General features: G+C 54.9%; 3 protein-coding genes across 13 annotated transcripts; 2 read left to right on the top strand and 1 right to left on the bottom strand.

Moving 5' to 3' along the window:
• The first annotated feature begins 33,403 nt into the window (after positions 1–33,403).
• MAEA (macrophage erythroblast attacher, E3 ubiquitin ligase) lies at positions 33,404–73,654 on the top strand. 8 transcript variants are annotated; one of them, XM_070264071.1, is made up of 10 exons: positions 33,480–33,606; positions 54,778–54,960; positions 57,682–57,885; positions 63,050–63,172; positions 63,852–63,965; positions 66,590–66,666; positions 67,947–68,055; positions 71,142–71,275; positions 72,282–72,477; positions 72,718–73,654. In XM_070264071.1, the coding sequence occupies exons 1-10, from the start codon at positions 33,538–33,540 to the stop codon at positions 72,811–72,813; spliced, it is 1,305 nt and encodes a 434-aa protein (XP_070120172.1). In that variant the 5' UTR covers positions 33,480–33,537; the 3' UTR covers positions 72,814–73,654. The 8 variants fall into 8 exon arrangements, with proteins under 8 accessions (XP_023494306.1, XP_023494305.1, XP_070120172.1 ...); XM_023638538.2 differs by lacking the exon at positions 63,852–63,965 and having other exon boundaries at positions 33,404–33,606; XM_023638537.2 differs by lacking the exon at positions 63,852–63,965 and having other exon boundaries at positions 33,471–33,606; positions 72,282–72,498.
• Positions 73,655–83,497: 9,843 nt separating this feature from the next.
• UVSSA (UV stimulated scaffold protein A) lies at positions 83,498–115,687 on the top strand. Of its 4 annotated transcripts, XM_070264067.1 has the most exons (15): positions 83,800–83,828; positions 84,489–84,582; positions 85,363–85,462; positions 87,358–87,688; positions 88,472–88,592; positions 89,491–89,838; positions 90,882–90,994; positions 91,115–91,243; positions 100,670–100,787; positions 106,395–106,539; positions 107,052–107,177; positions 107,897–108,080; positions 108,602–108,713; positions 111,454–111,628; positions 113,356–115,687. In XM_070264067.1, exons 3-15 carry the CDS (start codon positions 85,365–85,367, stop codon positions 113,447–113,449), a joined length of 2,094 nt encoding a protein of 697 aa, XP_070120168.1. In that variant the 5' UTR covers positions 83,800–83,828; positions 84,489–84,582; positions 85,363–85,364; the 3' UTR covers positions 113,450–115,687. The 4 variants fall into 4 exon arrangements, with proteins under 4 accessions (XP_070120169.1, XP_014594246.1, XP_070120168.1 ...); XM_070264068.1 differs by lacking the exons at positions 83,800–83,828; positions 84,489–84,582 and adding an exon at positions 83,498–83,634; XM_014738760.3 differs by lacking the exon at positions 84,489–84,582 and having other exon boundaries at positions 83,601–83,800.
• A 9,399-nt stretch (positions 115,688–125,086) lies between these two features.
• On the bottom strand, positions 125,087–128,649 carry NKX1-1 (NK1 homeobox 1). The gene is made up of 2 exons (XM_023636888.2): positions 128,196–128,649; positions 125,087–126,075 (listed from the first exon to the last, which is right to left on the bottom strand). The coding sequence occupies exons 1-2, from the start codon at positions 128,647–128,649 to the stop codon at positions 125,219–125,221; spliced, it is 1,311 nt and encodes a 436-aa protein (XP_023492656.1). The 3' UTR covers positions 125,087–125,218.
• Between the last annotated feature and the right edge of the window lie 10,377 nt (positions 128,650–139,026).

Raw genomic sequence — 139,026 nt, 5'->3', positions numbered from 1 at the left:
CAGAGAGGCCGTGTCTTCTGTCCCACCCAGGACATGCTTCCAACACGGAAAGGCGGCCACGGAGCTCGAGGAAACGCCTACCGGCAAGAGAGCCTGCCATCGCTTTCCTGTCCCTGCTGCTTCTCCATGTTGGCCGAGTGCCGATGCTGGAGGTGAGGCCAGAGGAGGAGAAGACGGGCGCCCGCAGTTCCTTTCCTCCCAGAGCTCCCGTGTCCCAGGCTGGCTGGGATGTGCTCGGAGCAGACAGGAGGCGTGACAGCTACATCCATTCTGCACAGCCTTCCCCGTCCCGAGAGGAGTGAAAAATGCACACGCACGGATGAGCTAAAGACACAGATTGTGGGGTTCAGCCATTCTGCGTGAGAGTCACAGTTCTTAGATTTGCATTTAAATCCGGCATCGCACAGTGTAACAATGACAGTAAAATTCATGCTGAGGATTTCAAATCTTCCTTTCCTCGAATGACATTAAAGGCAAATAAAAAAACACTGAGACAAGTAGAGAGATCACGGAAGAAAGGGTCCGGGATGTGGATTCGTTTCTGCCAATTCCATGTTGAATTGAAGACAAAGATAACAGGAGCAGGTACATGCATTGTCAGTTGCTCTTCCAGCAGCTGTATGTTTATCCTCTAGGATTTGTTTTCTTTTTTTTTTGGTGAGGAAGATTGTCCCTGAGCTAACATCTGTGCCAGTTTTCTTCTATTTTGTGTGTGGGACACTGCCACAGCATGGCTTGATGAGCAGTGCTAGGTCCAAGCCCGGGATCCAAACCTGCAAACTACTAGCCACCAAAGCGGAGCACACGAACTTAGCCACGATGCCACTGGACCGGCCCCATCCTCTCCTTTAGTAATCACTGTAACTTGTGAGGTAAGGACTGTCATTGTCCCCATTCTACAAATGAGGATACTGAGTCCCGGAAGGTCAAGTGACCGTCCAAGGTCACATGGAGAACTAGCGGCAGAGCTGGGATTTGAACCAGAGCATCTGGCTCCTGTCCAGGCTCTCGACCCCAACGTGACACAGCACGGCACAAGATGTGGGGGGTGGGCGTGGCAGAGGCCTCTCCAGCAGCTTCCAGTAAGGTCTTGGAGGAACGTGGGGGTGTCAGTGGTGGGGTTCCAGGCCCACCTTGGTGTGTGTCGAGAGGCATTTGAAGGGTGAGTTGGCAGGTCCCAGCCCTGAAGCCCAGCCCACCCTGAGCAGGGTTTAGGAGTTGGCAGTCCCAGTGCCGTCATGTGACTCCTGTGTCCTCGCCTGTGCCGGAGGCAGCCGCGTCCCTGGCGGGCGTGTTCTGTGGTAGTGGTGTCCGGGGCCCAGCCTCGAGTCTGCCCTCCTGCACTTCCACACGGTACCCACCTGGGCCCCTCTGTCCAGTGTGCACAGCCTGGCTTCTGTTTCCTGCAGGGAAGTCTGTTTTCACAGGCCCAGGATCTGGCCTACAGCAGCTGCTCAATATGTCTTAACTGGAAAAATCAGTTACTCCAAAGCCCGTCCTATTTGCCTTAGGCTGGCCACTGCCCGCTTGGTGTCCTCTTCAGTCCTCGTGTCCTCGGCCACTGCCTGGGTGGAGCTCTCTGCGCAGGAAGTCCACTGTGTCTGACGGGAGGCCGGCCTCTCCGAGGTGCAGGGGGCAAGTCCTCTGTCCAGCTCAAGCCGGAAGTTCTTAGGGACAGTCCTGCTCACTCGAGGTGAAGCTCTGGTTGACTACGCTGAAGTCTAAACCGAAAACGTGTAATTTGCTGCTAATACTAAACTCTGTGAGCGTAATTCCCACTGGAAACAAGGGGACTCCCCCACATGCGTCAGTGTAGAGATGGCGTCTATAATCTTTTCCTGGTAGCATAGAGATGATCAGGGTGTCAGCTGGTGTCGATGACCAGGTGTCTTTGTCTCTGACCAGGTGTCTGTGACCTGTCTTGTCCCTCACATTTGTGGAGCTCGGGCCAGGGCACAAAGGGGGTCCACATATCACAGGCCCAGAGATTTAACGTTATAATCAAGTCAACACACTCCTAAGTGTGTTCTCTCCTCCCACCTTGACGCACATGCCTTCATAACCACTGGACAGGCCAGGTTAAGTGGAGAATTCTGGAACTCTGGTATTCTAGGCATGCACCTGGCAGCACAGAGAGCCCCTCCTGGCCCCTGGCCTGCTCAGTTTTCATCCCCCCACCTGGCTCCTTCTTGGTCTTTGGGGGACCTCACATGTGTGGGTGTGGACACTCCAGCCGCCTGTCCAAGTCTGTCCACACTGCTGACTAAGCTGCCCTCCAGCCCCTCTCGAGCTTACGGGTGTGCACAGCCACTGTGCCGTCCTGCTTCAGGAAGACAGGTTGAGGTCAGCCCTCATGGGCCCTGGGAGCAGGCTTCAGCCTGGGTAATGGGACTCTGAGGCTGCAGGCCTGGGGAGCAGGGTCTCGACGGGGAGGGGAGTGGATGGGCATGGCCCATTGGCCCTGCAGACTCCTTGCCCAGTGGGGATGGGCGCTGCTGAGATGGACGCCAAGGACAGTCTGCCTCTGACGCATGTCCTTTTGGCAATACAGGTGCCGGCCACGTAGGGAAGCAGTGTCGCCTGATCTCGATTCCCCCATAAGGAAGAGGCGCCGGTCTGCTGGGGCTTCGTGTATTAACATGTCAGCCCTGAACACACGCGTGCTTACACCGCCTCGGGGGAGGGTCCTGGAGACTGTTTTGTCAACACGGCTCTTTCCTTCTTTGTTTCACTGTATTTTCTACAAAGGAATTTAAAATTATTATTAGTGCTCTAATGAGATTTCCTAATTAAAATTCTGCCTATGAACTTACATGAATAAAATAAACCTGTCAGAGTGCATTGGCGATTTAGTGTGAAAATATAATCAGAATTCAAAGGGTGACAATGTGAACTGTGGGAAATCGAGAGTGAATAATTATCCTGAGAAAGCAAAAGGGACATTCAACTGCAGATGATGAGAAATCTATTTTTATTGTAGTAAAAAAATCATTAGAACCAAATGATCTGAAAGAATCAAGCAGAATATTATTATTCAGATGGGCTGGACAGAGCACCAGCCGTGATACCACAGAGCCAACGACGAGACCATGGGCATGACCTGCTTTACCCCCGTCTCTCCTCAAGCATCGACACTGACCTTCAGAGAGGACTTCTGCCTCCGTGTGAGAACATCGCCACCACCCTATCTTCACGAGTTCCTGGATTTGCTGCAACATTGTCATTGTTTTGTGTGTTTAAACATGAAAGAGCTAAGGATGTAAGATAAACTAGATTCCAGAAAGTTACACGCCTTTCCTGGGCCAGAAGAGACCCACGGCCGCCTTCATTTCTGCAGAGTGGCAGGCAGAGGAATAGCCACAGGTGGGTGGAGAAGACAATGATGGAACTTTCTTTTTTTCTTGAGGAAGATTGGCCCTGAGCTAACATCAGTGCACATCTTCCTCCATTTTGTATATGAGATGCCGCCAGAGCATGGCCTGATGAGTGTTATGTAGGTCCATGCCAGGGATCTGAACCTGCAAACCCCGTGCCACTGAAGCAGAGCACACGAACTTAACCACTACGCCACCAGGCCAGCCCCCTGATGGAACTTTTAGTGGTCACTGAGTGACTGCATATGGCCTGGCACCGTCATTAACATGGTCGTTAGCATGCCAAGGAGCCGGGCCACAGGGGGTCTGCACCCCTCCTGCTCCTCCCTCAGGTCCTGCTGAGAGGGTGGGCAAGGAGAAGACCCCTCCCAGACACGGAGTGCAGGCAGCAGCTTCTGAAGTTGGGGACCGGACAGAGGACACAGAAGGACATCCTCGATAGCTGAGGGCATGACTGGACCACAGCCAGTGGCCCAAACCGTGGGCAGAGAGAAATCCCACAGCTCAGAAGGCAGGTGCCCAGGTCTTACAGCCTGAGGCCTGCGAGGTCTCTGCAGGTCCTGCTGACGGGGGATGCTCCTCTCGCTTCCAGAACGGCGGGGCCAGTGGCGGGCTGCATCGCAGCTCCACCGCGGGTCAGATCCACTGACCCCTCCACACAAAATGTCTGGCCAAAGAAGGAGCCTGTCCTTTCCTCCCTCCATTTTTTCTATTGTGTTAAAATACACACAACAAAATTTGCCACCTTAACCATTTTACATGTACAGTGCAGTGGTATTAAACACATTCACGTTGTTTTGCAGCCATCAGCACCATCTGTCCCCATAACTCTTTTCGTCTTGCAAATCTGAAACTCTTTACCTATTAAACAACAACTCCCCGTTCCCCCCTCCCCTACCCCCCAACAACCTCCATCCTACTTTCTGTCTCTATGGATTTGACTCCTCTAGGACCTCATAGAAGTGGAATCACACAGAACTTGTCCTGTTGTGACTGGCTCCTTTCACTCAGCATAATGTCCTCAAGGTTCATACATCTTACAGCACGTGCAAGAATTTCCTTCTTTCTTTAAGGCTGGAATAACATTGCATCGTGTGGATGGACTACATTTTGGTAATCCATTCATCTGTTGATTGACATTTGGGTTGCTTCCACATTTCAGTTATTGTGAATAATACTGCTGTAAACATAGGTGTACAGATAGCTCTCTGAGACCCTGATTTCAGTTCTTTTGGGTATTACCCAGAAGTGGAATTGCTGGCTCACGTGGTAAGTTTTAGTTTAATTTTTTGAGGAAACTTCATACCGTTTTCCACAGTGGCTGCACCATTTTTCATTCCCACCAATAGTGCACAGGTTTCCAATTTCCCCACATCCTCACCAGCACTTATTTTCTGGTTTTTTGAGAGTAGCCATTCTCATGGGTGTGAGGTGACATCTCAGTGCAATTTGATTTGCATTTCCCTCATGACTAGTGAAGTTGAGCATCTTTTCATGGCTTGTTGGCTATTCATATGTCTTTTTTGGAGAAATGTCTATTCAAGTCCTTTGCCCATTTTTGAGTCAGGTTGTTTTTTTGTTGAGTTTTAGGAGTTCTTTATATATTCTGGATATTAATCCCTTATCAGATATATGATATGCAAATATTTTCTCCTATCCTGTGGGTTGCCTTCTTACTCTGTTGATAGTGTCTTTTGATGCACAAAACTTTTAAATTTTCACAAAGTCCAATTTGTCTATTTCTTCTTTTGTTGCCTGTGCCTTTGGTGTCATATCCAACAAACCCTGTTGAATATGTTAGAGAATCTAGCAGAAAAGGTGGGCAATATGCATGAACAGATAGGAAATTTCAGCAAATAAGTGGGAAATATAAAAAAAGAGGAAATGCAATGAAAAATATATCAGAAATGAAGAATTAATTGGATGAGCTTAACATTAGAGGAAAAAAATCTATAAACTTGAAGACAGGAAAATATAAATTATCTAAACTGAAACACAATGAGAAAAATGAGTTTAAGAAAAGATACCTGAGATTTGTGGGACCATGTCAATAGGTCTGAGGAATGTGTGTAACACAACTCTCAGGAAGCAAGGAGAAAGAGAAAGGGAATAAAATAATATTTGAAGAGGCAAATGGTCAAGAATTTCCCCAAACTGATGAAAGACATAAACTCACAAACCTATGAAGCTCATTGAACCCCTGGCAAGATAGATTCAAAGAAAATCTCACCTGGGCGCATTGGACCTGAACTGTGGGAAAGCAGATAAAAATAAAAGGGCAATAGCAGCTGTAGCAAAATGGGGACCAAGGAAAGGAATTCTCGGAGACGTGGAGGCGAGGGAACAGTGAAGGGACACCTGTAAGGTGCCAAAGAATAAAAGGTGGGCTCAGAATCTCGACCCACAGAGCCGTCCTTCAGCACTGACCACGAGTCCAGGGGTTTTCAGCTCGAGGACTCGTTCCCCAGCGACCTGCGCCACAGAAACCGGAAAGCAGCTCTTCAGGCCGAAGGAGCTGGGAGTGGGAGGCGGGATTTGTATGAAGGGATGAGAGAAAGACCACACACGGGAGCAAAGGCACAATCCTCGTCCCTCCATAGACAGGTGGAGAGAGAGACCATCTCTAACTGTCGAGGAAAAGACTTTTTTCTGGAACTGTTATCAGCTTAAGGCAAAAATAACAACATTCTGTTGGGTTTACAATATGACGGAAGAAAAGCAGCAGCAGGAGGATGAGCGGGACGAGGAAGTCACGCGCTGGAAGCCCTTGTTTTGCGATGCGGCCCGGGGGCGCACGGCAGCCTCAGAGGCGGGGCGGCCCCAGCGCGGAGGAGCGGGGCCGCGGGCAGCGGGCGGTCCGGGGCCCTGGACGCTGAGCCGAGCCCCTCGTCCTCCCACTTCTTTAACTCGTCTCCGAAGCTTCTGCAGCTCTCAGCCCGGAGGTCCTGTGCGTCGACTGCGCATGGCATTTTCCAGTGCCGTTTCCTGGGCTGTTGCTCGTACGTTAGTTAGACGCAACAAACGACCCCAAACAGCCGGTGGCCCAGAGCGGCCTTAATCAGTTCCCAACGCCCCGCGGACGCTGTCACGGTCAGCCGAGTCCCGGGCTGCGGGCGCGGGCACGGCCGAGCCGGTTCTCAAACAGCGGATGGGAGTGCGGCCTCCTTACTGCCTCCCGGGTGTCCCCTGGGCCCGGGGCAGAGGGCGGGACAAGAGCCAGGCCTGGTCCCTGCGCCTCCTGCGGGCGGGTGGGCGCCGCCCCGAGGACCCCTCCCGGCCCAGCCTCCCCCGGGGCGCAGCAGCCGCCGTGACCCGCTGCTCCGCAGGACCCCGCGCTGGCCTGGCCGCAGGGCTGGGCCTTCCCGCCCGGGAGCCTCCCCAGGACGGCGGGACGGGAGCGGCGGGTCCGCGGGCGCCTGCTCCGCGCGGGGAGGCTGCGCGCCGTGCGCCCAGCAGCGCCGTCCTGGGCGGCGGGGGACGCGGCCTCGCGCTGGCCTGGGGGCAGGTGCCCCACCGAGGCGGCGCACGGCGGGCCCTCGCCTGCTGGGCCGGCAACAGGCGAGAAGCGCCAGCGAGAGGCTTCGCTGCCGAACCCGCCGTCTGCTCTAAGCCCACGAGGCCGGCGGCCTGGGTCCCGGCGGCGCCTCTTGGCCCTCCCGGTCCCGGCGGAGCGGCGCTCCCACGGCCGCCCGAGCCTCCCCTCGTGGGGCGAGACGTGCGTTTCCGCGCCCAGAGCCGTGGACCGAACGGCGCGCCCACGCGGTCAGGCGCGGCCTCAGAGCGCACGGTCCTCTGGAGGATGCCCCGGTGAACGCCGAGTGACGCGGACGCCTGTGGATGCCGAGCGCGTCCGCGTTCCGCGCTGAGCTGCGGACGAGGCTCCGGAGGGACAGGGCCGCCCGTGCGTCCCGGGCCGTGAAGCGGGCCACCCTGCATGGCGACGGCGCCGCTGCGCCCAGGAGAGCCTTCCACCGGGCGCCGCGCGCAGGGCACCGTTGCGCAGACGTCTCTGCTGCTCGCGCCTCCCCGCCTTGCTTTATTATGATGCTCTCGCGGGGAATGATCACAGCATATCAAATCCTCGTTTGGCCTCTTGAAGATAGATTATTACGGGTTTACCTACCTTTTTACGTAGTATGGACAAGGTTGGAAATATTTTAATGTGGAATGTCAATATTGTGCACTAAATGTATGATATTTATTTCTTAGCCACAGCTGTATCAAAATGCACCGTCATCCAAGTATTTTAAAAGAAATTCCTTTGAGGGCTGGTCATTCTCTCCTCCCTCCAGACCTACTCCTGCCCTTCGCTTCCCGAGCGAGGCCGCCTCCCCGCCCCTCCCCGTCCCTCCCCGCCCCTCGCCTTCCACTTCCTGGGGAGGCGCGGGCAGGCAACCAGAGGCGGGAGCAGGTGGGGGGCAGTGGTCTGGCAGTGTGGCTCCCTCCCGCCTGGGGTGCTAACAGCTTTGGGCATGCCTTTTCCGGGTGCACCCCTCTGTAAATAGCCTCTTCATTAACCTGTCCTGCTGGTCCCTCTGTCGCCCAGGGAAGTCCCTAAAACATTTTCCATGTCTAATGCTTTGTTTTTAAGTTGTGGTTGCTTAATAGGAACCCAGGCAGGGCAATGCCAGGTGGCCAAACAGCAGAACTGGTCCAAACCAGAAAGATCCAAGATGGTGATGGAGTGCCGTGTGCAAAAGGTGCTGTGTGCAAGAAGGGAAGCTCTGCATCCCCCAGATGGCCCACTCAGAACGATGACATGAGTCGCCTCCCCATGCCCATCCCATAGGAAGCCTTCTCACCTTCCCTTTGGAGAGAAGGTGTTTGAGAGCAGAGCTCTGCCTCCTCCGTTACAAGCCGCGTACCTGAGGGTTGCTGTAGATGTTCAATAAAAACGTGATTGCCTTTTGACTTGTTAGGAATCTTGTCAGTTTGCTGTTTTCTTGTTTAACTTGAGGGGTGACCCCGGTCTCAAGGATTTGTGAGTTTGTTTTGCGGAAGAAAAAGAATGCCTTTGGGGGAGTTGTGATCACCACATGGCGGGTCCCTGCAGGGGCTTTTCAGGAGTGACCCCTTTGTTTCCCCAAAGCTCCTCCTACCTAGCGCCTTAGCTCTATAAACCATCTTGCTTTTTGCTCTGATGAAGGGGGATTTGAGTGAACCCACGCTCCTGCCGTCTCATCTTGGCCAGCTCAAATGGGGCCTTTCTCCATCTCCGAGCACCAGTGTCTCATTGTTGGGCTTCCTGCGCGTCGGCACACGAACTTGAGATTAAGCGGTTTGGCATCACATTCATTGATCAACGAATGGCGTTTCTGCTCCACTGTTCTGAACCTGATCTTGTTGTGTTGGTGCAGGCAGCTCCCGGCAGAAGGACCCACTTGTGGGTCACTGGCCCCTTAGGGCTCCGTAACAAAATATGGCAACTCTGGAATAGTCGCTGGCTCCTCTCTTTCATCCTGGCCTCTTGACTCCCAAGAGGTGAAGCAATGGGCTGCAGCCCGTCCCGGCCGACTCGCCGGCTTGTCAGAGGCCTGTGAACGGGAGGGGAACCAGGGCGTCCTTCCCGGGGTGTGGCCTCTGTGCTGACTCTCATCCAACCGGCACCTGCGGCCGCACTTAGACTTTGGTCTCCTGCCACTTTGTTCGTGCCGACGGGGATCACCCAGAGCCAACATAAAGTCTACCTTTGGTTTAGCATCAGAACGGGGGTGTGCGTGCACACAGGACTGAGGGAGCCCCTCTCCTGAGGACCAGTCCCCAGTCCCTGAGGGATGCCTGATCACCCCGGGTCACAGTTGGGGCGCCTAACCCTCACGTCCAGGACGCCCCAGTGGGAGGTTTCAAGGTGGTGATGGAAGGAGGGAAGAACAGCTGTTTAGGGTTTTGTTTTGTTTTCGTCTTTGGACTAATCTTCCAACAGGACCGCCGGGAAGGATGGGCTTTGTATAAACTTATTGCATCTCTTATGCCTGATGGTATTTTAAATCATATTGTGGGGATAAATGTTACTCGTGGGAAAGCTTTCCCTCGCCTGATGTTGCGAGGGCGTGTTAACCCACCCTTCAGGCAGTGCTGACTGAGTGTGGACAAGGAGACCTCACTTTCAAATGGTCAAGTTGACCTCAAAAACAGCTATAAAAAGGATCCTTGCTGCAAAACAGAAAGAATCTGGATCAAGATAACCTGGATAATTTAAAATTACAGCAATCACTTGGGGTCTCCTTTGAGCCTCCAAAACTTGTACATTGGCCGTTAGAAGGAATGCTCCAACGAGGTGGGATCATTTAAGAAGTGCATTTATTAAGTCATAGTGTTACCCTGGTCCCTGGCCCCATAAGACATTAACCACAACCCTGCTCAAAACAAGCCTAATGTGTTCTCTTTAGCTGACAGGAAACCACAGGGAGAGGAAGGCGGAGAAGGCGGAGACATATGGTTAAAACCAGTTGAAGGCAACATGGCAGCCTCACTTGACCTGACATAGACCCCAGCTCATTATTTGCTCATTGAAGTGCATTGTCCTGCCACGTAACGCACCAGCGCCATGACAGTTCACAGTTGGCTTTGACGGACACCCCTGTAATCTGCCTTCAGTGGAGGACACACTATGAGCCTCTCCCAGGGTTAATAAGACTCTGAGAGATTTTCTGGGAAACTGCTACCCTTAAACAGACAAAGGGAAACTAAAATTTTAAAAGTTAATGGAGTTGTTTAATGCTATCATGAATGGTTACTGTTTGTCCAGGTTGAAACTTGAGCAAGGTATTTGAAAGGATTTAGTAACTTACATGAGAAATTTGGCCCAATCAGAAGCTGATATTTAAAATCTGATAGGAATTTATTTGGCTAGGAATTTATTTGGCCTTCTTTCCTAAATTAAGATAAAACTAAGTACCCAGAGGGAAAGAAGCAAATTAAGGATAATGTAATTGGATGGGTGTGTCCTTATCAAAGGATAAGTAACTAATCACCCCTGTTAATCTCAAAAACTTGTGACCTCTCTGGGAGCTACTATCTAGACCATCCCAGATTCCTAAGACTGAAAGAAAAAAGAAAAGGAAAAAACGAGAAAAGAAGCTTTTGGAGAGGCAGACTGTTATGAAAGCACCCTTGCCCAAAAATCTAAGGAAAATTTTTAAACAGAGGCTATAAAATCTTTGTTTCATCTGTCTGTTGTTTATGTGTGTCTGTGTATGTATATGTTATAAATGTGAGATAGTTTTCTACTTCCAGATGGTATGGTCAAAATTAAGAGTTCTGTTTAATTGGCTTAAAGTAAGTATTTGCATAAATTATTTCTAAATGTAGTAGAAACTAACCCAAATGTCTTTCAAGTTAAGTGATATGAAATAATCTTTGGTAAATAAAAGCTTGTTTAAGTTTGCTGGTTTTATTAAAATGGGCACGTCCTCAGAGTTATCAGCATTGGATATGATGCAGACATGCAGCCTGGGTTTACTAGTCAAATAAGCTCATGGTATCCTTGTTATACATTTGTCAGCAAAGTAAGAGCTTAAAATGATAACTGAGGTCTCAAAGCCTTTATAAGCACTCTAAATGCTTATTGGAAACAGGTAAACTAAATGTAAAAAAAGTAAAAGCTTTTGGGGAGACTTTTAAACAAAGATTTGTGTCACGACGTGTGTAATGCAACTTAAGACAATGGCTAAGTGCTTTAGTGTCATGTAGAGTTTTGTGTGTAACCTAAATATGATTGTTGCAAACAGATGCTTTAGATGCAAGTGAGGTAAGAGTTCATGGATAAACTTTTAGCAATAATTATGGTTTATGACATGAGTACCTAAAACAGCTTTGGTAACTTGAAATTTTAAAGTTTTGCTAGGTTAAATTAAATGATAAAAATTCATCAAGTATCTAGATCATTTCCAAATAAGAAAAAATATTAGGCATTAATTATTAAATATCAGTTTATCTACTTTGGGCTTCTTGATACAGAAAAACTAAAGATGTTTGGGTCTATTAGTAAACATGTCCTGTATTTTATTTAAAAAATTGTGCTATAAGGTAACAAAAGATTTTCATGTATTGAGGTATATGGGGTAACTATTTTGGTTCAAAACTGATTCAGCTTGAACTAAAGAAGCCTGAATTATGGCCTATCAAACATATGTTGTACGTCTGCTTTAACCATTAAGGTAAAGATTGCACTCTCTTAGGATAAGAATGCAGACTTCCCCTCCTACACCTTATTGGTAATGCCTGGATTAGTCCCTTTCCTGACATCATGGTCATGTTGACCTGCTAATTTGCAACTGAATACCCTTTGAAACTTTGATGAAAATGTATCCTGGGTACGTTTAATATATGCTCTTATTCTAGAAAGATATAAGACTGTACTGAAAGCATGCTCTCTGGAACACCTTCTAAGGCCTTCCCAGGTTATAGTCGTCACTCTGGCTCAAGTAAAACACCTCATGTCTCTTATCTATAGAATGGTTACTGGTTGTTTTGCATGGACAAAGGTAACATGTTTCTAGAAATTACAAAAAGTATGAGTTTGCCAAGTCACAGAATGCTAGTGTAAAGGACAGTTCGTAATTGCTTGCTTTTTAGTTTTCACTAAAAATTAAGGTCTGTAAGGGTTGAGAATTCTAATTAGAGCCAGCCCTGATGGCCTAGTGGTTAAAGTTCGCTGCTCTCCCTGCTTAGGTGGCCCGGGCTTGTTTCCCAGTCGCGGATCCACAATACCCGTCTGTCAGTTGCCGTGCTGTGACGGCAGCTCACACAGAAGAACTAGAAGGACTTACAACTAGAATATACAATGATACATCGAGCTTTGGGGAGAAAAAAAAGAATTCTAATTAATATATGTAATTAAAACTACTAAAAATTTAACAAGGAAAACATATTTGTATTCAAGGAGAGTAAGATATATGTTTTCAGTAAAGAAGGTATAAAGAATGGAAATATTTTTGTTTGCTTTGTCACAAAAGATAAATTTGTCCTAAAGTACTAGGAGGAAAAAAAAAATGGAACAAATTCTGATTGTAAAAAGTAAGTGACAGAAGGTTGATGGAAGTAAAACCCTGGACAGTTTTGTGCATGGTCAAGTTGGCTAAGATGGAAATGAATTTAATTAAGTAAATGAATTTTAATATAGAAAGTAAGCTATTGCAAAAATTGGAATTGGCCCCGTGGCCAAGTGGTTAAGTTCACGTGCTCCGCTGCAGGCGGCCCAGTGTTTCGTTGACTCGAATTCTGGGCGCGGACATAGCACCGCTCATCAAACCACGCTGAGGCAGCGTCCCACATGCCACAGCTAGAAGGACCCACGGTGAAGAATATACAACTATGTACTGGGGGGCTTTGGGGAGAAAAAGGAAAAAAATAAAATCTTTAAAAAAAAATTGGAATTTGGCTTTCTCTCTTAGAGAGATAATTTTCTTGAACTTTTGGTCTGCTCTTGATAAAGAAGTTATAAAAGATTTTTCTTTATTTTTGAATGTCTACCTAAAAGACAGAAAATCTATATTTTGCTAAAATAATTTCCTATGTTCAAAAAGACTGAAGTCTCTCTCTTAAGGATTTTCTTTTTTGACTGTTTCTGTTGTCACTTTGGTTGAATGGATAACTAAGCATTGTTTCCTATTTGGCCAAGTGTTTTAAAACTTTGTGATTTTTTTTATGAACTTCCCCCCAAATTAAAGTTTTTCTTTTGACTTAAAAAAAAAGAGGAGGGGCTGGCCCTGTGGCCAAGTGGTTAAGTTCGCATGCTCCACTGCAGGCAGCCCAGTGTTTTGTTGGTTCGAATCCTGGGCGCGGACATGGCACTGCTCATCAAACCATGCTGAGGCAGCATCCCACATGCCACAACTAGAAGGACCCACAATGAAGAATATACAACTACTTACTGGGGGGCTTTGGGGAGAAAAAAGAAAAAAATAAAATCTTAAAAAAAAAGAGGAAATTTTGAGAATTTCTGATTAGCCCTGGGACTTCTCAAAGAATTTGTTTTCTCTTTCTATAAAGAGGAAGATGTTAAACTAATTAGACTTATTTGGTTTGTTAAAATTACGTGGGAAACATTATCAAATAAATGATAATAAACTTTCCTACGTTATATTGTATGGGTAAATGTTATTAATATAACTGTTTAAAAAAAATTACATGACATTCCAAAAATTCTTATCTGTCCTGGTTGTCAGTCATCATTCTAGTTAGTATCTCAAAGTATTGTATGTCACAGAAATAGCCAAGTGTCTTTGTCAATTGCCATTTTTGAGTGTTTTGTTATTTGCAGACAGTTGTTTTACTCTATTTTTGCAAATATCTTTCATCTTCAGAGAGATTCATGGAAAGGACTCTGACACTTGCTCTAGAATACAGGTTTCTGATAAACTTTTAGATCAGAAGACTGAGTTGGGTTAGAAATTACAGAACTCTAATGGAGAAACTGATGACTTCATGAAACTGCCAAACAAAAGATCAAGCGTTGGTTACATAGGACTGAATGAACTGATGAGGATGATTATAATTTCTGTGACTTTTCATTTGACATTGCTGATTTTTTTTAATGTTTTGGTTTTTAGTTTTAAGGAAACCTTTTTCTCTTTTCTCTTAAACTGACTATGACTTATGGCAATTTGGTAAATTATACTTTTGTAAGCAGAATTGAAACATTTATCTTTTTTTTGCTACCTGATCCCTCCAGAATTTGAAAACTCTTGATGAGTGACTGTTGTTGTTTTCATGGCAATACAGTAATTTGCATAAGTTCAGTAAGAATCTGTTCTTATAGCAGGACACAGTTGGAAACATTGGTTATATTACCAAGGCTTTGACTGGAATGTCGCATTTGAGAAAAACATGCAGACTTAGATATGGCAAGATGGCTTTTGAAGAACAAAGGTTGACTTTATGGAATAAAGCTGCCTGGAAATATTGGCCTGGTACCTTGTTTACAGGATTCCCATCAACCTTACCAGGTGAGTAAAGAAGGTCACTTCTATGGCAGGTGCAAGGAACCTTAGGATATTTTGGGGAACCTCAAGAGAAGGGAGGAATTTACCCAAATCTATAGGTATTCCAGGCAGAGTCTGATGACAAGTCCTTGGCTTTGGTTTCCTGGCCTCAAGAGGCCTATAAAGTTCAATCTGAGATTCCTTATAAAAAGTTACTGCAAAGCAGATTTAAAAGAGCCTATATGATCAATTGCTATTCTTGCTGTACTTGTGTAAATAATTGGGCCAAATTTATTGAAACTATACTTATTTTGCAAACCAGTTAGTCTTAATTTCACTATCTTTGGTAAAAATGAGGGTGATTTTAGAGAGAAAAATTATGTTTCAGTAAAGACTATAATACACATTTGTGGATATTAGATTCTAGCTCTGTTAATTGTCTTTAAGGTTTTTGTTTTCTACCTGTAAACTGGACTGGATCTTAAATTCTTCTAGTTTCCTCAAATATCTGGCAACAAATCTCCAAACTTACTAGCCTGAGACGTGATATAGTGGGAGTATCTGGGGCTCTAGAGAACAGGCAGTTATTAAATCTTTAAGCTACAAACTAGGTGGAAACAGTTAACCTGTTTCCAGAACATAACCTATAACCAGAATGCCATAATCCTTTGCTGGGTAGGGACCTGCCACATAAGTTAGAAGCCTCCATTTATTTAAAGGACACCAACTGGAGGTAAGTGTCCCCTCAGCCTTTGGTCACCAGCTGATTGTGCTCCTGGCAAAAGGACCTGAGTCAAAAGACTTAAAGGGAAACTTAGTAGAATTACCAGGAGGAAATAAATCCTCGAGTTTGGGCCCAAGGAAAATTTGGATGTGCCATCCAAGTGAACCCCATGATTGTCAAACTAAGACCTGGGCACAAGTGCCCAAATGTTAAATAGTATCCTCTCAGACAGGATGCCCTAAACAGCAGGGCCCCAGTTGTAAAGAATGTGACCAAGGCCTCATCATGCCATGCCACTCAGCATGCAACACTCCAATCCTCCCCATCAAAAAGCCAACTGGGGGGCCTGGCCCAGTGGCGTAGTGGTTAAGCTTGTGTGCTCCACTTCAGCAGCCTGGTGTTTGCAGGTTCAGATCCCAGGCACAAACTTACACACCACTCACACTGTGGCAGCATCCCACACACAAAATAGAGAAAGATTGGCACAGGTATTGGCTCAGGGCGAATCTTCCTCAAGCAAAAAGAGGAAGATTGGCACTAGATGTTAGCTCAGGGCCAATCTTTCTCACCAAAAAAAAAATAAATAAATAAGAAGAAAAAAACCAACTAGGGAATACCAGAGGTACAGGAGAACAACAGAGTATGCCCTTCAGGGAGGGAAACAGTGAGGGCACTCAGTGTATGGCAGCCAGGTCCTGTCCACCCCCACGGACCTGGCCCTCCATCCCTTCCAGCCCAATGATTGGGTGTACCTAAAAACATGGAGAACTGGGAGCCCACAGGACCAGCTCACTCCTGAGTGGAATGCCCTTATCTAGTGATTCTCACCACTCGCCCTGCCCTAAAATTACAGGGAGTCACCCCTCAAGTGCACCATACCTGAGTCGAGAGCCACCTGAACCACAAGACCTAGAAACTCCAAGCCATCCTGGCTTCTCCTACGAGTCACTCTCAGGCCTGAAGCTCTTATTCCGGAGACACAAAGATAAGTCCTTGGTGGGCTGGTGTCCCACCCCGTGGAGGTGCCGGGGCTCCTTCTCCTGTCGTCTCTCATAACTATACTTATCCCCACGCTGACCTGTGCCCCCTGGAGTGCCTGTGTCTACAGCACCACCAGGCTACGGAGAGGCTAGTTGGTTAAACAAAAAGGGCCGATCTGGAGTGGAGTCGAACAGGCTCTTCCCAGCCTGGTTTGGTTTCTATCACCTTTGGGGGGCCTCTTGGGGCTGTTCCGCTGCTTCCACTCTTAGGGCTTTGCATCCTAAGCTGTCTGGTTTCCTGTGTTAGCAAAAGACTAGAATCTATTAAACTCCAAATGGTATTAACGAGGGATATGAGAGGTTAGGAGTCCAACTGGATGACAAGCAAACCTACCTAAAAGTCGTTGGGCGTAAGCCCTGCTCCTCCACGGGCCCCTGGGACGCAGCCCTGCTCAGCTGGAAGTAGTTACGGAAGATGCACCTTCACCTCCTGCCCCTCAACAATGAGAGCAGGACATTGTCAGAGGAGGATTTTGTCCCCCAGGGAAGTCCCTGACATGTTTCCGTGTCTAACGCTTTGTTCTTAAGCTGTGCTTGCTTATAGGAACCCAGGCAGGACAATGCCAGGTGGCCCAACCACAGAACCGGTCCAAACCAGAAAGGTTCAAGATGGTGATGGGGTGCTGTGTGCAAAAGATGCCATGTGCAAAAGGAAATCGTGCAAAAGTGCCGTGTGCAAAAGGAAATGTGTGCAAAAGTGCCGTGTGCAAAAGGAAATGTGTGCAAAAGTGCCGTGTGCAAAAGGAAATCGTGTGAAAGGAGCTCTGTGCAGGAAGGGAAGACCTTCGCATGCCCCCGCCCCGAGCGATGAGGCGGAGACCTCTCCCCTTCACATCCACGAGAACCCTGCTCACCTTCCCTTCCAGGAGAAGGTGTTGGAGAGCAGGAGCTCTGCCTCCTCCATTCGTTGATGAGTGAATAGCGTTTCTGCTCTGCTATTCTGAACCCAGTCTTGTCCTATTGGCATGGGTGGCTCCGGGCAAAAGGACCCCTTTGCAGGTCACTGGTCCCTTGGGGCTCCGTAACACCTCCTCCACACGGCAGTGGTGCCAGACGGACCTGGGTGCAGAAGAGCGCAGAGTCACCTGCTCGCTGTGGGGCCACAACAGCCCAAAGCGCCCCTGGGGGCCCAGGATGGAGTCTTTCAGAGGACACACCAGCTTCAGGGGCCCCAGGAGAGACAAACCTTGAGCCTTCCTTGCACAGCTCAAGGCCTGAGGCAGGCAGAGGCCTCCAGCAGAGCCTCCAGGGTCCTTCCGGGTCAGAGCCAGCAGGGGGTCAGGGCTGCAGGGTCACACCAGTAGACACGCAGCCCGGCCAGGCAGCACCGAGTGGGAGGAGGGAGCCTGAGACGCGGGGTGGGGACATGGGCAGACACAGGAGAAGCCACCTTACCCCCAAGTCCCCTGAACCTCCCCTCTGGGAAGCAGCCTTGCCTTCCTCAAAGCCCATCAACGCCCCACCTGGGGAAGTGGCCAGGAAGGAAGTGCGGCCCCGCCCCCGACCCCTCACTGAGGGCTCCTGCTGCAAGTTCCTGCATGTGAGCTGCAGAGTGTGTGCTCCGGTGGAACTGGGCATCGCCCATGGCATCGCCAGGGCCTGGGAGCACAGGTGAGTGTGCAGGGCGCCAAGACTCCAAGAGGAAGATGAGACGCAGAGCTGAGCCGGGAGCGTTGGCTCAGCTGAAACGGAGCCAGACTTACAGAGGGGGGAACCTGCCCAGGGCTTGGGATGCAACGATGCTCGAAAGCATGCAAGAAGAGATGTCCTACAGGAATAAGGCAGATACCAGTGCTGCTGTGGAAGATGATGGAGGAAGGAGTCAAAGGCTCAGAGGAATGAGCCTGCCGGAGGGACGGACCGTGAGTGCTGGAAAACCCACCGTCTGCTCTGTGGGAGGGACGGGAGGCGCCTTCACCAATGCAAGGAGAGCGTGCTGGTGAGACGCTCACATGGCCAGTGCGAGGTGCAGCTGCGCTCCCTGAGAGCAGTGGGGTGACGGGACCCAACACATCAGAGCCCGGTGGTGGCACTCTCCCTCAAGCAAGGCAGGTGCAGCCGGTTACTCCGTGAGCGGGAGAGGGCTGGGCAGCCAACACCCAGTGTGACGCAGCATTGAGGGCAGGCTGTTGAGGGGCTGAGGGCAACTCCCCAGGAAAAGCGCTGGCCTTGATCTTGAGCCCATCCCAGACCCGGGACCCACTGCCTGATGGAGACACTGGGCCCTGAGCAAGGACCCAGAACATCACGGCCGTGTGTGAAGTGACAGCTTCCTGGGCCTTCCCCAAAAGGACTGTGGGCGTTTACTCCAGCGAGGGAAACGCCGGTACTGGGAGATCCCTGTGCCTGCCTTGACACCGGGGACCCGAGCTTTCTTAGGGCCCCTAAGAGAGCGAGGGTCCACGGAGTCCTGCTGTGGGTCCAGCTCACAGTGGAGCCCCGGGTCCCAGAGCCACCGAGAGGTGGTTGGCAGCCTCCTCGTTGGCTCCTTGGCTGCGGGGCAAGAAGCTAAGTGGAACCCCAGAAACTCCCCCACCTCTGGCCAAGACAGTCGATTAAAACCCAGTGGCACTCCCAGAGAAGGGACATCAGCATGGCTCACGGTCCCACCCGGACAGAGCCCGGGCTCTTGTGGATGGCAGTGAACTTACTACAGACTCAGCTGAGCAGCGGCTGCCCATGGAGGCGGATGTTGGCCTGCAGCCGGTGGTCTCAGAGTGCCTTCCTCTCCGATGGGACAGTGGTGCCACGGAGTCCTGCCTGGGGCTCGGTCCTCTGCCCAAACGTGGCCAGACGCTCCACAGACCATCATGTTGGCCTGCTATATGGACCGTGTGTTCGTCTTCTACAGCTGCCACATCAGAGATCCACACGCTGGCTGAAGCAACACGTGCAGTCCGAGGGCCGGGGCGGCGGGCTGGTCTCCTCAGGGGCGCTGAGGAGGAGCTGCTCCAGGCCTCTCCCCGGCTGCTGGGGCTCACTGGCATCTTTGGTGCTCCTTGTCTTACAGACACATCACCCTAACTCCGCCTCCATCTCCACGTGGTGCTCTCCCTATGTGTGTATGTGTGTGTCTGTGTCCAAATTTCCCCTTTTTATTTTTATTTATTTTTATAAGGGTTATTTATTTTATTATTTTTTTTTTGGTGAGGAAGATTGGCCCTGAGCTAACATCTGTTGTCAATCTTCCTCTTTTTTTTCCTCCTCAAAGCCCCAGTACGTAGTTGTATATCATAGCTGTAAGTCATTCTAGTTCTTCTATGTGGGATGCCACCACAGCATGGCTTGATGAGCAGTGTGTAGGTCCGCGCCCAGGATCCAAACTGGCTAACCACAGGCCACTGAAGCAGAGTGCACAAACTTATCCACTATGCCACTGGGCCAGCCCCCAAATTTCCCCTTTTTGTAAGGACACCAGCCATATTGGATTAGGGCCCACCCTAATGACCTCTGCTTAACTGATTACATCTGCAAAAACCCTATTTCCAAATAAGGTCACATTCTGAGGTATTTGGTGTTAGGACCCCAACAGAGGAGTCTTGGGAGGACACGGTCCAGCCCACGGCAGGTGACACAGGATGAGAAAGGAGGGGCCATGACTTTGGAGGCCTTGCTAAGAAACACGAGCTTTGCAGAATGGAGACAAACACTACAGGGACTGGGGCCACCACACCCGAGGAGGTCTAGGGGGCAAAAGGGGGCACCCCCTTCAGAGTGAAGGACAAATATTGCACCTTGCACCCTCTGCACTAACAAGTACATCTGACGGCCTCTTCTGATTCTGGAGGTGTGCGTCCTCCGCCACAGACACCGTTCCACCCACTCACCACGTGGAACCCAGAGAGCTCGAGGGTGTGGGCTCAGGGCAACAGGGGGCTCTGCGGCTGGCCCAGCAGAGGGCAGTGGACCTGCCAGACCCCCCCAGTATCAGGGGCATCCGTTAGGGTGCTGGAGGATGGAAAATAGCACCATGGAAAGGGTGCGGCTCCCCACAGGAAAATCAGGGCATGCCTCCACAAGCCGCGCATCCCTGCAGGAAACATTGTTGGAGCCGCAGTGCTGGGCAACGAGTGGACTGTGGCTGCGGCAGAACTTAGGCCGTGGGACATCGAGACGTCTGCCCCGGATGCTCCGCGTCACAGGGGCCAGGCCAGGCAGCAGCCGCCAGGACGGAAGTGGCAGGTGCAGGACCAGGTGCATTTCAGAGGTCCGGTCCCGGGTCCTGGTTGTCTGTGTGGGGGGTGAGGCCGTCCTGCTGTCTGTCCTGGCGGGAAGAGAACGTCTTCCCTTTTTTTCTCCCATCATTTTTCACAAGGATTTTTCTCAAGAACTGAAGCTTCAGGAAGCCTCTGTGTCATGTTGGATGTATCCTAGAGTGGAGTCATTTTAAGAAAACTGACTGCCTGGAAAGTGGTCCCCAGGGAGTGAACGCTCTGGACAGCTGAGCCTCAGGGAGCCGTTGGAAGCACTTCTTGCCAGAAGTCGAGTCCGTCCTGGACGCGGGGGAAGCGGTGTCTTTTCCAGGAGGAGCGCTGCCTCCCAGCTGCGCCTGCGACTTCCCTGCTGTCCTGAGGCGCTGGCCTTGGAAGGACGCCCAACAGCCTCCCGTGGAAGGACAACCGCCCAGGGCGCCCTCTGCTGCCTCCAGATGTGAGCACGTGATCCCGGGCTGCTGTGCTGGGCTTTCCAGATGCATCATCAGCGCCCGTGTCAGCGGTGACCCGGGGCTACCCTGCCTCCTGAGGACGCGGGTGGGAGGCCCAGGCCCCCTGCAAGGGCACAGGCGTCTCTCCCGCTCGGGGTGCCCACGCCTGCGCTCCACACTGCAGCCCTGCCTCTCAGGGGACTCCCATCTGCAAGAAAAATGTCTCAACACGTCTCCTCCTGTCCCACGTCCCTCCAGCTGTCACCACAGTTAGTCTCCTCTCCTCTGTGCCCAAACTTTGTGAAAGATGTGTCACTTTGCATCACTCTCCCAGCCACCCTCTGCGGCTGGCTCCACACCCGGGGTTCCCCACAACCCGGCCTCCTGGGCTCCTGCCGAGTGCCCACTGTCAGCCACTCACCTCCACCCGGTGCTACACACAATGCAAGTCCAGTGTGTCCAGGATCAAACTCGCTTTCTCCTCCCACCTGCTCATCCACCTGGCCCCCTGCTGGCCTCCTGGGTGACCATGCCCCTCAGCCCCACACCAAACCTGCATCTCCTCCTGCCCAGTCCACTCCCACCTGATTGGGCAACGACCATCTTATGCCTCGATCGCTCCACCAGCCTATTACACACATTTGATATTTTGATTGCGTTTCCTATTAATGTAAAACAAAGTTAATAGAACTCAGAAATTACAGAAATGCACAAGTTAGAAGGGAAAAAATCACCAAAATCTCTCCCACAGATAAACTTTTTTTCTTGTACCAAATCTGGTTGCTGCCATTGTTTATTTTGGAAAACAGTGAAATCACGCTTTCCTAGGTTGGCTGTGACAAGTGACCGCAAAATTGGTGGCTTAAAACAGCCGAAATTTATTCTCTTGGAGTTCCGGAGAACAGCAGTTCACAGTCCAGGCCTGGCAGCCTCCTTCGGCTCTGACGAGGATCTACCCTCTCCCGCCTCCCTCCCGGCTTCTGTGGCTGCAGCATCCTGGGCCTGTGGCCACGTCACCCCATTCTCCATTCCTGTTTTTACACGGCCTCTCCCCTGTGCCTCAAATGTGTCTGTCCTTCCTCTTAAAAGGACACTTGTCCTTGTATTTCGGGCCCACCTACCCAGGGCCATCTCAAGGTCCTTCACTTACATCTGCAAAGACCCTATTTCCAAGCAAGGCTGTGTTCACAGGCCTCGGTGCAGCCCGTGGACACGTCTTTTCAGGCACCTTTCAGCCCTCGCCGCACTTGTGGCAGGTTGTTGAGCATCTTCTTTTTCACCTAGTATTTTATTTTGGATAGTTTTGTGCCAATACGTGCAGTTCTACCATATTTGTTTTTACAAGTTCTGAATACCCAGTCTGGGTGCACCCCGATTCAGATGTGCCCCTGATTCACATGGACCCTGATTCAGATGGACCCTGATTCAAATGCACCCTGATTCAGATGCACCCTTCTTCTTGAACCACTACCCCTTTCACGAGCACCAGGCACCCCTGTGACAGATGATCCTCAGTCAGCACTTGTGTGCAGCTTCGTCCACGCAGCCGTGGGGCATCAATGCACAATGAGTCTAAAAAGTGGGTGCGCTGGGGCAAAAGACACCAATGTTTCCAAATGCTAGTTACAGGTAAAATAAAGTAGGAAGGAATGATTACTATAGCAAGTATCCAAAATAAATTAATTAGAAAGTTAAAAAAGTAAAATTAAAGGTACAATCCATGAAAGAAAGAATCGATAGCTGGACTTCATTGAAATGACGTTTCTCTTTTTTGCTTTTGACCTTCTTCACCTGTTTCCCCCACCCCCCACCTCGCCTCTGGCAACCACTGATCTGTTCTCTGTATCTAGGTGTTTGGTTTTTTGTTTGTGTTTTACATTCCACATATAAGTGAGATCATACAGTATTTGTCTTTCTCTTCTGAGTTATTTCACTTAGCATAAGGCCCTCAAGGCCCATCCATGTTATTGCAAATGGGAGGATTTCCTTCTTTTTTATGGCTGAGTAATATTCCATTGTGTAAATATAAACCACATTTTCTTTATCCATTCATGTGTTGATGGACACTTAGGTTGTTTCCATATCTTGTCTATCGTAAATAACGCCACTATGAACATGGGCGTACAGATATCTTTTCAAATCAATGTTTTCATTTTCTTTGGGTAAATACCCAGAAGTAGAATTGCTGGATCGTATGGTAGTTCTGTTTTAAATTTTTTGAGGAGCCTCCATACTGTTTTCCATTGTGGCTGCACCAATTTACGTCCCCACCAACAGTGCACAGGGTTCCCTTTTCCCTACATCCTCGCCAACACTTGTTATTTCTCGTCTTTTTGATCATGGTCATTCTAACAGGTGTGAGGTGATGTCTCATTGTGGTTTTCATTTGACTTTCCCGGAGGATTAGTGATGTTGAGCATCTTTTCATGTGCCTGTGGCTAGTCATATATCTTCTTTGGAAAAATGTCTATTCAGTTCCTCTGCCCATTTTTTAATGACTGTTTTTTTGAAAATTAAAAATTTGTTCTCTCTGAAAGACACTGTCAGGAGAATGAAAAGACAAGCTACAGACTGGGAGGAAATACTTGCAAATCACATATCTGATAAAGGACCGGTATCTAAAATACGGAAAGAACTCTTAAAACTCAAGAATAAGAAAACAAACAACCCAATTCAAAAACAGGCCAAAGACCAAAGAAAATATACAGGTGGCAAATAAGCATATGAAGAGATGCTCCAGGGGCCAGCCCCATGGCCAAGCGGTTAAGTTTGCATGCTCCGCTTCAGCAGCCCAGGGTTCAGATCCTGGGCATGAACCTAGCACTGCTCCTCAGGCCATGCTGAGGTGGCATCCCACATAGCAGAACCAGAAGGACCTACAACTAGAATATACAACTATATACTGGGGGGTTTTGGGGAAGAAAAAAAAAAAAGATTGGCAACAAGTGTTAGCTCAGGGCCAATCTTAAAAAAAAAAGAAGAATCTTAAAAAAAAAAAAGAGATGCTCCACATCATATATCATCAAGGAAATGCAAATTAAAACAAGATACCACTATATATCTATCAGAATGACCAAAATCTGGAACACTGACAACACCAAATGCTGGTGAGTATGTGAAACAACAGAAACTCCCATCCACTGTTGGTGGGAATGCAAAATGGTACAGACACTTTAGAAGACAGTTTGGCGGTTTCTTACAAAAAACATACATTTACCATATGATCCAGCAATCTCACTCCTTGGTGTTTACCCAAGGGAGTTGAACACTTATGTCCACACAATGGAATAATGGAATATTATTCAGAACTAAAAAGAAATGAGCTATCAAGCCACAGAAAGACATGGAGGAAACTTAAATGCATATTACTAAGTGAAAGAAGCCAATCCGAAAAGGCTACACACTGTATGATTCCAACTCTATGACATTCTAGAAAAGGCAAAACTATGGAGATAATAAAAGATCAGTGGTTGCCAGGGGTTCGGGGGAGGAAGGGATGAGCAGGTGGAACACAGAGGATTTTCGGGGCAGTGCAACCATTCTGTATGATAGTACAATGGTGAATACATGTCATTATACGTTTGTCCAAACCCATAGAATGTACACCAAGAGTGAACCCTAATGTAAACTACGGACTTTGGGTGACTATGATGTGTCAATGTAGGTTCATCAATTGTAATAAATGTACCATCTGGTGGGGAGTGTTGATAATGGGGGGGCGGGGCTATGCATGTGGGGGGCAAGGGGTATAGGGGAAATCTCTGCACCTTCCTCTCGATTTTGCTGTGAATCTTAAACTGCTCCAGAAATAGTCTATTTTTTTAAAGTAAAACTATGGGGCTAGATGGTGGCACAGTGGTTAAGTTCGCCCGACCTGCTTCGGCGGCCCAGGGTTTTGCCGAGTCAGATCCCAGGTGTGGACATGGCACCGCTCATCAAGCCATACTGAGGCAGCATCCCACATACAAAGTAGAGGAAGATGGGCATGGATGTAAGCTCAGGGCCAATCTTCCTCAGAAAAAAGAGGAGGATTGGTGGCAGATGTTAGCTCAGGGCTAATCTTCCTCAAAAACTAAACTAAAATAAAATAAAATAAATAAAGTAAAACTAGTATTAGGTTGAGCTCCCCCAAATTGCTGATATTTTACAATTTTTGATCTAAAAAAACAGCAGATTCATATAATTTAACCAATTAAAATAGAGTTTGGTCTTTAAGAAAAATAGGCAAACTTCTGGAAGGTCTGGGTTTTTTAAGACAATGGAAAACAAGAGAACAATAAATATCCAGAATGAAAAGATGTTCTACAGCAGTTATGGATTGTGAGGGAATTCTGTGAACGGCTGTGTTCCTTCAGATTCCATCAGTAGATTGAGTGTCTGTCCAGGAGAGCAAACCGCTGGGACTGAAGGCTCATGGGAGTTATTTTAGTCTCCACTTGGGCTGAGGACAGCAAAGGCCACCCTCCCACGGGAGGAGTGAGACCACCGGGCAGGCAGGAGAAGCAGGCTGGGACCCCGTGCTGGCCCACAGCCCCAGTCTGTACGTGAGGCAGGTTAGATGTTTGGAGGCAGCCTCAGCCTGCCAAGGCCGTCGTGGCCGCTCCTCCCTGCTCCCCACCTCCCACCTCCCACCTCCCACCTCTACTGCCAGCGCAGGAACCTGGCAGAACCGGTGGACCCCAGAGAAGTGGCCGGCTGGCTGCCCTGATGGCAGCAAACGGACAAGAGGCTGGGTTCCATACTTTTGACCTCTAGGTCGGCCAGCAGGCTGATCTACTTTGCTTTTGAACAATTGCACTTGCATTTCTACGTTGCTTCCACCGTTGCAAAATTTTCCAACCTTTCCCTTCTGATTTTACCTTTGTTATTTCTTGTTTCTGCTTCTTTTTGTTGTTGCCTCTGTAAGTATTTTCAATACAATGTGTAGGTTGTTATTTCTTTCTCCTCTTGTGATTAATGCCGTGACCCTTGCCATGAGCACCGCCGGAAGCAGCAGCCAGCTGGCACTCGGCTACGCACGGTTTTGTTATTACTGTTTTCTAGAAATTCCGCAGTCTCTGTTTCTGTTTCTTCTCTGACTCTAGAGACAGGCTTCTCCTTTTCTTGGTAGAAGCAGCTTCTTTTCTTCTCGTCTGGGTGCAACGTGATCAACAATGTCTTCAGTACTGTTTCTGCTCTTTGCGATATACCGACATCGTCATTTTACCTAACGTATGGACAATTTTAGTGACTGTTCTGTGAGCACCTGTAATTATCTGCTGGCTCAGTTGTGGAGAGTTAGGGACAGAGTGGATTAATTCCCTAAATGTGACCGCAAATAAGAAGGAACTTTTTACCATGACTTTACGGGCTCTGGCCGCAGACTGTTCCTTCTCCCCTCTGGTCACTGTTTCCTCCTTCCCAACACCCATTTCCAAAAGAAGACCACCATGGGGTGGGGTGTCCTCGTGGAGATCTTACCAAGGACACCGATGGCATCCTTCCAGGTGGGCTTCAAGCTGGGGAGAAGGAGCCCTCACACACACACGCACACACAGGTGCACACAGATGCCCCGTTTATTTAGGCACGGTCACAGGAACCCACAGACCAGACAGGGCCAGCCCCTCCCCCCATGGTTTCCTCGGCCCCTGAGTCTCTTCAGGGTCGCACCTCTGCCAGTGACACTGGCCACACCTGGGTCTCTCAACTTTTTCCTGGGCTCAGGCTTTTGTTTCAAGGCTCACAGCACCTTTCAGAAGGAGCTTCCACAGTCGCAGGCCCTCCCGGGAACTCTCGCCAACCTCCAGCCCACGTCTGAGCCCCACTCAGGACCAGAGGCCCCCGGACGCCCCAGGCAGGACCTCCTGGTCTTCAGCCTTGTGGCAACCGGAACCCATTTCTTTGGAGAGTTTATAAGCAGATTTTGTGAAAATACCAATTATGTGGTTTGGGTGAATTCAATCCCTATAGCTAATCATAAAAACTAATTATAGGTTGTATTACTAAATCATTTCAGGGGGAAATCAAAGAATGTTATTTTCTTACCAATAAGCCAGTTGACTATGTATCAAGTCTTATCATCCAGCGTGGGGTACATGTTTTATTCAAGAATCAATTTTTTAAACAGAGCTGGCAGGGCTGAGCCACCTCCTACGAGATGCGCGGATCAAAATCATTAACCATAGGTCAGCTCCAGTTTGAAACAGGGGTCTGAGCGGTAAGAGGAAGCAGCCGGTCAGCAGCTCTGGGCACAGCCATCCCGCTGAGGCCCGTGCAATTGTTTTAAGTACCGAGTTTTCTGCGGGTGGTTGAGACGAAAGAAGGGGCCCCCTGGGGTCAGAACAGGTCTTCCCCCCAGGCAGCCTGCACTCTGCGACAGTCCCCCATCCTCATCCTTGGAGCTGGGCTGGGGTACCACCCTCCTGTGACCTGTGCAGGAGATGTCAGCCCCTCTTCTCCGGCCCCTCCTGACCCACCCACAGAAGGGGCTCCCGGAAACCACGTGTTCCCCACGACCACTAGGGCAGACAGATAGCTGGGTCAGCCGGACTTTGGATCCTAAGACTTTGGAAGTTTGAATCAAGAGAACCTGGCAGCTGTTGGGCGCTATGCTATAATAAAATATATGTGGTTTTTGTAACTGGTTCCTGGCCGAGCTCCTGAAACCCTTTGGATTTCCTGAGTGACAGGAATGTCTTCTGTTAGTCCTAGCGAGTTCCTTTCCCTCACACTGAGTTTATGCCAATGCGGTGACTCGGGTGGGGCCCTTGGACAGCTTCAGGACAAGGCTGGTCACCAGAAAGTGACCAGAGTGATCAGAGGGTGGGAACTCTCCAGGGAGGGGCCGGGGCTGGAGACCGGGTTATAAAAACTCTTCAATAACGAGATTCAGAGAGCAACAGGTTGGTGAACACGTCGAGGGGCTGGGAGGGGGGATGCCAGTCTTGGTAGGTTTTGTGTTTCTAAGAATCCATCTGTTTCATCTCTGTTATCCAATTTTTTGGCGTACAATTCTCCTATAGTCCTCTTTGTTTCTGTAGAATCAGTAGTAATGCCCCCAATATCATTTCTGATTTTAGTAATTTGAGTCTTCTTTCTTTTTTCTTAGCCTATCTAGCTAAAGGTTGATCACTTATGTCAATCTTTCCAAAAACCAACTTTCAGTTTCATTGATTTTTCTCTATTGTTTCTCTGTTCTCTATTTCATTTGCTCTGCTCTGATCTTTATTATTTCCTCCCTTCTGCTAGCTTTGGTTTACTTTGTATGCCGTGTGACTTTCTGCTGAACATGGACATTTGAATCTAATAATGTGGTAACTCTGGAATCAGATTCCTCCTTTTCCTCAGGGTTTGCTCCTTTTGTGTTACTGGGTTTTTGGTTTGTTTGTTTATTTTGCTTGTTGTAAGTTGTCTCCATTTTGAGGATCAGCCTGAGTTGTAAACTTAAGATGTTCTCAGTTCTTTTCTGAGCCTTTCCCTGGGCATGCACAGTCACTTTCTATTTTCCCCATATATGCCTTGCTTTTGAATGTCCTTGTCTTTAATATCTGGCTTCCAAGAGAAGAAAAAGCAAAAAATGAAAGAGGAGAGAAAAGGGCACCAACCCTTTAAATCCCCTGGAAGTCACTTCAGTGGAGAGGAAGGGGCTTGCAACAACGGAGGAGGTGCAACGACAATGGCAGCCTTCCTCTTCATCTGCACCTCTTGTCAGAAGCAGCCATCAGAGCACAGATCCCTGATATTTGGAGGAGAGAGTCCTCTTTGCCCACCTTGGTTCCCATAAGCTGTGTGCAAGCTGCTCCAGGAACACGTGCACAACTGCCTGCTGTGTAGTTGGGGGTGGGGGTAGCTACTGTGCTAAGAGCTGAAATCGACCAAAACTAACCACTTTTACTGCCCAAGACTTCATCTGGAAGTTGCAAGCCTTCAACAGACTCCAGAGTTCTAGAATGGTTCCATCAGACAGATTCTGCCAGTACAGCTGTTGTCCAGGTGGGGAGATGGACTCCAGAGTTCTAGAATGGTTCCTTCTGAGAGATTCCGCCAGCGCAGCTGTTGTCCTGGTGGGAAGACAGACTCCAGAGTTCTAGAATGGTTCCGTCAGACAGATTCCGCCAGCGCAGCCATCGTCCAGGTGGGGAGACGGACTCCAGAGTTCTGGAATGGTTCCATAGACAGATTCCGCCAGCGCAGCTGTCGTCCAGGTGGGGAGACAGATTCTCCCTTCACAAGTGCTTCCTAGAATGCTCTCTTTAAAAAAGTACTTGTTTTAAAGATCCTATAAATAAAATAACCACCACCAAAATGTGGGATATGTCATCCCTCTCAGCATGGTATTTTTGTTTTTTTAAAAAAGCAGTATTTCGGGGCCGGCCCCATGGCCGAGTGGTTAAGTTCGCGCACTCTGCTGCAGGCGGCCCAGTGTTTCGTCAGTTCGAATCTTGGGCGTGGACATGGTATCGCTCATCAAGCCACGCTGAGGTGGCATCCCACATGCCACAACTAGAAGGACCCACAACTAAGAATATACAACTATGTACCAGGGGGCTTTGGGGAGAAAAAGGAAAAAAAATTAAATCTTTAAAAAAGCAGTACTTCTTATAGGAACTTATTGACCACATAGTAGTTACAAGAATGTCAGATATAATGAAATGTACAATCTACACAAGACAGGCTGATTCACAGTTATGTACATCATGTAACAATGAGCCGTGTGGACAGACGCACGTGGCAGGAGGAGCAGGTGGTGGGAGGTTGGGCGTTGAGGGTGCATTTGCAATAACATTGCTTCCCCCTCCATTAGAGTAAATGACTTCCACTAACACATAGATATTCCACACACCTAAATACACGAGCGTGAACTGTGACCTGCTACACGCACAGGCTGAAGTGGTCTCGTCGGGATCCCTCTATGATGCTCCCACAAGGATGGTAACAGTGACCCCCATGCAGGTGGTGGGGAGCTCAGTCGTTCACGTGAGCTTGGAGGTGGAATATGTTTATCTCTCGACACTAATATCTGTGAAGAGCACATTTCTCCTTTTGCTATGTTTTCTTCACAACTGACATGCACTTAGAGTGGGGCATTTTGTGTTTGACCTAAAAGTGATAGCTGAAATACTCTCAAAAATATAAGAGCTTTAATGACACATTATAGCCACAGTTAACATAAAACACTGATTGCCCATAGCTGCAAGACAAAAGGTCCAGGGAGTGCATCTGAGCATGGATGCTCTTGGTCTCAGTATTCTGAGGGGTCTACACAACCCTCAGGAGTGAAGCTGACACAGCTGCCTGTTCCTTTATCAACGTGGCTCGAGTCTGAGCTCTGAGATCAGAGAACATCTAAAACAGAAGAAATGTCACTCATTTTTTCCTCTAGGCCTTTTAAGAAACTAGACCAAATTTATAACTTATTCAAGGTTCCTATTGTGTTTTGTTTGTTTGTTTGTTTTGAGAAGATTAGCCCTAAGATAACATCCACTGCCAATCCTCCCCTTTTTTGCTGAGGAAGATTGGCCCTGAGCTAACATCCGTGCCTATCTTCCTCTACTTTATATGTGGGATGCCTGCCACAGCGTGGCTTGACAAGTGGCGTGTAGATCCGCACCCAGGATCCAAACTGGCGAACCCCGGGCCCCCAAAGTGGAGCGCACGAACTTAACCGCTGCACCACCAGGCCAGCCCCTGAGCAGTGGTGTTGGGCTGTGTGGGTTCTATGTCTGCAGAACAAACCGAGGAAACCTTCCTAACACACAAGAGTGTCGCCTTGGGATACACTTCTCTTAGGGATTGGGAACACTGAACAGCAGTTCAGAGCTTTCTTATACACCCCATTTACCCTGCTTTTTGCAAACTATTATGGCCAAGGCATTTTGGAGAGGCCATGCTTGACAACTTATGCTTAAAGATCCTCTTAAAGAGATTTCCTTAGTTGACTAGAATCCTTTTATAAAAAGTTGGCTGTGATTTGAAGCTATACGACAAAGCTATAGAATTAAAACAGTGTGGTACTGGCATAAAAACAGACACCTGGACCAATGGAGCAGAATAGAGAGCCCGGAACTAAACCTCCGCATATAGAGTCAACTAATATTTAACAAGGGAGCCAGGAACATCCAGTGGGGAAAGGACAGTCTCTTCAGTAAACGGTGCTGGGACAACCACATGCAGCAGAATGAAATTGGACGCCTATCTCACACCACTCACAAAAATGCATCAGACATAAACATAAGACCCGAAACCCTGAAACTCCTAGAAGAAAACATAGGGAAGAAGTGCCTCAACACTGGTCTTGGCAATGATCTTTTTGGATATGACATCAAAAGCACAACAACAAAAAATAAGTGGGATTGCATCAAATTTAAAAGCTTCTGCACTGCAAAGAAGCAATTGACAAAAATGGAAAGACGACCTACAGAATGGGAGAGAATTTTTTGTAAACCATGTATCACATAAGGAGTTAATATCCAAAATCCATAAAGAACTGACACAACGCAATAACAAAAGAACAAATAATCCAATGGAAAAATGGCCAAAGGACCTAAATAGACATTTCCCCAAAGAAGACATACAAATGGCAAACAGGCACATGAAAAGGTGCTCAACATCACTAACCATCAGGGAAATGCAAATCAGAACCATGGTGAGCTATCAGCTCACACCTATTAGAATGGCTATTGCCAAAAAGACAAGAAACGTGTTGGCGAGGATGTGGAGAAAAGGGAACCCTTGTGCACCATTGGTGGGAATGTAAACTGGTGCAGCCACTACGGAAAACAGTATAGGGGTTCCTCAAAAAACTAAAAATAGAACTGCCATGCAACCCAGCAATTCCACTTATGGGTATTTATCCAAAGGAAATGAACACAGGTTATCAAAGAGACATATACATTCCCATGTTCATTGCAGCATTATTCACAGTAGCCAAGATATAAAAATAACATAAGTGTCTGTCAATGGATGAATGGATAAAGAAAATGGGATATATATATACAGTGGAATATTATTCTGCCATGAGAAAAAAGGAAATTCTGCCATTTGCAACAACATTGATGGACCTTGAGGACATTATGTTGAGATAAGTCAGTCAGAGAAAGACAAATACTATGCGCTATCTCTTATATGTGGAATCTAAAAAAGCCAAAATTGTAAAAGCAGAGAGTGGAATGGTGGTTCCCATGGGCTAGGGGTGGTGGATGGGAGAGATGTTGTTTAAGGTACATCCTTGCAGCTAGCAGATAAGTAAGTCCGGAGATCTAATACATGGCATAGTGATTATAGACAACAGACTTGTATTATAAGCAAACTTGCTAAGTGACTAGATCTTAATTGTTCCCAACACTAGAAGAAAGGATAGCTGTGTGACACAACAGAGGTGTTAGCTAATAGCACAATGGCAATCCTATTGCAATATAAATATATCAAATCAATATCTCCTACATCTTAAACCTACACACAAGGTTGAATGTCAAAGATATCTCAATTAAAAAAAAAGTTGGCTGGTTCCACGAATGCTCAAATTGCAAGTTCCTATTGGGGAAAGAGCGTTAAAGAACTTAAGGGTCTATTTTATTGGCAACTTTGAATGCAAAGTATTTTAAACTTTTGAAATTCGAAAACAAGACAGCCTAGGGTAAATAATATAGTTTTCCAAAGCTGCGTGTGCTCATTTTGAGCTCAGCTTTTCTGCTTGAAAAACTTCTAAAACTCCTGGGCAGGAACACTACTGTTCTGATGATCTGTGATCGGACGAACTGATCAATCTCAGTTGGTAACATCCCTTTTGTTCCTTGGTAAGGGTTTAAAAACTTGTAGAATAGGTGCGTTTTTCTAGTCGCACACCAACAACTTCATTCCAAATGTCTCCAGAGAGGTACCCTACACAGGAGTCCCTCTTCAGCCTCACTTTCACACGCTTTGGACATCGGACATCGGCGTGGACACGCTCACCACGCGGTGTGTCCGCCGGCAGGAAGCAGCTGGGTTGAGCGGAGCCTCCGGTTGTCTCCTCGAATCCGCGCACGTGGACGGGACCAGGCGCTTCATCAGCCCAGGGCGCTGCCGCTCACCCTCCTGGTTCTGTTGTCCCGGTTCTGGCGGTCCCACTCTGGGGACAGCGGCTTCCCTCGTGTCACCCTAGGTGTTTTTCTCAACACTAAACTTTATATTTTTAAAGAAGTTGTTTCAGAAACAAGCGTGGAATGTGAAACAAGGGAGATGGTTTAACGAGGAAGTCTTCTCCCAGCTAATGAATCCTAATTTCATTTCCGTGTAAAGAAGGGAATCAAAGGACTGGTTATATTTGACGGGATGAGGATGCGGCGCCGGGGCGGGGGCCACACACGGCCCGCGTTCTGCTCCGCGCCCGATTTCAACGCGCGGCCTCCGCGCTCCGGGTAGCAGCCCGGCTCCCGGCAGGACAGCCTCGCCCGGGGACGGCCGCTGGAGGGCAGTCGGCCGGCAGGCCCCGGGGCCAGCACCACGGGCCACGCGGCCACCGGGGACCAGCGCCGCGGGGGTCACGGCCACAACGGGCCGCCCCGCGGGGTCCCAGCGGCCCGACAGCCACGCCCCTCGAGGTCCCCAGCCCGGCCGCCAGTTCAAGGAGGGACCCGCCCAGCCGGGCTTCCTGCTGATTGGCTGAACGGGGGAAGGCCGGCGGTGATTGGTCGGGCCGGACGCCTCTCGGCGCGCACGCCGCGGCCGCGCCTTCTTCCGCCGCCAGGCCGGTGGGCGGACGCGATTGGTGCGGCCGCGCGGGCCCGCCCCGCCCCGCCCCGTGACGTCACTACCCGGCGTGCCGCGCGGCGCTCCCCCTCCGCCCGCTACTGTTTTGGCCGATTCAAGATGGCGGTGCAGGAGTCGGCCGCCCAGCTGTCCATGACCCTGAAGGTGCAGGAGTACCCGACCCTCAAGGTGGGCTCGCGGGCGGGACGGCCGACCGGCCGGGGCCGCGGGGCAGGGGCGGGGCCGCGGGCCTGCGGGCCGGGCTCCCCGGGGCGGCGGGGTCCCGGTGACTGGAGTCTGCCCGGGGGCTGGGGCGCCGGGGCCCGCGGGCCGGGCGCGTGCGGCGTGTGGCCGTCCCTGCCCCGCCCGGCCTGCGAGGGCCTCGTGGCAGGGCGGGGAGCGCGTCCGCCCAGCGCCCCGCTTCGCCGCCGGAGCCCGACTGCGGCGCCTGGGTGCTCGGCAGAGAATGAGCCGCCCCTAGGACAGCCTGGCGGTGGGCGGGCTGGTGACCCGGGCCGGGGTGGAGGCCGGGGTGCCGGGGTGCGGGGTCGCGGGCGCCCGGCCCGGGTGTCCAGCTGTCTTTCCGGAAGCTTGGTGCAGAAGATGGTGGTGTGCTGGTTGCCAGTCACTCATTAGGGAAGCTGCGAACACAGACCTAGCGATCTAAGGGGAACCCGTTTTGCGGGCGTCACCAAACCTGAAATACCGCCCTTGCCACTCGGTTGCCGGTTGTATGACCTTGGACGGTCATTTGGCCAAGGCGCATTCCATTAGGATGAAATTGGCGTTCCTGGTAGAAGGGCCTGACTTGCTCCTTCTCTGGTCAGTGGAGGGTTTGACGGTGATTGACTAGAATGAAACGCCTGGGAATAAATTCCTTAAAGATCAAGGTCATAACGTTCCCAGGAGAGCCGTGGCTGAGCACTCCTGATTCTGGGTCCTTTCTTGGGGCCTGGGCAGCTTTGCTCTCCTCCCGAGGACCCCAGCGTCCCAGTCCACCTCGGTGGTGACAGGTGGTGGTGGGTGCAGAGTGGCTGGGTTGCTGCGAGCTCTGAGCCAGCCTGCGGGGGTTTGAATCCTGCCCCCTTTGTGTAACGGCTCTGAGATTGTTTCCTCCTGTCAAACGTAGGTAACGATAGCACCTGTGTCACCTCAGGGTGAAATGAGGGACTCCGTATTGCTGAGAACAGTGCTGGCACCCATTAGGAGGTGCCCTTTGGAGTCAGACTGCCCTGCTGTGTGGTCTTCCCAGGACGGCAGCAGCAGGCTCTGTTGCTGTTAACCAGCGTTTGAGCAGTGTGCAGCGCCTCACTAACGAAGGGAGGGGAGGGGGGCGCTGCCTCCATGTTCAGACTCCTGTTTGCCAGACCCCTTCAAGATGTAGGTGGTTGGTGTTTTTAGACTCAACTCTGTGAAGACCCTGCAGCCTAGAGAGGCCGTGGTACCCTGCTGCCTGAAGCTCCCCCAACTAAGCTTCACCTGCTTTGGTGTTTACCCCTGCTGCCCGCAAAAAAAGAGGCACCGAGGGGATTGTTAACTGCTGGCCTTTTGTCTCACTCAGCCCACCTCAGGCCTGTCGTTTAAACTGACAGACAAGAAGGTTCAGACATCAGAACTGTGGGGTTCGTCTTTTTGTCCTGGCTGGTGACTGTGGGCAACATCAGACGGGAAAGTGTTTCTCTTTCAAGTCCTCCTCTGTCGTTTCATGACCACGAATGTGATTTGCGTTCCAGAGTTATTAAATAGCCTTTGATGAAAACAGCTATGCAGGTGCTCGTCAGGTAAAGAAGTATTAGGATGTCACTTCAAGTGAGCTTGCCAGATTTTTTTTGCCAGAAGTTTTACTTCTTTTTTAGAATGATTTTAAAGCAGAAGTTTTGCAATTGGAGAAGCTCCTTCCACCATTTTCTCTGCAGATGGTGTAGATCCCATGTAAGAATTCCTCTGTTCTGTTGACACCTGAGTCACTGCTGAGTTCACTTTTTTTCCTGGAGGTTTTCAGGAGTAATTCCTAGTGGATGATGAGGAAGTCGCACAGGGGGACAGGGCTCCTTGATTCGGAAGCGTTGTTAGTAGAGGATCAGAAGGCTGAAGAGCCCACGGCGCGTGCTGTGCTTCTGCAGTCAAGGGCGAGTTCTCCTGCCGGGTCATCGGCGGGTGTGTGCTGGACCGAACCCCCACTGCTTTCCTGACGGCAGGTCCTCCTCAGATGTGCTGGGGAGTCCTCGCTCGGGAGGATTGGCAGCTCCCGGTGTGCGGGTTCCTCACAGCCTTGGGTACCTGACGAGCCCGTCCGCTCTTGCTTCCTGGTGAGGTGGGAGGAGTGGAGCGGCCCTGAGGTGCTGCTGCCAGCGTGCTCCGACCCGGCCCCTCTCCTCACTGCCCGCCCGGCTCCAAATCAGGAGGGAGCCTGCGCAGCCCAGGGGAAGGGGCCTGGCATTGGTCACCAGGAGTCCTGGCTCTGGACGCTGACTCCTCTCCTTGGTCTCATCTGGGCCCACCTTCGTGCTTGCTCAGCTGGGGCGTCCCCCGCTCCACCCAGCTCAGTGCCCCTCGCAGCTGTCCTCTCCTCCTCACCTGAGGAGGGCTGTGGAGCGCAGGGCCTGCTCCTGAGTCTGCAGGCATATTCTCCTGCGTCTGTCCATTCTCTACAAGAATGTTTACACTTTTGGCCTTGAGCTTGGTGACAGTCTTGTTGAGCAGGTACTGCCCTGCAGTTGCAAAGCCTGGGTTTGTACTTGTCCTAGAAAGTTTGGGTGCCAATTATATGCCTGAAGTTAAAACTTTCAGTGTAGTTTTCCAGACTTGGTCTTGGCTGGGTTTGGGGGATCTTGTTCTCAAGTAAGAAACACTGATAGACAGACAAGTGCATGCTGTGTCTTGATCCCAGGTGTGCTGGTCCTCGTTGGTGGCCGTAGGCTGGATCTTAACTTCTTTTTACTTTAGCTTTTTTGACTTACAGAGTGAACCAGTCCCTCCCTCAGAGGACGACTATATTACGTTGAAGACACCGGTCCTCTGGCCCGTGGGCACTTAACTCGCAGTGCCCTCCGTCTTCCCAGGCTCAGCCTGTCGGCCCCTCAGAGCACTGTCTGCTGTCCCCTGCAGGAGCCTCGTGCTGCCTGTGGCCTTCCAGAATACTGCCACATCTGGAGCACAGTTGAAACACCTCCTTTTCAGGAGAGCCATGCCCACCATGTGCATCCACCCAGCCCTTCTCTCTTTCTGTCTTTCACACCATTCGTTGTATATCTGACATGCAAACGAGCCCCTTTGGCTGGTGTGTCCTCTTGGTGCTGGAGTGTGGCTGACCTCTTGCCTGGGCCTTCCTGGATAGGCACAGACCGGTGTGAGACTGGGTTCCCTGCTAGCTGCAGGCTGTTTGTGTTTTTAAGTACTATTAGTATTTTAAACAAATTTCAAGTCAGAGAGGAAAGGGCTTTCTGATACCCAGTTCTCTGTGACAGATGGGCTGAGTTAGAGGCCGTGCTCACTCCAGCCCTGGGCATGTGGTAACAGCAGCTGGCAGGGAGCTGTGTGGCCCGCTGTGCACACGCGCGTGCGCACACAGACACACACACTTTTCGGACCCCTAGCTTCAGGGTCTGTAGTGACTGTGGTAGCTGAGCGCATCCCATCTGCTCTCTTAGAATCCTCAGAGCAAACCTAGAGGGCAGGTGCTGTTGGTGCCTCCGTTTGACAGTACGCAGTAATGAGGCACAGAGAGGGCGTGGCGCCGGCCACAAAGCTGAGGTCCAGACACTGGTGCCCACGCGCTCCTTCAGTACACGTTCCCTCGGCAGCTCTTTGAGAACCTTGTGTGGGTGCTGCTGGAGGCGCTGGGATGTCGCGAAGAACAAGACAAGGAAGGTCCCTGCCTGGTACAGCTACACTTGGTGGGAGGGAGGCCTTCAACAAGTGAACACAAACATTTCAGAGCCTTTACTGACTGTGATAAAGTCAAGACGAGTGTGGGAGGGGTGGGGACCCACAGGGGTGGATGCAGTGGCTTTAGTGCGTGACTGGGGGAACTGTATTTTGGGGAGAAGCTTCGTGGGCTGTGTTGAAGTCTTGGCAGACCCTAGCATCGTGGGCACAGTCCCGTTGGAGCAGTGTGGCTCAGGGTATTCTCACAGCCATGCAAAGAGGTTCTGATGGCAGGGCCGCTGAGTGCCTGGGCCAGCGAGTGGACTGTGGGTGCAGGTCAGGAGGAATGGGAAGCAAGCTGGGAAGACCAGTGGGCACCAGAGAAGAGAGGAGGCCAGCAGTGTGTGCACTTCGAGCTCGGTGACATGGCATCCTCCTTGGGCTTTAGGGGAGGGGTGTGTGTGCTGACCTGAACGGGGCGGGGCACATTTCCTGCAGGGGTGACTCTTGGCTGTTGTCAGATGTACGTTGTTTTAGAATCTTTATACCTGGGGACCATTATTTTGAAAAGTTTCTGAAAAGAAGAACTATCTGCTGTTTCAATGACTACAAACTAATAGCTGATAACTAAATGTAACTAAATAGTTGAATAGCTGAACCATTCAGCTTAATGCGACTGAATGGGGAACCCAGCTGTGCTGATGGTCTCGCTGGCCGTGGACCCCGCGTGCTCCCATGTGGTGCTCTCAGACGCACCCTGTCCAGCCTTCTCTCCAAGCGCACAGCCGCCTGGGGCCCCGCCTCCTTGCCCACTTTCCTGTCACGACAGCCCCAAACTCACTGCACGTGTGCCCATCCTGTGGGTCAGCTGCCCCTTGACCTTCAGCTGGTGCTCGGAGCCCTCCCCTTCTTGCCGGCAGCTCCAGCACTTGGTTCTCTCTCCTCCCTCAGTTTCCCCCTTTCCACTGGGTTCTGTCAGTGTGCACCTGGCTCTAATTGCGCCATCTCAAACCAGACCCCTCCCTGGCCTGTGTCCTTCTCCAGCTGCTGCTGCTTTGCTCTGCCCCCACCTCCTGTGTTGTTCTTCATGGTCTGTGAGTCCGGATTTTTGCTGTACTTCACCAAAATGCAGTCATAGAGGTCACCGTCAACGTGATGTTGCTAACGTGTCCAGTCCCCAGGTGATCGCTCCTTCACTTGGCCTCCAGGGCGCTGTTCTCTCCATTCTCCTCACTCTCCTTTGCTGTTTCCTCTGCGTCTTCCAGTGTGGGGATCTTTTCAGTCTTCCCGTCACCAGCTCGCTCTGGGGAGGTCTCTGCTTACATCTCCACGTTCCCACCTCGAGCCAGGTCTCTTCCCCAACTCCCACCTTACTAGGTAGCCGTCTCCTGGGTCTCTTCACATGTTGGGGAGGTGCATGGAAACCGGACGTGTGAAACTCAGCAGCACCTGCTCTTGGCCTGCCCTGCCCAGACCTGCTCCTCGGCTCCCAGCCAGCCCATCTCTGGTGACATGGCATCTTCCTGCCACCGCTCAGGGCTCAGTCAAAGCCCAGCGATGCTCTTGTCTCCCACGTTTCCCAGATCTTTCTATGAGCCCTTCCTTGTCCACATTGGCTGCTGTGGCTCCAGGCGTCGCGGCAGGGGCAGCGAGGATGGGGAACGTGCCGGCTCCCTTCGTGGGGCCTCCTGAAGTGCTGTTCTGCATTTATCTGAATTCAGAGACCAGAGCTTGGGGGTTAGCCCTTTCTAGCTTCAAAGGGACCTTAACAAGCCACCTGTTGCTGGCCTGTGGCTGCCCTGGTCCTGGATGGGGCTGGGGTTTGTGGCTCCTGCTGCGCTGTCCCTTTTCCTGTTTGGTTCTCTTTATCACTTGATCACCATCTGGCTCCATCTGTCTGCATTGTTTCTGTCAGATGCCTGTCAGAACATCGGCTCCTTCAGGAGGGCTGTGTCTGGCTGTGCTGCACCCCCAGCACCTGTAGGAGCGCCTGGCTTGCAGGAGGCACAGCAAAGAGTTGGCCGAGTGGGCTTCCCCTCTGTGTGGCTGGAGAATTCCTTAGACATTTGCTCTCCCTTTTGTCCGTCACACTCTGCCCAGGCCCACTTGGCCCTCGGGTGTGGCAGCCTCTGACTCTCCTTCTCATCCTCTCCTCCAGCCCACATGCCCTTGCGCTTGTAGGGGCAGAAGGCTTTTCCCTTCTTCCTCCTGGGTTCTTTGGCTGGCTTAATAATTAAATTGGCATAAGACAGATTAACAGGAGAAAAATAAATTTAATTTCATATGGACAGGAGCCCGTAAAAATACAAGACTTAAAGAAGTGACCAAAGCAGGCAAGTTTTAGACGTTTTAGACAGAAAAACAATGAATTGTGAAGAATTGACAAGGCAAAGAGGTTTGGGCTTGAGGTAGTAAATTAGTGAGGAAGTAACAGGTTTTGTTTACACAGCCTTCTCGGCCGTCAGGAAGGATATCTCTCACCTGGGAGATTTATTTCCTGCTTTTAGGGGGACAAAGGAGGGTCAGAGTCTCCTTCTTATACTGGCTGTTTCTTAAGTAATTTTAATTCAAAATAATCAATATGCCAAAATGGCATATTTTGGGTTGGCATATTCTCCTCCCCTGCACAGTATAGCTTCAGCTCCCTGCCCTCTCTTCCGTGGAGAAGTGACTGACAGTTTCAACCCTGGCCTGCACTCACTGAGTCCCTGTCCTTGTGGGGAGTTATCTGCAACTCTCTGTTCGTGTGCGGGACTGCCCTGTCCATGATCTGAGGATGTGCGGGACCGCCCTGTCCATGATCTAGGATGTGCGGGACCGCCCTGTCCATGATCTGAGGATGTGCGGGACTGCCCTGTCCATGATCTGAGGATGTAAACATGCTGTTACCTTCTAGTTGACAAGTGGACAACACCTGCAGGGACCCCCGTCTGCACACCAGCTGCCTCCTGGTCTCTTGAGTGGCTTCGTGTCTGGGTTTGCCCCATTGCTCCCTGGCAGTGCTCTGGCTGGGGCCTCCGTGTGACCCCATGGTGCTGCTCAAGTCCCCCATGGTCTCTCGGTACTGTCACCACCTCTCACGGCATGCACCACTGATCACCCCTCCTCCTGGAAACACGGTTCTGTTTGGCTCCCAGGATGCCACCCTCACATGGTTCCTCCCAAGCTCTCAGCCACTCCTCCTCCTCCTTCTGCCCTCCCCCTCCGCCCCCTACTCCCCTTGGGCACTTAGCCACAATAGCCTCCCAGCAGAGGGGATCTCAGAGCCTTTGCACTTGTGTGCTCTGCCCAGAATCCTTTCTGAGCAGATGTCCATGTGGCTCGTTTTCTCACCGTCTCTGATTTTTGCTCAGGTATCACCTTTTCAGTGAGATCACCTGATTTACACTGGGAGCCCCACCATCTCCCTCTTCTGCTCTGTTTTTCTCCTTTGCTGTTCCTGGCATCTGACATACTGTATTTTGCTTCTTTGTCTGTTTCTAACCATGGGGATTATAAGCTCTGTGGAGGGCAGAGAAGAGATAGTTCTTCAGTTGACAAATAAACCGTTAAATACTATTTTGGCAGTTCTGTTCAAAACAGTAAGAATTGAAATAGAGGTAAATGTAACTATTTGAATGGATGAGACGTAACATGTTTATGTACCCAGAAAACACAAACTAACTAGAAAATGATCACAATTAATGAGAAAGATCAACGTAATAACTGGGTACATGATAAGTGCACAAAAATCAGTCACTTTTCTGTATAACAGCAATAACCTGTTAAAGCATGTAATGGGAAAATACCCATTCAGGAGAACCTAGCAACAGAAATACAATATCAGGATTAATCTGACCAGGCGATGCCATGGACACTGAAGGAGACACAGCGTTGGTTTCTTAGTGAGGACCTGAAGGAAGACTGGGCTCAGCAGAGTATCATGTTTCTGTTGGAAAATACAAATGACAACTTTCAAGATAGCATCTGACTTCTTTGTGTGCTTGACCAGATATCTCTTACTTAAAATAAAGGAGGCACCAAGAAGGGCTGGACCCGGCTAGACACCAGAGTTGGGTATGAAACTCCTAAAGTAACAAACTTGTTGCAAAACTGCTGGCTTCTGTTTATGTAATTTGTCTGAAAAGTGAGAAAGCAGGTTTTGCTGGTGTTATGCATACAGATCGACACTGGTGCCCGCTCATGGTTGGTTTGTTGTGTTTGGTCGATGAGCCGTCACGGGGGGTGAGGGTGCTCGCCGTGCAGAGTGTGCCCTGTGCTCCCCATCACGCTCGCTCCAGCGGCTGGCGCCATGCTGCATTGTGTGTGCACAGCTGACTCAGGATTGCAGCTTCAGTTGTTTTACGTCTGCTGCCCTTTCTAAAATGGTCCAGTAGCTTGAAAAGATTTGTGTAAGTAACCAGCCGATTGCAGATGAGATGAGATGATTGTGCAAGCACCGGGAGGAGAGCGCAGAGGTGCCGACAGTGCTCTTCCCACCTCCAGCTTTGTCCGCCACTGTGTGAAGTGAAAAGTCTTATCTCATTACACCCCCTAGAAACGTGTCATTTTTCAAGAAGCCTGCTTAAAATAGGGCATTCAAACCACTCCTGTCCTTGGTGAGCCTCCCTCAGGGTGTATGCTCTGCTTGCGGAGGTCAGCTCAGGATAGCATGAAGCCACTATGATTTGTGAGCCAGTCCCATGCCATATACCAGAGCATGAGACAGCTCTCCAGGAGTAGAGGGATGTATACTGCCATTTAGGGCTCAACCCAACATTTGAGAAGATGTTTTTAGCTTTTTGACAAATATTTAGAAACCTCTTCTGAGGTTTCTTAGTTGTGAAAGATAAAAAGCCTCATGCCATTGGGGAAATACTTCCTTCCTGTGCTGGTAAAAATGGCTGAAAACATGATGACAAACTAAAATGCATTTCTTTGTCAGCAAATGCTGTCAGAAAACCCACAGCAAACAGTGGAGAAGGTTTGAAGAAATGCATGACAGAGTGTGGGAGGGTTGCTGTAGAGTGGATGAAAGTACAGATGTTGCATACAAGTGTCCACTTAGGGTGTTTGCCAGATTCTGTTGCAGTTATGAAAACAGGAAGGATTACTTTTTGTGAATCACTGAAGGGGAAAGATATACTGGAGGAAATAAAATTTAACATCAGCTAACTAAATGGAGAAATCCTCTGATCTTAAAAGCTGTAATGCAACAAATTACCAAGGAAAACTTGAGTTGACTTGATTAATACAAATTTAAATGTTTGATATAGTCAGATAAAATAAAAACAGAATTTAAAAGCAGATAACAAACTTTTTAAAATCCACCACATATGAGCCATAAAGAGCTAATTCAAATTGATGAGAAAGTCCCGAGACCTGTCTTCCTTGTGGAGTGTTGGGGAACAAGCACAGACAGAAAATGGGGAGAAGGAGAAATGTGTTGAGTTGAACCATAAAAATTGCCATTTTGTGGGTTAAAAAGTGATGGCTGAATGGGCCTGTAACATGTAGAGATTCAAAACACTTCCCGTAAAGAAGAGCCCAGGACCAGATGACCTCACTGGTGAATTCTATTAAATGTTTACAGAAGAATTAACACTCATCCTTCACAAACTCTTCCCAAAAAAGGAGAGGAAGGCAGATTTCCCAGTTCATTCTGTGAGATTAGTGTTACCCTGATACCAAAACCAGACAAAGATATCACAAGAAACTACAGATCAATATTCCTTATGAATGAATATAGGTGCTAAAATCCTCAACAGGATGCTAGAAAACTGAATCTGACAACATATAAAAAGGAGTATGTACCGTGACTAAGTGCGGTTTACCCCAGGAATGCAAGGTTGGTTCAACAAGTGAAACTCAGCATACTACACCATGTTGATGGTATAAAGCACAAAACCCACCTGATCATCTCAGTAGACACAGAAAGAAGCACTTGACAAAATCCAGCACCCTTTCGTGATAAAAATACTCAGCAAACTAGGAAGAGAAGAGAACCTCCTCAACCTAATAAAGGGCATCTATGGAAAAAACACAGCTGACCTCATGCTTCCTGGAGAAAGACTGAAACTTTCCCAGGATCAGACAAGGATGCCCACTGTCACCACTGCCATTCAGCATTGTCCTGGAGGCTCTAATCAGGGAAGTTGGGCATGAAAAGGAAGTAACAGGCGTTCAGATTGGAAAGGAAGAAGTAAAACTATTTGCAGATGAAATAATCTTGTATATGGAAAATCCTAAGGAATCCACACACACACACACACACCCCCCCCACAAAACCTGTTAGAACTAGTAAACTAGTTTAGCAAGGTTGCAGGTGACAAGATCAGATATAAAAATAAATTGTATTTCTGTATCTTAGAAATGAACAGTCAAAAAGGAAATTAAGAAAAAAATTTTATTTATAGTCGCACCAAAAATAATAAAATACTTAGGAATAGGACTTACTGTAAGGATAACAGCACTCCTCAAATTGATCTACAGATTCAACACAATCCATATCAAAATCCTAGCTGACTCTTTTACAGAAATTGTCAAGCCATTTCTAAAATTCATATAGAAATGCAAGGGACCCAAAACAATTATCTGAGTTGGCCCAGGCCTCTATAACAAAATACCATAGACTTGAATGGCTTAAAAAAAGACACATATATTTCTCACAGTTCTGGAGACAAGAAGGCTGAGATCAGGGTGCCAGCAGATTTGATTCCTGGTGAGGGCCTCTCCTTCTTACTGTATTCTCACATGAAAGAAAGGATGTACTGGTCTTTTCCTCTTCTTATAAGGACGCTAATCCCATTTTGGAGGCCCCATGCTCATGACCTCATCGAAAACTAATTATACCCCAAAGGCTCCACCTCCAAAGACCATCACGTTGGGGATTAGGGCTTCAGCATAAGAATATTGGGGAACCCAATCATTCAGCCCATAACAATCCTGAAAAAGAACAAGTTGTAGGGCTCACATTTCCTGGTTTCAAAACATGTTATAAACTACAGTACTTGATTACTGGCTATAGCAATCAAGACCATGGAACTGGTGGAAGGATAGAAAAATAGGTCACTGGGATAGAATTGGGAGTCCAGACATAAACCCATACAAAATTTTCAACAGGGATCTCAAAACAATTCAATAGGGAAGGAAAAGTCTTTTTAATAAATCATTCTGAGACAACTGAATGTCCACATGCAAAAGAATGAAGTTGGACCCCTACCTCACACCATATACAAAAGTTAACGCAAAATGGTTCAAAGACCTAAATGTAAGAGCTAAAAATAGTTTAGCTAAAAACAAAGGTGTACATCTTCATGATTAGGTAGTGGTTTCATAGATGTCAAGCACGAGAAACCAAAATAAAATCAATAAATTGGATTTCATTAAAGTGAAAAGCTTGTGCTTCAAAAGACACTATCAAGAAAGTGAAAAGACTACTCAGAATGGGGAAAAAATATTTGCAAATCATATCTGATAAGGATCTAGTGTCCGGAATATATAAAGACGTCTTACAGTTCAACAATAAAAAGATAAATAACCCAATTAAAATGAGTGAATGATTCAAATAGACTTTTCCAAAGAAGACATACAAATGGCATATGTGTATGAGCATATAAGTCTATGAGAAGATGCTCAGCATCCTTAGTTGTTAGTAAAATTTGAATCAAAACCACAATGAGATACGACTTTATACCCACTGGAATGACTGTAGTCAGAAAGATGGACTTGAACAAGTGCTGGATGAGGATAAGGGGAAACAAATCCTCGCGTACGGCTGAGGGGCGTGAGATGTGAAGCCCTGTGGAGAACAGTCTGGCAGCACTTCGAAAGTTAAATGTAGAGTTACCACATGGCCCACCAATTCCACTCCTAGATACAGCCCCAAGAGAAATGAAGACACGTCCACACGAAAACCAGTACAGGAATGTTCATAGCCTTATTCGTAATAGCTAGGAAGTGGGAGCAGTCAAAACGTCCATCAACTTATGAATGTATAGACAAATGTGGTATATTGATATAAAGGAGTGCTGTTCAGCCATGAAAAGGAATGGAGTACATGCTGCATCATGGATGAACCTTGAAAACATTATGCTGAGTAAAATATGCCAGACACAAAAGGCCACATGATGTACAATTCCATTCATGTGAAATGTCCAGAATGGACAGATCCCTACAGAAAGAAAGTAGCTTAGTGGTTGGTTGCCTTGCTTTGGGGAGGACTTCAATAAGTAAGGGGTTTCCTTTTGGGTTGATGAAAATGTTCTTGAAGTAGCTAGTGGTGATGATTGCATGACCTTGTGTTTATACTAGAAACCACTAAGTTGTACTCTTATTATTATAATTTTTAAAGATTTTATTTTTCCTTTTTCTCCCCAAAGCCCCCCGGTACATAGTTGTATATTTCTAGCTGTGGCATGTGGGACACTGCCTCAGCATGGCTTGATGAGCGGTGCCGTGTCCATGCTCAGGATCTGAACTGGTGAAACCCTGGGCCGCCGAAGTGGAGCACGCGAGCTTAAACACTCGGCCACGGGGCTGGCCCCTAAACTGTACTCTTTAAAAGGGGAAATTTTATGGTATCTGAATTATACTTCAATTTAAAAATTAGTAAAATAAAAAACAATGACATATCAGCATTTGTGTATGATTCAACTTAATAAACACTGAAAGAGCACTCATGCACAGTGCTAGGCGGGTCCATGCATGTGCAGTTAGTTTTTGGGATCCATCCGTAGAAGTGGAATAGCGGGATCGGAAGGCCCTGTGCGGTTTGATAGCTACTGTCAAATCCCCTCCCTGCCGCCACCCCCCGCCCTTGGCAGTGTGTGAGGTCCAAGTTTCCCCAGACCTCGCGATATGATTTCTGTAGCCGCACCATCCATTACAGTAGCCCTGAGCCCTGTGTGGCTGTTGAGCACCTACATTGTTGCTGGTCCATATTGATACGTGCTCAAAGTGTAAAATGCACCTTGGTGTTCATACCAAGAAAAACAGAATGTAAAATATCTAATAATTAGTCGGCCCTCTATATCTGCGCATTTCGCATCCATGAATTCAACCAACTGGGGATCCATCCAAGGTTGGTTGGATCTGTGGACGTGAAACCGTGGCTGAGGAGGGCCAGCTGTATTCGTTGCACTGCACCATTTCACGTAAGGGACTTCAGTACTGGCAGAGGTTTCTGGAACCAATCCCACATGGATACTGAGGGACGACTGTGTTTGTGTTGATTGTGTGTTCAAGTGAAAATGTTTGGGATGTGTTGGGTTAAATAAAATATACTAAAATAAATTCCATCTGTCTTTGGGTATTAGACAATTTAAGGTTGTAGGCACGTGTGGCTCGTGATAGTTCTGTTGGACAGCACTGCTCTCTGGCTTTATCCTTTCATTTATTTTTTTGTCTGTCTACTCATTCTGTTTCTGAGAGGTGTTTAAAAAAAAAAACCCTTGTTCTAATGTTTGTCTTTCCATAGCCCTGCAGATTTACAGTGATGACTAATATTGTGGACTTATCCTCACCATCTTATTTTGTTCTCTATTTCCTATGCTTTTGTCTTTTTTTTTGTTGTTGTTTCCTTTCTGGTGGATTGATAAGGTTTTATTTGTTCCATTTAGTTTCCTCTTGTGGTTTGACAAGTTCACAGGCACACCTCAGTTGTGACAAATCAAAAATGTCTCCAGATGTGGCTAAGTGTCCCCTGGAGAATAGTCACTGCAGTGGAGAGCCACTGCTCTGACTGGGCTGCCCGTGTGAGAACGCTGCATGGAGACCCCCACGGGTGCTCTGTGTCTCACTTCTGTCACTCTGCCTGTCTTGAGGTTCACTGTGCTGTGGTCCCACATCAGTGGTCCATCCGTCTGGATGGCTGAGTCAGGTCTCACTGGATGGGTACACCACAGTTTGTTTACCATCTCCATGGATGAACGCCTGAGTTGGCTCCAGTCTTGGGCTATTATGAATAGAACTGCTGTGAGCATTTTTGTACAAGTCTCTTTGTGGATATTATGTGTTTGTTTCTCTTGGGATTGGAATTTCTGAGTGGTATGGTAGATGTATCTTTACCTTTGTAAGAAACGGCCAAACTCTTTTCCAGAGGATCGCTCTTCCCACTGCCGGTGACAGAGGCCAGGTGAGCTCAGCCTGGCCAACGCGTGGTGGGAGCCTGTTCACCTTGAACTGTTCTTGGCGTGCAGTAGCATCCTGTATCAGTCAGGGTTCTCTAGAGAAACAGAACCAGGAGGGGAGAAATAGAGAGGGAGAGAGGAGGGGGAGGGAGGGAGAGAGTTTGAGATTGATCCTGAAGAATTCATGGGTTTATGGAGGCTGAGAAATCCCAAGATCTGCCATCAGCAAGCTGGACACCCAGGAGAGGCGATGGTGTGGCTCCCGTTTGAAAGCCGGCCTGCAGTTGCGCAGGAGTTTCCTCTCACTCAGCCTTTCGTTCTGTTGGGTCTTCGTGGATTGGATGCAGCCCGCACACTGGGAACAGTCTGCTGACGCACTCTGCCCTTCAAATGCTGATCTCCTCGAGACACATCCAGAATCAGGTTTCGCCAAGTGTCTGGACACCATGTAGCCCAGTCAGGTTGACACATTAAATTGACCCTCACACATCCCATTGTGGCTTTAATTTGCATTTCTCTGATTAAGCCTTGTGTATATCTCCTTTTGTGACTTTCTGTTAAAAGCTTTTGCCTGTTTTTAAAATGGGGCTGTTTGTCTTCTTGGTCTTGAGTTGTAAGTGTTCTAAGTATGGCCTGGATACGAATCCTTTGTCAGGTTTGTGCACTGTGAATGTTTTCTCCCAGTCTGCGGCTTAACCTGAAATTGTCTTTATTCCTAAATTGTCATTCAAAGAGCAGATATTTTAGTTGTGATAAGGTTTAATTTATCAATTTTTCTTTTATAGTTAGTGCATTCTGTATCCTTATAAGAAATCTTTGCCTGCATCAAGGTTGTGAAGATTTTCTCTCTGTTTCTATCTGGAAATTTTACAGTTTTAGCTTTTATGTTTAGATCTATAATCCATTTCCAGGGGATTTTTGCAGATTGCGTGAGGTCCATCCTTTTCCCCTGTAGGTGCCCAGTCCTGGCACCATTGTTGCAGAGACAGTCCTTTCCGCCCTGACCTCCCTGTTGGGCATAGTGGACTGTGCCTGTGGTTCTGCTTCTGGGTTCTCCACCCTCCATCCGTCTCCGTGCATTCCGAGGCGAGTGCCGCTCTGTCTTGACTGCTGTTGCTTTATAGTAAGTCTTGAGATCGGACACCATTGTCCATATATTATCAAAGTCATTAGGAATATTTTTTTTATTGTGGTAAAAAACACATAACATAAAATTGACTGTCTTAGTCATTTTAAGTGTACAGGACTGTTAACTACATGAACATTATTGTGCAACAGGTCTCTAGAACTTTTTCATCTTGCATGGCTGAAACACTATACGCATGTTCCTTAGCTAGTTCAGGCTGCTAGAACAAATTACCATTACTGCTTGCAAACAACAGAAATATGTTTCTCAAAGTTCTAGAGGGGGGAAGTCTAAGATCAGGGTGCCCACATGGTCGGGCTTTGGTGAGGCCCTCTTCCAGGTTACAGACTGCTGACTTCTCTCTCTGTTCTCACATGATGGAAGGAGAATGAGAGCTCTCTGGGTCCCTTTTAAGGGCATTATGCCTGTTTATGAGGGCTCAACCGTCCTGACTTAATTACCTCCCAAAGGCCCCATCTCCAAGTACTATCACATTGGAGATTAGTATTTCACCATATGAATTACAGGGAGACACATTCAGTCCGTTGTGCCGTTGAATAAGAGCTCCCCATCCTCCCCTCCCCCAGCCCCTGGCAACCACCATTCTTTCTGTTTCTGAGAGTTTGACTACTTTACATGCCTCGTATAAGTGGAATCGCGCAGTAATTGTCTTCTTGTCTCTGACTTATTTCATTAGCCTCCTGTCTTCAAGGTTTATCCATGTTGTAGCAGGTGTCAGAATTTCCTTCCTTTTTAAGGCTGAATAATATTCCATTGTATGGATGGACCACATTTTCTTTATCCATTCATCCATCACTGGACATTTAGGTTGCTTCCACGTTTTAGCTGTTGTGAATAGCGCTGCAGTGAACATGGGTGTGAAAATGTCTCTGAGATCTTGTTTTCAATTCTTTTGAGTGTATACCCAGAACTGGGATTGGTGGATCACATTAATTTTTTGAGGAACCTACATACCGTTTTCCACAGCAGCTGCACCATTTTCCATTCCCACCAGCAGTGCACAGGGTTCGAGTTTCCGCACGTCCTCGCCAGCACTTGTTTCTGTTTTGGATAGTAGCCGTCCTCCTGGGTGTGAAGAGTGTCTCATGGTGGATTTGATTTGCATTTCCCTGATGGTGAGTGATGCTGAGCATCTTCGCATATACATGTTGACGTATGAAATGTGGAAATGTCTCTTCTAGTGCCCTGCCCGGTTTTTGATCAGATGACTTGCTGCTGTTGTTGAGTTATCAGAGTTCTTTATACTTTCTGAACGTTCACCCTCATCACTTGTGCGGTTTGCGAGTCTCTCCTGCGGCTCCTGGGGCCTCTCCACCCTTTGGGCGGTTCCTTTGCTGTGCAGAAGCTTGTGGGTTTGCTGTAGCCCCATTTGTCTACGCTTGCCTTTGTGCCTGTGCTTTTAGGGGTATATTTTTAATATTTGTCTCTTTTTTTGGAATTCTTCCGAAGTCTGTTAAGTTTATAGTCATGTTATCTCCATTTATTAGGCTATGCCTTTTTTTTCTTTTAGGCTAACTACATATTTTTTTGGCCTGACCTTATCTTTTATTGCTTGCTTTCTTCACTGCCGTTTCTTGCATCTCATGCTATCTTCCCTCTTGGTGCTGTTATTTGTGTTTCACTGAGGACTCTTGCTGAGTAATTTCCTCCCAGAGAGGGTTTGTGGGGCTGACCTTGGAGTCCCGACAGAGCTGAAAGTGTCATTTTGCCCTCGTTCTTGAGGGCAGTTTGGCTTGGTTTAGAATCTTCAGCATTTCTGAAATTCCATTTCTTCATTTGGCAAAAACCCTTTAAGAAGGAGCTGGGAAGGAGCTGTTGGTGACTGAGCAGCAGGGGACAGTGGAGAGAGGCAGGAGAGGCAAGGACCCGGGCTGGGTACCCCGTGGGCAGAAGGCTGAGGAGCTTCCCAGGCAGCCACCCAGTGTCCTCGGGACAGAAACTGGCATGGGACACTGCCACTTGGCCCAGCAGCCACACACCAGAGCACACGGGATGGAAATGCTAGGAACTCCTGCAGTGGGGAGGGGTACTGCTCGCTCCTGTGACCCTGAACCACATCCCAAGCTCCAGGTGCAGGCCAGACTGGTGGGGAGCATGGGACAGACTGGTGGGGGGTCCGGGACAGACTGATGGGGAGGACAGGACAGACTGGTGGGGGGCCTGGGACGGACTGGCAAGGGCATGGGACAGACTGGTGAGGGCACGGGACAGACTGGTGGGGAGGACAGGACAGACCAGTGGGGAGGACAGGACAGACCAGTAGGGGGGACGGGACAGGCCGGTGGGGAGGATGGGACAGGCTGGTGGGGAGGACGAGACAGGCTGGTGGGGGGGACGGGACAGGCTGGTGGGGGGGACGGGACAGGCTGGTGGGGAGGACGGGACAGACCGGTGGGGAGGATGGGACAGGCTGGTGGGGAGGACGGGACAGGCTGGTGGGGAGGACGGGACAGGCTGGTGGGGGGCACAAGACAGACTCATGAGGGCACGGGACAGACTGGTGAGGGCATAGAACAGACTGGTGGGGGGCCCGGGACAGACTCGTAGGGGCATGGGACAGATGGAGGTGCGAGCAGCAGAAGGTGGAGGCCTGGAAGCACAGCCCTGAGGAGCCTGTGTGTGGACATGGGCCCTGAGGGTCCTTGCGTGGGAGGAGTGGCAGCAGGAAGCGCTGGTCAGGGCTGTTTGGAGGCCAGAGTCGGGTGGAGGCGCCGGGCTGGCGTCAGGTGACAGTGAGTGTGTGCAGCTGTTGGAGCGTTGATGGTGCTGCGACACCCCAGGGCCGTGTGTTGCAGGCCATGTGGTAGAAGAGCACAGGGGGCCCGCAAGCCTGTCAGCAACTCTGTGCTCTGGCTTTGTTAACTGCGCCCCAGAAGTGCACCAGATCCAGAGTTGATTCCTTTTATCAAAAGGTAAAGTAATTAAATTGGACTGTCACCTTCCAGTGTGAATTGTTGGGACTGGATACTGATGATGGAGTGAGGATGAGCATTGTAGCATCACCTGCTTCCTTAAAGTTAGAAGTGGCTGTCCCCAGCCTGTGGAGGCTGCTTTGGAATGTCCCCTTGCGTTCCTGCTGGCTCTGTGGGGCGAGCTCTCTGTTCAGGTGACAGAGCAGAAGGCAGGGTGGCTGAGACATGTCCCCCCACATGTCCCTGTGCTGTGGTCCGGTGAGACTGGGTCAGTTAACCATGAGGAGCAGGCTCTCCCATTGCTGGGCGGCCTTGGTGCTGAGGGGCGGGGAGGACGGCGGGTGCGAGGGTGTGGAAAGGGGCTCTCGCAAGCTGCTCCTCGGTGTGGAGCAGGAGCATCGTGATCACCTGGTGCTGCAGCTGACAGTGTGTGCCTTTGTGTCTTTTACTGTGTTAGGGTTGTTTTGATTATATTTATTGAAATTTAGTTTTAATGCCTGAATGTGATAGTAAAACTTTAGATCTTTTGTTTATTGTGCATCGTGGGATTTGTTTCAGCTCATTATTTCGTAATTCTGCTTGGTTGTGCTTCATGAAAGTGTCAGTCCTGGTCACATTGGAAGCACATGACTATCCTTGCACACAGTTTGCAGGGCCCCGGGGGCAGGTGGTGGCTCCTGAGGCCTTGGGTCCACCGTAGTGGGAGAGGAGGATGGTGGTGGAGCTGGGCCTTCCCAGGCCTTCCGCACTCCTGCGTGGTCTTCAGTCCTGGCCCCTGGGGTCTCCATGGGGCACTGGGGGTGCCCCCGTGCTGGGAGGCCTTCCTGTCGGTCAGGGAAGAGCTGGTGAACCAGTTCTTGGTCCTGGAACCGGAGCTCAGAGCTCTTACTCTTTCAAAGCAGTAAAATTAATGTCTACACTTGGATTTAAAAAACAGCCCCCGATTCTGAAAGGGAGTATGCAGTTGTCATTAAGCATGCCACCAACCCCGATTCTAGCCTCTTCCTCTAGAAGCTGCCCGCGTCTTGTCCAGGAGGGGTCTAGCGGGCGCACGTGCTCAGGTCTGTTTGCCACATGTATTGTTTTATTTGGAGGTGCGTTTGGCAAACTAAGGCTTCCCCGTGGAGGACAGGGATCTGTCCCTGCAGCCAGCCATCTACTCGCGGCTTCCTTTGCCCACGCACCACGGAGCTGACCGTGAGGGAAGGCCCTTGGGGGCGTGAAGTCAGGATGGACCTGGTGGGGCATGGGCCGCAGTGCAGCTGAGGACACCTGCAGACGCCTTTCCCTGGTGGCAGTTTGGAAACATGGGTGTTGTGCATGCTCTGTCTCTCCCTGTTGAGGATAGCCCTGTCACTTCATTGTGGGTACACTAGACCCTGGTGTGGTGGTAGGAAAGACTAAGTCATACGTAACTCCAGAAATTCCATCTCGTGGCGGGACACACTCAGATGGAGTCGACTGTGGGAGCCCTATGCCAGGGAAGGCGCCAGGGGCCATGGCAGAGCAGAGCTGGGGGCCTCCAGAGCGTTCTACTGGGGCTCTGGTGCTGTTGGCACTTCCTTCCTTTGGTCATTGACTCGATGTCTGTTTAGAACCTCCGCTGGGCCAGGCCCTGCACTGAGTGCAGTCTGGGAGAGGGCTGTCTGCAGTGTGACTTCCTCACCCAGTGGAGACAGGAAGAAAGACTCCCTCCCCCATTTTTTTACAAGAAATACCAAATCCTCAGGAGGAAGCATCCGTGAGGGTGGGCTGAGTGGGGTGATGGAGGGTCCTGCAGAGCACGCTGGCCAGCTGCACGGCTCTGGGCAGGCTGGCTCGTGGGGCACGGGAACTGATAATGGGTGCTCATCACTTGCAGCCGCTGCCGTCACCTCGTGCCGGGAGAGCCCGCGCTGCTCCCTGTCGCCACAGTGGTTCTGGGCTGGTGCTGAAGGCAGTTCCTGGCGCTGCCCTTCATCAGGCCATCTCCTGCTGTGTCCAATTTCCTAGCTGTATTGTGGTTTGAGAGCTCCCTGCCCCTTAAACAGTGCGAGATTCCCTGTTCATCAGCCTCAGTCCTGGCGTGGTGGCTGCCAGGAGCTGAGGCCTCCCTGTGTGGCAGACAGGGCTTGTCTACTGGTGTTCGGCCCCTTGGGCCGATAAGACCCGAGGTGTGGGTGGGAGTGGCAGCTGGAGCAAGGACAGTGCCGGCCTTGCCAGGTCTTGGGGGAAAGTCCTGCTGTGGTGGCCCCTCCTTGGCCGGGGCCAGGCCCTTCCTGTCCCTGCTGTCACCCCGGTGTCTCTGCCCCCAGGAAGCCCAGGCTCCGAGCCAGGCCTGGGTCTCCTCCCTGCCGATCACTGTGCCTGGCACGCAGTTGGTGCCCTGCGAGTGTTGGTGGAGCCGGCAGTGCCCCCTGGGAGTGGGTCCTTCCTGTCACCACCAGGTATGGCTGAGGATGCAAGTGTGCCCTCGGGCCTGGTCTATGACAGCCTCGCAGGTTCCTGCAGGGAGCTGCTGCCCCAGTGCAGTGTGCTGAGTGAGCGGCCTCCATGGTGGGGGGGGATCCTCGTCTTCAGCGGGTTTCCGTAGCATCCCCAAGGGAGCAGTGCTGGGTCCACAGCTGGGTCATGTCGCCATGAACACTGGAGCACAGAAGGGCCAAGGAGGGTGTCAGCAGCAGTTCTGTCCAGAAGGCGGAAGAGTGACCAGGACTTGCCACAGTTCTTCGTGGGTTTCTTACTTCCACGCATGTGGAGGGAACAGGTTGCCTATCTGCCTGGGGGAACGCAAGTGTTCCCTCACTGAGCTTAGTTAGACGAACTTGTAATCTCACGTGAGTTGCTGCCCTCACTCTCTGCAGCCCTGGTCCAGCTGAGTGCCGCTCTCTGCGTCCTCGCCCTGGTGCCCACCCATCTTCTCACGTCCCGCCCCTGCAGCACACCGCTCCTCACAGCTTCACCGTGGGTTTTCCCATCTGGTCACTTAAAGCCCTGGTACTGCTCTCCTTTGTGGTCCTTTCCTTAACTGTTTGTTGTTCTGGATGAACTTGGGGATTATTTTGTCAACATACACTTGAAGGTTTTTTGGAAGGCACAGAGGCTGCACTGTATCTGTAGATTTGGGGACAGCGTGCGTCTTTGCCTTAGTCCCCTTATCCGGGAACCTGAATGACCCTCCATTCACACAGACCTTTTGTGGGTCTGAGTCAAATTTTAGAGTTGACACATTTTTAGAGAACTAGAAGCCCCAGACTTTTGCCTCAAAAAGTGCGATGAAGGAGCGGCAGTCCCACACGGTGCAGGCACTTGATGGGGTGGATCTCAGCAGCCCCCTTCTCTCTAGGTGCCCTATGAAACACTGAATAAACGCTTCCGAGCTGCTCAGAAGAACATCGACCGTGAGACGAGCCACGTGACCATGGTGGTGGCCGAGCTGGAGAAGACCCTGAGCAGCTGCCCTGCCGTGGACTCGGTGGTCAGCCTGCTGGATGGCGTGGTGGAGAAGCTCAGTGTCCTCAAAAGGAAGGTCAGTGCTGCTTCTGGGTCTGCTGCCGGCCCAGCCTCCCCACGTGCCCAGTTTGTGCTGGAAAGGGGCCGTCTTCTGTGGGAGCTGGGCCACGCCTGGGGCCAGGAAGTCCTGAGGTAGAGAGGCGGGCTACCACGGCAGAAGTGTGGGAGAGGCATCCCCCTTCTGTGCTGTCTGTGCACCTGAGCCTCTGTCGGGCCAGCAGGCCGGCTTCCAGTCCCACGTTCCTCTTCCTGCAGGGCTGCTTGTTCTGGCTCCAAAGCGTCCCAAGCCCAGGCCAGGGAGGCCAGGAGGCGTAGGAGATTGATTTATCATTTTGAGAATTTCACCTCAAAACAGCACATAGGGTTTCTTTGTCTGGGAAAGGTAGGGCATTTGGACTAAGATGCCACTGAGAACAACCCAAAAAGTGTGATAAGATATTTTAAAACATCTGGTTGAATGTATCAAAGAGCTCATGAGAAAGAAGGGAGTCACCAGAATTGGAGGGCAGGGATCAGAGAGGAGAGGAGGTGAGAGCCTCAGCTGCCCCACACACGGGAGCCCTGCGAGGGCCATGCTGCCACTGACCCCAGGGCAGTGGAGAGGGGCCTGATGGCGGGACCTATAGCACTACCCCTTGGGGAGGGGGCCCCAGGAGCAGACTCCCCAGACAGAGGACTGGAGTGGGGTTCAGCACTCCTGGGTGAGCCAGTGCCCTCACCTTCAGCCTGGTGTAAGTGCTCCAGCAGGTGGTGCCTCCAGGTGCCTGGCAGAGTAGGCACAGTTCTCTGGTGTGGAGGAAACCCCAGTCTGAGCGTCACATTATTCAAGTGCAGTCCCCAGCACGGGCAGAGACAGCCAGGTGCACAAGGCACAGCAGACACAACAGAAAGATCTGTGCAGACTTCAGGTATAGAAAAGGTCAGATACTGTGCTTTCCTGAGTTTAAAGGATACACAACAGCTGAAAAATATCTGTAGGAAACAGGAAGTATAAAAAGTGATTCAGAGTTTAAAAAGAACCAAATAAAACTTGAAGAAATGAAAAATATGATAACTGAAGTGAAAAACTCAAATGTTGCTTATAACAAACATTTTAACACTTAATCAGACAAAGGTAGAGAGAGAATTAGTGAACTGGGAGGTAGTTCTGAAGAAATTATCTAGAATGCAGCACAGAGAGGTAAAAAGATGAAAGCATGGAAGAGAGCAGGAGACATCAGCCAGAGTCTGGAAGGAGAGGTGGGCGGGAGTAGGCATGGTGTGAGGAGAATGACCGAGAAGTTTTCAGAGCTGATGGAAGTCACCAGTTCAGAGCCCTAAGGGGTGAAAAAAAATAAGCCTTTGTAGGGTTTTCACATAGTGAAACTGAAGGGATCACAGCCAGAAAAACTTGAAAAGCAGCTAGAGGAAGGACACCACTTCTAAAGAAGCGGTAACTGCCTGACAGCTGACTTCTTGACAGCAGGACAGAAAATAGTGGAAAGTGCTGAAAGAAGACAGTTCTGGGCCTGCGCTGTCCAGTGCGTAGCCACTAGCCCTGTGTGACCAGTGACATTTAAATGAAGTAAAATTAAGAATTCAGTTCCTCAGTTGCTGTGGCCACTTCAAGTGATGAAGCGTGGCTGCTGTTTTGGACAGGGCAGGAATGGAACATTTCTGTCTAGCTGCATTAATTTAGAACAACATTGATTTTAAGGAAAAAAGTACTATGAGAGGTAGAAAGTCACTTTATAATGATAAATGGTTTAATTAGTCAAGAAGCTGTAACAAATTTAACATTATACGTATCTGGCAACATAGCTGCAGAATGTATAGCTGAATATGTATTACATCCTGGAAAGAAGATTGAAACTCCAGAGTGGTAGGTTCCAACACACCTCAGTGTATGAGATGAGCACGTGCGTGCCTCGTGGGCGTGGGGGGGGCCTTCCTCCTCTGACCCCCTTGAGCCATCCAGGGACGCCCCAGCTTTCCTCTGACCCCCTCGTGCCGTCCAGGGATGCCCCAGCTTTCCTCTGACCCCCTCGTGCCATCCAGGGATGCCCCAGCTTTCCTCTGACCCCCTCGTGCTGTCCAGGGACGCCCCAGCTTTCCTCTGACCCCCTCGTGCCATCCAGGGACGCCCCAGCTTTCCTCTGACCCCCTCGTGCCATCCAGGGACGCCCCAGCTTTCCTCTCACCTCCCTCGTGCCGTCCAGGGACACCCCAGCTTTCCTCTTACCTCCCTTGTGCCGTCCAGGGACACCCCAGCTTTCCTCTGACTCCCTCGTGCTGTCCAGGGACACCCCAGCTTTCCTCTGACCCCCTCGTGCCGTCCAGGGATGCCCCAGTTTTCCTCTGACCCCCTCGTGCCGTCCAGGAATGCCCCAGCTTTCCTCTGACCCCCTCGTGCCGTCCAGGGATGCCCCAGCTTTCCTCTGACCCCCTCGTGCCGTCCAGGGATGCCCCAGCTTTCCTCTGAACCCCTCGTGCCGTCCAGGGACACCCCAGCTTTCCTCTGACTCCCTCGTGCTGTCCAGGGACACCCCAGCTTTCCTCTGACCCCCTCGTGCCGTCCAGGGATGCCCCAGTTTTCCTCTGACCCCCTCGTGCCGTCCAGGGATGCCCCAGCTTTCCTCTGACTCTGCCTGGCCTCCTGCTTGTGGATGTTCAGGACGGGGCCGCCTGGTTGCATGTTCAGGACGGGGCCGCCTGGTTGCCACCCTGTCCTGATGCGTCTCTGTGCTGCATGTCTCAGGCGGTAGAGTCCATCCAGGCTGAGGATGAGAGCGCCAAGCTGTGCAAACGCAGGATCGAGCACCTCAAGGAGCACAGCAGCGACCAGCCTGCGGCGGCCAGCATGTGGAAGAGGAAGCGCATGGACCGCATGATGGTGGAGCACCTGCTGCGCTGCGGCTACTACAACACGGCCGTGAAGCTGGCGCGGCAGAGCGGCATCGAGGTGGGCTGGCGCCCGCGCTCGCTCCCTGTGGCCTGATGAGGAGCGGGGAGGGTGCGTGATGCCTCCCGGGTGCAGGCGCTGTCCTCGAGCGTGCCTGTTTGCACGAGGCGTGTGTGTTTGCACTGTGGGGGGCAGAGTTCCCTGATGGGGTCGAGGCCCCTGCCTTTCCCCGAGGTCCACACTAGCTGCGCTCCAGTGGCTGTTTTTATTGGTTTTAGGTTGTTTTTCCAGGGTGGCACTTGTTTCCCAGCTCTGCTTTCTGTGGTACTCGTGGTATCGGCTAGAGATAAATGCTGCTCTGGCCTTCAGTGCGTTTCTGCCTGGGCGGTGTAGAGGTGTAGCGTCCCCGCCTGGGGTAGGGTTGGGGCTCAGGGACCTCGCTCCCCTGACCAGGCTTTCTCAGTTCTGGTTGTGCCTTTCTCTAGCCGTCAGGCCCATTTAGCTGGGAGCTGCCCTCTGCTGTTGGGCGGTGGTCCCCCTGGTCCCCTGAGGGCAGCGGCCACCATGGCGGGGGCCCACAGTGGTCAGAGTTGCCCAGATGCCTGCCCCCAACCCCTGCTCTGTCCCTGTCCAGATGTAAGGTGATGTCTGTGTCCCACATTAACTAAGATGACCATGTTTTGAAACATCTGATGGCAGAACCTCCGCAGAGAGAAGTGTCTTCATCGTCTTCATGTCCCGGGCAGGATGCTGCCTCAGCCTGCTCCTCTGTCCTTGAGCTGCAGCCTATGCCATGCACTTAGGACTCTCTGAGTCCACCCCTCCACCTGGGGATGCTCCCCCCTCGTCTCCTCAGCCAGTCCAAACACTGCTGGCCTTCCTGGGCCCATCTGTCCCTACCATGGTCCCGTCCCATCTTGTGGCATAAATCCGATTCGCTTGTGTGTGGCTCCCACCTAGGGCCGCCTGGGCCTCAGCCCTGGCAACTCCAAACCCCAACGTACAACCCCCTGTCCCCCAGTCCTGGGAGGGGGCCTCAGGTCCTTCTTGGTGCCACACTCTTGACCCCATGCAGGTGCCCGCAGGTCCTGGCTGTGCGCTCTGGCCCCACCACTCCACCATCTCAGTCCCAGCCCTAGGCCATGGCAGGAGCCCCCTGCCCAGGAAGCCTCCTTCCATCACGTGAACTGGTCTGTCTGTCATCCTGCCTCTGCTGTGTCCTGCTTGAGACACGCCTCGCCCGCCCCCAGCCCTCCGTCCTGCTTGTGCCACCTCCGGGCTCTGTTCCTTCCCTTTGATGTGGTCGTCACACTCAGGTGGCACAGGGGCTGCCCTCACTCACACCCCAGCCCTGGGGAGCTCCCAGATGCTCAGGCTCCTTCAGTGGACAGCAGGGCCACCCGTCTCAGCTCTGGTGCCCAGCAGTCCCTCCCTCTAGTTCCAGCACCTTCTTTCTTCCCTACCTGAACGGCCAGCTTCTGCCTGACCAACAGGCTCTCCTGTCCTCAAGTCTGCCTGGCTTGTCCCATCCATCTGCGGTGGCATTCAGGTGTTTACAGATATTCACCTGTGAGGGTGTGGCCAAGTGCACCTTGTGGTGGCTGGGGAAGCCCAGGCTACCCACACCTCCTGGCCCCAAGGAGCGTGTGCTCTGTAGGGGAGGGAGGCGTGAAGTCCAGCAGGATAAGTGAAGGTGACATATTTAAAGGGGTGCACAGGGCAGAGAAGGACAGGAGGGCTGACGTGAGGAGGAACTGGCGATTTTCAGAAGATTGGTCAGGGCATGCCTTGTTGAGGAGACACGAGGCTAGGCTTGCAGGGATGAGAGGAAGGGCCCAGGATGGGCCCCAGAGCCGCCACGTGCTGGGGTGTCAGAGCCCATGCAGAGCTGGTGGACTGGGGGTTCCCCTTGACTGAGGTGGACCTGGGGAGGGTGGAGTGGAAGAACTCCAAAAGGCTCCCCTGTTTGCTCCGTGAAGAACAGCACAGGGACGCTGGGAGCCGTAGGAAGTTGCTGCTGTGATCCAGGCCCTGGTCAGACGTCGGTCAGACCCTGGACATCATGTAAAGGGGGCGCCACAGGCTGTCCATTTAGAGCCCCCAACTTCGCACCTTGCGTACCTTGAAGCCACTTCTAGGCGGACACGCTCTTGCCCTCAACGTGATGCGAGGTCTCCAACAGGGCAGGAAGGGGCCAGTGTTTTGGGGGTCATTAATTTTAAGGACTTCCATTCATTAAAAGACAGCAGGAAGAGAGCGCACCAGGCCAGCGCAGGCTGGGGGCCACGAGCCACACGTAGTGCCGATGGTCGTGGAGGAGGAGAATATCCGCAGTCGTGTCCGTCTGCGTCCATCAGCATCAGAACTCAGAGTGCTGGCGCCTCACGTGTGCGCACAAGTGGTTGGCTTGGATGATTTTTTTTTTTTTTTTTTGAAAGATTTTGTTTTTTTCCTTTTTCTCCCCAAGGCCCCCCAATACATAGTTGTATATTCTTCGTTGTGGGTCCTTCTAGTTGTGGCATGTGGGACGCTGCCTCAGCGTGGTTTGATGAGCAGTGCCATGTCCGCGCCCAGGATTCGAACCAACGAAACACTGGGCCGCCTGCAGCAGAGCGCGAGAACCCAACCACTCGGCCACGGGGCCAGCCACTATTTTTTTTTTTTTTCCTTTTTTTCCTCCCCAAAGCCCCCCGGCACATAGTTGTATATTTTTCGTTGTGGGTCCTTCTAGTTGTGGCATGTGGGACGCCGCCTCAGCGTGGTTTGATGAGCAGTGCCATGTCCACGCCCAGGATTCAAACCAACGAAACACTGGGCCGCCTGCAGCAGAGCACGCAAACTTGACCACTTGGCCACGGGGCCAGCCCCGTCTTGGATGATTTTTAGTTTGGGTTTGTGTTGCACACGGGGGCCCCGCTCCAACCAGCTAGTTTCACATCACTACTGTGACTCCCACAACCAAGGGTGTGTGGACATCAGAGAAACCATCGGCAGGAACGAGAAAGATGGACCCTGTGGCTGTGCAGACAGGACACACGGTGGGCCATGGCGTGTGGGCGGCAGAGGCCCCTCGGCATTTAGAGCAGCTCTGAGAGATGAGGATGGAGAGCAGGAGAGATGGGCGCCTCGGCTAGGAGGGCCAGCGCTTGCTTGACAGGAAGGGCGCTGGGAAGGGGAGTCCAGAGGTGGCGGAGAAGCAGTCAAAGACGCGATTCAGGAGCACATCAGCTCTGCGGCGAGGCCCCGCCCTCACCTGTTTGATAAGCAGGACCCTGATGCTACTGGGTGCTCTCCAGGCCGCAGTGCTCATGGGAGTGGGAGGGGAGGAGGTGGCAGCGCGGCCCGGAGGCGAAGGGGCTCGTCCAGCCACATGCCCACTCTCCTGGCCTGAGTCCTGCACCTTGCCCTCCCCTCCCCGCCAAGCCTGTGGTCAGGATGTGGGCTGCGGGAGCCCTGGTAGAGTGTCAGGCCACGCGAGGTCAGGTGGCATCCGGACGCCACCCACTCCCTACCTTGTGGCAGCCTAGCTGTCATCCTTACTAAGGACGCGGCCGAGCTGCCTCGTGTGGCCCCGGCGCTGCCCACATGGAGCTTCTCACGGAAGCTGGAGGGCACACAGGTCTTCAGCACCGGCCCTGAGCTGGCACACACCCTCTGTCCTCTTGCTCAGCCGCTTGTCTGCCCTTGACTGGCAAGCAGTTGGTTTCCCAGCCAGACACCAGTAGCACCTGTGCAGGTCCGTGGGTGCAATACATGCCAAGCCCGTGTGTTGCCACGAAATAGTACTCATTGTTTTTTCTTGTTAATTTTGCTGTAAATGCCTGGTTTTAACTGCAGAGTCGTGAGCCTTAATGTACTCTTTTTTTTTTTTCTTTTTTGGTGAGGAAGATTTGCTCTGAGCTAATATCTATTGCCAATCTTCCTCTTTTTGCTTGAGGAAGATTGTCCCTGAGCTAACATCTGTGCCAGTCTTCTGTTTTGTATGTGGATCGCTGCCGCAGTGTGGCTTGATGAGTGGTGTAGGTCTGTGCCCAGGATCTGAACCCATGAACCGGGACTGCAGAAGCGGAACACACTGGACTCAACCACTGTGCTATGGGGCTGGCCCTCATAATATGCTTTTTAATGTGTGTTCACTTACTAATTATCTAAAATATAGCAGGTGTCTGACTTACTGTGTTTACTTTTATTGAAAACCTTGTATCTCGTGCTACACTCCCCGGAGGGACTCTGGGTCTTTCCTCCAGCCACAGCTTCTGTGAGGAGCTTGACGCAGCCCTGGCTGTGTGGACGCAGAAGTTCTGTTGCGACTCCTAACTTGCTTTGCCATGGCTGGCCTTAGGCTGAGACAGTGGACAGGGAAGCCGAATTGTCCTCTGCGGGGCAGAGCTGGGCCGCCGTGTGAGGCCTGAATGGCGCACTGGAGACATGCCCACGTCATGCTCGCCTGCTGGCGCAGGACACTGGCCCACGGAGCTTCCGTGGTTCCCCCAAGGGTTCAAGGGATCTCTTGGGTTGGATGTTCCTCCTGTTAGCTGAGAAACTGGTCTCTGCTAACGTTTCCTGCCAAGTCCATTGAAATTTCTATTTTCTTTCGTGAGGTGGGAGTGCTGTGTGGCTGGAGAGGGCCTGCTTGCTGGCTGTACCCCAGGTCCCAGGCACCACATGGAGCCCCTGAACTCCAGCATGGGCGGTTGAGATGGTGGACTTCCTTACTCTGGGTTCCTCCAGAGCCTGGGGGATGCCGCCTTCAGCCTGCCTGCCTTCCAGAAGAGGAAAGGCATCCAAGAGAACTAGCCCGGAGCCTGCCCCTCCCAGAAACCTCAAATTTCAGTAAATCTTAGCAAGAGAAAAACACAGAAAGTGAGAATGTGGGCTGCTGGGGTCTCCAGGTCTTCCTGATCAAGGGCTGCAATGGGGGTGGGCTCTGCCCCGGGCCCCAAGCTTCTGGGTGGGGCTCAGGGCTCCCACCCGCACTCGGGACGGCATCTAAATACGGTGCAGGCCTCGTTGACGGGCAGACCTCACAGGGTGTGCTCGTGCATCCGAACAGCCTGGGGTGTTCCTGTGAGATCAGAACACCCCCAGCCCTTCTGCCAGGCAGATCCCGGTGCAGGGTGGGGGACCGCAGGGTGCTGGGAGGGAGCCCAAGGGCATCTGCAGGCCTTGAGGCAGGAGTCCAGGGGTCCAGTGCCCTGAGCGCACACCGCTTTCTTCCCCTAAGGATCTAGTGAACATCGAGATGTTCCTGACAGCCAAAGAAGTGGAGGAGTCCCTGGAGAGGCGCGAGACCGCGACCTGCCTGGCCTGGTGCCACGATAACAAGTCCCGGCTGCGCAAGATGAAGGTGTGCGGGGCTCCCAGTGGGCGGCACTCCCGGTGCAACCGGGTGTGGTGGGAGGGGTGGCACCGGGGCAGAGGTTCTGCCACCTGCCCCAGAACCAGTCCACTTCACCTGTTGGTTCAGAGTTCTTTGGTTCTAGTTCATAGGGTGGGTTGTTTGGTCTGGTGTGGGTCTTGGGTTGTTTTGGTGGTGGTGTTTGCCTTTTAGGTAAAATCCCTGAAAAGTGCACCCCTTCTGCCTCAGGGCTGGGACACATGCTCTGAGCACCAGCCTCTGGAGGAGCGAGGTGCTGATTGCGTAGCATGTGCAGCATGTGCAGCGCTGCTGGCTGGAGCCTGGGGCTGTGGCTGCTCAGTCAGGGTGGGGAGCCCCTGGGGACACCATCGTCTGCAGCAAGGGTGCTGAGTTCCAGGTTCAGATATGCTTCTCGAATACAGCTTTTCTCGAGACCCACAGCAGCTTAAAAAATAGACACATAAACGTAAACTACAGAATTTGAACATGCTTACTAAAGGTGGTGTGACCGTGGGGCTTGCAGAAATGATTGACTGGTATTGACTTCCCCTGCCTCACTTAGAAAAACTGCGTTTTCTGTTTTCTAAACCAAGTACCTTTAACCCCTCCCCGGTTGAGCTTGTGTGCACACAGTCACCAGCCAAGGCCGACATTCTCTGCCACTCAGGGCCACCAAAGTGAGCATGACACGAAGACAGGACGGAAAAGTAGAGTGGCCAGTGGCTCCCCTAAAGAGAGTAAGGATCTTGGTGTGGAAACCATAAGAGGAAAGCCAGAAGGGGTATGTAGCGTTTGCCCACTCGCCCCACAGCTGTGCACATGGGAGCGGGTCAGGAGACTAGGCCTCCCATCCTGGCAGGCGTTTCTGCAAGCCCTGTCACCTCAGACAGCACTGCTGCTTGGCGCGGGCATGCCCACGCGGCCAGGCCTCAGGTGGGCCTCGCAGCACGTGGGGGCGGTGGGGCCAGAACCACAGAGGTAGGTGCCAGTCCCCTCACCATTTGACTTGAGAGGACTTAAAAAGCCAAACAGAAATACATTTGGAAGACACCCTGGTGACACGAACAAGCTGAGCACACAGTTGTGTGTGTGCATGAGCTCACACACTCGGGTGCCCATGCGGGCCAGGGAGGGGAGAGGAGCATTGAGGGGCCACAGACACCAGCAGGATCCCTCTCCTCATCATGAGGCTGGACAAGAGAGGAAACTGAGGCCCAAGTATGACATAGTTGGAAAATACCTCTAAGATAATAAGCGTGCCAGGTGGCTATTGAGTTGACTCAGCTCTCTAGACGCTTCCTGACACGGATCATTGGGGTCCATGCCGCATGTCTAGAGTCAGATGGGATCAAGAATGTGGTAGCCCCTCACCTTTCATTGATAGCACAGGGCGTGGCCAGCGCTCAGTGCTTGGCCTGACCGTCTAGAAGCATGGTACTTAAGTCTGATTTGAGTACCCGCGGGTCAGTACATGTGTATTTTACCTCTTGGGGGCCAGACTCTGAAAGTTAGCCAGGTAGAGCCGAGAGCTGCATAAATAACGAAGCGTGTTTGAAGGTGTCGTCGTGTAAGGTGAGAGTTTGCCCACAGTGCTGCTTGTCTGCAGTGTCTGCCCAGCGGCTCCCTCCTGCTTTCAGACGGAGCCCCCAGGCCCCCCAGGGATAGAAGCACCATTGTTGGCAGCCCAGGAGGCAGGTGAGGCCTCTTCCGCTGGCCTCCCCCTCGGCCCCTGCTGGTGTGGCCTTTGAAGAGAACTCATCACTGGGGCCAGGACCTCGTTCCCCTTCATGGTTTGTGTCACACCCGTGCTCTGCACACGGCACATGCTCCCCCCAGTCGGGGGTTGGGACAGACTCCTACCTCAGGGCAGAGGCCGGGGAGATTGCTTTGCTCTGAGTACCCGTGGTGTGGGCATGCTGGCCCCCAGGTAAGTGGCTCTCTGCACCTCTGCCCTGAGTGGGCACCGGGCTCTGGGCAGCACAGTCCATCACCAGTCACGTCAGCCGGGGCTGCGCCCTCGCGTCTGGAGCGGGCTGGGGCCCGGCCGAGACGCTTCCTGAGAATGGAGGCTCGGGCGGGCGGGGTTGGGACTGGCTGACTGTTTGCCGTGTGGAATTTCCGTCCATGCTGCCTTGTGATCTGGGCGCTGTGGAAGTCAGGGTGGCAGATGAGTGAGGAACCCTAGGGTTTGCCTCTTCTCCTATGAATCCCACGCACTCCGTTTCTGGTGGGAAGTGTTGAGCGTGTTCTGAAACCATGTTGAAGATATTAGAGTTTAAATTACTACTTTTATAGAATAATCCAGCTTTTCGTCTTTGGTTACAAAAGTGAATTTTGCCTGCTTGCACCCTACTCCCAGCCACAAGTGTTTTAGCCCAGATTGGACTGGCATCATAAGATTTCAACCTGAGCACTTGGGCTTCCCTACCAATGACCTGGCGGCTGGTGCACTGTTAGCACCCCTCAGAGTCTCGGGCAGAGCTGTTGGACAGACGCCTGCCAGACACACAGCTGCCCTCGGCCCGCTCCTTCCAGCAGCTCCAGGCCCAGACCACTTGCACCCTCGGTGAATCCTGGGGCTCTTCCTTGCGCAGGAGCCGGCATCTGGCCAGCTCCTGCCACCTCGCCTGGACCGCTTACCCCAGGCGTCCATGCTCTCCCCAGCCCACGCCTCCTCAGCCGGCATGCCCTGTGCCCCGTGCCCAGTGTGCCTGGCTTGGAGCCCTGGGTTCTCGCCTGCTCTGTGCTTGCTGCTCTTGCTTCTGCCCCATGTGAGGTGCCGCCTCCCTGCGTCTCCTCGCTCCGGCGTCAGGGCCTCAGTACAGGGCCTGCCTCTCCCAGGGGGCCCTGGTCCGCCGGTTCCAACCGTCAGGACAGACCAGGCAGGCCATGCTGCTGAGGCTGCGGCCCGGCTGAGGCCGAGCTAGAGGAGGGCCGGCGGTCAGGGAGGAAGCAGCCACCTGCTCAGGCTTTTAGGGCTTTGGCAGAGATAAAACACCCGGGAGCTGCTGTGTCCCGTCGAGGTGTTGGGAGCTGCTCATGCAGTCACTTGGGAAGTTGCAGCCCCAGCGCCTCACAGTGACTCCTGGCTGCTGCTCACCCTCGGTGAGGCCTGTCAGCCCCCAGGGCCCAGCCCATGGGGACTCCTTGGGGCATCCACCTCAGGTTGCAGTGCTGCTCCCGCCACACTGCACTGTGGCTGTGCTGGAGAGGCTGGGCTGCCGGCCGTTGGAGCCGACAGTGTGGCCTGCAGGTGGAAGTTACAGTTGTGGTGTGACCCCTGCTTCCCGGTGGCTCTGAGCTTCGTAGCGATGTTAGTGCGGTGTCAGGCTGGTCTGGTGGGGTGTGCCGGGGGCGTGGCTCTGCTGTGGCGCCTTCTGAGCCTTGTCTTGTCTTTGTCCTCAGAGCTGCCTGGAGTTCAGCCTAAGAATCCAGGAGTTCATTGAACTCATCCGGCAGAACAAGAGACTGGACGCTGTGAGGTAGGACATCAAGATGAGCACATGGTCCTTGCCGGAGGCAGGGCTTCCTCCCTGACATCACAGGGCGGGCGGTCTGGGTCCCCTTGTGTTCTGGGTTCTGGGGAAGGAAGCACAGGGCCTCACGCAGGTCTCCCGACTGGCTGGGCCCTGCCTGGTGACAGGCAGCCTGCTTCTCTCTCTGTTCCCTAGCAGGGGCTAAGGTCTGGAGCCTGGAGTCCGAGGCCCTGTCTTTCCACTTGGAGAAGTCGTGTTAGCCCCTGTAGCTCAGGAGCATCCTTGCTGTGGCTGATCCTCACCCAGGTTCCAGTGTTGTTAGGCTGGGGGATTTCCATCTGGTCACTGGAGAGAATGGTGACGGCAAGCAGAGTGTCTGGGGTGTCCTGGCCCGTCTGCAGGGCAGGCTGCAGTGCCAGTGATGCACGAGCTCCTTTCGGGGTGGTCAGTTGGCACGGCTGCCGTGAGGCCCCACTTCCCAGGCCCTGCTTTTCTCCAGTGCACGTGTCCTTTCTAGCAGCAATGGGCTGACTAACATGTGGGCTTGGGGCCTCTTGGTTCTGCTGCCACGTCCTCCCGCCCCAGGATGTTGCTGGCCCCAGGATGGGAGAGTCTTTGAGTGCAGAGAACGTGGTGTTTAGAGGGTGGACCGAGGGCGTATGTGAGGGTGAGTTTTTTCTTGGGAGAGAGGGAGCCCTTGGGAAGGAGGCGGGTGTGTGGCGTGGGAGCACAGGGTCCCCAAGTCCAGAGTGCTCAGGAGACCTGTGTCCTCGTGGTTTCCACTTGCACGACCAGGGCTGGGCGTGGCCGGCTTGGCCCTGGATCCCATCTGAACCTGAGTGAGGCTGTTCTTCGGGGGTGGGGTCGGGATGGGGAGTCACTGCAGAACCAGAGGGCTGGACTATCTCGGACCCCAGGGCCACGCGGAGGGCAGGGGTGTCCAAGTATAGTTAGTGTCGTTGAGGTTTGGATTCCCGGAAGCCAGGGTCACATGGAAGGGCTTGGGCAGGTGCCCTTGGTGGCTCGGTTGCTGCATTTGGGTGCTTTCTGTGTGGGAGTCTGTGCTTGGTGCGTGGGCCCATCCCCATCTCCTGGAGGAGGGGTGCTCAGTAACTGCTGTCCAGTGTCTGGGTGGGGTCGGACCCAAGGAGTTGAGCTCCTGGCAGACGCTGGCCCAGGTCACACGGGTAGGGCTCCCTTGGTCCCGAGGATCTGGCATAGACTGTGAGCTCAGATTCTTGAAGATGAAAGTACAAACTTAGATGAACCAAAGTCTTGTTTTCTAGACACGCAAGAAAGCACTTCAGTCAGGCCGAAGGGAGCCAGCTGGACGAAGTCCGCCAGGTCATGGGCATGCTGGCCTTCCCGCCAGACACACACATCTCCCCCTACAAGGTAACCTGCGCTGTGGGCCCTCGGGGGCTCCTGAGAGTCTGGGCTGCGGTCCTTTCCATACACGGAGCGTGACCCACACACCGAGCTGGCCTTCTCCAGTTTGTTCCCATTCTGGTGGATCTGGCGATGTCATAGTGTGTCAGCCTAGGAAGCCCAGGGCTTGCGCTCCGTGCCTTGCTGCCTCCATCCCCCTCCCTGCCCTTCTCTGTCTGGGGCCCCTCGGTCAGGAGCCGGGCACATGGGGTCTGGCCGGTGCATTTCTAGGCTCAGTTGTTTCTGTCATCTTCCCTGCACCAGGGTCACTTGGCATGTCTTCTGTGCTCAGTCCCTCCCCCGCGGAGGGCCCTTCCTCTCCTTGACCTTGTGGGTCCACGTGGGTCTGGGCAGGGGCGTGGTCCTGCAGCATCACTAAGCAGCCGCCATGGCTGTGGGGTCATCTGGCCTGTTGAAGCTCAGGTCATGGCCCCCTTTGGGGTCCTTCTTCCTGTCTGCAAGAATCTCACATGTCACAGCCAAATGGCGAGCTCTGTGCTCCCAGCCTGTCACCCTAGTCTGACAGCCTGCCTTCGCTCCTTCCTGTCTCCTTCCCCTTCAGGTCAGACCTGCTGTGTTCCCGCCGAGGTGGCCAGTTAAATCCTTGGTCACCTCCCCCCCCTCTCCTTATCGAAGGGGTGCTTGGCCACACCCTGGGAGTTCTCTTCTCAACAGGCTTTTGCAAAATGGACAGGCTGAGAATTTTCCAGATCCTAAAGTTCTTCTTTTGATTAACAATTTCAACTTTAAGTCATTTCTCCCTTCCCAAATTTTACTATAAACACTCAAGAGAAGCCAAGCTTCCCCATCCACACTTTGCTTAGAAGGAGCTTCAACGAGATACCCGATTTCATCCTTCACAGCTTCTGCCTTCCACAGACAACGGGACAGGAACACATTCAGCCGAGCCCTTTGCCACTTTATAACAGTGGTCGCCACTCCTCTGGTTCCCAGCCACACATTCCTCATTCCGTCTGAGGCCTCCCAGCATGGCGTTTCCACGCACCTTGTGCTCGTGGCCCCTGAGGAATTCTCGCAGAAGAGTGGGCTCTCTCTCCATCTCTCCTCTCCTCCTGCGCTCCCAGCAGAATCACCCGTGACAGTACGTTCCTGGCAGTGCAGGCTCCTAGGCGCAGCACCAGACTCCCAGCCTCTGCCCGTTACCTGATTCCATAGCTGTGCCCACTTTTTCCATATGTATATTGCTTATGCGTTTGGTTTGTTTTCTCTCTTGACCCCTGTTTAGTCCCTTCTGACTGCTATAAGAAAATCCCACGGACGGGGTGGCTTATAAAAAGCAGAAATTTATTTCTCACATTCTGGAGGCTGGAGGTCTGAGATCAGGGTGCTGGCGTGGTCAGGTGAGGGCCTCTTCCTGGTGCAGACTTCTCGCTGTGTCCTCCCGCGGTGGAAGGGTCTAGGGAGCTCTGTGGGGTCTCTGTTATAAGGGCACTAATCCCATCCGTGAGGGCTCCACCCTCATGACCTAAGCACCTCTGAAGGCTCCACTTCACATCGATAGACGGCTGGAAGCTCCTCCACCCTGATTGAATTCACACGGTTCTGCGGTGTTTTGGAATCTCTTATAATTAAAATCATCAGGTCCCAGAGATCTCCAGGTGATGCGTCTACACTCAGATCTTAACTCATAGTATCTTAAGTTTCTCTTCCCTGCTCCGGAGAAGATTGGTTAGAAATTCAAGAAAAGCCGACTGGCTCCTAGGGATGAGTATCCAGCTCAGGATGGGCGTGGAGCCTGTGTCTCCTTCCTCTCCGAAGGGGCCTTGCTGTGCAGCAAGGAGCCAGGAGTGCTGCCATCCACTGCCTCCAGGGCAGGCATACTGGACCTCGGAGAAGCCTCTGTGCCAGCACAGCAGAAACCACAGCGGCCAGTGCTCATGTCCCTCCCTGCCCCGGAGCAGAGCCCTCCATCTGCAGGGGCGTCCTCAGCAGAACAGCTGTGCCCACCCACTCACTCAGAGTCCAGGCCTGCCGGGTGACAGGCACAGCCCACAGACTCACAGCCTCTTCACTGTGCACGATGGTCAGAGGAGTTCAGCAGCACGAAAGACCGAGATGCGCATGAGAGAACCTTGGCTCAGAGGAAGCAGGCCGTTTATGATGCAGAAAACCTAAAAAGAGAGTCGAGGCAAAAACCTAAAAAGAGGTGTGTCCTGAAGTCAGAAGAGCAGAGAACCAACCGCTTGTGAGATTGGCGGAGTGGCCCCGTTAGGGCAGCAGAACACTCGTCCCTTGTGGTGGGAAGTCACAGGCGTGTCTAAGTGTCACGCAAGGAACAGGACTGTTCAGAGAGGTGGCTGCCCCAGAGCTGGAAGCAGAGGGTCTCGGGAGTGAGTTGCGGGCCGTCACCCTTCAGTGCGAGCCTCGCAGCCGCGGCTTAGCCTCGTGTGGAGTTCGCTTTGATAAAATAATATTAAAAGCACTTTCTTTAATGTTGGAGTTAAGTGTGATGTGTCCCGAGACCCGGCCTCTCTGAGGATCCCACACGGTGGCTGACGACACCTCTCCACGCGGCTGCTCGGCCTCCCGGTTGGTGTGAGGATGTTGCGCCCTCCTGCCCCGTCTCTGAGTCTGAGCCCCGGTGACGGGGGACGGACGTCCACCAGCTTTAATTTTGTGTTCTGATTCTTCAACCTGAGGTGGAGCTGCCGTTTCCCATTTAATACGTTATTTCCTGGAATAAGACTTTTCCTTTTAATCTTTAAAGCTCTGAGCAGGAGGCTCCAGAGCTCGTCTTTGCCGAGCTGTCCTTGCAGCCCACTGGGTTCTGTTCTTGCCAGGAGGCCACAGCACCCACACGCCCCAGAGCAGCGTGTCCACCCAGGAGCGTTCAGTGCTCCAGAAAGTTAGGTCTCAATGTCCGTCAGCGATTGGAAGTCAGGGCTGCGCGAGGGTTCGTGGGCAGTTCGTCTGTTGCCTTTGTCATCCACATGGAAACAGCTGCACATTGGTCTGTGCTGTCGGTGATGACAGCATGCTTTTGTAAGCTGTCCCCAGAGGGTCCCCAGCGCCCTCTGCCCTGTCTCTTGCAGGACCTGCTGGACCCGGCCCGGTGGCGGATGCTGATCCAGCAGTTCCGGTACGACAACTACCGGCTGCACCAGCTGGGGAACAACTCCGTGTTCACGCTCACCTTGCAGGCCGGCCTCTCGGCGATAAAGACACCGTATCCTTCTGGCTGCGAGGGTGCCCCTCGCGCTCGGCCTTGCTCGGTCAGGCCTCGTGTCCGCAATCCCACCCTGGCCAGCCTTTGTCCTCTGTCGGAAAACCGAGCCCAGACTCGGGCTCCTGCCGTGTGTGGAGACGGTGGTGGGTGGAGAGTCTCCCTTGGTCTGCAGAAGCCCGCACCGAGACCACTCCCCTCCCTCTCCTTCCAGGCGTGCCAGGAGCACCGCCCGGCCAGTGCAGAGATGTTTGCATGCTTCCTGGCAGCTGGGACTCGAACCATTCAGAGTAGTTTCCCGTGAGATTCCCCAGAATCCTCGAACTTTCATTGTCTCAGCCCTTGCTGTTCCAGCCAAGTGTCTTTGCTCTTCTCCCCTGAGCTCATGAAATGGCAGTCGCATCTCCAGCAGAGCAGCAGCCCCGTTACCAGAGAGCTGAGGCGTTCCGACCCCAGCATATGGGTCCCTCTCAAGTACAGAATGTGGTCCCCTCCGGGACTGCCCCTTGGTTTCTCCCCCTCAGGACCCCTGGGCTGTTTGCCCCTTAGTTGTCACCTGTCAGCACCATCATCTGATGCTGGGCACATTGGGCAGGCCCCACGTGTCAGGACGTGGGTCCTGTTGAGGAGGACTGGGGCCCAGAGGGCTAGTGACTATCCTGGGGCCACTGCTGGTCCCCGGCGGAGCCTGGCAGAGAGCCGGGTGGCCTGTGTTGAGTGCTCTGCAGCCCTCAGCCTTCTCTGGGCCCCCAGACTCTCTGGTGCAGGGATGAGGGCGGGCGCGTGGGGCCACCCAGTGGGCATGTTCCACATTCCTAGTACAAGAGGAGCCCTGGCCTCTTGTTCCCACTCAGGCCTCACTGAGGCTGTTTTCCTGCCAAAGGCAGTGTTTTCTTGGCCTGAAAGAGAACTCCATACTTGCTTTCTGCCTGGTGTCCAAGTGCAGAGGGAGTGGCCTCAGTGCGCCTTGTCTCCCGCCACCTGAGACCTTCCTTAACCTGAAGCACAGGCAGTGCTACAAGGAGGACGGCAGCTCCAAGAGCCCCGACTGCCCTGTGTGCAGTCGCTCCCTGAACAAGCTGGCGCAGCCCCTACCCATGGCCCACTGTGCCAACTCCCGCCTGGTCTGCAAGATCTCGGGCGACGTGATGAATGAGAACAACCCGCCCATGATGCTGCCCAATGGCTATGTCTACGGCTACAACGTGAGGGCCAGGGCGTGGGGGGTGCGTTGCAGCTCACCTCGTCCCCCGTCTGGGCTGGGTCGCTGGACGGGGAGGACGGGATGGGTTACGGGCTGAGGCTGCTTTGACGGGAGTACCACCCAGAAGTGACTTTTGCAGAATGATGATTTGCTCCCTGATAGTTCGTTGTGTGATTTTTAATGGGAATCTTAACGTGCATCACGTTGGCTTGTCTTAATGCGTTCTCATCTTGTTTTTCAGTCCCTGCTCTCAATCCGTCAAGATGATAAAGTTGTTTGCCCAAGAACCAAAGAAGTCTTCCACTTCTCGCAAGCCGAGAAAGTGTACATCATGTAGGCCTGCGTCGCCAAGCGCACGCGGCGGGGTCGGGCAGCCGCAGGGAGCCCCTCGCCCTCGGCCCCGGCTGCTGCGGCGTTTCTGTTTCTTGCGACCAAAGATCAGTGAGCAACGATAAATACTCTTAGGAGAGAGGAATGGGATGTAACAGGTTTGTACTTGAAAACAGCGTTTTGATTGGTAGGATTTTGTAACGTGAGTCAACTACTTGATGCTTCTGAAAAGTACTTTCACCTTCAAAGAGACTTTTCCTTAAAGACTGACTTCACACTGAGGGAAACTTTAGAACATGTCAAAAATTGGAATCGATTATTTCCCTGTGTTCTCAGTTTCCTCCCTTTTGCTAATGACGAACCTTGGGAACAGGCTGGTCCTTCGCGTGGCCTGGACGGGGGCGGCCGTGCCGATGGACCTGCAGCGACTCGGAGGCGCCACGGGTGACCTTGTGACTCCTTGTAGAGCTGCTCCCAACGCTGGCGCCACGGGCCGGGGGAGAGGCGCGCGTCCAGGACTGCCCCGCCCGCAGGCCGTGTCAGGACGCACGTCATTGGTGCCGCCTTATCTCCTGCCTGAGAATGTATCCGCGTGGAAGCCCCGGGACTGAGTTTTGCAGAGGCCTTGCGGATGGTTTGGTAACCTTAGGTCTGAACACTATTCATTACAGAAACTAATAGTTCAGTTGAAGTAGCCACCGATGACTTCAAATCAAACGAACCGTTGTAGTTCACACACCACCGTATCGTAGAGGTTTGTATTTAGCGCTTATTTTTGCATGTCGATGTTGATTAGCTAATAAACTGTAAATGTAAAACGTATTAATAAAAGGGTTTTCTATTTCTTCTTTCTGTGTGAGGCGGAAGCTGCTGTGCGTTTCTGACACCTCGGGTCGTGTCTGCTCCCCTGTACCAGCCCCTTTGGTCAGCAGTGGGCGGGCTGGGGGCCTGGGTGGGCTGCGAGCAGCCCCCAGTGCAGTCCGTCCAGCTCTGGTGTGACAATGACAGAGCTGCGCCTTCCAGAGCTCCATCCCGGGGTCCTGCTCCAGGACCCTGTCAGCCGCACGGCCACTGCCTCACAGCACCTGTGACTGGGGGTCCCCCTGCAGCAGAGCACGTCTCCTGCTGAGCAGGCGCCTGGGCAGGAGGAGGGCACCATGCTCCGAGCGTCTGTCCAGGCACAGGCCACCACCAGGGCCCTTCCCGCCGCTCAGATCCACCCGCTGAACTTGGGTGGGGATGGCACTGCAAGGCGGCTCAAAGTTAGGACAACTCGGGCGATGGATGACATGAGGCCCCTCCACCTGGGGGTCCTGCCTTGGTGGAGGGGCCGCCCGTTGCATCCCCACAGTCCCAGGAGCTCCCAGTTTCCCTTTGGCAGATTCCTCTTCTTAATTTGCCTAACCTCTCACTGTGGCCACAGTGGGGCTCAGATGCAGCTGGAGACCATCCCAGCCTGATTGTCAGGGCACTGGTGATTCTGGGGGAGCCGGCCCCACTCTCCTGCTGGGGCCACCTGCCCTGCTGCCCAGTGCCTGGACGCAGACATGCTCTGTGCTGTCCACTTCTACCCCCGTTGCTCCTTCAGATGCCTCCTGCTCAGGCCACAGGGGGCCTCCGCGGCCCCTCACTACTGCTCCCTCACGCCTGCTCTCCACTTTGGCCGCACCTTGTAGGCTCTTTTGCTCCTTTCTTCCTGCCTGGCCTGCCAGGGGCTCCTCCACCAGCTCCCACCCCTGCCCCCATCTCACCTCTCCTCTGTTCCCCTGTGCCCTGGGTCCGCGTCCCACAGACACAGCCTCTGGGCCTTTGCCACGCTCTCCTCTCCCATGACCTGTGCAGTGCCAACTTGCCTCATGCTGGCAGCGCCTCCGCCTGCACATGGGCCTCTTCCACCTGAAGTGCCGCTCTGAGTTGTCAGCTGTGACGGGCTCCTTCGATGCGGGCCACCCTGGGCCCTGAGGTGAGTGGCGGGGTGCTGTGAGCAGGGCCTCACCTGCCTGCTCCTCTTCTTTTTCCTTTTTGTTGAAGTGTAACTGCATGCACCACTCGTAATGAGGTTCTGCATATGTGCACACGCGTGTGGCCACACAGACCATCCCAGCCCCCTGGCTGCCCTTGGGTCCTTTCCTGTCAACATTCCCCATCGATACTTCATTGTCAGAGTGGCTCAGCCCGTTCTGGAACCTTGAGAGCGGGAATTGCCCTGAGCGACCCACCCTCAGAGGCACAGTCACTCACGCCACCTGCTGCCACACGGTGTCTGATTGGGTGAACAGAGCACAGATTCCTCCTGTCTGCACACTGGTGGACACGCTTAGACGTGACGTTTGCTGAACACGTACACTCATTTTATGGGGAGGTGCCAAGGAGTGGGGTTGCTGGGTCCCGTGCTTAGCAGACACCACACACGGTCGGTTGCACCCACTCACGTGCGCCGCACCAGCCCCACATCCGGCCGCGCTTGGCCCGGGGCCTTGGTTTCAGACGTCCTGTACCTGTGGGTGTTAGCGCACCGTGGCCGTTTTTAAATCGCGGTAAAATCTGCATACATTGAAATACACAGGTCTTAGTAAACAGTTGGATGAGTCTTGGTAAATGTGTGCACACACGTAAGCACCTGGGTACACAGCATTCCCAGATGCCACAAAGTTACATGGTATTTCTTCCTCCAGACTCCACAGCCCACACGCATCACCCTCGGGGGTTTCACCCTCGGGGGCTTATCACGTTAGTTCTGCCTCCGTGTACGTTGGATCACAGCCTGTCTGCTCTTTGTGTCCAACTTGTCTCCCTCAGCAAATCCCGAGGTCCCTCCAGGCTGCCACGTACCCCCGTGGCCCCTGTGCGTGGCAGAGGAGCAGCCCTTCCACAACCAACGGTGTGGACCCGTTCCCTCTTGGTGGGCGTTGGACTGTTTCCAGTTTTCAGCTAAGAAGGAAGCTGCCGTGAACACCGGTGTCAAGTCTTTGCGGACATCATTTCTGTTTCTCGGGCAGAATCTGGAAGCGGAATGACTGGGTCGCAGTGCTGACCGTGCACAGACTTCCCCCGAAGCAGGGCTGCCCCGTGCCATCCGTGGGCAGCATGCAAGTCTCCGGCAGCTCCGCAGCTCCGTCAGCGCTTGACGCTTTCTCTCCTGAGGCGGCGGCTCAGTGGGCGTGGGTTTGTGCTTCCCCCACGACTCGTGACTCTGAGCCCCTTCCATGTGCTGGTTGGTTAGTCACACATCTGTTCAAGTCATCTGCCCATTTTTTATTGGATTATCTCATTTTTCTTGATTTGTAGGAATTACTTAAATATTCTGGATACAGATCCTTTGTTGGATATATGTTTTCACACTTGATCAACAGTGTCACTTAATCAGCGGAGGTTTTAATTTGAGTGAAGTTCAATTTCTGATTTTTTCTTTCATGGTTAGTGCCTATTTTTTTTGAGGAAGACTCGCCCTGAGCTAACATCTGTGCCAATCTTCCTCCACTTTATACGTGGGATGCCACCACAGCACGGCTGATGAGTGGAGTGGGTCTGCACCTGGGATCCAGACCCGCAAACCCAGGCCACCGGAGAGGGGGTCACAGAACTTTAACCACTGGGCCACAGGGCTGGCCCTTGGTTAATGCCTTTTGGTGTCCTAAGAAATACTTGCCCATCCCAAGGTCACAATCATACTCTCTTGTATCTTCTAGAAAATTTAGTTTTAGCTTTTATGTTTAGGTCTTGTCAACCTTAAAAATAAAATAGCCAGTTATTTTACCAGCAAAACAAGTATATTTGGGAATAGCCAACAAATTGCAATTTGGGATATGCATGCTGTGGCAGACCATAGGCAAACCCAACAAACAAGGGAGAGGAACCTTATTTTATAGAGAAAAGGGGAAATTGGGAGGGGCTGTTTTGAAGGAAAGTCCACTGGAGAAAAGCAAGGGCTCAGGGTGGCGATGGCTTCTCAATGGCTGAGTTGCTGGGGTCGTCGGTTTCTGTTTGGGATGCAATGTCCTTTCTCCTGTAATTGAGGATTCCTCCTGTTGACAGCTTCTGTTAGGGTCTGTAGTTGACCTCCAGTGGTACTGTGTCAGAGCTCTCCCTTCTGGCCTCCTGACTCCATTTTAAATGAGGTTTCCCTGTATTGACCATCAGTCTGTAATGATTGCAAATTAACTTTTGTGTGTGGTGTGAGGAAGAGGTTGGGATCACTTTCCTCCATATGTTTATCCTGTTGTTCCAACAGCATTTGTTGAAAAGACGTTTTCTCTCCCCGTTGAGTAATGTTGGCTCCTTTGTTTAAAAAAAAAAGTCCTGACTGTACCCATCTGGATCTGGCTGGCTGCCGATTTCTATGTAACTGCTCTGGGGCCATCCCCACACTACCACCAGGACCTTTGAAGGAAATCTTGAAACCAGGCAGTAGAATCCCTTTTGTGTTACTTATTCTCTGCTTCTTCGAAATCGTTCCTGTGAATTTCCACATAAATTTTAGTATTAGCTTGTCAAAGTCTACCAAAAAAAGAGAAAATTCTGCTGGGATTTTAATTGGAATTGCATTGAATCTACAGATCAGCTTAGGGGAGGTCTCAGTCTGCTCAGGCTGCCATGACAAGACCACAGACCGGGGGCTTAAACAATAGAAAATTACTTTCTCGGTCCTGGAGGCCAGAAGTCCAAGATCGAGGTCCTGGCAGGGTCACTTCCCCACCTGCAGACGGTGCCTCGCGCTGTGTCCTCACGTGGAGCTGGAGCTGGAGCTGCAGAGAGGTCTTCCTCTCCCTGGAATGACCAACACCAGTCCTATGGGATCAGGCCCCACCCTTGTGACCTCATTTAACCTTAATTACCTCCAAATACAGCCACATGAGGGGTTGGGGTTCAACATAAAGTTTGGAGGAGAGAAACAATTCAGTCCATAACAGAGGCTTAAATCTGGAGGATATCGAGTCCTCCCGTCTGCGAGCACAGGCGATCTCTCTGTATTTAGATCCCCTTTCTTTTCCCTCATGTATGTTGTATAGTTTTCAGTGAACATACTTTGCATTTTAATTTAACCCTAAGTATTTCATGATCCTTAATGCTGTTGTAATGTAACTTTTAAATTTAACTTTCCAATTGTTCCCATATGGTAACATATAATTGATTTTGTGTCCTGTGATCTTACTAAACTCACTTATTAGTTCTAGTAGCTTTTTGGTAAATTTTAAAGCATCTTCTATGTACATCTATGTGCAAAGATGCTTCTCTGTACACCTTTATTGTATCATGTGCAAATAAAGACTCGCTTTTTCTGCTTCCTCCTTCCTAATCTCCAGGCCTTTCCTTTCTTTTTCTTCCCTTCCTGTGCTGGCTGGAGCCCCCAGCCCAGTGTCAAATAGGAGGGTGAGAATGGGCATCCTTGTCTTGTTTGCAATCTTGGGTGGGAAGCATTGCCTTTCACTATTGAGGATGATGTTGGATGTAGGTTCTCCTGCTCCTTGTCAGGGTGAGGAAGTTCACTTCTCCTTTCCTGACTCATTATCATGAATGGATGTTGAATTTTGTCAAATGTCCTTTTCTTTATCTAATGAAGTTACCATATGACTTTTCTCCTTCTGTGGACATGGAGAGTTGTATCAGCTGAACTTGAATTGTCGAACACACATCGTGTGCCTGGGATAGAGCACACTGGTCTTGTGTGTTCTATTTTTATGTATTGCTGGATTCGATTTGCTGGTACTTTGCTAAATTGTACCAGTGGGTTACGTTGTCCCTAATGCACTCTCTTATTTTTCATGTCGGTGGGATGTGTACTGATGCCCCCTCTCATCCCTGATATCGCTCACTTGTTTCTTCTTTTTTCTTGATCAGCCTCACCAAAGGCTTATCAGGTTTATGGATCATTTCAAAACCCCACCTTTTGGTTGATTGATCGATCCCCCCATTGTTTGCCTTCGTTCTATTTAATTGATTTCTGCTCTTTATTATTTTCTTCCTTCTGCTTATTTTGGGTTTAATTGTTCTTTTTCTGGCTTCTTAAGGGGCAGATTAGATCACTGATTTTGGGCCTTTCATTTCTAGCATAAACATCCCATAAATTTTTATATTGTTTTCATTTGAATGCAGTTCAGAATATTTTATAATTTCCCTTGTGATTTCTTCTTCAACCCATGGACTATTTAGAAATCTGTTGGCTAATTTCCAAATATTTGGAGATTTTCCAAGTATTTCTCTTATTAAGTTCTAATTTAATTCTGTTGTTAGAAAATACACTGTCTGGTTTCAATCCTTTTAAATTTAGAGAGTCTTGTTTTGTGTCCATCTTGGTGAATGTTCCACGCGTGCTTAACGAGAGCGTGCATCTGCTGTTGGGTGGAGCGTTCCACTGTCAGTTGAGGCAGGGTGGTGGGTGGTGTTAAAGTCTTTCATATCCTTACTGGCTCTCTTTCCACTTATTCCATCGATCACTGACAGAAGAGTCTTAAAATTTACAGCTCGAATCGTGAACTAGTCTATTTCCCCTTTAGGTCTGTCAGTTTTCACTTCACATATTTTCAGTTTCTGTTATCAGGCATGAGCACCTTTAGGATTAGCGTCTTTAAAGGACCCACCCCTTTTCCATTTGGAAATGCCCATCTCTGGTAACATTTCCTTTTATAAAATCTGCTTTGTCTGAAGTGAACACAGCATTCCAGCTCTTGCCCTTAGCGTGTGCACATGGTATCTTTCTTGATCTTTTTACTTGTAACTCAAATCTTAAGTTTGAAGTGTGTTTCTTGTAGATGGCGTAGCTGGGTCTCTTAATCCAGTCGGACAATCGCTGCCTTTTCCTCAGCTGTGATGGTCGTGGTTACATCGGGCACCTTGCCCTTGAGTTCCAGCTGTCCCACTTGCTCTTCATCCCTTCTCCATCTTCACTTGCCTTCTTCTGGGCTGAGTATTTTCAAATGACTCCATTTCATCTTTGTGGACTTTTCAGCTATACCTCCTTATTTGTGGTTCAGTGTACGTCTTTATCACAAGTACCTTCAAACATCATCCTACCACTCCATGGAAAAAGGAGAATCTTAGAGCACACACCACCATTTCTCCCCCATTCTCTGAGCTACTGTCATCGTATACTTTTCTCCCACAGAAGTCCTACACCCTACGATACCTTGTTACTATATTTTCTTTATGCAGTCAATGATTTAGAAAAGAAATTTAAAATAAAATCGATGTTACATGCCTACCATTTTGACACCCTTCCTTCCTTTCATAAATTGAGTTTGCACCTACTGACACTCTCCTCTCATCTGAACACCCTTAGCGTCTCCACTGCAGACCTGCTGGCTGTGAACTCACTCAGCTTTTATTTGTCTGATAATGGTTTTATTTCACCCTAGTTTAGTTTGGAACGATCTTTCACTGCACACAGTTCTAGGTTGACAGTGTTGTTTCTTTTACTACTTTGAAGATTTTGTTCCATTGTCTTCAAGCTTGCATTGTTTCAGCCCAGAAATCTCTTGTTCTCTAACGTTTGTATCTGTTTGTAATTCACCTCTTCTCTCCAACTGCTTTTAAGATTTTTCTTTGTTACCAGTTTTCCTCAATTTGATTATGTGCCTTGGGTGGTTTTCTTTGCGTTTATCCTGCTCAGGGTTTATCGTCTCTGAAAGTTCCAGTTGATTCTTTTAAAATGTCTTCTGGTTCTCACCACAATTCATCTCAGCTGATTTTCTTTAGTCAATCAACATTCAACAAATAGTGAGCACCTACTGTGTGCCTGACCTTATGAAACAAACCAAACATCCGTGTCCTTATGGAGCATATGTACTGGGAGTGAAGAGAAAAAAACCAAACTGATGATAAAATTACAAGCCTTGTGTGACAGAAGGTCATAAGGGCCATGGGACAAAGTAGAGGAGGCTAAGAAAACAGAGAGAGGGAGAACTTGTGAGAGCAGAGGAGGCAAGAGGCTGCAGGAGAAAGTGCTCAGGGTGAGATATGAGCAGCCTTCCAGCAGAGGGTTGGCTCCACAGAAGCCCGAGGAGGCTGGAGTGAAGCGAGGGAGAGCTGGAGGGGGTGGCAGGGGGCAAGCACACATCAGGAAGGCCCCCGGGCAGTGGGAAGGGTCTGTTTTACTCTGCGGTCGGAGCCTTTGGAGGGTCTATGGGGCCCATGATCTGACCTTAGACTTGAAAGGGTCAGTCTAGCCACCGCAAGGTGAATGGACTCTGGGGGCACAAGGGCAGAAGTGGGGAGACAGAAGGAGTCCGCAGTGGCCTGCTGAGGGGACGTGGCTGGGCCCTGGCGGTGGCAGCCGGGTGGTGAGAAGTGCTCAGGTTCTGAACATGCTCGGAATTGGGGCTGTCCAGATTTCTGAGCAGATTGGACATGGGGTGAGGGGTCCAGGGGTTCTCCAGTTGTTGGCCCGAGTGAGTGGAAGGACGGACGTCCACCCCTCAGCTGAGACGAGGGCGGCTCAGGATGGGAGACTGGATTGAGCCACGCAGATGTCACAGGCAACCTGGGGACATGGGTGCAGTGGAGAGTGAGGTGAGTGGACAGCTCTTTCCAGGAATCCTGCCACAAAAGGGGAGCCGCGAACGCAGCAGGCCGGGGAGAGCAGCGGGCAGAGAGACCAGCTTTGTCAGCACAGGACAAACAGCGTGCTTTTGTGCCAACGAGACCAATCGCATAGATCAGAAAACAAAATTGCCCTCAGGAGATGCAGGGAGCCCCGACGGCTGCGTGGAGCAAACCACAGGCCCAGGGCCCAGCGCTCAGGGAGGGCTGTCAGGGCCGGGCGCTCAGCGCTCTTCCTCGCTTCCATAACTGCCTTATTGGGATGGAATTCATGTACCATCCGAGCCACCCTTTTAAAACGTACGACTCAATGTTCCAGCACAGCAGTGAGCTGGTGCAGCCACTTCTGCGACTTCTGGGTCATGTTCGTCACCCTGGAAAGACCATCTGTGCCATCAGCAGTCACTCCCCGTCACCCACCCGCCCCCACAACTACTGTCTGCTTTCTGTCTCGGTGGCTTTGCCTCTTCTGGACGTTTCAGGTAAGGAGAATCGCACCGTGGCTGGCTTCTTCGTCCAGCTTCTCACTGAGCATCGTGTCTTAAGGTGTGTCTGTGTCACACACGTCAGCGCTTCACGCCTTTTTAAGGCTGGAGGATGGTTTGTTCATCCGTCACCTGTGGATGGACATTCAGGCTGTTTCCGCCTTCTGCCATTAAGAACAGCGCTGCTGTGTCCATGAATGTCCTGGGGCCTGTGTCTTTAGTGCTTTCATCCCATTCTGCCACCTCCCCAGGTCCTAGAAAACACCCAATCTGCTTCCTGAGCACCTGTTTGTGGTGGTGCTGTGCTGGGCACTGACGACCCCCAGGCACCAGGGGCCTCCCTGCGGGAAGGGCAGAGACAAAGCTGATGGTGGAGGGGTCCTGTTGAGGCTGGTGACAGCACCACCTGTAGTATGAGGGCACAGTGCTGGGCTGGGGTCAAAGCGTGTGCAAAGGCCCTGAGGCTAGAGCACACAGCAAGATGGGAGAGCAGAGTGCAGACTCCAAGCTGGGGGTGAGGCCACCAGCCCTGCCCTTTGAGAAGGCCCCTTGGGCCATGAGGGGGCAGGTGCAGTGGGCATGGGCGGTGAGGGGACAGCACCTCCAGGCAGAGGAGGAGGTAAGCATCTCACCGTGGCCTGGCTGTGAGTGGGTGCTGGGAGCAACTCCCAGGGTCCTCCTCTGGGCAGCTGGCTGGGAGCCCTAGAGGGCAGGTGGTGGCCGAATAGGGTTGGGATGCCTGGGGAAAACCTGGGTGCACATGTCAAGGGTGGCTGGACCATGGGTCTGGGCCTGGGGGTGTCGTCTGGCTGCCCTAGCGTTCCTGGGCTGCAGGAGGAGCAAACAACAAACAGGATGTCCAGTTCCCCAGCCTCCCAGGACGTGAGCCCACTGTTTCCACCAGCCCACGGCCCCGCGGAGGCCACCCCAAGGCCTCCACCCAGATGCAGGCGGCGAGGGGCGTCCTGGAGAAAGACGAAGCCAGGGAGGGGCCCGGCCAGTGGGTCCGGGGAGGCGGTCCACCCACACAGAGATGCTCCCCGGGCTGACACTTGACCCTGGGAAGTGTGGCCAGCGGGCGACGCCTCTGATGACAGAGTGGGCGCAAACCCTCGAGGAAGGGGCGGGGCAGGGGCAGGGGAGTCTGGTGACGGGGTAGGAAGAAGGGGCTGGAGGCGCCTGCGGGGACCTGCTCACTCCGCCCCTCCCTGCCCAGCGCCCCGCACGCGCAGCCCGCCGACCCTCCCAGCCGGACCCTCCTCTCCGGACCCCTAAAGCCGCCCTCTTTCACTCCCTGAAGCCTCATCCTAGGCCCACACCTCCGCCTCAGGGCCCTTGGGGACCCCAACCCCACGCCTGACCAGGAGGAGCCCGGCGCGACCCCCATCCCGGCCCGGGAGCCCTCCGCCTCTCCTGGCAGCGTAGGGGGCGAGCGGGGGACGCGGGCTCCGGTGCTCCCGGGAGAAACGCGCACCCGCTCCACCCCGGCCATCCCAGGGGCACCGCCCGGGGACCGCAGGCCTCCTGGCGGCCGCGGGGAGAACCCCGAGCTCGCACCCGGGGGACAAGCCCAGCCCCGGCGCCCGCGCCCGCGGCCCCTTTAAGGACTTGCCGCGCCCTCCCGCCTCCTTTTTCTCGCGCGTCGCCTTCCCTGGGCGCTCCGCCTCCGCCGGGAGCGCGCTTGCGTCACCGCGCAGACCTCGGCCCCGACACCACGCCTCCACGGTGAAAACGAGCCATAGACTGCCGAACTCGGGGACACGTGACCGGAAGTGGGCGGATCCCCCGCAGGAAGGGGCGAGGCTAAGGTGAGAGCGGCCGCGTCTCGCGGTAGGTGCGGTGGTCAACGCGCTGACCTTCGTTCCTGCACCGCCCAGACCAGGGCGAACCAATGACTGTAGAGATATGGGGCACGTGACGAGGGCGGGCCCGCCGCCGGAAGGGGCGGGGCGAGGCGACCGGCCTGGTCCCGCGGTAGGTGCTGAGGTTTCTGTGCTGCCGGGTGGGGTCGCGTCTAGTTCCTCCCGGGGGCCGGGGGTTGCGGCCGGGTTTGGCGGGGCGGGGTCGGAGGGCGGGCCCCTTCCCGGGCCGCCCCTGCCCCCCCTGCCCCCCCTTCTGCCTCCCCGGGCCGAAGCCCCCGCCACCTCTTTCCCCTCTCCCTCCTCCCCTGCCTCCTCCTTCCCTCTCCTCCTCCCCTTCGTCCTCCCCATACCCCCCTCCTCTCCCTCCTCCCCTTCCCCCTCCTTTCCCCCTCCTTTCCCCCTCCTCCCCTGCCTCCTCCTTCCCTCTCCTCCTCCCTTCCGTCCTCCCCATACCCCCTCCTCCTCTCCCTCCTCCCCTGCCTCCTCCTTCCCTCTCCTCCTCCCCTTCGTCCTCCCCTGCCTCCTCCTCTCCCTCCTCCCCTGCCTCCTCCTTCCCCTCCTCTTCTTCCTCCTCCTTCCCCTCCTCTTCTCCTCCTTCCTCCCTCCTCCCTCTTCCCCCTACCCGCCTCCTCCCAGAACCAACACTCCCTCCTTCTCTTCCTCCTCCTCCCCCTCCTCCCCTTTCCTCTCTCCCTCTTCCTCCCTCTCCTCCTCCCAGGGCCAATGCTCCCTCCTCCTCCTCCCGCTCCTCCCTGGGCTATATCTTCCCTCTTCTCAGGATGTCTCTCCTCCCCGGGAAGCCCCCGGCTTAGGGAGCAGACCAAGTCCACCTGGAGGAGGTCTACAGGCATTGGGGTTGCTCGGCGGTGCAGGCGCTCGGCCCCAGCCCCCAGGGTCTGTTGAGTGTGTATTGACCTGGTGTCAGCGATTAAACGTTACTATTTGCCAGTGCTGCTGAGAGCCCCTGTGCAGCTGCCCATCTGGGTCCCTCCTTCCGTCAAATAAAGCCTTCCAGCCAGCCAGGCATCCAGGCTGCCCCTAGGCTCAGTCCTGCTGAGCAACAGATATGTCCGGCCTACCCCAACCCCAGCCCTTTCCTTCTTGCGTTTCTCCAGTGCCCTCAGCGCTGGCACCTTGGGTCCACTTGCCTCTGCTAGCTCTGCACCTGGCCTCCAGGTGGCTCCCCAGGTGCAAATCGGGTCTCTTGTTACAAAAGTTGGCAGCAACTCACTCTGCGGTCTCCAGAGGCTGTCTTGTGGGTCGTGAATGAAGAGTGTTGGCAAATGAGAAAGTGCTACAGTCACGTTTGGGAAAAGTTAATTTAAGTATAATTTAGACAATTGTATTTCTTCATTTAACACACGTGTGTAGCCAAGTGCAGCCATCCTGCAGCACCTGGGGCCCTGTGTGATTGTAGGTCTCCAGGGTTCCTGGTCTGTGGCTGTGTTCTCCCTAGTCACCACCAGGAGCGCCTTGGCCTCACCTGGAATATCACCTTGAAAGTTACATGTGAACATCCAGGAGGTCACCTCACAGAGGCCAGGGCATGAGGACCCCAGCTTTGCAGCCCCCCCAGTGCCTGGCATACAGCAGAGCTCGGTAAATGTTTGTTAATAAAAGCAAGAACTGTGAAGGATTAGATAGCCATTTAGTGTCTCTGTTACATATTTCCAGATATGGATCAAAAACTTTCAGAGTTGGTAGAAGAGCTCACAACTTCCGGAGAACCCCAACTGAATCCTGAGAAAATGAAGGAACTGAAAAAAATTTGCAAGTATGTCTTAAGGTTCGGCATTTCATGGTGACTGCCTGGCCCAGCAAATCCGTGACACCCTGGGAAATTGATGGGCTTCCCCTGGGGTCAGGCCTTCCATTACCTGCCTATATCTCAGCCCTCCCCTGCCTGCCCCCACAATCGCCTCTCTCTGCTGGGAAAGAACCAGCAAAGGAACAGCATGCCCTGGACGTTTTTTTCCCCAGGACCCTGCAGTGCCCATGCTGGCAGATGGTCACGGTCGGGGGCAGTGGCCCCAGGGTGGGGGTGTGCATGTGGGGAGAATGTATGAGGACTGTGAGCAGTGTCTGTGTTCACTCTCCTGTGTGCGTGTGTGTGATAGAGCTCGTCATTAATGAGTGCACACATGTGACTCATAGGTTAGTTGTGCGTCTTTTTCTTTACTGTTGCAATGTGTGATGGCAGGAAGGTTAGAGGTCACAGATGGCAGGTTGCTCCTCAACGGGATCTGTCTGCCTTTAGAGCATCCACGGCTCTCGTCTCTCCCTCTGTGGATGGCGTCAGCTGGGATCTACTGAGAACTTTTCAGACACAGAACAAAAGCCAACTTTTACTGATGATCCTTGTCCTGTATTTGCAAGACAGGAGAATTTAAGTGATTAAGTGATGAAGTATTTACATTTTGATAAAAAAATTTCACCTCAGAGTAGGTTTCACTGTATGCCCCAGAAAACTCAATAAAAGCAGTGGCTTACAGGGCAGGTGGTGGGGGGGCAGGAAGAGAAGCAGCATGAGGGCATGGGCCAGCTCCTTCCCAGGGCAGCTCCCAGGAGGCCACAGACCCTTCCCTCTCCTGTCACCTGGCCGCACCTGCAGGGGAGGCTGGGCCATGTGGTCTCCACTTGGGCTGACGTCTCCTATGAGCCTTTGTGCAGGCACAGCTGACTTTGTCGACTTGAAAAGCCAAATTTATTTGAGAAGAGCGAAAAGAATCGCGGCTCATGACGTGCACACTCTGGCGAGCCATAGACAAATCCAGAGAACAAAGGAGCTGCTTTTATAGAGAAATGGGAGGGAGGTGGCTGTTCTAAAGGAAGGTCCATTGGGGGAAAGTAACAGTTCAGGGCGGCAGCGGCTTCTCATTGGCTGAGCTGTGGCGTTTCCCATTGGCTGAGCTGTGGCGTTCCCCATTGGCTGAGCTGTGGCGTTTCCCATTGGCTGAGCTGTGGCGTTTCCCATTGGCTGAGCTGTGGCGTTTCCCATTGGCTGAGCTGTGGCATTTCCCATTGGCTGAGCTGTGGCATTTCTCGTTGGTTAGGCTGCAGCATTTCTCATTGGCTGAGCTTCGGCATCTCTCATTGGCTGAGCTGTGGCATTTCCCATTGGCTGAGCTTCGGCATCTCTCATTGGCTGAGCTGTGGCTTTTCCCATTGGCTGAGCTATGGGGGGGCAGTCTTCCTTCAGCAGAGAAGCCTCCTCCTTCTGTTTGGTATAACTGACCACGTGTGATGGGCGGGAGCCCCCCTGCAGGCCTTCCCCATGCACCCTGTTGGGGGTTTCTTTCTTCATCTCCACAGCTTTCTCTGTGACTCTCTGTGATGGTTGGCTGGTGAGAACTTTAGGCTGCAGGCGGTTGTGTCCAGTGGAACCTTGTGGGCACTGACACTGAACCTCATCTGAATCTGCACATGTCACGAAGTATTTTCCTTTTGATTTGTTTCAACTATTTAAAAATGTAAAATAAAAATGTAAAAGGCGTTCTTGCCTCGTGGGCCACGCAGAAACAGGCAGGGCTGATTTGGCACGCGGGGGGTAGCTTGTCCACCCTGCTCTGAAGAAGGGAGAGGACTCAGGGCGCACGTACCTGCCGCCTGTGCTTTTAGCTAGTTTGTCCTCAAGCGCCGGGCGCTTGGTGAGGACGGCTCGGTCCCCAGGTCTTCAGATGAACAGCTTGGCCACGCCTACCATCTGCTGAAGGCCCAGCTGAGCCAGGAACACGCCGAGATCCGTCTCTCCGCCTTCCAGATTGTGGACGAGCTCTTCGCCAGGTCCCACCAGTTCCGGGTGCTGGTCATCTCCGACTTCCAGGAGTTCCTGGAGCTCACCCTGGGCACCGACCACGAGCATCCCCTGCCGCCCCCCAGGGAGGTGGCCCAGAGGCTGAGGCAGGCCACCACCCGGGCCGTCCAGGTGTGGAACGAGAAGTATGGCTCGGCCTACAAGAAGCTCGCCTTGGGCTACCACTTCCTGAGACACAACAAGCAGGTGGGCAGCCTCGCGCTGTGCTGTCATGGGGAAGAGACTCACCCGGCCCCTAGCTGCTGGGCGGGTTGTGGGGAGCAGGCCTGAGAGCAACCAGCAGGTGGGGGTCAGGACTCCTAAGAGGGTGGGGCAGCTTTGGGAAGAAGAGCGTAAGCCCATCCCCTCGTGTGCGTGGAGCTGAGCCTGTGGACCTAGTTTCCGAAGGGTCAGGGGCGAAAAGAGGAAAAGTGAGAGGCAGCTTCTCAGACGCAGCCTCTCCTCTGACAGCGAGCACTCTCTGGGACCCGTCTTGCTGTGCACTGCGAGTTCCCGCCTGGGTCCCTGTGGCTCTGGCTGGTGCTGGGTGGATGAAACCCACCAGGACTGGCTGCTGCCCCCTCTCTCACTGGTCCAGGCCTTGCCCAGTGTGGCTGCCCAGTCTCAGCTCGCTCGTGGCCTGTGGGTGCTGCCTCTCTGGCCACATGTCTGAGGTCCATTCTCCGGTGGTGTTTTCAGGCCCTGGGTCTGGCCAGCAGCCTGCCTTCCATGCTGATCGGGCGAGCAGGCTGCTTTCCCACCTGCGTGTGCTCACAGCTGGAGTCTTTTTATGTCGTTTGTTAGGAAATGCTGCTGGCTGTGTTCTTTCCAGGGACGAAACATCATAGTTAAGTGTATTTCCTTGCGTTTTAAAATGCTGCGATCTTAAGAGCCCCACAGAGGCCCTGGCCGTGCGCTGCTGCGGCCTCAGGCCCACTTTTCACTTTGGTTTTCTTTAGGTCAGGTCCAATCTTTGTCTCGATTTCTCAGGTGGATTTTCAAGATGTGAATGCTCGGACTCTGGCAGAGAGAAAGCGAGAAGAGGAGAAGCAGAAGCGTTTGGATAAAATCTACAGGGAAAGGTCTGAGCGGGCCGCGAAGCAGATGGAGGGTGAGTCCCCGCCCACCCCTCCCTCCCAGGCAGTGCTCCCAGGGCTGCGTCCAGCCCGTCCATCCTCCTGCCACATGTCTGCCCCGGGGCAGGGGGAGGACCGACAGGCAAACAAGCTGGGCAGAGACCTTCACGTTGGGGCCTGGGGGAGGCGCTTGGCCACAGACCCAGCCCTGCCGCAAGATGCTCTGACCCTGGGGCTGGGAGGGGCCCCTGCAGGCCGTCCACACCTCTCCCTCGCCCCCTGGTGGTCATGCTGGGGACAACCACTTCCCCTAAGGCTGCTCAGGCCAGGGAGCGGGAGATGAGCGTCCCCACCCGTTCATCTCAGGGCCTCTTCCAAAGACCCCACCATTTGCTTTCTGGCGGCCTTCTGGTGAGAGGAAGCCGGGGTGTGAGGGATGCAGGAGGCGGCCCTGGCTGAAGGCCCTTCTGGGAAACCCAGCCTCAGAAAAGGCTGCAAAGCTGCCGCTGTGCCCCCAGGAGGGAGCTGGTCTGGCCCCAGGGAGATCCCAAGTGGGCAGCCAGAGCGGGCCAGTGGGGGTGTGCTCAGACTAAGCGCCTGGGAAGTGGCCTGTGTCCTGATGGCTCTCGGCTGGCTACTCCCTTCCGGAAGTTCTGCCCGTGTCGGCTTATCCTATTTGATATTCACAGACGTGCCAACGAGCCACTGCCACAGGGCGAGTCCAGACCTGGGCATTACCCAGGATGCCCTGGAGGGGGGCCTCGCCCCGCTGTGCGCACCAGGGCGCCGGCCTGTGTGGAGGGGAGGAAGAAGCCCGAGGGTGTGGGCAGCCGCCACCTGCTGGCACATGACCCTCCCCCGACAGCGGGCCTGCTGGGCAGCTGGTGCCGTTCTGCTGATGGGACCTGACAGGCAGCGTCCTGGTCTTTGCAGAAATGTCCGAGGAGATCCGGCGCTGCCTCACGGAGGTGGAGAGCTGCTTCAGGCTGCTGCTGCCTTTTGACCTGGCCCCGAGCCCGGGGGCTGCCGTGCCCGCTGCTGCCTCCAGTGTGTCTGCGGAGGGCAGACCCCACCAGGCTGCCGCCCCCAACCACGAGGACGAGGAGCAGCCCTGCTGCAGCAAGACCTTGCCCACCTGTGCGCGCCACCCAGGAGCCACCAGCAGGGAGGGGCCGCCCTCAGAGGACGAGGACGAGGATGAGGACAGCGACCAGGAAGGGTTTGTGCGGCGCCACGGGCTGGGCTCCCACAAGTACACGCTGGACGTGGAGCTCTCCTCAGGTACCCGGCTCCCCGGCTCCCACAGGCTGGTCGGGGCTCTCCCTCACTGCTCGGCCCAGGCTGCCCCTATGCCAGCTTCCTTAGCCACGGGCCACAGGAACACTGCCGAGAGCTCAGACTTCTTGGGCTGTGAGCAGGGCAGGGACCCCCAAGGCTGGGGTGAGGGGTGCCTGGAGGCCGTGGGTCCTGTGGCGGCTGGGTGGGCTTGGTGCTCTGAGTGACAGGGAGCCCTGGGAGGCTGCGGGCGTGCTGCTCGCGCACAGGCCTGCCGGGGTCAGAGGGCGGCTGCCAGGAGTCAGGCATCACCCGCTCTTGCCTGGGAGGAAACGTGAATGAGAAATGGCCTGTCCCGTGTTTGTGATGACGGGTGGTGACACACAGAGCCCCATGTGGCCCCAGCGTTCTAGCCGCGGGGTGGAGGGGGGGTAAAGACTGTGGTTTCTCTGTGTGGCTGGGCTGCCTCGGCCTGGGGGGCCTCATGGCACCGGCTCCCTGTGTGGGTGTGGGGAGCAGTGGGGCCTTTAGGTACGGTGGGTGGGGGTGTCTAGGCTCCTTCACTCTGAGAGGACTTGGCCGCCCCCCCCACCTTGAGCCCTGTGAGCCCTGAGGAACTGACTGAGGAACTGACTGCTGTCTGACCTGGAGTGGATGGCTGGGCTGGGGCTGGGGTGAGGCGAGGGAACGGCCGGGTGGCAGGGCTCCGAGGGAGGACCTGCGGCCGAGGGGCGGGTAGGGCCTCCGTCCTGAGGGCAGGGTGGGTAGGGTCTCGGGGCTGCTGCAGTCTCGATGGACAGGCTGGATCTGTTTGGCCCTGCGAATGCCATGGGGCTCTCAGGCTGCTGGAGGGAGGCCTTGGGGTCAGGCCATAGTGGTCTTGACCAGAATCGTAAAGCAGCAAATCTCCTTCTCGGGTGTTAGGTTTGGGTCCAGGTGATGCCTGGCCAGCGTGGGGATGGGCAGAAGTGCGAGTGGTCCTGTCCGTGGTGCTGTGTGACCGCCCTGGGCCCTCAGTCGCCCTGGTGACCCTGCGCCCCTCGTTGCAGACAGCCTGCGGGTGCGGGAGGACGAGGACAACTGCGCCGTCATCCACTCGGCCCGGGACGCGCTCAAGCTCATTCGGAACAAGTTCCTGCCCGCCGTGTGCTCCTGGGTCCAGGTGAGGGCACTCCCCGTGTGGGAGTGCTGGGCAAGCAGGGTGCCACAGGCGTTCAGAGGGTGCCCCAGGGGTAAGGGGAGGGCGCCCGCCTGCCTGTGTGACGTGCCCCCTCGTTGGCAGCTGTTCACCCGCGCAGGCGTCCACGGCGGACACTTGGAGGGCGCCATTGACCTGAAGGCGGAATTGGAAACTGCCCTGAGGAGATCCCAGGAGCTGGACATCGAGCCCGAGGGGGTGCACAGGAGGGAGGTGAGTGCCACCCGCAGGCGGGAGGCAGCGAGGGGATCTCTCTCTGATCCTCTAAGCAAGCAGGAGTTGCTGGGGCTCCAGAACATTCCGGTTCCTTTTTCACTCAGAACTGACTTTTAGAAATGGAAGCCCTGGACTCGAGGACCAGAGGCCACAGTCCAGGCATTTCCCTATAAACGGAGGGACTAGGATGGGGTCTGGGGCAGGAGAGCGTGGTGAGCGAGCTAGGGGAGTGGGTAGAAGGTTCTAGTTGGAGAGCGAGATTCCATCCCCGGCATTGTAGCCAAGCACGCGGTGCAGGGGGCGTTTGGGACACAGTCAGGACGTCCCCTCCGGGCTTACGCAGAGGCTGTGCCCCCAGCCCAGGGAGGTGGCACTGCCACCATCCCAGGCAGGCCCCACGGCAGAGTTCCGGCAACCATTCGGGGTGAACGTGGGGGCTGGTGCCCACTTTGGGGAGGATGGCCAAGGCGACCGTTTGCTGGGCATGTGGAGCCCACAGGCCTCGCAAGGACCTTGGGGTGTGCAAGAGAGGAGCTGGTCCTCTGAGAGCCGCATCCCAAGCAAGGCACGTGGAGCAGGAGCAGGCTGAGGGTGGTGCGTGGCCTGAATGGGGACCCTTGGTGATGGGGTGAGGGTGAAACCCACCCGCTCCCAGGATACCAGGCACCCGATCAGTGACCCCCGAGCCTCAGAGACGGTGGCATCCGGGCCGGCTGCTGCAGATGGGGCAGGGCAGGGCCCCGCCCGCTGGCACGGACCTTAACACCTGAAAGGGACCTGAGAGCTGGGTCCTCCTGGTGTCAGTGTCGTGGGGAGTGCCAGCAGGGAGGGAGCAGCCGAGCCATCAGGAGCAGAGGAGCCAGAGCCGTCCCACTCAGCATGGCAGCCCTTGTCTGCCACCCCAGGCCCCCTCCTCGCCCCGACCGAACCTGGGCCACAGCCCCCAGCCCGTTCACCAGCTTCACACCCCCTGCGACCTGGAGTAGGGCGGGGCGTGGTTCTGGGGGCAGCGCCAGAAACTCCTTGTTTCTGAAGGAAGTTCTGGGTGGGAAGGACGCCATTCCTTGCTGAGGAAAAGATCAAGTTCAAAGCCGCTCAGACCTAGAACCGAGAGTGGCCAACACCCTAGGTCTTGACACCCAGTGTCCTTTCCCCCAGGGGGCTGCTGGCTGCCCCATCGCAGCGCCCCGCCACCGGCTGCTGTGGGGCCTGCGAGAACTGGGTGGGTTTCTGAGCAGCAGGGTTTCCCAGGAGTCTTGGGTGCCAACTCACCATCTGCCCTCAACTTTGTGGGGTGTGCGGCCCCCAGGGACCGGCAGAGGGCGCTCCTGCCCTTCTCACGCAAAGCCAGAGAGTCCCAGGAAACTTGCAGCAAACCTGGTGGATGGCACAGGGGTAAGTAGCTGGGTGCAGGTGTAAGCAGCCGGGCGCGGGGGTGACCAGCCAGTGGGCGCCTGCAGACGTGGGTGGTCATCAGCTCCTCATGGAGCTTCACTGGGCATGTAACTTAACTAGAGGTAAATTGCTTTTGTGAATTTTAACCAAGAAGCTTTTTTTGCTGTAAAAAAGACCAGTTTCTGGTCAGGGGAGGAAGAGGTTGACCTGGTCAGCGTGTCCTAGAACTTCGGGAGGAGTGTATTTTTAACCCTTAGCAGACTCGGGGCCATGGCGTCAGCAGAGGGCTGGGCCTGAGAGCAGGGAGGGTGTAGGGTTTGGGGTGCCTTCCCTGTGCACCCCCTTCTCAGTGGCCTGAGGACTGGCCTGTTTTGCACAAAGGCTACCTCTCCGTGGCTGTGTCTGGAGGAGTGGGACTGACACACCGAGGCCGGCTCCCTCCTTTTCTGTGCAGTGGGCATCCTGGGGGAAGAGCCCAGAAGCCACAAGGGGTTGCTGGGCAGCATGATGTTGTCCCGCCAGGCCCAGGGCCAGCCCACACCGTCCCTTGGGGACCAGCAGCACTGCTAGGGCTGGCAAGACTCCGAGCCCCAAGCTGGCAGCAGAACCTTCTGGATGGCCTGCCACTGCCCCGCTCTCATCTCACAACTCCACAGTCTCCTCTAGGGCTCCTGCCAGACAAGGGCAGGTCTCCTGACGGGCTGAGTGGGGCTCCGACTCCAGGGCTTGGAGCTGGGGCTTGAGCGTCAGCATGTCCCGGAAGCTGCATCTGGGCACCCCAGAGCCTGGGGGGCACGAGGCACTCCTGTGTGGCTGGCTCACCCTCGGCCCCGCTGGGTGTCAGTGGGCGGCTGGCCCCCGGGATGAGTCCTCTTGCAGGTGGACACCCTGAGCACTCATGGAGACTGCAGGGGCTCAGGCCTCCCATGCGGGAGGAGCCCTCCTCTGGGGGCCATGTACAGGGCCCAGTCAGCGCCTGGCAGGGGCCACAAGGCGGTATGCCAGGCCAGGGGCTGGGGGCTGCCTGCCTGTGCACCCTTGTCAGCACCTCACCCGCCTCTGAGCTCACATGTGACTCAGACCTCACTAGTGCAGCCCTCAGCACTGCCCCCACACATCTGTGGGACTAGGTGCTGTGCCCAGGGTCAGCGCTGTCTCCACCGTGGCCCCGGGGCCCTCGCACCTCCCTGTGGGTGGCATCGAGTGTCCGGGCCTGGGTGTCAAGTGGGGTGGCTCTGGGCTGCCTGAGGTGGGAGTGGGCTTGGGGGGCGGGACTTCCTCTAGAGGAGACACCACTGTCCATTCTGAAGGTGGGTGAGGCTCACCTGAGGACCCAGGTCTGAATGCTCCTGTCAGGGTGAAGGGGGCGCTGTGGAGGTGGGCAGCCAGCCAGGGCCCTGTGCCACCGTGTGCGGGACCCCTTGCAGCCCCCCTCCAGCCAGCAGACCTGCACCAGGAGGCCAATGGCCTTGGGTGGGGGGGGGGGCGTGCTGCTGGGCCCTGTCAGTGCAGCTGCAGGTGGAAGAGGTTCCAGGGGGAGGGAGCCGCGCGCAGCCCCTGTCAGCCTGGTGGAGGCTGCGGACGCTTCTCTACAGACCGATTGTAAAGGCATTGCTCCGAAATCCTCGGAGACTGTGCTCGTTCTGCTGGCAGCTGCGGCGCCTGGAGATGAAGCGATTGGGCCTCGCCCGGCGCAGTGGCGGTGCCCGCTCAGGTGCGCGCTGCTTCCCGGAATAGACGCGGCTGTATCTGCACATCTGCTCCCGCCCAGGGCAGGCGGCCGCCCGCGAGCTCCAGGGAATTAGGAATTAAGAGCAGGTTCTTCGAGCGTTTTCCAGTGAAACGTCCTGTGTTTAAGTCACTTTCCTCGGTGTTTCCCACCTACGCGGGCCTGGCCTCGTAGCTGGTAGACAGCGGGCTGAGCAGGGAACGGCGCGTGAGTGAAATGTGTTAGGACTTATGAGAAACTCGTAAGAGGCCGAAGCAAACATGATGCTCGGGGCTGAAGCTGCACGGCAGCAGCCTGGACGCTGGACAGCAGCCGGGAGCCTGTCCTCAGAGGCTGGGGGGACCCGCGTTGTGGACCTGCTGCCCCACAGCCGACCCGGGAACACGGCCTGTGCCTTTTTTCCCCCAGATTTCCCATTTTGTCTGTCTGTTGCCATTGGTTTCTGCCTATTGTTTCCCTTTTGAAATCGATGTTCTGTCATTTACAAACATTTAAGCAGTTTAACTGTGTTTAGCGGTTTGTTTTGTGGTGCGTGTCTGTGTCGGTGCCGTGTGGACACCGACCGCGGTGGATCTTAAGTAGATCACAGGGCCTTGTTGGTTGGATTAGTTTCGAGCCTTGATGTTGTAGGAGAGGTGTGACACTCTGCGCTGCTACATTCGTTAAACTGATAAAAATTCTTTGAAAATTTCTAAATTGCCTGTCATTTGTGTAGCTCAAATCACCAATGACTTTGTATTTTGTAGTTAACAAAATATTAATTACCCACCAATGAGTAAGTCAGAAAAAAAATAATTTTAAGCATCAGTCCATTTAAAGTATCAGCAGCATGGGTTGTTTTTTTTAAATTATTGGGTTATATGTTTAAATGGCTAAAATACCCACTCACCAATCTCCAGTCTGACGTGGCAGCCATGTGATCTTGACAGCGACACATCCTCACTCACGCCAAAGGCTGACCATGAAATTGGTCCATTTCATGCTACGTGAGGTCCTCCTTGCCGGCCGGCTGCCTGCTGCCTCTGGGCCAGCCTGTCCCGCCACACTGGTCTTTGGAGGAGAGCACCTCCTGCCCAGGGCAGTGAGGCTGGGGGTCTGCTCTCTGCTGTCGTGGGGACGGGCCCTCGGTGCTGTTGGAGCCGTGAGTGCTGTCTTCCTGTAGGTGAAAAGGACAGAGCAGGAAACCCAGGGAATGAAATGTTGGGCGCGTCAGGCACCCCAGGGAGCAGGAAAACTAAATCAGCCGCGTCGGGACCTTGCGCACGGCAGGGCCAGTAAACAACCTTCCTGGTGACGCGCTCCTTCCATCACGCTGAAGGCCAGGCCCGCGCCGGCGCTGGAGCTGGGGGAGGGGTCTGCACACACACTCCGTTCTCCGAGGACTGGGAGGGCGTCTGAGGCTCAGCGGCCTGGCCGGAGCCCTGCTGCTCAGGGCTATCCCTCTCGCTCCGCCAGCCCTGCAGCACGGCCTTGGCCCAGGCTCTGCCGCCCTGCTGCACGTCCACTTGCTTCCCATCTCCCTTCGCCGAACAGCCCTGCTCTCTTCTGAACACCTTCAGGTAGAATTCTCCCTTTGATTCCAAAAACAGCCTTAGAAGGTAGATTATATTATTACTCCAATTTACAGAAGAGAAGACTGGGCAAAGTTGTGTGGGCCTTGGCCTCCTCCCAAGGTCGAACTGCCAAACATGCCGTCCACAGTGTCACACAGTGAGCACCACCCCTCCCCTGTGACCGGGGCTGGTATTCTGGCCACCTGTGCTCTCCCCTGAGCAGGTTGGGCTGAGGGAGGAAAGCGGGTGTTAATTGGGCCCTAGAGGAGCAAGTATCTCCCACATCCCAAGTTAGCTTTCTCTGTGGGTCACGCAGTGAGAGCCACCTGAGCTGGAGCTGGAGGCCCCTGTAACCAGGAAGTGATTGCACACTCCATTGCACGTGACATCAGTTTATGTGAAGTGCCGGGGGCCCAGGTGAGGTGTGCATGTAGCCCAAGTGAGACGTGCAGGTGCCCCAGAGGTGAAGTACAGGTGGCCCGGGTGAGATGTGCGGTGGCCCAGGTGTGAAGTGCAGATGGCCCGGGTGAGACGTGCGGGTGGCCCAGGTGTGAAGTGCAGGTGGCCTGGGTGAGATGTGCGTGTGCCCCAGGTGTGAAGTGCAGGTGGCCCAGGTGTGAAGTACAGGTGGCCTGGGTGAGAATGTGGCCTGCTCCCTGTGCACCTACTCACACTGGCCACTCCCTGTCCTGTGGCACTGGGTCCAAGCCTCTACTGAGGCCGCATCTCACACTGAATCCTGCGGCAAGCCCCAGTTTGGCCCCCCAGGAGGCGAGGGCTGTCCCTCAGGGCCGCAGCATAGACTCAGGCCACTGTCCTATGATGTTGACAAATGTACCCTTACGTGTCTGTCTGGCTGCAGCAGACTCAGCAACGCTTTTGGCCCCAGCCTCACCCTGGAAATGGACCTCCAGGCATCTCTTGACCCACAGCGGAGGCAGCCACCTCTCACACGCCCAGCAGGCTGGACGCAGCGCTCGTGCAGCTTCCATGGCGACGCCTTTTGAGATGCTGCCTCCTGCTGCCCATTTAGAGGAGATGAGAAAGGGAAGTCGTTCTGAACATGGTGTTTCGCTTCAGCATCACTCTCAGATTCTCACTCAGCTGCAGACGTGCTTGGCGGCTGTGTCTGCGTCCAGGCAGGCGTCACGGGGTGGGTGGTGCTGTGTGTGGGCCCCTGCTCCCGCCTGCTCGCGTGGTCAGCCGAGCACCGGCCCTCTGCCCTCTGAGGTGCGTCCCACAGCCAGAGATGCACATGAGATATTGGCCTGGCTGGGCAATTTGCGCGGCCTTCCAGGGAGGGTATTAGCATATAAATAGCAGACGCAATGACGACCATCACAGCTGAGCACGTTTAATTTTTAGTTTATAAGATAGAATGGGGTTTTAAATGCATGGCCATCAGCCGCTGAAAGACAAATGCAGTTTGGAGCTCACTTGTCTGACGAGGCCTTACATCATTTTTTTTTTTAAAAAAGGGAAACAGACACATAAAAACTGAACAAAAGTGATTTCTTGGGTGAAAAGTAATTGAGATTGTGCCCCAGTTAATTAGATTGGACAAAATTTATTTAACAGCCCAGCTGTATCTCGGGCACGCGGCTGGCGGGCAGAGCGCTCCTGCGCCAGGCCGCTCTTCTCGTTCCTTCTCGAATAATTAGTAACCTCGCTGCCCTACTTCTGTAAACTGATTGCGTTGTATATTTTAGCCATTTTATTGCTTGTTTAATTATGATCGCCGAGGCTCATTTTTCTAAATCCTTTTAACTGTGGGTGAGAGTCGGTTCGTAGAAAGCCGCGGCAGCCCGCGCCTCCCCAGGGCCGCATGTCTGGGAGGCTGTCCTCCAGCGCGCCTGGCACTCGCCCGTGGCCTCCACAAAGCGCAGGAGGGGTCCGATTGGCCTCAGGGCTCTGGCTGGCCGCCCGAGGACGTCACCAGATAGGGATGGTGAACGCACACCCTGGAGCAGGCAGCCTGGCTGACCCGAGTCCCCTAGACTGGGGCCGGGTCTGGTTTCTCAAGTGTGTTGTGTGGTGTGTTGTTTCGTTGTGATTGGGAGACCCAGCAAACTGCTCTTAAGAACAGTTCACGAGTCCGACCAGAGTTTGAGGACCACCTGCCTCCTCAGAGCCCTCCTTCACAGGATCCTTGCCTGTCCACACGCCCCTGCTCTGCCCCTCCCACTCCCCGTCAGTGCTGGCTTCTTCCCAATCCGTGGCCTTTGGCTTTGAGAGGAGGTGGCCACCACCACTGCCTCGAACCTCTGGACTGGCCCCTCAATGAGCTCAGATGGATGCTTTCCTGTGGGCCTCAGTTCCCCCCGAGCCATGCAGCTTTTCCGAAGTCTTGGAGAGGGCTGTGCGGCCTGGCTGGAGCTGTTTCTGTTCTTTGAACAGGCATTTGGTGCGTGGCCCTTGAGCAGGTCACACAGGTGTCACGCAGCCGTGACTGTGCTGTGACGTCAGCGTCACTGTCTTCCCTGATGGCCGTGCGCCTGGAGTCAGACATCCGGGGGCCCTACGCGCTCCGGGGATTTCAGACGGCCGAGGCTCCCTCACGTGAGCTGAACTCGAGGATGTTGTTTAGAGTCCCTAGTCCTACGTTGTGCAGTTTGCGTGGGGCCCCCAGCCGCTAAAGCTCTGACGCGCAGGTGTGGAGGTGCATGCTGCGTGGCTCTTACAGAGAGAGCCCCAGGTCGTTCCAGCAAAGTTCCGCCTGGAAGACTGGCTGTGGGGACCTCACTCGCAGCTCTGTGGGCCCAGACGGGGTCCCAGGGCGTTGATACAGGACACGTGTCCTCCTAGAGACACGGGCAGCCCCACACGGCCTTATCAGTGCTAATTTAGGGGCAAAGAGGAGCCCAGGCTTCCATATTTAATCACAGGAATAAACAATTTTAGTTGGGGCGGAAGAAGGTATAATTCCTAATAGTTAGCTAAGCAGCTAAATATTTTTTAGGAAATGAAAATTTAATAAAAGTCCCCAGTGAGACTCAAGGGTGTGCGCAATAAGCATAATATTTTATGAAAATGGCCCCATATTTAACCCTGGCACTGTGTGTTACGCGTTGTAGCACCCGGTCCACATCTACCTTTTAGAAAATTAACACATAAATTCTGTTTAGTGTTTGAAGCGCGCTGCACCAGCGGGAACCGTAATGCCCTAAACCTTGGGCTGCTCGCCACCTTTCATAAATTCCTGGGTAGATTCTATACAAAAATAATTTTCAGGTCCGTGGCTCATTGTTATTCAAACGTGATTGATGGTCGTCATTTGCTCGGCTCGGGAGTTAAGTGCCCCTGTCATCTCCAAAGAGTATAATTGGAGCGTCTCACAGGTCAGCGGTGGAGACAGGCTTCCCTTTTGATCAGTGTTAGACTGATAACAAAAATTACCGTTTCCCGTGATGAATGTCTCCCGCGCTCCCAGATGCACGGCTGTGGGTTGTACCTAAACAAGTGCATTTGCATCTGATTATGCCGCCAGGCGGCTCCCGGGCCCGCAGGTATGGCCAAATGCAGGTGATGCCCGGCCTGGGGTGCTGCAGGCTCCACACGTGACTGGCAGCTGAGGGGGCTGTGGGTTTGGCGTAGGGCAGGCACGGGACTCCCGCGGTGGGTCACGGAGCGCTGGCGGCCCAGTCCCCCTCCATCCAGGCCGCGATTATGCCCTGAGGTGTTGCTGTCGGGCCGTGTCAGGCGGTTCGGCTTCTCAAAGTCTGCCTCTCACTGCCTGGAAGGGTCCCCGGGGTTGGTGTTTGTCTCACGGGGTTCTCCCTTCTGGATGTTCCCTCCAGGGGGGCTGGAATTGGCTGTGGCAGGTATTGCTACTCTGGGGGCAGCTGCCCCCTCCTGGCCCGAGAGGCTGGAGGGGAGAGATGGCGCCATCGTTTGGCTGGGCTGGGCTTCTGGGCGCCTTCCTGCTCCGACCCTCTGAGGGAGGACAGGTCCCCCCCGTGAGGGGGGGCGGGGCGCTCCCCCACGCCCTGTCCTGGGGGCGGGTAGGGTCATTGAGAATGTTAGGCGGGGCCTGGGGTGGAGGGGAAGCTGAGCTGGCCCTGGGGGGGTTTCTGCAGCAGGCCCGCAGGGCAGGGCCAGCCGTGGTGCCAACCCCTGCTGCGTGTGGCCCTAGCGTGTGGGCGGGAGCATGGCTGTTGGTCACCAGGGCAGCAGCCCCTCCTGCTTTACGGCCTTGGCTCTTCTGGTGGCTCCGGGCTCCCTCCAGCACAGCATGGGCGACCTCACCACACTGACCCTGCCAAGGAGGTGGCCTCGTCCAAAGAAAACTCTTCAGTGGCTTTTTCACAAGTGATTGTTAAAGACAGAATATTCCAGAAGTGCTGTACTTGCACCGCCACAACCGGAGGCCCAAATGGGGAGCTGGCCCGGTGTAAGCTGGATGTGGCCACGCTGTGCCCAGAGTAGGCTCGTGTCCCGCTCCTCGGGGCTTTGGACGCGCATGTGCCCCGTGAGGTGGCAGGGTGATGCCCGTGTGTGCACTTCACAGGGCCTCACCACTGGCAGGTGTCCCTGTTGTGGGTTGAACTGGACCCCAACCGGCCGCTGGCGGAGGGCCACGGGCTGGTGCAGCTTTCAGGACGGGCCTGGACTTGCAGACGATCTTCAATGCATCCGCATGGCTGAGGACCGGACCCCAACCCAGAGAGGGGGCTCCACGGAAGTGGGACGAGGCATCTCGTGCTCTGCCTGCTGTTTTCATACACGAGTCTTGGGGTGTTTCCATAGACGGCAGCCCCGGGGGACGAGGATGAGGACGAGGACGAGGACGACGAGGACTTTGTGGAGGTCCCAGAGAAGGAGGGGTACGAGGCCTGCATCCCTGACCACCTGCGGCCCGAGTATGGTGAGTGGCGAGGGGCGGGGCACCTGGAGGGGTCCCACTCAGGACTCTGCCCCTTCAGGCATGACCTCACGTCTGGGTCTAGGGCCCACTCAGTGCACGAGCTGGCCAAGGCGGGTGCCCCTAGCCCAAGCCACGTGGTCCTGCAGTTTGCTGCGTCCCTGCCCAGTGACCCTGCCGAGCTGCTTTCACTGAAAATCGTGCAATTCTCCTCTGATGGCCTGGGTAGGAGGCCCAGGCTCCTGCTGTCCCCCAGCCGGGCAGGCCCTAGCCCAGTCCCCGTGGGCGCAGCCAGGACACCCACACAGAGCAGAGGCCTCGGAGGGCCCCTGACTCGATGCACAGTCTCGGGCCCCCCGGGGCAGACAGTGAGCGAGCTCTGCTCCTGCACGCGGGAGGGCGTTGGGGGGGTGTGTGGTTTGGGGTGGGAGGGAGCCGATGGCAGGAGGCCGCTGCTCCCCGTTCTCCGGCTCCCCCACCCCTCAGTCACCATTTCTTGGGGTGTCACGAGCAAGGCAGTGTTCCTCCTCACCGTTTGTAGAGTCACAGGCTCGGTGTCGGTTGGAGGCTGTTTATGCCGTGACAGAGAGCCACGTTGTGCAAACCCGTCTGTGATTGGTCTTTCCCATCTAGAATTTTCTTTTCCAAAAAGCCTCTAAAAGCCATGTTCTGCACCCAGGATTGTGGCCCTCTAGGAAGGAGTGTGTGCCCATGTTAGGGCCCCTCCATGATCCACCTCGGACACACGGGGCGTCACCCCACGTCCGGAGGAAGCAAATAAAAACACGACCCGTGCCTTTGTGGCAAGTGGACAAGCCGATTTAAGTCAGAGTCTGAAAGATGAAATGTAAATTTGTTAAAAGAATTTAGACGGTTAGACAACCCAAGTGCCATTGGGGTGAATTAGTACGATCCCTCACGACTCTCTGTCTGCACGGCCCCTGTTTGCTCCATGCCTGCCATCTGGGTGCCCACGTCCTGCCCGCCAGGGGCCACGGACAGCGGGGACAGCCCATGAGCAGGCTCTCCACCCCCACTCGGCTTCGCTGGCCTTCCTCCTTGGCCTGCCTGTCCTCTCTGCCCGTCCCCCCTCCCTACGCCCTCTGGGCTCTGTTCTTCCAGTTGCCATCGCACTGGAAGTGGTTTTCCCCCACCCCTGGACTACACTGTCACCCCACGTGCCCACGGGGCACCCAGGAGGTGCTTGAGGCCTGCAGGGATAGCCTAGTTGGCCCCAGCCACATCTCCAAGTTTCCACTGCCCAGGAGCCCGGCTGGGGCCTCTGCCTGAGCTCCTCATCTCTGTGCCGGGCAGTCTTGTCTGCCCAGGCCCCTCCACCTGCGTGTGCCCCTCCTCCTCTGCCCCACCTGGCGCCCAGCAGAGGCCCAGCTGCGTGGCCCTGAGGCCCTGGGCCCCTCCTCTAGGGGTATGGGAGCCGGCTCTGACCCTCGGTTCGTTGGCTCGCCGCAGGCACTTTGCACATCCTGCTAGTGAGGTTCGCTCTGGCCGCTGGCTTGTGCTTGGTAGTCGGTGATAATAAGCGGGGTGACCTCAGCCACTGTCCCTGAGAACTCAGTCCACGCCTCCTGCACTTTACCACCCGGGCAGCGGGCGCCAGCAGGGAGGGGGCAGAGCTGCCCCACTGCCTGGCCAGGCCCCTCCCAGCAAGGCCTGCATCCCCCACGCGCACGGTGCCCTGGTGGGCCTGGCTTGTGGAGGCGCCTCGGGCTCGGGAGCTGTCCTGCTGCTCGTCCTCCACTTGCCTCTGGACGGCTCTTGACCTCCTACCCTAGACGTGGTGACGGCTGGCGAGGGTCTGGGCCGGGTGCTGTTGGTTTGTCTTCTCTAGACAGAGTCCAGTCGCAAAGGTGGGTGGCAGAGATCATGGCAGCGCAGGACCGAGGCCTCCGCCGCTGCCCAGCCAGCCTGGCCGAGGGCCGCTGGGTCCAGAGGAGGGTCCCAGCGCCAGGTGGGAGCGGAAGATGGGGGAGGGAGGCGGACTGGTCTCCAGGCCGGGCCTCTGCTCCAGGGCCAGGCTACAGCCCGGCGGGGCGGCCGGCCTCATCCCGCCTCGCACAGAGCGAGCTCTGGAGGTGCGCGCGCGGATGGCGCGTGAGCCAGTTGACGAGGCCGGTTCATCTCCCGTCTCCGTCGTTGCCTTGGAACGTGGCGGGTTCGCAGTGGATTCCCTCTAAATCCACACCGCGCGGAGCCGGCGCTCGCTCCTCGTTTCTTTCTCTGAATTTTCACTGAGGAGCTTTTATCTTCCCCTTAATCCTGGCACTTCTGTCAGGACATAATCTCTTTCTCAAATTTACATTTTAATTACAAGGCCAGCTGCGCAGGGTGGAATCAATAATGTCAGGCGCGCAGCCCACCTTCACGGGAGCTCCGGCCGCCCCGTCTCCGCGATCGATGGCTCGCTCTCCCGCCCGCGGCTGCCGTGGCACTGCAGGCAAATGGTGCCCCTCCGTCAATTTAAACAGAAAGGGGGTTTGGGCATTTTTATGATTCTTTCCAAAAGCAACCGTGGGAGTAGTTCTGAGCCCGGATCCTGTACTTTGTGCTATGTCCGCGGCTGGGAGGGTGCAGCTGGTGGTGTTTAGCCGCGACTCGTGGCCTCTGTCTGCCCAGGAGTCGCCCTCGTCCCTGCAGGTGCACTCGGGCAGGGGGCCATCTGCTCTCTGGGATTTTGCTCTGAAAGTACGTCAGCAAGATTGACTTTCTACAACAGTGTGAAATGGCAGTGCGTTTAGTGCCCTGAGTATTCACCCTGCTTGAACACGCTCACCCATCTTTTTAATGGTTTAAAACAACAAATCAATGAAAAATATATTTCATTCTTGTAACTCTGAGGAGTTCTCATATTGATCTTTCGGCTGTGATTGTATCCATCTGGACGCCACAGCGTCGACCATCAGTCTGGCCTCCCCTCGCCATGCGGGTGGCACACTCGCAGGTGCATGCATGTGGGGCTGACCGCGTGACCCACATGGGGGCGTTGGAAGTTTTTATGAGCTGGGCTGGAAGCTGTGTCCACGACGGAGCCGGGTCGGGGCCCTAGCCACCTTCCCAGTGCACCCGAGCTCGGCCTCAGAGCTCATGGTGCTTCCAGGTGGCCAAGGGTGGACCTGGTCACTCTGCGTGGCTCTGTCCTGTGTCCTCTACTCTCAGCCACAGGAACCCGAGAAGTCAGGGGTAGCCCCTACTCGCACGGCGGCACGCCAGGCTCGAAGGGCATCTAGAGGGTGTTTTCTGGTAAGGGCCAGAGTGTAAACTCGAGAGCCCGTGGCAGCACCCACCTCTATGGTCTCTGTGGAGCAGCTGCAGACGGCACCAGGCAGACAAGCGTGGCCCTGCACCAAGAAACTGGGCACAAAAATGGGCAGTGGGCCAGGCTGCCGACCCTAGGGCAGCAGTGAAGACGGGCGTGGCCTTTTCCGGGTTGTGCCAGGCTGACCCCTGCTGCAGGAGCCGCCCAGGGGACGGCGCACTGCCGGCACAGCCACAGCAGGCCCGGCTCCTTCCCCACCCCTCCTCCTTCCCCAGGGGGCCCTGCTCCCGAGTGGGCGGGCAGCACTCCTCTTGGTGTCCGGGTCTCAGTGTTGTGTCATCTCCCTTCTGATTTTCCTCGTTCAACCCAGGAGCACTCGTAAGTCTGTGCAGGTAGAGGGTGGAGAGGCGCGTGCTCAGGAAGAGCATGGGACTGTGTGTGCGTGATGGGCTTCCTGTCTGTCTCTGTTTCCAACGTCTGGCTCCTTCTGATGGTCACTCGGTGGCCCAAGGACACAGTCTGGGCGGCGCCTGTCCTTCAGAAGTGCCTCAGTCTCCTCGAGATCCCCAGCCCAGCTGTCTGACCGCCACCTGGGGAGGGTCCGTGGAGCTGCCTCAGCGCGGGCTCTGGAGCTGCTCGCGGGGTGCAGATCCCTTCCTGTTGGTGATGCCTTCACATGTTCCTTCTTTTCTGTCCCTTTTTCACTTCAGATCCGGTTTTTCTGGTATCAACTGTTATATCATCTTCTCTGGGTGCCTGTTTGCATAGTGGTTTTCATCTCTTTAGTTTCAGCTTTTTGTACCTGTTCGTTTTAAGTGGGTCTCTTACAGAAAGGAAATTACTAAATATGTGGAAACTAGTCAGAGTTTGTCTCGACTGATCTTAGCCCGTTTCTCTCACTGCTACTCTGTTTTCAGCTGCAGTCGGCCGGCCCACCTGTGCCTGCTTTGACCACACTTTCTCTCTGATTGTTGATTGTTGCTGTCATTTTGTTTTTTTCCTTTTCCCCACCTTTTATTTGCTGGATTAACTTTTCTTCTGCTAGTTTTGAAACTATTCATTAAGTATAAATAAAGTAGTAAGAATGTTTATTTTTCTGAGGGTTCTCCCTAACTTTTTAAGGAGTCACACTTCTATGGACCATTCCCTGTTTATTTCCCTGGTTCATCAGTGTCTACACTGTCCCCTGCAGACTCGTGACGTGGGGCCCTTTCCCTCTAGTCTCCGCCATCCCCAGCATGTCGGACCATCCAGACACCAGCTTGGTTCTGGATGTTGTGAGACTCCAGCTGGGAGGAGGGAGCAGCAGTGAATCTTACGAAGTCCTTTGTCGCATTTACTGGACCCCGCCCTCCTGACTTATTTTTCTTTTGGCGGATTGATTACTTGCTGTAAGAGTATTTTCGAAACAGACGTGCATGCGGTCCCATGTGGGTCTCGTGTGTGAGGGGTCCTTATCCTCTCGTGCACGCGCTCACCCGTCCCTCCATCCCTCCGCAAGCTGCAGCCTCCCCTCTTGCCCGCCGCCTTCCTTAGAAGAAACACCGTCTTGGCCCTCTTCCTCAGCTCTGCTTGTGCCTCCGGCATCTCCCTCAGCTCTTGGAGAGCGTGCCGTGCGCCTGTTGGGCCTCTGTCCTCGTCTCCCAGGATGTGTCGCTCTGTTTATTCTCTCTCTCATGGCCGCGTGCTCTCGCATCTCGGCTTCCCTGTCAGTTCACAGCCCTCGAGGTGCTAGCCGCCTTCAACCAGTTGGGCATGTGGGAAGCAAGCCATGCCCTCCGGGAGGAGCACCTCTGGTGTCCTAGCCCACAGCCTGCCCGTGCCACATCTGCAGCCTTGGGACACCGGCTCGGACAGCGGCCGGAGAGCGCAGCCTGTGCGCCCAGCTGAGAGGGGCCAGCAGGGATCGGAGGGCCCCAAGGTGGGCAGCCTGAGAGCTGACCAGGGTCCTTGCCTCGGCACAGGCAGGCCAGCGGGGCCGGGGAGCCGGGTGAGTGGGCTCCGATAGTGTTGGGAATCTGCCTTCACCCTGCCCTGGGGACCCAGAAATGGCTGCTGGCCTGCAGAGGTCAGTGGCCTGGTGGCGCCGTCTCCGGCCATCTCCTGTGGGGGCGTCAGTGAGGTGCCGGCATCGTGACCTGGGCTGTCTGGTGGCAGGGCAGGCGCTCTGTGGAGTGTGGCTGTGGGCTGTTGGAAGACCTGGTGCTAACCCACCTGGGCCGCGTCCTAACCACGAGGTCACTGCTGTGCCGTCACCAGGGGGTGGGAGCACAGTGCCCCAAGGGATCTCTCAGGGTCATGGGGACTGTGGCCAGGAGCACACATCTCTGTTCCAGGGCTAGAGAAGGACCCAGCAGCGCGGGACTTGGAAGCGAGGAAGAGGACGAGGAGGGATGAGGAAGCGTGCGACCCCACCTCTGCTGCCGCCCAGCTGCATCATCTCCAGGGCCGCTTGCCTTCGTCCCTGCCCCCAAGCCCCAGGTGACTCCCGGACGCCCTGCCTCTGCCCAGAGCTCTGGCCTGCTTCCTCTGGCTGCCCGGGGCGCTTTGGCTCCTTGAAGGCAGCCCGGGTGCACAGCCCTGGCCGGGCGAGCACCTGCTGGTGTCTACCTAGGGTGAGGGCTGTGGGGGCCATGGGGGCTCAGAGCTCTGGCGCATTAGCCAGGGCACAGGAGGGGCCCGAGGCTCTGGGGTCTGAGGGGCAGATGTCAGGGCACCCCCAGGCCCAGGGTGAGCACCACAGATCCGAGGCCAGGTCCCTGCATGGCCATCTGGGGACAACCGGAGCCAGGGGCCAGGTTTCTTGCAGGGCCTCAGCGGCTGCCCTGGAGCCCAGGCTTCAGGGGGCAGAGGTCATTGCTTGAGTGTGCTGACCCCAGGGCTCTAGGTCTGTGCTCGGGGAGTGTGGAGAGCGAGAGGGAGAGGCAGTAGCTGTGGCCGGCTCCAGGCGTGCTTGGTCAGTGCGTCCTGCTCTATTCTTGTGGCCTCTCCAGGACACCACTGGGACCAGAGGAGGCTGCGAAGCTGGCGGCAGAGCGGGCCCGGGCACCTGTTGTGCCCTTTGGGGTGGACCTGTGCTACTGGGGCCAGGAGCAGCCGACGGCTGGCAAGATCTTCAAGTGAGTGCAGACGAGCCTGTGGTTCTCTGGGCCGCCTGGTGGGGGTTGCCTCCCCACCCGATGGACACGGGTGCGTGGCCCGGCCTGCTGCACAGTGCTGCCAGGTTCAGGGGGGCACGAGGGGGCGCCCCCTACGTCGAGCTGATGGCAATGCGCAGGCTCTCGTAGGCACGGTGCGCGGCCATGGAACTGTGCCCACAGGCGTTTGGACTTCTCTGAACCTCCCTGAACCTCCCTGGGGAGACGTCCACGTCGTCCTCCCCGAGGGTCAGGCATCCTGACCAGGAAGGGTTGGCTGCCAGGGCCAGGGCCCTCCCGGCCCTTCATGTCCTTTGGTGCCTCTGCCCAGGCCCTATCCCACTGCCCTCTGGTCCTCTGACTCAGGCCTCCGTGTGGGCCGGGCCTGACACTCTGCCGCGAGTCTCTGGGTGACCGCCCACCTCACTGCAGTGGCCCTGCTTTCTCTCTGTGGAGCCGCGGACGAGGGGCACGATCCGGCCACCTGCCCCCCGTCGTCAAGGTGCCCGCCCTGCTCCAGCCCTGTGTCCTGCCAGGCCCAGCTGGCCGGTGGGCACAGCCTCCCGTGTCTGTCCTATGGGACCCGGAACTGGCTCCGGGAGTCTTGGGATCTGCCTTCCTCAGTGCCTGCCCGGGCCTTGTGACGGGCTGCCAGGCGCGTCCCTGCAGGCGGCTCTGAGCGTCTCTGGTTTGCATCGCAGATCTGACTCTGAGCATCGCTTCTGGAAGCCCAGCGAGGTGGAGGAGGAGGTGGACAACGCCGACGTCTCGGAGACGCTCCGGAGCCGCCGCATCACCTTTGCGGGGCGATTTGAGCCGGTGCAGCACCGGTGCCGCGCCCCAAGGCCCGACGGCCGGCTCTGCGAGCGCCAGGACCGGCTGAAGGTGAGGCGGTGGCCGTGGCTGGTGAGGCCCGTGGGCATGCAGGGGCGGCTGCCTCGGGCCGGCTGGGCCAGGACAGCGCAGCCGGAGGGAAGTGCCTGGGCTGGGGCCCCCTCCCCAGGGAGGGCTGGTCTGTGGCTGGCAGGGATCACGTAGCCACTGAATCGTGCTGGGGCCTCCTGTCCGGGCGAGGGCCTGGCGTCTGGGCACAGGACCCGGGACGCTCTCAGGGCCAGGACACTCGCTCCTGCCTTTCCTCCCTCCACAGCGTCTCCTGAGCCCACTCCGCTGGGCCTGGGCGTCACAGGGGCCTCCTGGTGCACGGGGGCTGGGGCAGAGGGAGGTCCTTCAGCCAGGCTGACTCAGGTCCCAGACTCCACTCCACGCCTGGCTCTGTCCTGGCAGTGTCCGGAGCGCCCCTCCTTTGAGGGATGTGAGATCAAAGGGTGGTGTGGGCCAGCCTCCCCGAGAGCAGAGATGGCGGTGGCCCCCTCCCACCATCAGAGCCCCCCGTCTTTGTGTAGTGCCCTTTCCACGGGAAGATCATCCCGAGAGACAATGCGGGACGGCCCCTCAACCCAGAGGACAGGGCCCGGGAGCAGAGGCAGCAGCTGCAGAGGACGGCAGGACGCTCAGGTAGGTCTGGGGGCCGGGGGGCCAGCACTGCATTGGGGGACAGCCCTGGACCACAGCGGCCACCAGGGCTGCCGTGGTGTCTGTGTGGTCACCTGTGGCCTCCAGCTGGTCATAGCGAGCAGCAGTGCACCAGGGGATGCACTGTCCCTGGGCCTGTAGGATGCTCAGTCTTCCACTGGGGCCAGGTTTCCCCGTGGCTCCTGACGGGAGACGTGGGCACTGCCACAGTTTAAGCTGCCTTGTTGTCGTTTGTCTGCATGTTTGGGTTCTGGGGTCTTGGACGTATTTTTAAGTAGAGGAAGGAGTGGAGGGGAGGTGAGCTGGACCCTGTGCCACTTAGAGGGGCCGGTGCAGTCCTCCTCATGTTACCCTGCTCCCGCCCAGTCCCCTGCCCTGTGAGCTCTTGTGTGGGCGCAATTGCTCCACACCTCCTACCCCCCACAGCAGGCAGGAGGGCGGTGTGTGCACGTATGTGTGCTGTATGTGGCGTGTACGTTGTGTGTAAACGTGTGTGTGTTGTGCACGTGCATGTGTGTGCACCCCTGGGCAGGAGGCGAGGGTGCTGCCCACGGTCCAGGCAGGCCCGACTGAGCCTCTGGACCTCTGGCTTTAGGGACCCAGGTCTCCACAGAGCGCTCTTTCGGGGTCCTCCTCGGGGCTCCCAAGTTTCAGACCAAATAGACCATGGGCTTCAGCCACCTGGACTTTGTTCTCGTGACAATTCGGGGAATGCGTCTCCTCCCGGTACGCATGTCTGTGCTGTGTGCTGGCCCTGTGCTGCACTCAGGCTGGCAGCTGCCCGGTCTCCAGAGCGCCCTGAGCAGGAGGGCTGGGCTGTGACACACACAAGTGTCGTCATGGGCAGGGCTGCTTGTCAGCACGCTCGGGGTGGGGGCATCGAGGCAGCCCTCGTCGGGCTCGACATCTCAGGGTCTGTCGCGCCTGGCTGAGGTCTCGTGGCGCTGGCCGCCTCGGGCCCCTTTCCTGAGAAGAGCTGCGCCCGCAGCCCGGAGCCCCAACGAAGGCGGAGGTGTCCGTGGGGGCAGCACTGGCGTGCACGTGAGGGTCCCAGCCGCTGCGTGTGTCATCAGTGGGGTTTTCCCCTTTGTCATAAGAGACGAATATTAGATCTCAGCCTGACACGCAGGGTCGGCGCCCGGGCCCTCACCCTGGAGGCCTCGGGGAGGGGCCCCTGACCCGCTAATCCGCGGGGCGAGCCCTTCCCTGGTGGCTCACACTCAGGAGCAAATTAAGTGGCTATTTTTTGTGTCAGCCTGAAGAGTATCTGGCTCTCCAGCCTCGGCGGCTTGTTAACAACAGGTACCGGCTGCGGCCGCGGGCCGGGCTGGCCAGTCAGATGTGAAATAGCGTCTCTTTACTAACGACAGTATCGATCCCGCCTCCCTCGCACGCAGGCCAATTTTCTCTTCCCTGGCGCTCACCTCGGTGACAATGCACACGGAGCTCCGGGCCCGTCAGCACGCAGGAAGGCCGCACGCCCCGGCATCTATCGATTTTTTTCAAAGGCTTTTAAATTGCTCCTTCATTTTCCTGAGATGCTCATTCCATCTCCACTGGGTGCCGGCGTTTTTCCGTTGTGTTTAAACAATTGCTCCATTCACTGGGATCCCAAACTGTGACGCCTTCTTATTATTGGGAGATAAACTGTTTAGACAGTTTTCCTTAATCTTGGATTAATCGTTCTTCTATCTGAATTGTGCAGCCCCGTATTCCTTCACTTCAAAAAATCAGCTTGGGGTGGCCTCGCCATCTGTCTGTCTGGGGCGCGTGGCTCCTGCCCTCGCTGTATGGGCCCTCTGCCCCCGGCCTGTGGGCTTCCTGTCTGCGTGGTGGGCGCCATCGGTGTGACGCCTGTCCAGCAGCCTTCTGCAAGCCAGGGTCGGTGTCCGTAGGTCTGGGCGCAGGGAGATGCTGTGCTGTCACATCCCTGACCTCGGTGGCCTTCCTGAGATGGCCGGGCTGGACCAACACCGTGTCTCATGGACCCCTGCTCAGCCTTTTGGAGGCAGAGCAGTGCCGGCCAGGGATGCAGAAGCAGACCCTGAGACAGCAAGGAGCTGCCAGGGCAGGGTTGGAACCCCGGGCCTGTGCCCCCTAGGCGGGGAGCCCCCCTGCCACCCCGTTTAGACAGTTAATGCCTTGTCGGTCCTGGCAGATGAGCACACTGGCCTGGCTGTGCTGCACCCCGGGGCTGGCGAGGCCAGGCTCTGCGGGGCTGGGTGATATTTCCCCTCAGAGCACGGTCTCTAGCTGCCCCACAGGGCCGGGGCTGTGACGGCCAGGAAGAGCAGGGTGTGCTGATGCCCTCATTGCTGAGGCCTGTGGCCAAGTAGTCTTTGGACCAACAAAAAGGAAAGCCCGGCCACCCTGCCCCTCAGCCGTGGCTGCCTCTGCTGCACAACCTCCAGCCCGCAGTCGGGTCTGGCGGCCACGATTGGGGTTCTGGCGGGACACAGTCCAGCTGGGAGGCTGGGAAGCAGCCTGTGGGTGTCACCGTCCCCCAGCCACCCCCCTTGGCTGCCTTCCTGCCTGAGAGGTCAGTGGATGCACAGGAATGGCCTCCGGGCTCCCCCCGGCTCCTCCCCGGCCTGTGAGGGCACGGGCGGGCAGGTGGGGAGGAGCTCAGCCCTGCCCTCAGCCAGCGTCAGGGAGGGCCGGGGCTCAGGCGAGAGGCGCCCTGACTGTACAGGGTTTCCTGAGGTCTGGGGTCTGTCTGCAGACTGGCAGGACCCGGAGTTTATGAGGGACGTGGAGGCAGCCACGGGTGTGGACCTCGGCGCATCCAGGGCCAGCGGGAGAGGCAAAGGCAAGAGGAAGAAGCACCCTGGCCTCACCGACCTGAAGCGGCAGGCTGACACCGCCCGTGCGCGCATCTCCAAGAAAGTCTTCGCCAAGTAAGGGCCCCTTGCCGAGTGCCCCCCAGCCCCTGGATTCGGGGTGCTGGGTGGAAGTCGGCCCTGCTCCGAGGCGTTCTCTGGCTCCCCTTCTGCCGCACGTTTCTCCCGGTGATCACTGGGCCGTCAGGACAGATGCTCCCAGCCAGCTGTAGGCCCGTCAGGAGCCAGGAGCCGTCCCCCAGGGGGACAGAAGGACACCTTCCCATGTAGGCTCCCCTGGCCAGCCAGCGTGCACTCACGGCCCAGTGGTCGGAGGAGAGCCAGCCCCAAGTCTCTCCCTTCCCTGGCTGACCCAGAAGGGATGGGTGCTGGCCAGGCTGGCCCCTCGTGGTTAGTGCCCAGAGGTGTCCACATGGTGACCTCAGCAAGGGCAGTTATGTCTGATGCTGCAGGGCAGGGGTTGCAGCCCCAGCCACGCTCAGCTGGTGCCACCAGGGGCAGGTGTGCCTTGTGCTGCTCCAAGCCTGGCTCTGGGGGTTAGGGGTCGGCTGGATCTTCCCGGACCAGCCTGGCCCGTGGGAACTCGGCAGGCCAGAGCAGAGAGGCCACCAGCCCAGCATCCCCACTGCCTGTCCACCGGGGTCGGCCAGAGGTGCCTGCCGCGTTCACGGTGTGGCTAGAGGTGGGTAGGCCACCTGCTTAGAAACCACACAGCCACGGTCTCCCTCCTCAGGTTCGTGCCCTGACCCTGAGGGCACTGGCTCCTTAGGCTGGCTCCTGAGGCAGCTTTCCCGCCAGGACCCCGGAGGGCACTCAGCTCAGCTCACCCGGCAGACGAGGCCCCTCCTGCCCTCCTGGCCACGTCACTGCCGTGTGCCCAGCCTGAGTGGGGCTGGACAGGAGGGCAGATCCCTTGGCACCTACATGGGGCCCCACAGCCCATGGACCAGCCCTTCGCTGCTGGCCTGCCCTGTCCATCAGTGTCCAGAGGAGGGCCCGGCCCAGCCCGGCATAGAGCTGGTTTTCTGGGATCAGCCAAGGAAGGGCCTGCTGGGTGCTAACGCCCAGAGGAATGTCGCCAAGCGGCCTCCACTTTTCCTCCACGGGGCCCAAAGTCTGGCTGCTCGCTGCAGCGTGTGGCTGGGGCTCTCCCTGCAGGAGGGCCACAGTGACCGACCCCTCACAGGCCGGTCGAGCCCCAGAGCAATGCCCAGCGGTCCATGGCGCTCCAGGACAAGGGGCATCCCTGCTTCGTGGCTTCAGCAGCTTCCTCCCGGGCACAGGGACCTGCTGGGTCCAGGGCCCTCAAGCAGCCGAGCTAGGCGGTGAGACGCACTGGAGCTGCTCGTGCGTGTCTTCTTGCTGCATGTTCCCAGTATTTGCCCCGACCTGGCAGCAGCGCTCTGTGTGCAGCTGGGCAAGAGCTGGGCCGAGTCTGAATCGGTGCTTCCTAACTGCGTTTGCCTGCACGCCACCCCCCGCCTGGTCGCTGGGCAGGCTGGGCCCTCATTCTGGGGTACAACCTGATGCTGGCAGGACTGGGGGGTCCTAGGACTGCCTGCAGGACTCAGGGAGGCGATGGGAGAAGCCCAGGGCATGGCCAAGCCCACCTTCAGGGGCAGAGCCGTCCACTGTGGTTTCTGGCTCTGGATGGGTAGACTCTGGCCGACTACAAGCTGTGTCGCCCACCCCAGGACGGGTACTAGATCCACACCAGGCCGTGTTCGGGAGCCCGGCCCTGCCCAGCGCCTCCCTGATCGTGTCTTGCTTTGCTTTCCCCACAGGGCAGCCGTGCAGAGGGTGGTGACAGCCATGAACCAGATGGATCAGAAGAAGCACGAGAAGTTTGCAAACCAGTTTAACTATGCACTGAATTAGAGGGCTGGGCCAGGTGTGCTGTGGGCCCCTCTGGTCGTCCCCTTCTCATCTCCCTCCACCAGCGCACTAGGATGGGAGAGCAGACGCAGGTGTAGGCAGTAACCATGGCCACCATGGTTGCTTATATTTAATTCAAGGAAATGGTGCATATTCTAATTAAAATTCCCCAGAGGTATGGACTCTCCTTGCTGGGGCTGGCCATTGTCATCTAGGGTACAGGTCTGGCCTGCCTCAGAGGCCCTTGGAGCCTGGGTGTTGAATGGGGCAGCCGTGTCCACAGTGGGGCGTCCGTGTGTTTTGTGACGTGGTTCAGAGTCGAGGGAATGTATACACGGCTCAGCACTTGGAACGTGTGTGTGGCCCCCACACCCTATTTTCTGCCTCCTCCCCAGGGGCAGCCACTCGAGGAGCTTGAGGACACCCACATGTTTCTGTACTTCCTGTTTTTAACCCAAACACAAAGGGAAGTGGACCCCCCACACTGTCGCGCCTGCATTTCCAGCTCCTGGAACATGTTGGTGACGAGAGCATGTCCGACGGCAGAGAAGGCCCTTGCTCTGCGTTTTCCACTCACTTTATTGAGATGTAACTGAGTACGTGACAGCCGCCTGCTTTAGGCGTCCAGCCCGCGGGCATTGGTGCGTTCGCAGTGCCGTGCGCCCCCGTGGCTGTCCGGTCTAGAACCTGTCATCACCCCCCCCCTCCCCCCCCGCAGTCTCCCCCTGGCCTCCAGGTCTACCGTGTCTTTCTGGACGTTTTGTATGGATGGAATCATGACAGCACGTGGCCTTTTGTGTCTGGCTTCTTTCACTCAGCACAGTGTTTCCAAGGTTCGTTTGTGCTGGAGAATGTGCCAGAACTTCCTTCCTCGTTGCCCAACAAGACTCCATGTGTGGACATCCCATTCTTGATCTGTAGATGTGGACATTTGGGTTGTTTGCACTCTTGGCTATCATGAGGAAGGTTGCTACGAACGCTTGCATCCAAGTCTTTGTGTGGACGTATGTTTTTATCTCTAGGAGTGGAATTCCTGGGTCGTATGGTAATGCTGCGTTTACCCTTCTGAGGAGCTGTGGATCTGTCTCCCACAGTGGCCTTACCACCTTATGTTCCCACCAGCTGTGCCTGGGGTTCCAGTCTCCATGTTCTTGCCAACACTTGTTACTACCTTTTTTTTGGTGAGGAAAATTGTCACTGAGCTAGCATCTGTACCAATCTTCCTCTATCTTATGTGGGATGCCTCCACAGCTTGGCTTGACAAGTGGTGCTAGGTCCACGCCTGGGATCTGAACCTGTGAACCCCGGGCTGCCAAAGTGGAGCACACAACCTTAACTACTATGCCACAGGGCCGGCCCCTGTTACTATCTTTTTAATTTCAGCCATCCTAATGGGTGTGAAGTGGCCTCATTGTGGTTTTGATTTGCATTTTCCTAATGACTAATGATATCGAGCATCTTTTCATGTACTTATTGACCATGTGTATGTCTTTGGGAAAATGTCAATTCAGATCTTTTGCCCATTTTTAATTGAATTGTTTGTTTTGAGTTGTAAGAGTTCTTTATGTGTTCTGGATACTAGGCCCTTATATGATTTGCAAATATTTTTTCCCATTCTGTCTTTTCACTTTCTTGACAGTGTCCTTGGAAGCACAAAAGTTGTTAATTTTGATGAACTCCAGTATATCTGTTTTTCTTTTGTCCCTTGTGCTTTTCTTGTCTTTTCTAAGCAACCGTTGTCTAACGCAAGGTCATGAAGGGGTACCCCTGTGTTTTCTTCTAAGAGTTGTATAGTTTCAGCTCTTAAATTTAGGTGTTTGATCCATTTGGAGTTAATTTTTGTGTGCGTGTGAGGTAGAGTCCAGCTTCCTCCTTTCATGTGGATGTCGAGCTGTCTCAGGACTCTTTGTTGAACAGATGATTATTTTCCCATTGATTTATTGATCATCAGTTGACCATAAATGTACGAGTTTGTATCTGGTCACTCAGTTGTATCCCCGTGACCTGTATTCCCTCGTGTCAATGCCTCAATTAATGTAGCTCCGCGGTGAGTATCTAAATCTGAAAGTGAGTCCTCCAACTTTGTTCTTTTTCAAGATTGTTTTGCATTTCCACATGAATTTTAAGATCAGCTTATCAATTTATGCAAAAAGGTGGCTTAGACTTTGAGAGGGGCTGTTGAATCCAGAGATCACTTTGGAAAGTGTTGTCATCTTAATATTAAACTGTCTCATTCACGAACTTGGGGTATCTTTTGATTTATTTCTGTCTTTAGTTTATTTCAACAGTGTTTTGTAGTTTTCAGTGTACAAGTTTTGCACTTATTTTGTTAAATTTATTCCTAAGTATTTTATTCTTTTTGATGCTACTGTAAACAAAATTGTTCTCTGAATTTCATTTTTGGATTGTTTATTGCTAATGTATAGAAATACAACTGATTTCTGTATGTTGGTCATGTATCCTGAAACCTTGCTGAACTTATTTATTCTAATAGTTGTATGTGTAGATTCCTTAGGATTTTCTGTACACGCAGTCATGTCATCTGCAAACAGAAATGTGTCATTTCTCCCTTTCTAGTTTGGATTCCTTTTCTTTCTTTCTTTCTCTTGCTGGCCTCCCTGGCTGGAACCTCTGGTTCGGTGTCAAAGAGCCATGGTGGGAGGGGCAGCGTGGTCCTGATCCCGATCAGAGGGGAAGAGCTTTCAGCTGTGACCGTTGAGTGTGGTGGTGTAGATGCTTTTTTCAGGTTGAGGAACGGCCCCTTTAATCCTCATTTGTTGGTGTTTTTGTCGTGAAGGGTGTTGGGTTTTGTCAAGTGCCCTTTCTACGTCTGTGGGTGATTGTGTGGCTTTGTCCTGCATTCTGTTGATGTGGTTACCGTGTCGATTGCTTTTCATAGGTTGAACCACCCTTGCAAATTCATGGGATAAATCCCACTTGTCGTGATGTGTCGTCCTTTTCTATGTTCCTGCATTTGGTTTGTTAGTGTTTTGCTATTCCATTGACCTGGTTTGCTAGTATTTTCCTGAGGATTTTGCCTCTCGATTCATAAGAGATATGGTTTTCTTCTTGTGATGTCTTTGGCTTTGGTATCAGGGTCCTACTGGCCTCATGGATTGAGTTGGGAAGTGTTCACTCCTCTTCTGTTTTTTGCAAGAGTTTTTGAAGGATTGGTGTTAATTCTTTCAACATTTGGTGGAATTCACCAGTGAAACCATTTAGTCCTAAGTTTTTCTTTGTGGGAAGCTTTTTTTTAAAATTACTGATTCATTGTCTTTACTTATTATAGACCTGTTTAGGTTTTGTGTTCCTTCTTGAGTCTGTTTCAGTAGTTTGTATATTGTATATTTCTAGAAATTTGTCCATTTCATAGGTTATTGGTTGTAATTTGTTGACACACAGTTGTTCATAGTATTCCTGTATAATTCTTTTTATTTCTGTAAGGTTGGTAGTAATGTCTCTTGTTTCATTCCTGTTTTTACAAATTTGAGCCTTTTCTCTCTTTTTTTATTTTCTTAATCAGTCTAGCTAAGGGTTTATCAATTTTATTGACCTATTCAAAGCCCAACTTTGGGTTTTGTTGATTTTCTCTATTACTTTTCATTCTTTATTTCATTAATTTCCACTCTAATCTTTATTATTTGAGTTTAGTTTTCTCTCCTTTTCTAGTTTCTTAAGATGGAAGATGAGCCTGTGGATCTGAGATGTGTCTTCCTTTGAATTAGGTGTTTGCAGCTATACCTTTTCATCTAAGCACTGCTTTAGCATCATCTCCTAAGTTTTGCTCTGCTATTTCATCTTTATCTCAAAGTATTCTCTAATTTCTCTTGTGACTTCTTCTTTTCCTGATTGATTAGATAGGAGTTTGTTGTTTAATTTCCACATACTTTTGAATTTCCCAAATTTCCTTCTGTTATTTGATTTTTGATTTAATTCCATTTGGCCAAAGAACAGGTTTTGTATGATTTCAGTCCTTTGGAATCTGAGACTAATTTTATGGCCTAACGTCTGTTCTGTCCTGGAGAATGTTCTGTGTGTTCCACGGACGTGTCTGTAGGTCGAGCTGGTCTGTAGTGTCGTTCAAGTCTTCTCTTTCCTTGTTGATCTTCGGTCTAGATGTTCTGTCCGCGGTCGAAAGTGAGGCACTGACATCTCCAACTAGTACTGTTGCACCATCTGTCTCCCTTCATTTGTCGGGTTTTGCCTCATGTATTTTGGGCCCTGTTGTTAAGTGCACATGTGTTTATACTTGTTATTTCTTCCCAATTGATTGCCCCTTTTATGACAGGCTTCTCTGTCTCCAGTGTCAGGTTTTGTCTTCAGGTCTCTTTGTATGATATTAGGGTAGCTTTGCTTCTGGTTGGCGTGGTCTATCTTTCCCATCCTGTTACTTTCGTTATATCTCTGAATTCAAAGTGTTTCTTATAGACAGCATGTAGTGGATCGTGTTTTTAATCTGTTCTGCCCATCTCTGCTGCTGAGCGGAGGGTTTGATCCACTTACCTTTAAGGTGATTACGGAAAAGGTAGAATTTATGTCTGCTGTTTTTCTGTTTTCCTACATGTCTTTTTTTCTCTTTCTTCCTCTATTGGTTTGTTCTTGTGTGTTAAATGGATGTTTAATTCCCTGTGTCTCTTACTATGTTTTGGGTAATTTTTTAGTGGTTGCTACTTGGAATTTGTTGAGTAAGATATTGAGCATTTTTGCATTTTTTCATATGTTGGAGCGTTCATTGTTTGTCCTTTTCTGAAGATTGTGTGTTCACATCCTCCACTAATTTTTCTGTTGGCTTATTGGTTTCTTTCCTATTAAATTGTGGGAGCTCTTTGGTCCTTAAGAAACTGGCTCTGCGTTATGAGTTGCCAGTATTCCCTCTGTTTGTCTTCTGACTTTGCTCACGTTGTTTTTTGCCATGTGGATTTTTCATGTAGTTGACTTTAGCCAATCTTTCATGGCTTCTGAGTTTTGTATTCCTTCCCCACTCGACGATTATGTAAAAAAAATCTTCCATGTTCTAGTCCTTTTATGTATTTCATTTCCTCATTTAAATCACTGACCTACTTATTTATTTTTATATAAAATCTGACCCAGGAAACCATCTTTTTTATTTCAAATAGCTGTCCAGTTGTCCCCACACCATTTATTCACTTTTTTTGCAGACCTGAAACAGCACCTTTATCATGTTAAGGCCCCCGTGTGCACTGGCTCCATTTCTGAGCTTTCTCTTCTGTCCCTTCCGCTCGTCTGCCTGTTTATATGTTATCATACTGTTCTAACAGTGTAGCTTTGTGATGCCTCTTTACATCAAAGACCTCTTCTATTTCTGTCCATCTTGAGGTAAAGTGAGAGAACCAAGAGTGGGCGGGAGAGGAGCAGGTGTCTGTGCAGAACTTGACTCAGGACTGGTTTGCGCTGTGGTCTCTGTATTGATCCTCTAGGGAACCCCACGAGTGTTTATTAAGGGACAAGCCTGCGGGTCATGTGTTTCTGGCCGGCGGGGCTGGTGTGGTGGGAGCGGTGGGGGCTGGGCTGCCCTTCTAGCCAGTGGGGTACGGCAGACTGCGCCCTGGGGAGCAGCTCCACTACTCTGAGCCCTTGGTGCTGGGGGGTCCCGGGGGCGAAGTGGAGGATGCTGGCCCCCTCCCTTGATGCCCTCAGTGCTGCCTCTTTCTCGCCTGTACTTGTCACAGTGTGGATTGGGTCCCCATCAGTTGGGCAGGGTGAGGGGCCTGGGACAGCCTGGCCGGAGGGTGAGTTTGGAGCCAGTGGGCACGGCTGCACCCAGATTCCTGACAGGAGCCCACCTGCAGGAGAGGAGCCCCTCAAATGGGGCCAGAAGGATCCAGACAGACAGGCAGGGGAGGAACAGCCTGGGGGCATGGGGTCGCCAGTCCCAGCAGTAACTCTGCCTCCTGCCATGTCCGGAGCCCCTGAGCAGCTGCCTGGTGACACGGCATCTGGCCTCTCCACCTGGCCCTGCCCCCCTGGGGTCCAGCCTGCCCCTGCATCCTGGCCTGCCCAGCGCTGTGCAGGGAGGTGTGAGCTGGCCGGCCGGCCACGCTGGTGGACCCCCGAGAGCCGGCTGAGCCAGGCTTTGGAAGCAGACCACCCCAAGGTGCTCCTGGGCCAGGGGGTGAGGGTGAGGCACCGGGTGGGAGGCCACAAAGGACAGCTGGGAGTTTGTGGGCAGGAACCATCTGCGAGGTTGGCGATCGTGGAGCGGCCCTGTGCGGCTGCCCGGGGAGCACAGGTCAGTAGAGCATGACCCCAAGGGGAGATGCAGGAAGAGTGGAGCTCAGTCAGCTACGGGGCCTCCCAAGGCCACAGAGCAAGGACATGGCAGCACCAGCGTTTGGGTGTGGCAGAGCTCTCTGCAGAAGCGCAGAGGAAGGGGCAGCCAGTGGGAAGCGCCTGTCAGGGCAGGTAGTGTGGGGGTGGCAGTGGGCAAGGCTGGCAGGAGCAGGTCCTTGGTCCTGGGATCCCAGGGGCTGCTGGCGGAGCCTGAGATCCTGGGGGGGGGGGGGGGGGGTGTTCCCTCATCCAGGCAGACGGGCTTGAGCTCACCCTGGATATGGCAGAAGGATGGCAGGAGGGAGGACTACAGGTCAGGGAAGCAGCATTCCAGAGTCATGGCCTGAAGGGGCTGTCACAGAAACGGTGTCAGAATTAGAGTTAGCTGCACAGAATGGACAACTCCATAGCAGTGGCTTGTAAACACAAGGGTTTATATGTGCTTCTGTCATAGGAAGTCCTAAGGTGGGTGCCCCAATCTGGTGAGGAGGCTGCATGGTGCCATTGGGGCTTCATCTCTTCCCAGGATCAGAGCACAGGGCCTTTATCTCCAAGGGTACCTCTTCACCCAAGGTGGCTGCTGGGGCTCCAGCCATCACCAGGTCTACAGAAAGAAGGAGGGGTGCACCTCTGGCTCAGCCATTTCCTGTGAGGAGCCTTCTCAGGAACCCCTCCCACAACACAAACATTGCTCATGTCACTTTGACCAGACCTTGTCTCATGGCCCCATCTAGCTGTCTGGAAAGCAGGAAATACCGTCTTTATCCTGGGGATAGGTGCCCAGCTACCATCAGCCCTGTGTCCCAGCAAGAGGGAGAACGGGTCAGTGTACAGCAGGGCCACTCCAAAGGGGCCTCCACACAGAGCTGTCTGGGATGGGGGACATGGCATCCTGGGGTTGTCGCCTGCCTGCGGGGGATGGGGCCGTGGAATGGACAAGCCCCCCGTGCTCCTGTGTGCCTCAGTCCTGCGTCCTCCCCTCATGTGACAGTCCCTGCATCGCTGAGAATGACCTGCTTGAGCCCTCCATGCACCCCCCGCTGTCACCCCTCCTGCCCACCCCTGGTGCCCCAGGCCGCATGTGCAGCCTCGCCCTCCCCGTGTAAATGCCACCTCCTCCAGGAAGCCTCGCATGCACCCACATGTGGCTGGGGAAGGTCCCTCTGAGATAAGTGACCCTTCACAGAGCCGAGTGACCCAGGACAGGGACCCATGGACTCCACACTGGGCCCTAGGTGCCACCCTGGGATGGGGACCTGATGGATCAGGCCGGCTGACCAGGAGCGAGGGGCCTGTGGCCCAGGGAGGAGGGCGGAGGGATGGGAGAGGCACAGGCAGCCGGATGGACAGATGGACACTGCTGCCCCCAAAAGGCGGCCGTGGAAGAGCCCTGTGCTGCTGGGTGGAGAGGGGACTGTGGGGATGAGCATGATGGCCTGGGCTGGCCGGGAGCAGGAGGAAAGGGGTGGGTCCTGGGGTGGGGAGGAGAGGGCGAGGGCACCCGGGCCTTCCAGGGTTTGCTCTGAAGTGACCGGCACCGTAGCCGGTCCGAGATGGGGAAGAGCTGGGCCTGGCCCCCTTGTGTCCAGAAGGCACTAATCCTCAGGGCTCGTCCTGGCCTCTGTGGGATGGTGAGTGGGGTGCAGGGGGTCCACTGAGCCGGGGCCCCCCCAGGGCTTTGGGAAGAAGGAACTGGCAAGGGAGCATGGCAGGGCTGCGGGGGTGAGAGAGCGTGGGGCAGGGGTGAAAGAGTGTGGGGCGGGGGCAGAGGTGAGAAGCCACGGAGAAGTCAGTGTAGACAGCGAGTGTAGACAGTTCTCTTGGCAACTGGTTCTGAGATAGGGCCAAGCAGGGGCAGCTGGCAGCGACATGGGGTCGGTGAGGGAGGGCGCAGACTCTAGGGCACATCTGGACACTGACATGCGCCCAGCAGAGCCCATCCCAGAGCTGGGAGGTGGCAAGTGGCAGGGATGGGCAGGGGGCAGGAACCTGCTGGTGGAGGGGCGGGGGGTCCCGGAGAAGAGCAGGTGGACACAGCAGGTAGGGGAGCACCCACTCGGGGGTGTGGCCACAGCCACATGAGGCCAGGGCCTGGGGGCCCACGAAGCTGGCTCCACTGCGGCCGGCGGGCGGGCGGGCGGGCGGGCAGGGACTGGGTGAGCCCGAGGTCCCCTGTCCACCCTCCCTTTCTCGCCAGCTGACAACTACATTTCCCAGTCCCCTTGGCTAGGAGTGGTCATGTGAGCAAGCTCTGGCCACTGAGATGTGAGCAGCTGTGTCACACGGGCTTCTGGGAAAGCTCCTTAAAAGGAAAGGGGCTCGCCCCTCTTCTCTCTTCCCTCCTGTTTGCTGCCCAGAATGGGACTGTGATGGCTGGAGCCTCACCCTCCATCTGGATCCATGAGGATGGGGGCCTGGCCTAGGGATGGTGTAGCAGAGAGCTGGATGGAGCTGGTCTCCAAGGATTCCATGAAGGTGTCATAGCTGCCCAGGGCTGCCAATGGCCAGAATTCCCTCACACGAGAGAAAATGAACAATCTCCTTTCAACTTCTCTTCATTCCGATTTTCTCTTTCGTGCAGCCAAAGCCAACCCTAGCACATAGAAGGGACCACGGAGTGCCAGCCATAGGCTGGACACGGAGGGAGGGGAGGGGGCTCAGGGGGAGCTCTGCCTCTGGGGTCAGTGGTGCCTGGGCGCGAGACTGGGGGGCAGTGTGGGGAGGGGCGTCTCCCCGGGGAGGCCTTTGGGGCCTCACACTTGCACGGGCTATGCCCTGCTTAGAGAGAGAAGGCTCTTCCACATGATGGAAACTGCATGGGTGCAATTCTGGGATTGTCTGGGGCCAGGACTGGCCCTGGGAGCTTGGGGAGGAGCCATCCCGCAGTGCACTCAGATCCTGAGACTGACAGCCCCTCATGGCACTGACACCAAAGTGGGACGCTGGCGGTGGGGTAGGAACAAGGGGCCAGCAAGGACCCCGCTCACCTCTGCCTCCAGCTCAGGTCCAGGGAGCTGGGACCCTGAGTTGGACACAGGGACCCCAGGCTGAGAACTGGGCAGGCAGGGGTCCCCCAAGCCTAGTGGGAGCAGGGGTGGTGGGGCCAGCCTGAGGGCCCCAGGAAGCAGCCAGAGGAGCCTGCACCCTCAAGCTCCGGCGGATCCTGAGCACCTGACGGAGCGCAAGCTGGGCTGGGCCGACCGGGCTCCTCCAGGAGGGAGCAGGGCACCGAGGTTGGGCCAGGGCAGGGGCTGCTCGCAGCAAGCCCTACAACCTCCAGGCCTCAGTTTCCCCTCATGTAATGCGCAGATAACCACAGCACGAATGCCACAGTGTGCTGGGAGGCTCAGATGGCCCGACCCAAGTCTATCCTGAAAGTGGCCGGCGCACAGTAGGTGTGCACGAAAGAGACTGGAGGGACCCAGAGGAGAGCCAGGGCGCAGAGCCCCTCCCACAGCAGGGCCTGCACAGATGCCCAGAGTGGCCCTGAGTGCCCTGCGTGTGGCTCCAGCTCCAGCTGAGTCGAGGGAGCCCCGAGGTGGAGTAGAGTGCGTGGGGGGGGTGCTTCTCCAGCATCCTGGCTTCACTTCCCCTCCCGCCACCCTGTCCTGTAGCCAGGGTTGATGTTGGAGGGTCCAGGTGTGGCCGCTGTTTCTGAGGGCCCTAGAAGACACCGTCTGTGTGGCCTTGTCAGTCAGGGCAGGACTGGGGTGGGGAGAGGGGGGAGCTGAGCTGGCCTGTGTCTGAAGGGGCTGCCCCTCCCTCCCTCTTCCTCCCCCTCACGGCCTCCCCCTGGAGGATGCTGATGGGGCAGGAAAGGGTGTGGGAGTGTGGGAGGCCCTGGTGGGTGTATCAGTACCTGGTCTCCCCTGTTCTCTCCCTCCTAGGGCTGGGAAGCCCTCGGATTGTCCCAGCCCGCCCAGTTGAGCTCAGCAAGGTGGGCTTAGGCGAGGCCGAGATCGGGAGACAGACAGGCTCCTTCGAGATCCCAACCGCCCGCGCTCTGCAGGTCTCTCCCCGCCCCCCAGCTCCTGGAAGTGGAGGCTGGGGCTTCTTGCTTGGCAGCCCCTTGCCCCCACCTCCAGCTAAGTCCACAGTGATGCTGATGATTTGATTTGACGCCAAGAGGCTTCTGGAAACTTCTGGAGTCTTCTGGGGCTCCTCTGTCAATTGCCTACACCCTGGAGGCCCAGGCCTCAGCGCTGAGACCAAGGTGTCCCCACCCACCTGCCCCCCCCTTAGACTCAGCGAGAGTGTGGCTGCCCAGGCCGGGAGAGTGTGGCCCTGGTGCTCACAACGCGGACGGGCTACTTATGGGGGAATTTCTGGCAGTGCCCGTGCCACACTGACGGGAGGAACCCGGTGACACCAGATGACACCGGGCCTGAGGGAGGCCAGCGGCCCAGGCAGTGGGGGCTGCAGCAGGGGACAGGGTGGTCGCACCTGCCTCTGCCCCCCCCACACACCCCCGCAGATGGCCCGGAGCTGCCCCTTTGAACTTTCTAGCCAGCAAGACAAGCCCACGTGGGGCACTGTCTTCCATGCCAGCCACCCACCACTGGGGTCGTCTCCTTCCAGCCCGGCCGCAGCGCTTGGTGGCAGGTGACTCGCGGGGACCGTCCCTCCGAGCAATCGGCTGGCCGAGGCCAGCGCCCCCTGCGAGCCGCCTCCCCACCCCACCCCCCGGGGCCTTGTCATCTCGGCCATCGCGCCGCCGCCTGTCGCTCCGGGAGCCGCGCCCAGACACGACCCGGCTCGTTCGAGGAACGGGGGCCGCGCCGGGCCGGACACAGGGCTCCCGCGGGCCGGACTCAGGCACCCTCGGGCAGGTCGCTCAGCCCGCCAGTCCCGGTTTCCCGCCCGGAAAGCGGCAGGAGCTGCCGGGTGGACGCGCCCAACGCGAGCGGAGCGACCCCCGCCCGGACTCAGGGGGAGTGGACGGCGGTGGAGGGGGTCGCCGCCGGCCAGAGCGGTGCCTCAGCCCCGATCCCGCGCCCGGCTCCGTCCCGCTGGGCTCCGCGCCCCCAAGGAGCCTCCTGAGGCCACAAGGAGCGAGTAAGGGGACGTCCCCGAGGCCACGGGGCTGGGGGTCAGGGGAGGCGGCGGCACGGGGACCAAGACTCTCGGACGGAGCCTCAGCCCGCTGGCGGGTGCCCTGCGACCACCCCGAGCGCATGGGGGGACCAAGTGCCATCGGACCAGGCGAGTTCGTCGAGGGACCCCGGGCGGCGGGGACGCCGGGGCCCGAGCCCCGCGCCGGGGCCAACACCCGGGGGCGCCTCGGCCGCGCCGACATCCCCACCAAAGGGCGCGGGTGGCGCGGGAGCCTGAGGGACGCGGGCGCGGCCTCCTGCGGTTTATTGATTGAGGGAAGTTCAGCAAAGTGCTTCCGAGCGGGCCAAGCCGCCCAATGCGGACAGTCGATTATAAATTTAAAACTCCTGTAGCGACCGGCCGCGCACGAGTCCTCGCCGGCCGCGCTCAGAGGTGCGGCGCGTAGAAGGCGGGCGCGCCGTAGGTCTGCGAGCCCAGCACGAAGGGCGACAGCACCGCCGGGCTCGACAGGAAGGGCAGCTGCGCCGCGCACACCAGGCCGCCGGGGCCGTGCGCCGGGTACGCGGCCGGGCCGTGCATGGCCAGCGGCGCGCCCATGGGCGGCGACGGGCTGAGCGGGCTGAGGCCGCCGGGCAGCCCCGCGCCCGGCCCCGCGCCCGGGCCCGGCCCCCCGCCGCCGCCGGTCGGCGCGCTGGTGTCGGCGCCTGGGTTCTGCTTCTTCCACTTGGTGCGGCGGTTCTGGAACCAGATCTTCACCTGCGTCTCGGTGAGGCTCAGCGACAGCGCCAGGTTGAGGCGCTCGCAGACCGACAGGTAGCGCGTCGCCTTGAACTTGTTCTCCAGCGCCACGAGCTGCTCGTAGGTGAAGGCGGTGCGCGCGCGCCTCGGCTTCCCGGACTTGGAGTCGGAGCCCGTGCGCTTCCGTTTGGGCTTCGTCGCCGCCGCCGCGCCCTGCGGGGTGGTCCCCGCGACCCCCGCCGCCGCCGAGGCCCCCGGCGGGCCCGGGGCTCCGGGCGAGTTCCCGCGGGGGCCGGTGGCCGCGGTCTCGTCCACGGCGCCGGGGGTCGCCTCGGCCTCGGCCGCGTCCGCACAGCCCGACCCGCGGGCCCCGAGGCCGCCGCCGCCTCCCCGCGCCTCCTCCGCGCCGCGCGCCGCCCCCGCCTCGGGCGCCGGGTCCTCGTCGTCGTCGTCGGGTGCCTCGTCCCCGCTGTCTGCGCTCGGGCTGCGGCCGCTGCTGTAGCCGTTGGCCTCGGCCTCGTCCGCCGGGTCGGGGTCGCCGGCGTCTGCGGGGGCACGGCACAGTTAGGACGCGCCCTGCGCTGGCGCTCGCCCGTCCCCTCCAGCGTTCCCGCTCCCCCGAAATGGCTCCCCGTCCCGCTTGTCGCTTCTCTTCGCTCACTTCCCTCCTCTTTCTGTGCTCGGCTCTTTCGTTTGCCCGCCCTCTTCGCTTCGTTCCCGCGCACCCGCCCGCCCGTCCCTCCGTTTTCTTCTCTTCAGAGGCCTCTCCTCCCTCGTCCCCGGGCCGCGCCTTCGGCGAGCGGGCCGGCCGGTGCCGCGGGTTCACAGCGGAGGGAAATCTCCGATCGATCCGCGGGGCAGATACAAACTTAATTAAACTCATTTTGTGTAACGTACAAACTAGTTAACGGCCATTTAATTTATTTGGGCGTATATTACCCTCCAATTATGGCAAGGCGCCGGGTCAGCCAATTACGGGGCATTTAAGAGTGGGCTGGGCCAGAGACCTGCGGTGGGGTTGGAGCCGGCACGGGGGAGCAGACTTCTGGGGACCAAAATCGGCCACCCTGGCCCCATCACTCCCTCAGGCCTCCGGGTCCTGGAACGTGGCCGCCCTCGGCCCCTCTGTTGAGGCCCCAGCAGGTCTGGGCTTGTCCTGGCGATGGGGTCCCGGCCTGAGCAGGAGGGGTTTGGAGCAGTGCTGAGCCTGGGTGGAAGTCCCGTGGCAGAGTCTGAGCTGCAGCCCTGCCCTCCAAGCAGAGGCCCCTTGGTGCTACATTTTGAGTCTCAGAAATTTGGAAGAAAGCATCTGTCTTGCGCAGGGCCTGGGGGCATCTGTGGGTCCTCCTCCCCCACAAGTGGTCACACAACCAAGGGAGAAGCCAGGGCAGGTGTCCTACACAGTTTCACCCAGTCGGGGACCAAGTCCCCGCTGTAGGGTCAGGTTGGCACCGAGAACCCAGGGAATAAACAAATTCAGTCCTGATAGATTCCTCCACGGCAACCACAGAGGTGGCATGGAGGCGGCGAGCAGGACAGGTGTCCTGGCCTCCCACCCACATCCCTTAGCAGGAGCAGGGGCTGTCCTCCAGGGGACCCCGAGACCACCGTGCCTCCCAGCCCCTGCCCTGTCCAGGGTGGGCTGAGGAGAGAGGAGGCCTGACCCTCCTTAAGTCAGCAGGAGACTGGGCCTTCCGCCTCGGGCAGCGCTCCATGCGGGTGGAGGCTTGGAGAGGAGACACTCGGAACCCGGACGGGCCAAAAGTGGGAAGGGTTTCCCCCGAGCCAGCCGGGATTTGCTCCTGCCGCTTCCTGGAGGAAACCGAGCTCAGGTGCCCAAGGCTGCCTTGCCCCGAGACAGCGGCCCAGCCCTGCCCCAGCCCTGGCTTCTGTCCCTGCGCCTCGGAGGGGCTGGGAAGTTGGAGGGAGGAAAGGCCGGGGGAGGGGGCACCAAAAGCAATCAGGAGCCGGTCGAATGCAATTCTCGATCAATAGCGGCCCCTAATAAGTGTAATAGGTTTTAATCGAGTAATTATCCGAATTTTGACCCTATAATTTAGATGTTCGGGGGGAGTTTGCAAGGTGCTTGAAAGAGATATGCATGCTGCCGTAATGGGATATCGACCCGGCCGGGGGCGCGGGCCGCCCCATTACCGGCCGCTTTCCGCGGCTAAGCACATTTCCCCTTAACTGTAATCGAAGGGATTTAATTGTTTTTCCAGAGATAACCAGCGTTTTGTCACAATTAGTCTGATTTGTCCAAAAAATAAATAAATAAAAAAGGAGGAAGGAGAGAAGAAGGCCTCGGTTGGTCGCGTGGGGGTGGGGAAGTCACCGGCCAGCCACCGCGCACGTCCCCTCCTCGGCACCGACTACCCTCCAAGGCCGGAAACGCGCTGTGGGGAAACCTGGGCCGGCTCTGCAGCCCCGCAGCCCTGGGCCCGGCCCGGCGGAGCCATCCTGGGAGGCGTGTGGCGGTGCGGCCCCGGAGTCCGGGTCAGACGGAGGCCGCGGGCGGGCCGGTGCCGGCCCCGCGCGCTGCGAACTTTCCACCGAGCCTTGGCGCCCGGCTGGCCAGGCTCGCCCAGGGGTCCCCGGGGCGTAAACGCGCAGACACGGCCCGTCCCCTGCCCCTGCGACCCGGAGCCGGCCGCGTCCTACTCACGCGGCGGCTCAGCTCCGGTGGCGGCTCCAGCTCCTCCGGCGGCGGCGAGGGCGCGGCGCTCCAGCTCTTCCGCGCGCGGCGGGCGTCCTGGGGCGGCAGGGGCCGGGGCGCACGGGGCGCACGCGGCGGGCGCCACGGGGCCCAGCAGCACACAGCGGCGTCTTCTGCTGTTGAACTTGTTGGGGTCCAGGATGTCCAGCACCGAGAAAGAGGTGGGGCGCGGCGGTGGGCCCGGCCGGGCCGCACCAGCCCCCTCGGGCGCCGCGGGCACTGTGTCGCTGGCGGCGAGCGGCGGGGCTCCGGCCCGGGGAAAGGCGGGCAGCTCGGCGCGCCCGTCCATGGCGTCCCGGGCGGCGGCGGCGGGCGCAGGCGGTGCGGGCCCCGGACCGGGCCCGGGCGGCGGCGGCGGCAGCGCGGGGCCGTCCCCGGGAGCCACCGGGCCGCTCGCGCTCATGCCGGCGTCCCGCCGCTCCGGCCGCTCGGGCCCCGCCGGCTACTGGTCTCCCATCCCCGGCGGCCCGGGAGCCGCCGCACGGTCTCGCGCAGACGGCCGCCGCTCCGCTCGCTCTCCGTGCCGCGCCCTGCGCTTGGCCGGTGCTGCCTGGCGCTGCCTCCGCCGCCGCCTCAGGCGCCCGCCGCGCCCGGCCCGCGCATTTATGGCGACCCTGCCGGCGGCGCCCACGCGCCCACACGCCGCACACACGTGCGCCCGCAGGCGGCCGCGGGGCTCCGCCGCCCTCGTTAGCGCGCGCGCCTAATTGGCTGCGAACGGTCCCGGGTGAAGGAGGCGGGCCCCGCGCGGGACACACGGACGGAGCCCCGGGCCCGACCGACAGACGCGCAGCCCGGAGGCAGCGTGCGGCCCGCGGGTGACAGTCGCGGTCAGCGGCGTGTCGCTGCGCCTCTGCTCATCCGGAAACGGCGTGCCTGCCTCCTGGGCGAAGGGGGAGGAGACAGCCCGGCTTTTAAATAATTGCGGGATCAATCGGCCGAGGGGCCCGGGGAGGCGCCGGGGCGCGCGGGAGGGCGAGCGCCAGGAGTTGGCTGGGACATCCTGGCGCAGGACGCGGCGCGGCCGGCCTCTCCTCCGGCTCCCGGCGCGGGGCCCTGGCGCTCTGGCGGCTGCTGTGGCTCCGGCGCCCCTCGGGGCGGCTGGGGCGGGGATGGGGTCCTCGCGGCCACTCTCGGGTCTTCGCCGCGCCTTCAACCCCCTCCCACGCGTTCCGTGGATCTCGGTCCCTCCTCTCTCGGTCGCTGGCTCGGGGTTTGGCCTCGCGTCTGGAGGTCTCGCCTGCTCAGAGTCTCTGCCCCTCCAGCCCCTCCCGCTCCCGCCTCCTTCGTGGCGTCAAATTAGGGCCCGGCCTCGTGTCCCCGCGCCGGGCGGCGCTGCCGCCCCCGGGATCGCTCATTAGAAGTGGAATCGAAAATGAGGAAGGCTGGCCGGCCCCCCCCCCCCCGCCCCCGGCCTCCCAAAATGGGGATCTAAAAATCGTACAAATGGCACGCGGCCTACGCAAAAATCGATACCCTTCAACTAAGGGGAAACGTTACGGCAAACTCCCCTTCCTGGCGCCCCGAGAAGGAAGCCCTCCGTCCGGGTCTCTATTTGTGCACAGTTATGTACCGCGGCGAGGGTTGCCCCGCAGGCCCGGCGGCCCTCGGGAGGGACGGGCCGTGGTCGGGCGTCCGAGCGAGCGCGGCGGCGCCCTCCTCCCTCCTCCCTCTGCGCGCGCTCAGGAGCACACCCACCGCTGGTGGGACCCAGGTGGGAGCCGGCGGTGGAGCGCGCGTGCGAGTGTCTTCGGGGTGTGCGGCTGTGTGTGACGGGTGTGAGCGTGCGCGCGGGCGTGTGCACGAGCGGTGTGCGTGCCGCCTCACTCTGCGGTCCCCGGAGCCTGCTCCACGCACAAGGACGGGTCCTTTGCAATTACCGCGGGCAATGATCCTTTGGAAGCAGAAATTAAAAGTTGGGAGAAATAATGGGGGACCGATCGGCTGCAATTTGGGCCAAGCTCGGACATGCTGAGCCTCAGGGAGGCTGGGACTGGGGGGAGGCAAGGCCTCCCCTCCCCCAACCCGCCCCTCCCTCGCGCGCTGGTCCATCCCGAGATTCTAATCAGACCCACAACACTGTGTCCTTCCTGGCCAGGACTTGATTATTCTTTATCTTTAAATTATAAATCACCTCCGGGGGAAGGAGGGTGGGTAATCTCTCATCACAGGGAGGTAATTATCTCCTTCCCGCCCCCACCCTCCTGCTGGGACTCTCGAGCTCTCTCCACCTCTCCCCCAGCTAAGTTTGAATATAGATGTGCACACGCCTTTCACACACATACACACACACATTCATTCACTGGCACGCACCATACACAAGCGCAAATTCATTCATGAGCACCCAGGCACACCACCGCAAATGCACCCACATCCCTGCAGCCAGCCTCACCCTCTGCCCGCCAGCCTAGCACTGGTCTTGGTGCCCCTTTAACTCTTTCCTGAGGAGGGGGATACAGGCCCCCTGGCCATGGCCCTGAGCTGCCCCACTGCTCCCACAGGAGGCACCACCACCGGGCACCCTGGGTAGCAGGTCCCAAGTGCAGACCTCTGACCCGGCTCTGGGTGGTCGAGTCTCAGCCTGACACAGAGCATCACAACGCCCTCAAGCGCACACTCACACTCCATGCCACAAAGCGTCTGTCTCTACCACAGGTCACCAGGCGAGGCGCAAACCCTACAGCCACAACCCCCACAGCCTACGGTGTGGGCGGGGCGGGCACGGGTCTGCTCTCACCCCAGTTAGACACACTAGACACCTGCAGGTGAGGAAGAGAAATGTGAGCCCTCTTGGTAGAATTTTCATTCAACACGAACACAAACACACACAAAATGACGTTTTATATAATGCAGATGTCATACAATGTTTGGCGAGCCTCTCTGAATACAGTAAGCAGAATACAGCACGCTGAATATGATACGTAATGAGCATAATGAAGCAATGCATCATAGTATACAGCCCCTCGGTGTTCTCCCCCCAAACACACACGCACACACACTCAGCAGTCAGAATGCTCTCCCTGCTGAGAGGCGGGGGCTGGTTCAGGGCTGGGTGCTACTTGGATGAAAGAAAGTGCTCTGACTGTCCTGGAGTTTGTCCTGGAAGTGTCAAGAACCCCTCCCTGGTGCTTCCCTCCCCTCTCTTCCGCACCCCCCAACGATCTAATAGGAGCTGCCACAGGCAGGGTAATGAGCTGCAAAGCCCGCAGTCCAGACCAGGGGCATAGGGGTGGGACAGCGGTGTGAGGAGGACCTCCAGAGCTGCATAGGGCACTTTGGGTCACTTTCCCATGAGAAAGGGGGTGCTGTGTGTAGACAAGGATCAGGGAGATCGTCATATCCTCTCCTGTCCGTCCTCTCCCATCCCCCATCTCTAAGGAACAACTGGAGTTATAGAGATGCTCAGCACCCCTCCTCCTCTCCTAGATACCCAGAAACAACCCTCCCCTCCCCCCAAGTTCAACCCAGAGCGTCTGCAGCTATAAAGACGTCCTTTCACTCCTAATCACAATTGATTGTCAATTAGACCCTCATTTGTGCAATCTTTGCCCATCTGCCATATCGGGTTATCTCCAAGCCACCAGCTTCACTTGCGGGGCCCCAGGTGGGCACTGACAGGTGAAATCAGTGCCTGAGAGGGATGCCTTTGCCTACCCAGTGGAGGAAACACCCCTTCATTGCTAAGCCCCCACCACTCACTGCACATCAGTCAGGACCAGATGGGGTCACTGGCGAGCTGGGGGGGAGTCAAGGCAGGAAGCGACATGGGACGAGGGTAGAAATCTGGGGGAGGGACTGGTGGTAAAATGTCTTAGAAGTGGATCCAGGAAAAGGAGTGGATGAGGGCTGAGACTGTGCAAAGAGGGAGGGGAGGTGTTTGAGGGAGAGGGCTGGGGAGAGCTGAGTGCCCAGCCCTTTCAATCCATGCCCTGTATGCTCTCCCCAGCATCAGAGTTTAGGGAAGTTTTGGGGGACTAGAGCAGGAGGGACATCCCACCATCTCTGCCACTAACTCACCATGTGCTTCCAAACCCTCCTCAATGTTGTCATCTGTCAATCGTGAGGGTTGGATTCCGTGTGACCTCTAAGGTCCCTATATCCTCCCCTCAATGGTCCAATGACAACAAGATCACAGCCTTCGTTGTAAATGGTGAGGAGGGGAGTTCTCTTCCCCTCTTGCACCTGGAGAGCTTTACTGGACAGGCTGGAAGGGCAGCAGTGTTCAGTGGTCTCCAGGGGCATATGGATAAATAACCCCCTTATGTTATACATATGTATATATGTTATATACAAATATAACATTTGTATAATGTTTGCTTCATGCAAAGCACACGCTAACCCAGACCACCCAGGGTCCTGCCAATATCGTTGCGAAATATATAGGATATGGATTGCCATCCCCGTCTACAAATTAGTGCTTGGACTCCTTGAGTCCAGACTGGGTCCTGCTGCTGACATCGTGCTGTCTCTGAATGGGCCACCTTCCTGTGCACCTGTGGAAAGGATGCAGGAGGTAGAGGCGGAGCATAGCGATGGAGATTCCTATGCTCTCTCCTCTTGCCTCTCCACCCTCTCCGCTCGATGACAAACTCTCTTGCTCACCCAGAGTTTGGAAAATGAGTGGGGAACTTTCTGCTTATTGTTTTTTTTCATTCATTTTCTCTAAGGCATCTCTCCCCTGGGGTCTCCTGACTCTACGAGAAAGGGCACCCCACATTCAGAACTGGAGAAGAGAAGAAGTACGGGCTGCTGACTACCCGGAGCGCTACAGCTCTGGGAAGGCGAGGGCCTCAGCCTCGCGCGGTCCCGGCGCCAGGGCATCTTCAGAACCACGGACAGCGCCAGCGCAGGGCGTCCCTTCAGGACCACGGACAGCGCCCCGCCGGCACTCCCCGCAGCGCGCTTGCGCGCCTCCTCCCCTCGTTCAGGACCGCGGACAGCTCCACAGACCCTGACGGGCTCTGCAAGCCAGGGCATCAACCCGCTGTTTCTCACGCCTGTGTCCCGTTCTCGGCTCCCTTCCCCAAACCCTGGGATACCCCGGAGGAGGAAGAGGGCGACAGGCTTTGTGCGTGGTGTGGAGTTCTGGGACAGAATATGCTACATCCTGGATGAGAAGGCAGCCAATTCACCACAGCCAAACCAGGACCCACCAAAGGGCAGGGGATCTTTACAGGGTTTTTCACTGCCTGGGTTTGGGTTTGAATTCTCCTATTTGTAAACTGCATGAGTTCAGAGATGAAAAGCAAGTAGCGCTGGGGCAGGGTCATGGCAAAGGTTCATTCAGATGTAAAGGTGAGGTTTCAATCCTTTAAAACAAAAAAGTCAAAACTGGAACAACTGGGAGTGGCTCTCAGGCTATGAGGGGCCCAGGGTGCTGTGTAGAGAGAAGGGGTACCTGACTCCCACATCAGGGCTGCAGAGGTGGCAGCCAGGTCCCACTGTCAGCTTCGGAGGGGCCAAAGGGTTTTCTGACTAGAGGCCAGGAAGGAGTGGGGATCACCACCTTGCAGATGAGTAAACTCAGGCTGGAGAGGATCGATAACATGCTCAAGGTCATCCGGCTATTACTTGGTGGAGCTTTGATGTGAATGCTGGGTCCTTCTGATGCCAACATTTTTAATGTGCAAAGTGACAAATGGTGGACAACTGGGTGCCAGAGGGAAGGCAGTCCAGGTGGGGTGCCCAGAGGGGTCCTTGCCTCTGCAGGCTCTGTCCCTCCAGACTGCCCCTTTTTGCCCCTGCCCTATCCGTGTCCTCTTTGCTGCCACAGGTCCATCTCTGAGGCACAGCAGCGGTGTCCAGGTTTGACCCCGCCCAGGATGGCCCCCTCCCCTCCCTGCCCTCCAGGGTCCTGCCAGCACACAGGGCTTCAAGCTCAGGCATTCTCACTGTCAGTGATGACCAGAGTCATCTGGGGTTTCTATGGATTTTTTTTTACCCAGGGGAATGCCCCAGTTCCCTGTCTAGAGGTGAATGGTCAGAAGATCCCTGGGGAGGCCTTGGGCACTGGGTGTCAGGGTCTCCCAACAATGACCGCCTCCACCTCTCACTGCCCCTGCCACAGCCTGGCCACCAACCATCTACCCTCCATCACTCTAAACCACAAATAGAATCACACTCTTCCTCTTCCAGAAATGCCCCACGGGTGCCACGATTCAGGGTCTGGGATCTGCAGCCTGGCATCAAGGCTTTCCTGACTGTAAGCCTGGAAACTGCAGGCTGTCCTGCATGGTCTCTAAACCTGTGTCCTGTACCCACAGCTCCTGACCGTACCCAGATGGTCAAGCTGCCGTGTGCCTGCACATGTGGTTCCCTCTGTTGGCAGTGCCCTTGGCCACTTGTCCACATGCACCATTCCTACTCACCTTAGTGGCAGCACCAGCTGGAAGCCATCTGACTTCCTCATGTGGAGGTAGGTGTCATCCTGGGTGCCCCTCCAAACCCTGAGCTTCACTCTGTTGTCTTAACAGGTCATGGGATCTTTCCCTTTCACTTGTGGCTGTGGCTCGAGACTGTCGGCTCCTGGACATTGTGTGTGGGTCTCACTTAGCTCTGTGTCTCCATCAAAGAGGAGGCAGGATGCAAAATGCAAAAACATGTTCACACAGACAATGAAAATTAGAAGGTGCAATGCCAAAGGGTGGAGCAAGCATTTCAGCCGCATGCCCCACTGCCACCCCGTCATGGTCCGACTTCCTGGTCTGTCTGCCCGGCCCCTGTGGATAGGGAAATGGCCCTGGCCTGGGAGTCAGGGCCCTGGCCACCTTGGCTCTGTCCTCCACTAACAGTGTGGTCTGGCTTCTCCTTGGTGGAGAGGATGCGGGTGGTCCCTCCCCAGAGCCCCTGCCCAGCTGCTGAGACTGTGGTGGCTCCAGCTCACACCACACCCATGAGCTACCTTGGAGAAGTGCCCTTGGCTGACAGGAGAAGCCTTTCCAAGAGACACCTGGGGGGACACCACCCCCTCCTCCAGGGCTCCCTGCAGACGAGGCCAAGGTGGGACTTTACGTGACGGCATCCTTGCTCCATTCCATCCTAGATTTCTCCTGCCTGAGTAAATTCCAGGGGCCTGAATCTCTGCTTCCAGCTCTGCTTGGCCTCCCCAGGGGTAACAGGTCAGGAGGGGGTGGAGACTGACCTCAGAAGTCCCTGCACAAGGGAAAAACTATTGCTGACCCTGCAGCGCTGTGTGTCTGTGCACATGTGCACACATATGGGAAGGCTTCTCATATCTCCCACTCGTTTGTTTGGTTGGTTCCCATCTCACCTGGCTCTCCTGCCTCAGTTTCTCCCTCTGTGACCAGACCTCTATGTGTCCACCAGCTGGCCTGTCCACCTACCCTGCAGTCATTCGCCTCTTTTCTGAGCATTTCCAGAGCCACCCAGACTCAGGTACCAGTGTGTCCTCCACCACCGATATCCCACTGGCGGCTCATTCCTCCATTCCACATGCGTCCAGCTAGCCTCCATGGCTCACCTCTGACAGGGGGTCCTGCGGTGGGATGGGAGCGCGAATGACCAAGATAGGCAGGTCCGCCCTCAAGGAGCCCTGGGGGCGTTTATCTGTTTATCAGGGGCAGCAGGCGGATGGTGGTCCTTCAGTTACCACCTGACACAGCTCGAGGGAGGGAGGGAGGAGGTCATGAGGGCTGGTGGGAAGAGGCTAGTGCAGGTCTTGGGTCTCAGGCAGGCTGGGGAGGTGAGAAGGTGGGCGTTCTCTGGCCCGGAGGAGAGTGCAGAGCTGGGTGGGCATAGGGAGGAAGTGGGGTAGGGGTGCGGAGTGTGGGGGATTGAGAGACATGGAAGCTGCCAAGGAGGGTGCCAGGAGGGGGCCCAGGTCAGGTACACAGAAGGCGCTAGATAAATGAGCGAAGTGAAGTGTTCCCCCCCCCCACCCCACCCCACCACGCGCCCCGCTCCAGGGCCGCTCGCAGTCCCGAGGGCAGGTGGGGGTGGGGGTCAGGCTTCGTAATGAGCTTAATTGAGGTTAATGCCTCTTGCGCAGCTCCCTGATTATTAAATTATTATTATCACACGCATGAATCATAATTAGAAGTTTGAGTAACGCTCTAGGGAAGCCGCGAAGGAGCGATTCTGGCGCCGGTCCCCCTTGCGCCGCCCGGGCAGGGGGTCGGGGGCGGGGACGGGCGCGCTCGGGGCAGGGACGTCGGGAGGCGTGTGCCGGCGGCGGGCGGGGGGCGCGTGTCCGGACTGCAGCGCGCTCACGTGGGTGAGCCCTGCTCGCACTGCCCCCCGCCCTGCCGGGCCCCTCCTCCCTGCGGCCTCCCGCTCGCCCTCAGGCCAGGCAGGACTAGGAGATGGGGGCAGCGGAGCAGAGAGGGGCTCCTGGTTCTACGTTCCCTCTTCTCCCGAGGACCCCCTGCCGACGCCTTTTGGAACTGCACCCCCCCTCGTATTCCAACGCCCCACCCCACCAAGCCCGCGCGCCGCGTGCCGGCACCAAGGAGGCCCTCAGTGAATACACGCTGGTCAAGGAGGTGTGTGTCCGTGTCCTTCACATGGACGTGCCTGTGTGTTCATTCACAGGTGTGACTGTGTGTGTCTGCTCCTGTGCGTGCGTGTGTCCGTGTCCACGTGTGTGTGACTGTGTCTGTGTTCATGTGTGTGTCTGAGTGTGTCCATGTGTGTGTGGCTGTGCGCAGGTGTGTGCCCAGCGTAGGTCTGACTCTCCAGCTCCGGCCTGTGTGCCCTGTGCCTGCGAGTGGGTTTGGGGGTCATCGGGGTGCAGCTTGGGTGGAGCCCGCAGGAGGGGCCCTGGCTCGGCTCTTCACTGGAGCACGCGGGTGTCTACGAGCTTCTGACCCCCTCGCCCAGTCCTTCAGCGCCTCCCCCTGCACAGCTCTGCCAGGAGAATCCCCGGAAAAGAGGGCCCGGGGAGGGTGGGGGTCCAGAGGAGAGATGAGCAGTCATCACCCCCCCCCCCCACCTCTCTGTCCCTCTCTCTCTCTTCTCTCCAATTCCACTTCTCTATTTATTTTCCTCTCTGTTGCTGAAACATATTGAAGGGGGAGAAAAAGGAAACATTAAGATCCACTGTGAGCCGGGCAGCGGTTTAACGATTTCAAATGAGCCCGGCCTGGGCGAGGACCTGACAATCCCGTCAGGATGGCAGATGACGGCTAAAATTACCCGGAATCAATATTCTCACCGGGTGTCCCGGGCTGATAAGCGCCGCCAAGACAATGTTGACTATTAAAGTCGACAGCTTGAGATATTACACTATTAGTTATGCTATTTTTAATAATCTATAATATTTGGGCTATAATTAATTAATTATACGGGTCAGATAATATCTAGGGCGGGAATGAGGTCTGAAGGACCTATTACGGTGGTAATGAGAAAGGAGAAATCTAATCTGGGGACAGGTGCTGGGAGGGCCTGGGAACGGCCCTAGGACCCAGCTGCCCACTCACTGGCCGCCTGCCTGGGCCCAGACCTCGCCTGGCGCAGCCGGATCCATCGGAACCAGGGTCTGTGGGGTTGCCACAGACGGGCTGCAGTGAAGTGGGCCCCTGCCCCCCACTCTGAGTGGCTGGGGTGTGGAAGAGGGGGCTGCATGTCCCTCTGGGAGGCAGGTACCAGGTCCTGGCCGCCTTCCACCTGCTCTTTCTCAGAAGTGAGAGCCTGGACTGGAAGGGTCCCCACTTCATGATGCTCAACACTTGGATCCCTGGCCTCACCTCACATTCCTCTGTCTTGCTGACGCACAGAGAATAAAACCCAAGCCTGTGGCCCTGAGAGGCCTGCTGCAGCTGACCATCCCTCCCCTGGGCTCACCACACCCCTGCCCGGGAGGCCTTCCTGCTACTGCAGGAATAGGCCAAGCTCACTCCTGCCCCAGGGCCTTTGCATGGGCTATTCCTTTGTTCCAGACTGCCCCCCATCTTCTCACTGATACATTCTCTCCTCCAACAGCACCTCCTTAAAGGCCCTGTCTCAACTCCTCCCCCATGACTGTCCAGAATGCATGATTTGTTTATTTACTGGTGGAATAGAGGAATGACTCCTGAGAGGAGAGAGCTTGGATGAGGGCAGTGTCCTCCTGTGCGTAAAACCAGGACACACACAGTCATCTGAAGTGAGGGCTGGTGGGGTGACAGCTGCGTGTATGGGTGCATCGCCCTCAGTACTCGCTGGGTAATGCTGCTCCTGCCCCTCGTCCTCCTGGGTCACCCCCGTAGCCCCTGACCTGGGAGGGTCGTCTGGGAGTGAGCATCCGTCTGCTTCAGGCAGCGCTGTCTGCATCCACGTGTCCTACACGGCCCTGCGTGTAAACAGCAGATCCCAGATCAACAGACGCAGAGACAGAGACGCACCACACGGTGACCTCACCTCCGTGGGTCAAGGTGCCAGCCATCCCCAGGTCCCCCGAGCTGACTTCCCGGGAAATCGTTCTTCTGTGCCTTTTCCCATTAAAAACACAGTGACAGCGAATGCAGCACGGTGTTCTGGACTGGGTCCTGGAACAGAGAAAGGACGTGAGTGGAGACAGCTTGAGGCCAAGTAGTTTCTCTTCCTGGAGTTACTTCCCAGGGTCCCTGGCGGACGCCTGGTTCTGCCAGGGGCTCAGCGGGGAGGTGCCGACACAAGGGCCTGGGGCAGACGGGAGCCTTTGCAGTCCTCCTGTAGCTCTAGAATTATTCCAAGATAAAAAGCTTATTAAAATACATTAATGTCACATAAAAGTAGCAACCTGGTACCTTTTCCCTTTCTTGCATTGTAATATTTCGTTAGTTTTTTACTGATGGTATAAAAT

The sequence above is a fragment of the Equus caballus genome, chromosome 3, assembly GCF_041296265.1.
Source record: "Equus caballus isolate H_3958 breed thoroughbred chromosome 3, TB-T2T, whole genome shotgun sequence".
In the NCBI taxonomy this organism is placed as follows: domain Eukaryota; kingdom Metazoa; phylum Chordata; class Mammalia; order Perissodactyla; family Equidae; genus Equus; species Equus caballus.
The sequence above is the reverse complement of the archived record's forward strand: the minus strand, read 5'-3'. Positions and strand labels throughout refer to the sequence as shown.

What these genes read in the sequence shown, in the direction of transcription:
- MAEA (XM_070264071.1), top strand. Translation starts at nt 33,538, where the DNA reads ATGGCGGTGCAGGAGTCGGCCGCCCAGCTGTCCATGACCCTGAAGGTG. An exon ending in AGGAGTACCCGACCCTCAAG is followed by an intron (nt 33,607 to 54,777) that starts GTGGGCTCGCGG and finishes CCTTCTCTCTAG; the next exon opens with GTGCCCTATGAAACACTGAA. An exon ending in GCTATGTCTACGGCTACAAC is followed by an intron (nt 72,478 to 72,717) that starts GTGAGGGCCAGG and finishes CTTGTTTTTCAG; the next exon opens with TCCCTGCTCTCAATCCGTCA.
- UVSSA (XM_070264068.1), top strand. Translation starts at nt 85,365, where the DNA reads ATGGATCAAAAACTTTCAGAGTTGGTAGAAGAGCTCACAACTTCCGGA. An exon ending in TCCTGAGACACAACAAGCAG is followed by an intron (nt 87,689 to 88,471) that starts GTGGGCAGCCTC and finishes TCGATTTCTCAG; the next exon opens with GTGGATTTTCAAGATGTGAA. An exon ending in CCACCTGCGGCCCGAGTATG is followed by an intron (nt 100,788 to 106,394) that starts GTGAGTGGCGAG and finishes TCTCTGTTCCAG; the next exon opens with GGCTAGAGAAGGACCCAGCA.
- NKX1-1 (XM_023636888.2), bottom strand. Translation starts at nt 128,649, where the DNA reads ATGAGCGCGAGCGGCCCGGTGGCTCCCGGGGACGGCCCCGCGCTGCCG. An exon ending in CACCGGAGCTGAGCCGCCGC is followed by an intron (nt 126,076 to 128,195) that starts GTGAGTAGGACG and finishes GTGCCCCCGCAG; the next exon opens with ACGCCGGCGACCCCGACCCG.